The sequence below is a fragment of the Hoplias malabaricus genome, chromosome 6, assembly GCF_029633855.1.
Source record: "Hoplias malabaricus isolate fHopMal1 chromosome 6, fHopMal1.hap1, whole genome shotgun sequence".
Taxonomy (NCBI): Eukaryota; Metazoa; Chordata; class Actinopteri; order Characiformes; family Erythrinidae; genus Hoplias; species Hoplias malabaricus.
The window spans coordinates 152,339-296,517 of record NC_089805.1 but is presented as its reverse complement, the minus strand read 5'-3'; the positions used below and the strand labels follow the sequence as shown (position 1 = coordinate 296,517).

General features: G+C 40.3%; 2 protein-coding genes and 1 long non-coding RNA gene across 4 annotated transcripts; all 3 read right to left on the bottom strand.

Annotated features, from left to right (window-relative positions):
- Positions 1–25,249: 25,249 nt before the first annotated feature.
- On the bottom strand, positions 25,250–77,396 carry sdha (succinate dehydrogenase complex, subunit A, flavoprotein (Fp)). The gene is made up of 15 exons (XM_066674249.1): positions 77,275–77,396; positions 74,034–74,117; positions 65,488–65,649; positions 59,948–60,091; positions 58,137–58,301; positions 50,029–50,177; positions 49,668–49,792; positions 40,492–40,660; positions 40,013–40,208; positions 34,688–34,859; positions 34,413–34,531; positions 33,279–33,390; positions 27,598–27,728; positions 27,355–27,468; positions 25,250–27,189 (listed from the first exon to the last, which is right to left on the bottom strand). Exons 1-15 carry the CDS (start codon positions 77,332–77,334, stop codon positions 27,103–27,105), a joined length of 1,989 nt encoding a protein of 662 aa, XP_066530346.1. The 5' UTR covers positions 77,335–77,396; the 3' UTR covers positions 25,250–27,102.
- A 1,993-nt stretch (positions 77,397–79,389) lies between these two features.
- LOC136699072 (kinetochore protein NDC80 homolog) lies at positions 79,390–83,967 on the bottom strand. Of its 2 annotated transcripts, none has more exons than XM_066673514.1 (8): positions 83,830–83,967; positions 81,788–81,854; positions 81,053–81,205; positions 80,877–80,966; positions 80,612–80,704; positions 80,287–80,417; positions 79,816–79,918; positions 79,390–79,552 (listed from the first exon to the last, which is right to left on the bottom strand). In XM_066673514.1, exons 2-8 carry the CDS (start codon positions 81,806–81,808, stop codon positions 79,424–79,426), a joined length of 720 nt encoding a protein of 239 aa, XP_066529611.1. In that variant the 5' UTR covers positions 81,809–81,854; positions 83,830–83,967; the 3' UTR covers positions 79,390–79,423. The 2 variants fall into 2 exon arrangements, with proteins under 2 accessions (XP_066529611.1, XP_066529612.1); XM_066673515.1 differs by lacking the exon at positions 83,830–83,967 and adding an exon at positions 83,749–83,825.
- A 52,360-nt stretch (positions 83,968–136,327) lies between these two features.
- LOC136699036 (uncharacterized) lies at positions 136,328–137,021 on the bottom strand. The gene is made up of 3 exons (XR_010803586.1): positions 136,976–137,021; positions 136,798–136,887; positions 136,328–136,694 (listed from the first exon to the last, which is right to left on the bottom strand). It is a non-coding gene; the product is annotated as an uncharacterized lncRNA (long non-coding RNA).
- Between the last annotated feature and the right edge of the window lie 7,158 nt (positions 137,022–144,179).

Sequence of the window (144,179 nt, the reverse complement as noted above, 5' to 3'; positions counted from 1 at the left end):
GGTATCAGCAGGAGAAGCAACAGGTCAGTTGCAACAGGTTGAAAAATGCAAATAGTTACTTATGGAAACACCATATGGGGACAAACACAGCATGCTTCAGCAGAGTGGATTTAGTTTCAACAGACCCAGACACTGCGAAAGATTACACAAAAGGTTTTATTTGGCAGCCACAAGCCCAATAAACAATAAGCAAGACAATAAGCATGTTTTCAAAGCTTAGATAATTGCCGTTCTCCCATTGAGACCATTTAAATACAGGAGGGGTGCGAGGTGGTTGAAGTTCCCACCTCTGAACTAAATTGCACTTTTTTTTGCTGGAAAAAGATAAATAAGTAAAAGCATTTAAGCATTTTAAATAAAAGCATTTATGTTGACATTCATTTGTTTCATTGATTTAATCTTTGTTGTGGGATGGAAATTGGTATTGAGACATCTAGAGTTATAGTGGCACTGATACAGACTAATGAATTTCCAGTATCGTGACACTCCTAGTTTACACTACTTTGCTATGACTATGTGAGACTATGTGCTATGCTGCAAGAAGTAAGGCAGCATCCTCCCGCAAATCATTGGAATAACTTAATTTAATGCCACACATTTCCATCTAAACAAATTGATTTTTAAACAAATTGATTTAATTTGTTTACTGAATGCTGTATAAATTGTCAGTTGAATTTATTTGACCTTCACTAAACTAAACTTATTTGTTTTTGTTAGTGCAAAAGACAAAAGTAGTGAGTTCTCTCCTTTTAGTGTTAGTATTGCGGTTTATTACAACTTAACTAAATTGTGTTCCATTAACAAGTACAAATATATTTCTATCTACTTATTTAATAAGAAGCACCTTATTTGCATCCAAACGAATTAAGTACAGCTAACTTAAAGAAAATAAAATATCACAGCAAATGTTAAAAAAACCTTCAGCATTATTTATATTATATACATACAGGAAGTATTCAACAGCCCCCAGGATAACCATTTGGGAGAGTCAGAGTATTCATTTGGACAACAACAATATATAGCCAATATATAAATGTTTGAGAACCTACAAGTAACCAGCCATTAATGCATTTGGGCGGTTAAAAAGTGTTTTTAGTCCCTTTTGCAAAACTTCTCACTTGTTATTTAGGAATTGCACCTTTGGTGATAATCTTTGCATCAAGGTTCATGATGACCTTTTGGAGCACTTCGAAGGTGCTTCTTAGTTCTTGTGAGTAGTGAAGGTTGAGACAATATCAGCCCAAACAACATAGCACAGTCAAGTACAATGTTCACCAGTACATGGAAGGTTTCCACATCTTCAATGATGACACCAAACTCTCAAAGCTGTCTACTCTATGTGCATCTGTGTCCCGTTGAAAAATATTGCATACGAACAAGTTAATTTTTAGCAAACAACACTATTTCTAACACTGTAACATTATCTAAACTGTTTTCTTTATTCACTCATACCAGCAACAAATCATGCAACTAGCAAGGCACTGACACTACCATATTATGTGTACCTTAACATATATCCTTTCAGATGATTCTCATGGTCATCATTTAGGTAGGTGTACAAAGACTTGGCGATGCATGCTTTTCAGGTGTAGATGTCATTCTGAGGTTGACAAAACACTGTATTAAATCATACAACAGGAAAGGTAAAAGAGCAATGGAGTTTGATTTTGATTTTGAATGGGGATACATACATCCCCATTTCCAAAAGCTGGGACACCATGGAAACTGTAAATAAAAATCAATATATTTGTCATTTAAATCAGATATTTTTGTAAAGTGTTGCTGATATGAATAGTATTTATCCTACACCTTCTGTCAAACACCTCTGTGATTGATTTTAGACCCCTGATTTATGGGGTCTAAACTATTAGTTCTAGTGCTAGTGAAACCAACTTTGCTTTTGCGCCAAGGAAGAAACGAAATGGTAAAGCATTTGGTAGCAGTCCTTGTGAGTATTTTAGGGATGTTAAAATTAATCTATTTGATTCTCTGGCTTATGACGTTTGTGGGTTATTCAAAAGTGGATCACCGCCTTCCAGCAAAGTCTGTTAAAAGAAACGTAAGTCTGCACTGAAAGCACACAAAGTCAAGACACGACACACAAGCCTTCGCGCTTGAGGATTTTCTCCCAGCAGGCCATCCTGAAACCCAGTATCAGACAACAGTTTGCTGGATCAATATGGTAGTGATATTGGATGTGTGGACATGGCATACCCGCATGTTTTTCGCCAAGACCCATCGGATGGTTTGGAAGGGTTGATATCTAGACAGCTGACAGTCGTTGAAGCTCCTGAAGACAATACTATATCGGATCCAATTGATGAGGTGGACAGACAAGTAAGCGCCACGGTGCTAAAACTGATAAAGTCCACTTTTGTTGTAATCCTACAACACATCATAAACAACAAACTGTAGGAAACATGTCTTGGTTGTAAAGTGGATCACCCTAGTCAACTTCGACATTCGTGTCTGTTTGAAAAATACAATAAAGATATAACAGGGACATTGTTCACTCTGCCTTAAAACATGCCATAGCTGGGCTTCTAAAGTGTAGGTAAAAAATAAAAAACAATGGTTTTAGTGAATTGGTTAGGTTGGCCGTCAAAATTTAACAGCTGGCTTCCTGAAAATGATGTAGTGGACATATAAAGGCCTTAAAAGGTGTAGAAGTTTGTGAACTAGTTCATTTATATCAAAGAACAAATGGGGGCAACAATGTTTTTTGCATTACACTGCCAAGCAACTCATCTATGTCAATGGACCCTGATAATCAAATTGCTAATTATAGAACAAAACTAGCCAAACCGATCGATCTAAAAGGTGATTGGGAAGTGGGGTGACCTTTTGTGAGTTAGATGCTACATTTAGCATAATTGATAAAATAATAATAATAATAATATCAGGCAAAACCAATTAACTGGAGACAGCTTTGTACCCCTGATAAGATATATGTGTATATATATCAGGGAACAACCATGACATTGTCACATTTAGATACAGCAAGCCACACTACTTGTTGACAACAAATTCACAGAAAAACGATATTGCTATAGAAGTGAAAACTGATCAGAACCAGTACATACATTTTTCCTATGGGAAAGTGGTTGTAAAGCTACACTTTAGATCTGTAAAATGGCCATGGATCCTGAACGTTACGTTTCTTACTATTAAAATCAGGCCGGAGGTCACATGCCAGTCTATACAGGTAGCCTAACAATGTATAGTGCTGGATTTGGTGGGGTTTTTAGAACTTTATTCAGAATTGCTATACTGTTGTTTAAGAAGCGGTTTAGTATAGCCAAACCACAGAACTGGACTTGTTTACAGTATCTTTAATACAAACCTCTATTTAGAAAAACACATGCTCCATTCTAGGACCTTTACTATTCATATTATACATACTGCCACTGGGCAGAGTTATTTGCAGGCATGGCATTACCTTCCACAGTTACGCAGATGACACACAGTTATACATATTGGCCAAACCAGATGACAAACCAACACTAAAGAAAATGGAGGACTGTGTTAAAGAAGTGAAGTATTGGATGTCATACAATTTCCTTCTGCTAAACAGCGACAAAACCGAGGTTCTCCTTCTAGGTCCAAAACCTGCTATGAATAAGGTATCAGACTTAATACATAATTTTGACTTCCCTGTTCTCCCGAGCTCATCAGCTAAAAATCTGGGTGTCATAATTGACTCAGATCTATCATTTGATCAGCATATAGGTAACATTACAAAAACAGCTTTCATACATCTTTGGAACCTCGCTAAGTTAAGAAATTCCTTATCCCTCCCAGATGCGGAAAAATTAGTTCACGCTTTTATTACATTAAGATTAGATTATTGCAATGCACTTTTATCACGATGCTCCTGCAGAAACTTGAGTAAACTAACCCAGTTAATTCAAAATGCTGCAGCCAGGGTCCTCACTAAAACTAGAAAATTTTATCATATCAGCCCAGTCTTATCGGCCCTTCACTGGCTTTCAGTTAAATTCCGTATTGATTACAAAATTCTTTTACTCACGTATAAATCTCTACACATCTCTAAATCTCTATGCCCCTGAATACTTGCGAGACCTCATCACACACTATGAACCACCAAGATTACTGAGATCTCAGGGCGCCGGCCTCTTACTAGTACCCAGAATTCAAAAGACTTCAGCGGGGGGGAAAGCCTTCTCCTACAAAGCCCCTCAGCTCTGGAACAATCTTCCAGCTAGTGTTTAGGACGCAGACACTGTCACTATGTTTACGTCTAGGCTCAAAACACACGTTCAGTTTAGCCTTTGGCAACTAACCTCTGTCTAGTTTAAGGTTGTGGTTTCAGGAACTCATGGACATGGGGAATCAGCGTAAACCCGGATGATGTGCTCATAATTTCTCGTTTGGAGTGGAAGGATGTCTTTGCCTGAGCTCCTTCTGGTTTCCCTCCTCCCAGTCTGTTACAGTCAGATCCTTCACTACACTAAGGAAAATATTCACATGCTCTTATTCTCTGCTGCACTCAATTAAACTAACTGCTTCCCTTTACTGTTTTTTTGAGAAAATGGTGGCCCACTGATGGAAGATTGTTTGCTGGATTCTCCTGCGGCCCAGACCAGACCAGACCAGCTGCTCACCTTATTATTATTATGTAGCATAATGACACTTCATTGGTGATCATTTAAAATTCAATCTATAGTTTGATCAGAGGAGGATGGGTCCTTTTTGTGAGTCTTGGTTCCTCCCAAGGTTTCTTTCTCCAGCCTCGCCACTGTCGCCTTCGGCTTGCTTGCACTGGGCTTTGATTTAAATGTTCTGTTCTGAAACTGTGAAGCTGCTTTGTGACAATGTCAGTTGTAAAGGGCGCTATACACATACATTTGATTTGATTTGTTGTCGAAATTCCACCGCTGATCTGATCCAGTCCCACTGGAGTTTTTCATAGCGGGCCATGGTGAAGATTATATGGATCTATATAACACACTGTTGTACCTTCATCTTAAAATCACAAAACCTGACGGAAGCAACATTGATGATGGTGCCGCTGTGGCCGATAAACTACCCAAGAGCTACAATATTTTCACAGTAGTAAGGATGATTTCTGTCCAATGCGACGAGGCGATAGCATACAAGTAAATATTCTCTCTGCATCATTATTTGTCAAAAAAGTATCTGTGTCACCAGCTGTAAAAAGAGCAATGCAGATTGCAAAACACAGGTTGTTTGAGATGTTTGTTGGGCAGAAACGTTCCTGTCGATCACCTGATTGTGTGCTAGGTCATGCACCTTACGACAAACGCCACAATTTTTACCCACGACTATCGAGACAGTCAGTGCCAAACCCTCATCCGTTTTAATACTGTTGTTACGTCTGAAAATGCATATAATGTCACACCCTTATCCTCTCACATCTGTTTTCCCCGCCATGTGCTCACTAGCACATTTCTCTGTTTGTTTTGCCCATGTCCCGCCTTTGTTCCTCCTGTGTTGTGTATTTAAGTTCCTTAGTGTCACTTCCTGTTTGTTGGACATTCCACCTTTTTTTTGTGCTCTCTGGTCTGTCTCTCTTGTCTGTTTCTCATGCCCTCCAAGTCAGTCTTTGTATCTCTCTTGTCTCATGTCTGTGTCTTTACTCTGTTTATTTCTGTGTTCAAGTTTAGTCTGCTTTAGCTTTTTCTCTGTTTAGGTCACTGTTCAGTTCTCTCTATCTAGGTTTGTCTTTCTATCTCTATGTCTAGGTTTATTCTGTTTAAGCTCTCTCTGTTTAGATCTCTGTTTAGCTCTGTTTATCTAGGTTTGTCCAGTTCCCTGCCAGTCCTGTTCCCTCTCTAACAATCTAAGCCCCTCTGTCCAGGTCATCCTGTCCAAATCTCTCTGTCTCAGTCTTTCTTTGTTTAAGTATTTCTGTGTAGTTATCTTAGTCTGTCTTTGTATTGTTCTCTTGTGTTGTAAATAAAATTAGTCACTGTTTTAGCAAGTGTGTCCGCCTCCGTCAGTCCCTGGGATCCGGGCACATAACAACTAGTATTTTAAATATCTTTACCTCATTCTAATACATTTTCACTGTATACAACTTTACATGATTTTAAATGCATTAATGAAATCAGTATTTAATTTAACTTAAAACAACTAAACAAAAGAATGTGAAACTTAATATCAAAACACTAGTCACAGACCTGAAGACTAAGTTAGACAAGAAAAGAAACTCAAATAACGGAATAAAAAGACCAAAAGACAAAACAAGACACTCTGAAGAACAAGACAGAAACCTACAGACCTTGATGCTAAATAAGGAGAAATCAGATTTACAAGATAAAACCTAAACAAGACCTAGAAAAGTAAATGGTGAACAGGGACAGGGCTTATAAACTAGAGGGAAATACAAAACATCTGGGAAGGATAACAAAAGGGCAGGACCACAGAGGAGACACAGGTGGAGACATTGATATCCAGCCGGGACTAAGGCGGAAACCAGGTCAAAACAAATACAGAGCCATGTGTTCCTTTAGCACATGGCAGACAACAAAAACAAAGCAGGAAAACATGAAACAAGCCACAAAGCATGGCAGCATTAAACAATCACTGCTGCACCTTATTGTTACCTAAATGCAGATTAATACACAAATGACAAGTTTCACAAATTACAACATTTATTTTTTCTGCTATTTTACGCATGCAAAAATAGAATACAATCAGGCAATTTAAATAATTAATAATTTCAAACAATAAGACACAGCAGCATCAGCTAACACATTATTACAGTGATGCATAATAATTAGAAACTGTTTAAATTGTTAAGATTTTTTTTCATTGGGAAGACACCAAAACAGACAATTTAACAGATATTTAACCATACACAAATTGCCTTTCCTAATAGCAAAACACAAATTTATTTTCATGAATGTTTGGCTAATCAGACTTACTGTAAGCAAACTTTATACTTAAAGTCTATGTGAAAGGGGTCCCTCAAGTATGTTTTAAAGCAGTAAACGTAGGATCATGACTTATATCCTAACAAAAATTAATGTTTTGGAAAAAAAATATAATCAAACTACCGGAATCATTGGGCGCAAGGCGGGAATACACCCTGGAGGGGGAGCCAGTCCTTCACAGGGCAACACAGACACACCACGGACACTTTGGAGTCGCCAATCCACCTACCAATGTGTGTTTTTGGACTGTGGGAGGAAACTGGAGCACCCGGAGGAAACCCACGCTGACACGGGGAGAACACACCAACTCCTCACAGTCACCCGGAGTGGGAATCAAACCCACAACCTCCAGGTTCCTGGAGCTGTGTGACTGCAACACTACCTGCTGCGTCACCGTGCCGCCCAAAAATAGATCAATAGTATTTTATTCATATGAAATGTAAGAAATTTATAAAATTCTTATAAGAGAGGGGAATGTTTATAAGAGATTGGGAAGAAAGAAAATTAAATCATGACCCCAAAAAGAATACTCAGTTAAAACAATGTAAATCATTATAACATTTCAAATAGAAGGATATCCAGTGTAGCATTCACTGGTTTTTGGTTATTCATAGTTGGCTATTTAGGGAAACCCACACTGACATGAGGAGAACGCACCAAATGCTTTGCAAGCAGTGACCAGGACAGAGTGTATTACTGGATGAAATTGACATTCTGTGAGGAATTAAGATTTTGCATTGTCCAAAGAGATGGTGTGGGAGCTTTTGTCTTGTGCTGTTGTAATGAAACCTATAAACTACTAACTGGAGAAAAAAAGTGAGTTGCTCACTCATTTATTTATTCCAGCTAAAAAAACAGGAAATATGGCAATGATTACTATTACACATGTGAAATTAAATTTTGGACACTTTTCTCATTTGACTGAAAATAGGTTTGAAGGATTGGTGAAAATAGAAGTCAATGACACTGCTAGCATAGAGTTTAGAATTTATAAGTTAGAGTTTATAAAATTCAACTGAACCTTTATGGTTGAATTTTTAAAAAAATACTCCATGAAAATGCTCCCTCTGGCAGAACTGATCTGTCAACTGCTGTTTGAGAAAGATGGAACCAGTTTGATGTATAACTATTTAATTATTTATTTAATTGATTGATAATTCTGTACTTGTTTCCACTGTTTCATGTATGTTTCATAATGGCAGACATTTCAGCTACTAAAAGCAAATCAGTTTGTTGGTTTGTTAAAAAATAAAATTATAACAATAACAATTTGAAAAATAATAATAATTTAAAAATAAACAATGGCGACACGATGCCGCAGCAGGTAGTGTCGCTGTCACACAGGTCCAGGGTTCTGTGGTTGTGGATTTGAACCCCACTCCGGGTTATTGTCTGTGAAGAGTTTGGTGTGTTTGGGGTGTGTTTTTACTTTGGGTTATCTGGTTTCCTCTTGTCAGGGATCGTGGAGAGGACTGACGGAGGCGGACGTACTTGCTAAAACACAGTGATTTTTAATATATCAAAACAAAGAAACAAAACTAACACAAAGGACTTAAGGGCAAACACGAAGTAAGGAAACAACAAGAGTAGAAATTTAAACAAAACGACTTGACAAGGAGAAGGAAGGAAACAACACGACAAGACTAGGAAACGAAACGACATGACTAGACTAGGAAAGAGCAAAACAACAAATGACTGATAACAGGAAGAGAAGGGGACTTAAATACAAAACACAGACGCGCCTGAGACAGATAATGAGGGGGCAAGGTAACAAATGAGACAAACGAGGACGCGGAACAAAGGCGGGACTAGGGCGGGGACAAGGGCAATAACAGACAAAGCCATGTGCAGATAAAGCACATGGCGGGGAAAACAGACCTGACAGGACGAGGGCGTGACACCTCTACAATATGTAAAACATGTTGGTAGGTGGACTGGCTACTCAGGAGTGTCCATAAGTGTGAGTGTTTGTCACCCTGCCCTTGCTCATGGTATATGTGTTGAGGCATATCATCACTGGTGTAGTCCTTCAACATCTTTTTAACATTTTTAATTTACATCTTTCTGCCTTAGTGCCAGCCACTATGTATATTTTTGATAAAGCCTATGGACAATTTGGCAACCACATTCCAAATTTTTCTATTAAATGTAAAAACTACCTAGGACCAGTTGAGAGAGCTACAAAAATGTGTTATTCTTGTAAATATTAATTTTTGATATTGTCTATAATCTACATGTTGGTCCTTATTTCCTTATACATAATTTGGCAAACCGGATAGTGGAGGTTTATAGCAACCTAAGAGAAGGTTAATTCAAAAACAAAAAATAGGTGACATTATTTGTGACATACAATGTAGAACAGAATTAAAAACTGAAACAGAGTGACAAAATGGGATATGATGACATTACAATCATATGGAATTCTGATGGTATTCCAGTTTTTAAAGTAATAATTACCAGATTCCAGATTCATTGCCACATCATAGAACTTTCTCCAAAATACAAACAAGCAAATATATGCGTCCCATGCCTATGGTTTAATAACAGCAAGCCTAATATGGTCACATTTTTGACTGCTTTTGTGTCAGACCTAAAAGAACTTAAAAGAACCTAAAAGAATAAAGTGAAAAGACTCTGAAAACAGGGAGCATACAAGTAAAGGCAATTTAATAATCTGTTCTGTAGACTCAGTTGGACATTCTCAGTTAAGAAAAACAAAACAATTTATGGGCAAATATGGTTGTGACTTCTCTCTACACACTGGTGGTGGCCGATATGCTTAGCTGATACCAGAACCACCTCTAAGAACAGAGTGAAGTCAGTTAGCAATGTTAAGAATGCCTGCTGAATCTGTAATGGGTGTCAAAGGCCCATCCCTTTTGATGGAGCTGCAAATTTTCAACATTATCATTGTTTTGTTCCTGAATATCAACACAGGTCTGTCTAGGCATGACCAGAGAGACAGCTTGCATCTCTATGGCTAGACAGTAAGCAGCATGAGAAAAAATGGTACTTGGGCACAAAAACCAGCATTATAGACAAGCTGTAGAAGTCATAAAGTAATTCATTGACCAGAAATATTGGAAAGGAAGCAAATAGAGGTAATTTTTGCTGTTTTATTCATTGCCTGTCTTGTATGGCATTTTGAAGTAGTAGTACTGGAATCAGCTTTTTTATCCATTGTTGCAATTCACATTCTACTTCAGGATGCTATTAAACTAAGCCATGTGGATATGGCAGAACAAGAACTTCGCAAATGTGTGTATAACTTTGAAAAACTATACGCTGCTGCTAATGTTTAATTCAATGTGCACTTGCTGATACACAATGCAGAAAGTGTGCACAACTGGGGACCAATTTGGGGAACATCAACATTTCCATTTGAGTCCTTTAATGGAACTCTACTTAGATTTTTCAGTGAAACCATGCATGTGCCCATGCAAACGAGCTAATAGACACATGGCTACTGCAAATGTAAATGTAAAGCAACATTTTGACAACATACAGGGCATGTCCAGCATTACAAAGATGTCTACAGAGTACATAAAGTCATGTCATAGGCTTTGGATGCCCATAAGAGGACTGCACCTCTGTTTTGCAGAGGATGGCTATCAGAAATGTAATTGGACTGTCCACTTAGGTTTATATTGCTACCGCTTCATTTATAACGGTTATATATCATTTGTATAATAATACAACCCTTAAAAAGAGAAATAATTCAGTTATGCAGTTAACAGATGGAACCTTAGGTAAAAGGTTCAGTGCTCTGTTCAAGGGCACTTCAGCCATGGATGTTCCCTCCGGTCTTGGGGATTGAACAGGCAACATTCTGGTACAAAGCTGGGTCGTCTAACACTTAGGCCATGGCTGCCTAGGTTATGATGTTAATTCAGAAAAACAGGATTAGAGGACTTTATGTATCATACATATCTTTACTCAAATGATAGGTACATTTATAGTTATGTTTTTCAGTTAATACAAATTATCAATTTGTATTGCTTTTAAAGATTATTGTTCCTAGTGCAGCAAATTAAGCCACCAAAATATTTATATTGCCTGTATATTTTTTCATGTAAAAATTTAAAAAGTGAAATTGAAATATAATTATTTTGGAAAGAGAAATAAAATTATATTGCAGTAATTAATGTGAACTCTCTTTAGGAAAGACCTGTTTATAAATTTGGCATTACAATACCAGCAATTGTAATACAAAGTGTAAAACTGTAAAATGGTTTTAGACACAGTTATGTACTGCACTTTACAGAATCTAAAATTGAGTAGTATATTCTTCATAATATCATTAAAGACATTGGTAAATGCTAAATATGAATACTAAAATAAAATGGAAATATACATTTCAACATCTCAAGTTTCTTTTTTTTTTTTCCAAAAAAGTTGGGACACTAAACAAATTGTGAATAAAATCTGAATGCAATGATGTGGAGGTGCCAACATCTAATATTTTATTTAGAATAGAACACAAATCACAGATCAAAAGTTTAAACTCAGATAATGTATAATTTTAAGGGAAAAATATGTTGTTTCAAAATTTCATGATGTCAACAAATCCCCAAAAAGTTGGGACAAGGCCATTTTTTACCACTGTGTGGCATCACCCCTTCTTACAACACTCAACAGACGTCTGGGGACAGAGGAGACCAGTTTCTCAAGTTTAGAAATACGAACGCTCTCCCATTCATGTCTAATACAGGCCTCTAGCTGTTCAATCGTCTTGGGCCTTCTTTGTCGCACCTTCCTCTTTATGATGCACCAAATGTTTTCTATAGGTGAAAGAGCTGGACTGCAGGCTGGCTATTTCAGTACCTGGATCCTTCTTCTACGTAGCCATGATGTTGTGATTGCTGCAGAATGTGGTCTGGCATTATCTTGTTGAAAAATGCAGGGTCTTCCCTGAAAGAGATGACGTCTAGATGGGAGCATATGTTGTTCTAGAACCTGAACATAGTTCTCTGCATTAATGGTGCCTTTCCAGACATGCAAGCTGCCCATGCCACAAGCACACATGCAACCCCATACCATCAGTGATGCAGGCTTCTGAATGGAGCATTGATAACAACTCGGGTTATCCTTGTCCTCTCTGGTTCGGATGACACGGCCTCCCAGTGTGCCATAAAGAACTTTGAATCGTGACTCATCTGACCACAGAACAGTCTTCCATTTTGCCACACTCCGTTTTAAAAGACCCCTGGCCCAGTGCAAACATCTGAGCTTGTGGAGCTTGCTTAGAAATGGCTTCCTCTTTGCACTGCAGAGTTTCAGCTGGCAATGGTGGATGACACGGTGGGTTGTGTTCACTGACAATGCTTTCTGGAAGTATTCCTGAGCCCATTCTGTTATTTCCTTGACAGTGGCATTCCTGTTTGAGGTGCAGTGACGTTTAAGTGCCCGGAGATCACGAGCATCCAGTAGAGTTTTACGGCCTTGACCCTTACCCTTACCTTATCCAATTGTTCCAGATTCTCTGAATCTTTTGATGATGTTATGCAGGGTTGATGATGATAACTTACATTGATAACTTGCTATTTTACACTGGGTAACACCATTCTGGTATTGTTGCACTATCTTTCTGCACAACAATGGTGGAATTGGTTATCCTCTTACCATCTTGGCTTCAGAGAGACACTGACACTCTGAGAAGCTCTTTTTATACCCAATCATGTTGTCAATTGACCTAATTAGTGTTAATTGGTCTTCCAGCTGTTCGTTATATGTTCAATTTCCTTTTTCCAGCCACTTATTGCTACTTGTCCCAACTTTTTTGGGGTTTGTTGACACTGTGAAATTTTGAATCAACATATTTTTCCTTTAAAATGTTACATTTTCTCAGATTAAACTTTTGATCTGTCCTCTATGTTCTATTACGAATAAAATATTGACATTTGCCATCTCCACATCATTGCATTTAGTTTTTATTCACAATTTGTTTAGTGTCCCAACTTTTTTGGAATCCGGTTTGTACTTGTTAACCATATGAAAACATGCAGCAGGTAGTGTTGCAGTCACACATCTCCAGGGACCTGGAGGCTGTGGGTTCAAGTCCCGCTCCGTGTGACTGTGAGGAGTTTGGTGTGTTCCCCCTGCGCCCACTTGGGTTTCCTCTGGGGGCTCCGGTATCCTCCCACAATCCAAAAACACACGTTGTTAGGTGGATTGGCAACTCAAAAGCGTCCATAGGTGTGAGTGTGTGTCGCACTGTTCGTGCCTTGTGCCCACTGATTCCGGGTAGGCTCCGGACCCACCGCGATCCTGAACTGGAAAAGCAGTTTTAGCCAATTATATATATATATATATATATTAAGTGTGACTAAAATTACACAATTTCTCTGTGCTTCCTTCACGTTTTCTCTCCATGTCAGAACATCCTAACAGATAACGTTACGTTCATCCTACATATACAAAGCCAAAGGGTGGAGGTGTTTCATGACATGATTGGGCCAGTCCTGTGTCAGTAAAGAAAATAACCAATGGGCCGGAGACCAACGTGTTTCAAAGGCCTGCTGTTAGGAAACAAACACTTGCACTGACTTTTTTGCCCAATGCATTATGCAGACAGGACCTGTGGGTTGGTGTTTAACAATGTGATTGGGCCAGCCCAGTGTCAATCGGTCTGCTGATCTACTGGTTTTATGGGCCAGTTAGATATACATTTAAAACTGTTGGGACTGTTGGCCCAAACAGCATGTCAGCCCACCAGGAAAATGCCTGCCAGTAAGAATCTATCTATATATAAAATTGAACCGAATGATGCCATCCTTTAATTGCATTGACACTTCTTTGGACACATACTGGCAATATTCATGAATAGCTCCCAAGTGAAAATTGATCACTAGGGAAAAAAAGAAAAAAAATATCAAATAAATATTGTAATGGTGTGTGAAAATAAAATCATATATATATATATATATATGTGTGTGTGTGTGTGTGTGTGTGTGTGTGTGTGTGTATGTATGCGCACACACACACACACACACACACACACACACACACACAAACCCAGATTCTTAAGACAAGACGACCGGTCAATGTGGAATGCATACTAGATGGAGCATGGAAGGAGGGGGAATGTACCACTGGGGTGTTGAGTAAGGGGGTGGGGTGACCGGAAAAAAAGCAGAACAGAAGGGTCTTTTGTGCAAAAGAATGGCCAAAAGAAGCAGTAAGGTGTGGGTACAGCAGAACTCTAAAACGAGTAGCTGTGTGGAGACGGAACCATAAAATGAGAATGTTGAAGAAATGCATGTCAAAATGACTAGAAATCAGACAAAATGATTAAGAAATCTGCTCACTTGATTGTCAATGCTATATTGGAGTTATTTGAAGAAATTGGCACTGAAACGTATTCTGAAAATGAAATGGAGATTTAAACAGTTTTTCAGAACAAGTTTCAGTACAAATTTATAATATAAGATAATACTTTTTTAGTTCCACAGTGGGCAAATTCACAACAAATGGTCAAAAAAAGTACTTAAAGAAAGGAAAAAAGTACTCAAAAGTAAGACCAGCTCAAAAGTGAATTGGAGCTGCTGCAAAAGGCTGCCACGCGTGCTGTGCCATCATAAATAATATAATATAATATAAAATAAGAATATTATAATAGGGCTAAAATATGTCCCATTTATAGTGGCCTTTCTTGTGATACAGGAAATCCATATATAAACAAACTGATGAGGTATGCATAGAAATGGTAATAGCCGAAATCATTGTTTACATTTTAGGATGTTCCCACCCAGCTTGGCAAAAACTAGATAAGAAAATAAAGATGAAACATTAGGCTAATACTCACTTTTTATTTTGTGTTATGCAGTCGTTTTTTATGAGACATAGTAAGTTCATTCATTCATTCATTATCTGTAACCACTTATCCAATTCAGGGTCACGGTGGGTCCAGAGCCTACCTGGAATCATTGGGCGCAAGGCGGGAATACACCCTGGAGGGGGCGCCAGTCCCTCGACACAGTAAGTTATTAATTGTAAATAAGAAATTTAGCAAGATTCCAATATTAAGATTTGTGTTAAATCTGTGTGGCAAAGGGATTCTAAACACAGATTTGCTGCAAAAAAGAAATATTATTTCAAAGTTATTTTTACTGAAGTACAGAATTGCAATGTTGAATTAAAATACATTTAGACCTTGTTACATAAATTCTAGCACTTTTGGATCTTTCCAGACAAACAATATACCCTATAAAAATCTCAAGTATAAATATTCAAGCAGATTGATTACAACTGTCATTAATAATGTTAAATAAACTATTGCCTTTATTAATACATATACAATAGAAGATCATAGAGAACTTTGTTAATCTGAGATTTTGTGCTGTACTCTCATGTGTTCTCTCAGGTTTGAGAAACACTAGAGTCTGTGCTAACTTCTTGGCTCTCATTTTTAGTAAAACAATTCTAATTAGGGGGTGGCAGAGTGGCACCGCAGGTAGTGTCACTGTCATAAAATGGTGTTTTAATTAAGGAGCATAATTTACCTTATTCTGTTATAATTGTGTTTTTAAAAATATAGGTTGTATGAAATCAATGTATTTCATCTGTAGGAATTATATCATGTTCTTTTATTTCAGCCAGTCATGAATCATGACTCTGCTTTTTGGATTTTGTATTAATGAAATTTGTATATGGATCCTACACACTTGTCTGACTCAACATCATTACACTGGTTCAGTTTTACAGAAAAAAATTGGTAAACTCATTAAACGCATTAAAAAGTGTATCCAGTGAGGATTATAGGCAGAGTCAAGTTGATCATTTGTTTTGTAAAATGGCAGAAAGCTACAACTAGACCCTCATGGTTTGCCTGCTCTAACTGCCAGAAGTTATTTTTGAAAGAAATAAATGTGCAATATAATATGTACACTTAATTCTGTTTAGGAATTTGTTAGAAGCATTGCAAATATTTTAGTTTTTTTCTTTATTTCTTTTTTCTTTCTTTTTATTTCATTTTGCTTAGATGAGTGATAATGCAAGACTGTACCTCTGACGAAGCTGAATGTTCTTCTGCCTCTGGGGCTGATTCTGAAAAAGTACTTTCCTGCACATATGTATGTGTGTTATACGTACCGTGACCCTGAACTGCTTCCTCAAAAGCAGCTCAGGGTTATATTATCCTCTAACCAAATACTGAGATTTTTACAGAACATCCAACAAATGAGTCCTATAGTGTACAGTAACTAAATATAAAGACATATTGCCTATTATGGTCACACTTCATATTAAGTATCTCTAATAACTGTAGTTACAAATCAACAAAACATGCAAAAACAACTTAACTACAGATGAATTAGTACCTGTTACAAATGGATTACATTAGTAAAGCTTATGTACTTACATATGTGCATTAATACATGTACATCAGTTTTGCCTTTTGTATATACACAAGTGGATTTCATAGTTGTAACAGCATATTCTACATTACAATATTACATTCACGTGTAATAACATATGTGTAATTTCTTTAGTAAACAGACTGGAACAAGATTTTTTTGTTCCAGAAACCTTTTCTGGCAGGTATGTATTAACTTAGATTAAAACATTAAACTGGATTTGCCATAGTGTCTAACATTTAGCTAATATTTTTTAGTGTTGAGACACTAACCAGTTTCAGCTTTAAACCATCCTTTCATGTGATAGTTCAGTGGATGTCCATAATTTCACAATGTAACATTTTTTAAACTATTTAAAGCTTCATCATCATCATCTTTTCCGCTTTTCCATTTCAGGGGTCGCATCAGAAACCAAATCTTGATGCTGGCATATAGTCTCATTGTAGGCCTATTTTAAACTTACCATTTATATCTAAGATTTTAGGAAAAGCTGTGGCCAAACAAACAAATCATGATTCAACAAATCAAAATTCAACAAATCATATCTGCATAAAAATGATATGTATGAAAAATTCCAATCTGGATTCAGGCCACATCTCAACACTAAGACTGTTCTAGTTAAGATAAGTTTTTTTTTTCTCCCTTCTGATCAAGGCCACATATCCCTGTTGGTGCTAATTGACCTCAGCTCAGCTTTCGATATGATAGATACAATATTCTCCTAGAAAGGTCAGAAAACATGATTGGAATCAGAGAGACAGCCTTATTATGGTTCAAACCTTAATTAACGGAACGTTATCAATTTGTAAAAGATAATGATTTACCTTCAAATTATTCTAAAGTAAGATTTGAAATTCAGCAAGGCTCTATTTTAGGACCATTACACATGTTACCGTTAAGCGCAGTTATAAGAAACTATTACATTAACTTTCACTGCTAAGCAGATGATACGCAATTGTACATATCAACCAAGCCCGGCAACAAACACGGATTAAAAAAATAGAGGACTGTGTAAAAGACGTGGAAGGCTGGATGTTGCATTACTTCCTCCTTCTAAACAGTAATAAAACAGAGGTCCTGCTTTTGGGTCAAAAAGTGGCAGGAAACAAATTATCAGTTTTAATTTTAAATCTCTGTGACTTTCCAGTTATACATGCTACAACAGCAAAAAATCTTGACGTCATAATTTACCCGGATTTATCATTCGAGCTACACATAGGCAGTATCACTAGGACAGCTTTTTTACATCTTTCCAACATTGCCAAGATGAGAAATGCCTTACCCTGCATGACACAGAAACATTAGTACATAGCACACATGAGCATAACAGCAGTGTGATGTATAGGGTCCTTTTATTTTTGTCAATAGTTTGTAGATAGGTTGACCAGAAGAGTATAAGTCCTGCCTTGTGAGCCTTGGTTCCTGCCAAGGTTTTTTCCTCAGCTCTGAGGGAGTTTTCTTTGTCACTGTCACCCCTGGCTTGCTCTCCTGAAGATTTTGACATTTCATATTAAAACCTCTGTCTTTACTCAAATTCTGTGAAGTTGCTTTTTTACAACATCAGTTGTAAAAGGTGCTTTACAAAAAATTTCATTTGATTTGATTTGAAGAGTGTGGGCAGTACAGCATCAGTGGGGAGGAAATCAGCATGGACCGGCAGCTGCCACAGGGGTAGAGGGCGGGATGATAAAGTTAGGGGTGGGATGATACAATGAGAGCGAATCAGCAACATGGAAGCCAAACAGTGAGACTGCATTGAATGCCCAGTGTGTTGGGCAGGAGGCAGGCCCACAGCAGCACCTGTGGAGGGGTGCAAACTAGAAAATCTGAGGCATGGAGTGGCGACTGCCACAAGGGAAGTGGGTGGGATGATGAAGGAAGGGGGTAGAGATGATAAGTAGAGACAGATGGAGAGAGGAGAAAGGGAGGGGTTAGATGATTAAGGGAGTGGTGTGCTGATGAGTAGAGACTGAAGGATAGAGGAGGATGGAAGGACAGGAGAGGAGAGAACAGATGGATGCTGCATCTAAATGGGTGCAATGCTTTTACTCAAGGCAGTATTCTGAGGGAAGAAAGTGCCAATTCAGAACTAATGCTTCAACATGCTGCCTGTTTTCTGTTCCAGTATTTTCAAACTGGAATCATCTTGGTTAGCAATGTAGATGACCTAGTGCCCTGGTAATGTGCGGGAAAATTTTATAATGCAGCTTAGTTAGTTAAAAATATCAGTTTCAAAAGCAGCCCTCTAAGGCACCGACCTGTGAGACAGAAAGGACAATAAGACATTGAGGCTAATGCCTTCCAGCTCAGTCACAACCAGGAAGTGTAGTAGGAAGATAAGGAACACTCCAGCAAGGGACGTTGAGTTAGTAGGAAGGAGGCCCTGATGCCATCACATTGCTGCACAGGGGCTCCATACACTGGCAGCAGAGGTGAGAGATGAGGAGGTTTCCTCTCATTCCCTGAGTCGGAAAGGAGGAAGTGGGAAGCTTGAGGTCGCGTGCCATCAGCAGAGGTAGAAGCGGGGTTTCACGCATATCAATGTGGGGGGAGGGGAAGAACAGTTTGTGTGGGAGCAGGTGCGCTTAAAAGGATTTAGCAGTGGGAGCAGTAGGGAAGCAGCCATGACAATGACTGATCATGGCCCCTAAACACAAGGCAGTCCCATAACTGTTAAAATGTGCATGCGCTAGAAGAAACTGTTATTTCAGCCATAAATCACTGAGAACTTTAACATGACACTACTACAGTGTTTGGTGTTAGTTCAGCCATATTTCACATTCCATTTCATGAGCTAAATTTGGAACCGTTCAGTGCATACCACAGGTATAAACTGGTTCGCAAACCAGAAACATTTGTTCCTAGCTGGAACCAAAACCGATAGGTTCTTCAGCATGTACCATGGCTGAATAAAAAGAAATAAGACAGGAACACTGTTTGTGTGTGTTTCTGAGGCTGTGTTTGGTGCGACACCATGCATGTTGGCTGGAGCCTCGACTCACCATTTGTTAGTTCACAAGCTCAGCAGGATGGCTGGGAATTTGGCAACATTTAGACATGTATTACGCATGTATATACATGTATTACACATGTATTATTAGAGAGAGGAGGACTTCTGAATCTGTCTTATTTCATGTGAATGTGTGTATTTGTGTGTATGTGGTGGGAAGACATTTTGTGGTGTTAGTGTATTTATAAAAAACACCATATAGCTGCGCACTAGTGATGTGTCATTCACAAACGAGTCAGCTGTAAGAGCCAGTGCTTGGTACTGAATCAGAAGAGCTGACTCCCATTGAATGAGTGCCAGCTCCCCGGTTTCTCATTAACTCTGCTCATAAACCTGAGGACAGGGGTAGAACAGATGGGTACACCATGCAGCCGATCACACGGGGCCATGGGATTATACCATTATGTTAAAGCAGAGGGGGAGCTCTGCTTTAACATAATGGTATAATCCCATCTCACAGGTACGGACAGCAAGATGATGGGAGACAACAGTGCAAAAACATGTGAATATGAGTGATACCCATAAAAGAAGCAGCATTTGGCTTCAATTTATGAAAATTGGAAACAGCAAAGCAGAATGCCATTATTGTAAATTGAAAATTACAATGAGAGCAGACCTGTACCACAAACCTGTATCAATATATAAGAACTATCCATCCCTTGGTGCAGTTGGAGGAAAAAGGGCAAGCTAGGTCTCCATCTACTTACCCTGGTGAGTCTGGTCCTGAACCAACATCGTCGTGGCATCCACTGGCCTCCCCAAAACTGCAACAATAACCTGTCCTATTGCAACATAAAGCAAAATAAGCCAGTTTATACCAAAACAAATGAATCCAGCAAAACAGCACAGTGTTGATGAGGATTTGGTTCAAGGAGCTATTAAGGGTGGCAAAAGAATGGCAAGTGGAGGACAAAGTGGTGTGCTGTGTAAGTGATAATGCTACAAACATCATCAAAGCCATAAAAATTCTGAAGTGGACCCACCATTCATGTCATAATTGTTTTTTTTCTCTAATACTGTTCAGTCACATATTGTATATTGCACATTATAACAGAAAAGCCTAAATTGTTAAAAAAGCAATATTATAAATATTATAAGCTAATTTTATAAGTTGCTGTTTTCTCTCCTTCAGCTATGTCACAGCCTCCAAAATGCTCCTGCTTGTGACAGTTAACTACGAATGGAGAGTAACAATGGAGAAAGTAAAGGAACTGGCTGCAACTCTTTGTTCAGCCATGGGCTGAACATTTCTGCGCATGGTGTACAACACTATCCTCTCAGAAACTACTTTACTGTATCTTATATTTAAAAGGCTAGGATTCGGCGACAACAGAGCAGTTGATGAGACACTTCAAAGGATATGATCATCAGCAACAGCAAGATGCAACTCTAGCTGCCAGTCAGCTCCATGATCAGAGTGAACAGTGGAGGAGGAACCACAATCCTCTGATGGATGGAACTGGTGATGCTGCAAGGAGACATCCTACAGCAGATTCTGTGATGAAGGTGCAATCCTATCTTGAGGAGCCCCTCATTCACAGAGCAGAAGACCCCCTGAGATGGTGGGAAGCCAAGGCCTCAGTGTGTATTGTTGCAACATGAATCCCTTCTGAAAGCATATTGTCAAAAGCAGGGCAGGTAATAACAGATAGAAGGAATCGCATCAGCTCATCCAAACTGAGGCATCTGATTTTCTTGATTTTCTTGCCAATCTGCACTAAAAGCTGATACAGTGTTTCAATATTAAGAGTTTGGTCCTGCTGCTGGTATTGTAGATTTGTTTGGGGTGTTTGTCCTGTGTTCAATTAAACATTTATTTAAATGTTAAACAAAACTAAGAATGTTTTTTAACAAGACAAATGTACAACATAAAGTTATGAAGCTTATCATAAAAAGACTGAAGGCAAAAAGACTTCTCAGCACACAAACCATCTATTTTTGCTTATTTAGACTAAACTACAAGGCTATAAGTGATAACAAGTAAAGAGCCGTTTGGGAGCCGAAAGAGCCAGCTCTTCACCTTGGGATCCGAGCCTAAAGAACTGGCACTCCCATACTGCAAAAAGCCTCCATAAACACTATAAATAAGTAATTGTAATTCTTAAAATCAAGAAAATGTTCTTGGTCTACTTTGTTCTTTGGTGGTAGATCATCTAGTATTTATTTTTTAAATAAAATGAACAAGAACAACACTGATGCCGGTGTTATATATTATGAACAAAACTTTGTGCTCCTTTTTTTCATTCCTGCATTTATTAGTCCTGCCCTCCATATTTCCTGTAAAACACAAACAGATAATTAAAAAAACACATTGATATGAAGCACCAAAGTTTCTCCTGACCTTCCAATGACAAAGGTATGTATTTTGGGCTTTCCTGTTTTTGAAATATTAGAAACATGTCTGTGACAATGGTTATATTGCTAATGGAAGTCCGGCAAAATTAGGCTTGCCTATAGTTTCTCTTTGCTCTTGTTTTTTTTTTTCTTTTCAATAATTTCAAAATTAAATTTTGTTATTTGTTAGATCATTATTTTTACAATATTTAAATTGTTTTTATTATAATTTGTTTAAAAAACAAACAAACAATTAAACATAAACTAACATGCCGACTAAAAGCCCAAACACTATGGGCATGTTAAATAAATATATTGCTATGTTGTACCAAGTCCAAGATAAAGGAAAATGGGAAGACATAGTAACTGGTCGCAAGTTTTTTATTTTATTTTAATAATAATAGGATAATAAACTGCATTTGACTCATCTGTGGTAGTGAACACACAAACACACCATAGTGAGCAATTCTTTACACATACTGGGGGCAGTGAACACACACACAACCAGATAAGGGAGCTGCCAACCACCACTGTACCTCTTAAGTAGGAAATAACATACACTGAACTAAAAATTTCTGTGAGCCCTCTCTTTGACAATATAATCCTGAGGACTTCAAAGGAGCACTTATTTTTCTTCTAAAATTTTTAGGTAAGCTGACCTATAGACATTGAGGAATTTAGCATGTTTTCCAAATATTTGGCTGATGCTGAATAATAAATGTTAAAGATAGCTGATTACAGGGTGTGGTGCCTCTAACTTTCTTTGATTATGCATTTTGTATTAACACTGATACAATCATTTACACACTGAACTGTTGGAAGTAATAGGGCAGCTGTGGCCTGGTGGTTATGGAACGGGTTTGTAACCGAAAGTGGCCAGGTTGATTCCAGAGCCTAACCCCCAACTGCTCCCATGGGTGCCGTGGATAAGGCTGCCCAATGCTCCGGGCATGTGTTCTCACTGCCCCCTAGTGTTCACTGCACGGATTGGGTTAAAAGTGGGGAACAAATTCCTCTGTGTGCAAACACAGTTGTCAATAAAGTGATTCTAATGCTAATTCTAATTTAGATTGTAATTATCCAGGTGGAAGGTAAAATGTTGATGTGATTAATGATTAATAAATAGTTGATGGATACATAATTAATAAGTAGTTGTCCAGGAGTTATGCAATATTCACTAATTAAGGTTTACTTAATAATGACATACCTTCATCATTAATTTACAATTATTACTGAGTAATTAAATCAGTACTCCTTGGTAGAAATGGTCCCAGAGATCAGGTTTGATTATATTGTCATTATAATTTCCACATTGTCTTATGGTTACATCTAATTTAAATTTGATTAAGCTTTGTTTTTGAAACATCCATAATTGCCAAAGACCAGCTAAGAGAATTTTAACTTATTTTTTTTTTTTAAAAAGAGAATGTTTCTATTGCCTTCCTCTAGAAGAACACTCTACTAATATCTTGTGTCGCTAGGTAACCGATTCAAAAGCTTTGAATTAATATTAAGCTGAAGCAGTCATTTCTTCATTACATAAACACTGTATTCTTACCAACAGTAATACTTATGACAGCCTAACAAACACATAAAACTGACCTGTAACAGGCCTAGGAAATGTCCTCAAATACATAGACATGAACAGCATCACACAGACACAAATCCAGGGTAAGCAGACTTTTACACATTAAGGTATTTAGCATTTTTTCCTAATATTTGGCTGATGCTGAGTAATAAATGTTTCAGGCTGCCACTTACAGGGTTTAGTGCCTCTAGCTTCCTTCGAGTATGCATTTTGTATTAAAACTCATTATTTAGACATTGAACTGTTGGGAGTGGGTATCTACATTATAGTTCTCTGGGTGGCTGGTAAGATTCTGAGGTGACATTTTACTCTCATGGAGACATAATTAATTAGTAGATGATGATGATGATAAAGATTCACGCTCTTTTCAGTGACCGCAGCGCATGAGCAGCTCTCACCGGCCTCAGTGAAGAGCTTCATCCCGTAAGTATTTCAATTTAACCTTATATTTGTGGATACATAAGTATTTTGGTATCGCCCAAATGAAGTTAACATCATTAATGTTATGTACATTATTCTATCAACTGCTATATGTTACATACATAATATTGAACTTTTTTTTTTTTTTTTTTTTTCCAAATGACAAACTTTTGTTAACCTGTTTAACTCTAGCTAACTCTTTTTTTTTAAACAAGTTTTAAAACATTTAAAAGACATGACAATCGCTCATACACGAGTTATTTTAATTCGAGTAATTATGTGGATTGATGGCATATTTTACAAGACGACATTGGCAAGTTTTTTTGTCACACAGAACCGTATACCTCAGTATAAGAAATAAAACAAGAAATAAAACTGCTTAAACACATTTAAGAAGACATGAGGTACTAGCTAAGTAGGTTAAAATACATTATCAATCTCAGTGCTCGTTTTTGGTGTAATTTAATGTTTTAAACATATAATTCCACATACACTAATGACATATTTTTAAAGAAAAGTCTGAATGTAAATGGCATTTCTTTTGGTGTAAAACCAATTTTTTCTTTGAAAAACTGTATTTGAATGTTAATTGGATTTAGGAAATCATGACACTGCCAATTTCAAATTTCAATGTCAATTACAAACGTATTTTCTATTTATTGATTTTATGTACTGTTTGTACACATTGCAATTGCTGTATGTTTACATAGTTTCAAGGCTGTATTAAAAGCACACTTACTGATATTACATTGTCAGATATGTTGTCATCGTTGTGGTACCCTCAATTGTACATATTTGTACTTTTAATTAGGGAACATAATTATAATTGTAGATTTTAAAATGTGTTGATTTCATACACCCTGTTTCATCTCCAGGACATTTATTATGCTTTTTGTTATATGACATTTCTATAATGAAATATTACAAACATGTATCTCACCCTCTGGAGAAGAGAATGCAATGTACTTTTAAGGAACAAAACTGGACTTTTAAATATTTGTACCTTTAGTGACCAATACTGTACCTTTATTTTGAGAGGGTAAGTTAGTTAATAAAGCAGTAATTTCACCATGAACCTCATTCTGACCTTTTCTGAGGGAAGGGAGGGGGGTGGTGGGAGTGCACCTCAGCCACAACACTCGGCCGAGTCTGGGCAGAGAGTTTCCCAGACTTGGGCCAGAACTATCGGCCCATTCTATGGCCGTACATCACGGCCAACAATTTTGCTAGCTGGGTAGCTGCTCTCCTCCTGCCCTCAGAGCATTACCGCAATATAACAGCTACAATTCCCCCCGCGCTCAAAGCAGTAATTTAATATACAGTAGCTACATTCCTCCTGCCCTCAGAGCAGCACACTATATTGAAGCTACATTCCACCTGCTCTCAGAGCTGTACAATATAAAGTAGCTACATTTCTCCTATCCATAGAGCAGTACTACTCTATACAGTAGCTACATTTTTCCTGCTATCAGAGCTGTACCACATTACACTAGCTACATTACCCCTGGCCTCAGAGCAGTAGCTACATAACTGCTGCCTTCAGCGCAGTACAGCACTACACTAGCTACCTTCCCCTGCCCTCAGAGCAGTAGCTACATACCTCCTGCTCTCAGAGCAGTACTACACTATACAGTAGTTACATTATACCTGCTCTTGGAGTTGTACTACAACATAAAGTAGCTATATTATAAAGAGCAGTAGCACACTATACTGTACTTTCATTCTGCCCTTAGAACAGCAATAGACTAAATAAAACATTTCCCCGGATTTTTACACCATACATTTCTGATTTAAGCGCAGCATTAAGCAGTAAAATAGTCATTAAAACAATGTATAAGTAAGCAAATAACTCAACCCCAGATATATAAGGATACCTAGCATGGGGTTGCATGTAAACATGTAGCTAACATAGCTATCAGTCAACATTATGTGATATTTCACTGTAATTACAATTAGCTAATCTTGCTATAGGTATCTAAATGGAAAAAAAGTGAAGTAATCTGTACTAAATAATCACAACCTTCCGGAATGTTATCAGACAACACTGTCCAACATTCTGAGCAATTACATTTTAATGTTGTGACAACATAAAGAACACCAAGCAGACAATGTGTAACTTGGTAATAATTTCAGGCTCCTGCAGATGGCATTGCATGAATATAACTGGGCTATAAATACATGCAACAGGATTCACAGATTAAGAACAGATGGTACAATGCTGTGAATGCAGGTACGAGGTGTGGAAAATGAGTACAATAACAGATGTACATTAGCAAAAAGGAATTATTGTATTTGTATTGGGCCATGAATGTATATCAGTAGTTGAATTTGCAGGTGTATTAAAGCATATAATTTATATGAGTAAATGGGTCTATCAGCAACAGCAAAAATCTCAGTCTAGAAAATTTGTGTAAGTATTGTGGCTGAAAAATGAAACTGTTTTCAATTGCTTTGCCTCCAGGCAAAAAATTATTTCAGACGTCACTGCAGGTCCTTCACAACACTCTGCAGGGAACTGGATATCATCAAAATATGGTTTTGCCCATAAAGTTGCCCAGTTACAATTGGTGAAGAGAGAAAAAAAATTGACTGTTCATGACGGGAAACTTATCTGGTCAAATTAATCTCATTTCTGTCTACATGAATGATTCAGGCATCATGTTCACTGGTGTGGTTCAAGCTCGGGGAAGCTCTGTGAGGTTCTGGGGGTATTTAATATAATTTGTATCTGTTTTCCAAAATGAAAGTGATCATATTCACAAGGCTGCAAATGTGACAGATTGGCATGATTAATATTCAGAAGCATTCACCCATATGTAAGGCATCTACAAAATCTGTCTGAACTGCACAACTTTCATGCTTATTGATATATTACATACTAGGAATGTCACAGATGACTAAACTTTATTTTTGTAAGGTCAGCTTACCTCATATGTATTGTATATAAAAAAACATCTCATTTCTGTGAGTGTACTTTTGTAAACCAGCCCCACTTGTTGTCAAATCATCCATGTTTTTATTTGTGCAATGTGGACACTACTTTAATGCTACAATTTCCTTCAGGATCAATGAATCATTATCATAATTTTTGAATGCTCAATGCTTGTTTTTAATGTATTAATTTGAAATTATTCCAATAAATTTGAGGTTGTAATTTCAGTAAGTTCTCATCTCATTTTATTTGTTCAAAACTTCATTAAAACCCTTTAGGAAGAATAGACCAATAATATACTAGACCTGCATTAGGCTCAGAAAGAACAATATATTAATATATTTCTCTAGAATGTTAAGTTGTATGCAGAATCAAATGGACAATGTAAGTCAAGCTGTAAAATGTTTTATTAAGAATCCTTCTACTTGTGTAGAAGAAATTCTACACAAGTAATCTGATGGAGGCCATACGATTTTAATAAATGTATTTAAATTAAAAAATGCGAAGTGGTACTGAGATTCTTGCTGAGCATGTGGTGAACATTTTTAATAAGAACGAATGGCAGGAGGAATGGCAGCACAGTCTTCAGCATTCAGGGTATCATCAATCACAGGCCTATACGCCAGAGTAACCTAAGAGAAAAACAGTGGAAATGTTCACAAGTTAGGTTTCTTTTTAAGAAAAGCAGTTTCTCACAACATTGTGCCAGACAATATACCATCTTCAAAACTAACGTATAAAAAAAAAAACAAACAAAAAAAAAAAAAACAAACAAACAAAAAAAAACATCAATATACCTTTCCAGTCTTAGGCTCTACATAAGAGAGTGTGTGCTTTCTCCAGTGCTGACCAAAAGGCCTCTTTTCTTGGCCCTGCAGTGGCTTGGAGTAGTCATACTCATCCACACGGTCCTACACAAAAATATTTCATAGTTTTTAATATTTCTATCACCAGAAATGGTTTCTTAAGAACAAAATTCTATAGAAACTAGTTATATTAAAAATATTTAGTTTACTCGTGTAATGTTCATCATAACATGCCTTGAAATCTTCACGGGCATGAGCCCCCCTGCTTTCTTTGCGAGCTTCAGCGGAGTAGATTGTCTGCACAGCATTCAGCATCAGGTTTTGTAGCTCCAACGTTTCCACCAGGTCTGTGTTCCAAACAATACCTGAAACAAACAGAAACACAAATGTTGATCAACAAATCCATCTCATATATATAAGAAGCCTTTGGAGGAACCAAGGCTCACAAGGGAGGACCTATCCTCTGGTCAATCTACTGGTAATAATAGTTAGGAATCCATGAAATCTTCAGTGTAGAGAGATGAAGACTTGTGCGTCGCACATAAGTCGCTCAAAAAGAGACTCGACTTGCAAACAATGTAAATTGATGTAAAATCATTGATTACATCACTGACCATGGTAGCAACAAGTTCACTGTCTGGAGCTGAGCCTTCTGTTGTTAAAATTGGTATAAAATATACTGCTTTATTAATAATTATTTGTTAATTTTTTGGTCTCTTTATCTTGAAGGTATGCTAACAGTAACAGAAATGTAGGTGAAATGTTTTTTATTATATTTTACAATTTAAAGATCTGAAACTTTTTAAATGAACTGATCACATTTACTGTTGAAAAACTGGGACCTGGTTTTCATTTCCTTAAACGCTAATAATCTGGCCACACTTGCAATCATTTTGCAAGACAGCAAGTCACTCCAGAATGACTCACAGCATGTAATAGTAAGTTTTTCCAATGCAAAAGGATGAGAATTTCAGCCATCACAAACAGAGCTGGTCATTCCAGAATGTAATATGTACTATACTGAAGCTTTGTGATAATATTCATTGTCATAAGAAACATTATGTTCCTTATCAAACTGGGGAAAGACTGAACACTGTATGAAGAAGTCAGATAAATTTGGAGTAGGAAGCATCAGTGTTTGGGGTATATTGTAATCAGAAGGGCATACAGCTATATGACAAGGTGAAACCTTACAATTATCATACCCTCTGTTGAAAACATTTGATTACTTCCTAGCATGCACACATCTCCCAATCTGCTGGCTGTTAATGAACACATTACAAAACAGGTAAAGCATTTCCTTAAAGCTCTCATGTCTGAATGTTTCCTCACCTAGTTAGCTCTACAGTCTGTTTGAATGTCTGTAAATGGGAAATTAAACAAAACCAAACAAAACAAATGTCTTGGTTCACTATGCTGGCATTTTGTCTGCTCAAAGCATTTGTAAGTTTTTAAAACAACGAATATAACTCCAAACAGAGATGAGGATATAGCACTACTCCTGCTCCATAAGTGAATAATATCGATGTTCTTTATTTTGCTGTAGATGAAACTGACAGGAAAGCACCAACTCACATACTGCATGCAAGTAAAACCAAACACACACAGTATGTATGTATATATATATATATATATATATATATATATATATATATATATATAAACTCAAAAAATAAAGTATTAAACAACACTCCAAGTCAATCACACTTCTGTGAAATCAACCTGTCCTCAACCTGGATGGCACATCAAAGCGAGATGTGGCAAGAAGGTTTGCTGTGTCTGTCAGCACAGTGTCCAGAGCATGGAAGAGATACCAGGAGAAAGACCAGTACACCAGATGATGTGGAGGGGGCCGTAGGAGGGTAACAAACCAGCAGCAGGACTGCTACCTCTTCCTCCTTCCTTCGTTACAGAACCCTGCAAAATGACCTCCAGCAGGGTACTAATATCCATATTTCTGCGCAAACTGTCAAACAGATTCCATGAGGGTGGTATGAGAGCCCTACATCCACAAGTGGGGCTTGTGCTTACAGCCCAACACCATGCAGGGCGATTGGCATTTATCAGAGAACACCAAGACTGGCAGATTCGCCATTAGCACCCTGTGCTCTTCACGGATTAGAGCAGGTTCACACTGAGCACATGTGAGATGTGCCAGAGTCTGGAGACACTGTGGAGAATGTTCTGCTGTCTACAACATCTTCCAGCATGACTGGTTTGGCAGTGGGTCAGTAATGGTGAGGGGAGGCATTTCTTTGGAGGGCCACACAGCCTCCATGTGCTAGCCAGATGTACCCTGACTGCCATTAGGTACCAGAATGAGAGCCTTAAAAAAAACCTGCCTCCCCGCATTTCAGCCGTGACCAGTAGCAGATCTGAGAGCGAGCTGTCCGTGTAGCCAAACTACATGCTGTAGGTAAGATGTGTCATCTAGCAAGTGTTATGTGTGAGAAAAAAGTTCCCATTGTAAAGAATAGGCAGTCAATTGATAACTGAGAACAGTGGGGCTTGGGGAAGGTGCTCATAGCTTGGTGCTTTTAGTGTTTAAATGATTTGCACTTACAGTAATACCTTTACTTATGAGTTTAATTCATTCTGTGACCGAGCTCCTAACTAAATTTGCTTGTATATCAAATTAAATTTCACCATTAAAATGAACTGAAATCAGTTCCAAAGCCCGAAACGTTTTTTAACGTGTTTGTCATTTAAAAATTACATTTTAATGTATCAAAAAGAACAATAGATAATAAAAGAGAATGTAAAGAAATAAACTGGTTCAATTAAGTGTATTTACATTGAAGATCAGACAAAGATGCTGGCAGAGGTGGGGGTAGAGGGAGTTTTAATTTTTTAGTGCTCTATCACTTAACTGACTTGCTAGACACTTAATGCTACAAAAACAGCAATATGACAGAGATGCTTGCATGGCAAGATAAAGTGAACTGAACACTCGCTGGGCTATCTAGTGGCGTAACTCAGAACTTGGCTCACATTAAGCAAAAAACTTAAAGCAAAAAATTGACAAAGTGATATCTTTTATCTCAGAGAGCTGATTCACTCATAACTCAAGGGCTCACTGTAATTGTATTTCATTTTTTACTTACATTTTGATTTTATTTGGAAATGGGAGTTGTACAAAAATCAACTGATGGATTTCTAAGCTCTTTATTTATCTTGGCAGGCCCCTGGACACCATTGTTCAGGGTGAAGAACATACACCTCTTTGGTCGTTTTTCTGGTTCAGCAACCAATTTATATTGGTGGAAACACTCTGAACTGTTACAAGTTAAGTTCGTAAATAGGAATTGAACTGGTCTCATGTTCATGGAAAGGGCTGCATTTGTGTGGTATGCCTGCTGTGCATTCAGCTGACCGCTGGGCTGGGGGTTGCACAATGCAGTGTTCAGTGCTTCTCTGTGCCATGAAATGCTTGTTTAATGGGCCTAAAATGTAAACTACTTTTTACACCACACTGTTGAGTCTACTTTACACTCAATAGTGTCCTACGGAATCAATAATAATGACAGTGTTGCTCACTGCACTGTCTGAAAAGTGACTCTATTGCTCATGGTGGGTTAAGAAATGTTGAGATGAGTGAAATAAGTTTCACTCATTCATTAACATTGCTAACATTTGCATGCTAGAAACCATTCTAATGTATTAACAAAGCCCGAGGGTCAGTAAATGGCAAAAAAACACAAAGGGTCTCACTCGGGTATTCAATGCTTTCTCTCCGTCTCTCTGCTGAAGGCAGAGGAAAAGGTATCTGCTGTTTAATTTAGACAATGGAGAGCCCTACAAACGTTGAAAAGCATGAACTGATATGAGGATATTGCTCTATGCCAGCTCCATAGGTGGATAATATTGATTAAATTTTGCTGTTTTGATTTTCTAATGGTGGCAGTGACTTCAAATGTAAGTCAAGTTACAAATGAGTTTCTATGGTAATTCAAACAATGAATAAAAACTTAGACATAAACCAATCAGAGAGAACAGCATTATCCCAGAGTAGCCAATGTTGCCTTTAAAGTAGGTACTCAAATCTATCCACTTCAATGAAATTATATTATGTATTAGATACTGATTTTAATGTCTCATTTTCTGTTTAATATGCACAATAGCAAAAAAACAAACAAAAAAAAAACATATATAATCAAAAAAAAAAAACATACATAATCACATTTCTTGCAAAATCAACAAATTCACTGACATGGTGTTACATTCATTCATTTTTTCAAGTTTAGCGCTATGTTTTGCATGGTCGTATGTGAGCATGTGAAAACAGCCGCACTTGCTGTAGGTGTATTAAATTTGCACTTTGGGTTAATACCCAGAGTACTGTAAATAGAAGAGATACTCCACTTATATTTCTTACGCATTTCTGAGGCAATTTAGTAGCGGCAATTTTATGACTAACTTGTTGTATGCTATCACCGTATCATGCTGGAATTCACTGATAACTACACATTCTTTCACATATGTTTGTAGAAACAGCCTACATGTCTAGGCACCTGAGGCCATGGAAGTGATTGAAACCCTTGAATTCAATGATTTGGATGAGTGATTAATTGTGGCCATGTAGTGTATCTATAGTACATGGTGGCGCAGCAGGTAGTGTCGCAGTCACACAGCTCCAGAGACCTGGAGGTTGTGGGTTTGAGTCCCACTACAGGTGACTGTCTGTGAGGAGTTTGGTGTGTTCTCCCCATGGGTTTCCTCCGGGTGCTCCGGTTTCCTCCCATGGTCCAAAAACACACGTTGGTAGGTGGATTGGCTACTCAGAAGTGTCCATAGGAGTGAGAGAGTGTGTATCACCCTGCGAAGAACTGGCGCCCCATCAAGTGTGTGTTCCCGCTTTGCGCCCAGTGATTCCGGGTTGATCTCCGGACCCACCACAACCCTGAACTGGATAAGTGGTTTCAGACAATGAATGAATGAGTTTATATATAGAGCACATATTTTATTGTCCTTGATTGAGGGGTACACACACACACACACACGTATAATTAAAATATTTTATCATGTCAAGTGACCTACCTTAACAGAGAGATGTTTACCAAAACCACACAGTGCAGTTTTCCAAATTCAGTTGAATAGCCATAATTATTTCCTAAACTTTTTACCATCTTTCACTGCAAATGTTGACATGACCCTCTCTCAAAATTAAAAATAAATAAATAAATAAATAAAAACATAAAAAAAAAATAATAATAATAAAAATTAATGCTATGAATTTGGTCTAGATCTTTTTTGTTTTCATCATTTTGCCATATGTATACTGAATAATTACTGGATTAGGAACAAATACTTTGTATCTAATACATTCATTGTGTATTTTATCAGCTCCACTGACAAACAGGAGTATTTTGCAGCTGTACAAGTTCAGATAGTAGTCTACATGTTTCTCTCAGGGATGGTCAGGATCCCCACAGGACTATCACAAAGCAGGTATAATTTGTGTTGTAGATTATTCTTCATGATGTGACAGTTAATATTGTTGATGTGTTGTGCTTATATGAATGGATCAGACACAGGTGGGCTGCACCTAACCCTGAGTACACTGATGAAAGGCTAGATAACAACCAATGCAAACTTTGCAGCAACTGATTAGCTACTGTCTCTGACTTTACACACACTACAAGGTGGACCAATGAGGTAGGTGTGTTTAACAGAGCCAGCGCCACACATACTAACGCACCATCACTACATCAGCCTTACTGCTGTGCTATGAACCACCCACATCATACATGTTATGTGGTGGTCTTGTGGGTGTCTGATAAGTGAATAACAAGTTCAAGTATTTCTGTATGGTCAGTGGTGCTGAGAGAACTGACAGTGAATGTAGAAGTCGCTCATAAAGTTATGATTGACTGGTACACACACACACACACACACACAAAGGACATACACTTTACCTCTGTCAAACGTCTTAATGTCATCCATTATCTGGTAGACTGTATCCATCTTGGCACATCCTTCTTTTAAGATGTCACCAGTACGAAACACAGCAGCATGGGACTGCATGGTCTGAGGGGTGTGGGGGTGGAGACAAAAAAATGGGGTGGGGGGTTCAAAGTTTGGTTAAATATAGTGTGTGTGTGTGTGTGTGGAACTACATATAACTACAGCTATATCTTTCTCTCCATCTCTGATATAGATATGTACAAGAGTAATTGTATGGTGCAATAAGAACAGAAAAAATGCACCAAAGTAGGTCACAGAAATTAACCAATAACCCTAGATTAAAATTACTAAGAAAAATATAAACTTGTAATAAAAGTGTATAAAATTGTAATAAAAAGAACCACCTATAGCTATGTAGCTATATATCACTTTCTCGCTAAGAATTCATGTGTTCTTCTCTGCTTCGCCTCATTTACATAAAAAAGGGTAGCTAATAGTCTATTAATGGGCTGCACCAGGAGGGGGCCTTGTCTTCATTTTCTGAAAATTTCAGCCTTTGTAGTGTTAAATAACACAGTGTTTATTTTATTTGTGTGTTTGAATAATGAGTAGGTCCACAATATGGTGGCTTCTCTACACTGTGATACCAGATGCAACCCATTTATACTCCAGCCCTGAAATGAACTGCAAAGCTAATTTATATATTGATGCTAAATAAACTAAAAATATTCCAATCTTCCCAAAACAATAACTTTATGCTCATTTCAATTAATATTCTTACAACAATGAGAAGCAAGATCATATAGCTCATTTTCCTTGTCCCCTGTTTAAGTGAAAGGTTTGGGTTAAATCACAGCATTTTAAGATAGAACAGGGCATTCATCAAAATGGGTGTCATAATTAATGTTGATGGCACCAATGCTGTGAGGAGCATGTCCTTTTCAGAAAGGCACTGTGTGCTGGCAATACATTCTGGCATAATTTCACATGAAATTGTATCTGGTGCACTAGACAGGAACCAGGTTTCAGTTAGTGGGCCTTATGAATCCCTGTCAGAGGTGAGAAGGACATACTGACACAGAAGTACACACTACAGCAAGATATTGCTTAGAACATGCTTTAAAACAACCGCATGATCTAATTACCTTCTGCATATTAAGCCTAATCTCAGAGGTCCTGGCACTACCATTAGCAAAGCGAATTTTGTCCAGGTTAGCAACTGACTCTTCTCCTGCATTTGCCTTCAGGGGTACAAGCTTCTCTCCTATGCAACAAAACAAATACATCAGACAGACACCACTGTGTAATAAGTTCCATCAATATCTAACAAGACAAAAAAGATTTTCAACTCACATACATCTTTCAACTCACATACATGAAATATAAATGAGTTAGAACAACCACCAAAAAAATGGCTTACCTGGAATATTGCTCTGAGCAATGGTCAGGGCGCAGCCACGACCAAATACTACCAGATCCAGCAAGGAGTTTGCTCCCAGGCGATTGGCACCATGCACAGATGCACAGCTGGCCTCACCACATGCGTACAAACCTGGCACTACCTTATCCACACCATCTTTGTGAATGACGACCTATGTCAAAAACAATATTATAGAATGTGAGATATCAGTAAACCCAGACAGAATCTGGGTTTTTTGCAGTGATCCAAATGGAAAATCTGGTGTTGCTTATTTTTATTCTAAAATGTTAGAAGGCCATTCAGTGATATTCTCAGTGTGTTTTGAGCAAAAATTAAATGGGTTAAATGAACCATAGAACATTAAAGAACGTTACAGGGTCAATCTTTAATCCAAATTTTTTTTTTATTCAACCTATAACCAAACAAGAATACAGAAAATCAAATTTATCAGTGTAAACACAGACATACTGTCACTAAAATAGTAATAAATAAATAGTAGTTTTTTTTTTAAATGGCAGTTCCAATCCTATATTCTGTATTTGAAACAAAGTAATTTTTAGACTGGAAATTTCTTAAACATTTTTGATTATGGAAGAAACAATTAGTAATATGCAAAGTGCAGTACAACAAACAATTTAAGTGATTTTGTGTGTGAGAGTGTGTGTGTGTGTATTTTGAATTGTGTCATGGATGGATTTAGTCCTGCTGCTTAGAGTTTAATTTTGCGATGGGCATCATGTTAATGTTGTTTTCAGTCATGCTTTGTTTGTACTGTGTAAGCAGTACCTCAAAGAGCTCCTTACCCCACACAATACCTCAAGACATCTCCGTTCCACCAATGCCTATTGCCTTCAGCAGCCCCGGACCAAATTTCTACTATGGGAGACAGGGCTTTTCAAGCTGTCGCCCCATGTCTTTGGAATGCACTCCCAGATTCTCAGAGGGCACCACAGAGCATGGAGTCTTTTAAAAAACAACTAAAAACTCTTATTCAAAAAGGCTTACTAGGACTTTTTTTGGACATCTCTCCTGATCCCTACTGCATCTGATTATTCTGTGGCACTTTGAGATTTCTTTGAAATGTAAAGTGCATTACAAATAAAATGTATTACTAGTATTATTGTAATATGAGAAAAGCCAATCAATATCCACTGAGGTAGTGGGAAGATGGAGATATAAACGGGTAAGAGTGGGCATTCTGTCCTCCCTGGCAGCCCACTACTCCGCAGGACCAATTTTTGCAGCAACTTACTGACAGCTTCACAAATTCTTTCACCAGAATATACTGTTGAACTAGCGTAGTGTTGAAGCTAACATCACCAAACGTCTGAAAACACAGCTATGTGCATTTGTTTATATGACTAAAATTAGTGTTTTCACACATCGTGACCCTCCAATAAGAGCAGCTTGATTATCATGCTATTATCAAACGAATACGAATGGGTGGGCCATCAAGGGTCACGGTCTGAGTCTCCGAGTTAGACATGCCTCGTTATTTATCATTCTATATCAATCAGGTAACAATACATTTCTTTTCAACCTCCATATTTTTATATACTTGAATGGAAGACCCTTTAAAGTTTCTGGGTGTATGTTTATGATGTTTCTAAGACAAAAACCCGCAGACTCCAGAGGGTTAAAGTGCTTATTTTGAAAATGAGGTACACCTTGTACTCTAAGATGAGATTCTTGAAGAAACGCTATTGAAACATCTTTGCATTGTAGGAACACCAGGCATCTCGTTTGTTTTATAGGACTGTTCAGAAGATTCCAGCTCAAAAAATTAAGATCAACCATTTAAATGTAAAATACCCAGATAGTCTTGGCAAAAACCGTGTGACTATTTGAATAGTCATGGTGTAACTATTAGAACGTTATATATCCACATCCATATTTACGTTGCATGCATCATGCCATACCAAACCACGCGCAAAAATGTTTTCTTAGCGCGAGGAGTGCCTTATTTGAGATTATTATTGTGAACGATCGAGCACAACAGAACAATTAAGCAGATAGGCTCACCGATCCATCGTCACTGCAACCTGTTATGAAAGAAAGTCAGCGTGTGTCCACTGACGGGGTGGATGATGTTGTGAAGCCCTAACTGTAAAGCACTGCGGGAAACCCTGAAGCTTTAACACAAACAAAGCTCAATCAAGACCAAATTGATAGATGTACATAGGGCCATACTGTCAAGAAGCATGTCCAAAATAAGAAAAATCCTCCTACAGGGGAAGGTACAATGGGACAATAATTGTCGAATGAGTGTCGTTTGTGTGTTATAGCACCATCTAGAAATGCTTACGGCCCCATTTAGGAAAAATACCGTTTAATACATTTCTACCTTGAATGTTTATAAATTTTCACTAGTTAATAAAATGCATGGAAATGTAATAATTTCTTTCAATGTCAGATAGTGTTACAAGACTAATTACTGTTTTAGTGATCTATAGTATTGATCTTGATCTCATTAATCTGCACAGGTCAAAAGGACATAAATATTTATCTTAATTAAGACCAGCACTCAGTATTTAAAGCAAATAAAGACATTTTGATAAACTTGGACTTCCTTTCACTTTTGTTACTAACTGCAAATAAGACAAGTTTCAGTATTACTTGTGAAGCCTCACTGGCCCAAACTGTGCAAGGCAGTGTATTAGAATCTTTTATTTATTTTGTAAAATTTGCTATGATTTCCAACATTTTACATCACCAAATTTGCATTTTAATCATAGAAGCCTCTAGAGAATAACTAATGGCACTTTCCCACTGCATGGAACCTTACTCGATTCAACTCTGCTCTTTTGCAATAGACAAATCTGATACGTGGTCCCTGGAACTGGGTAATGTTTTAGGCCCTGCTCGTGTCTGGTATGAAGCAAGCCAAGTAGGTATATGTACCGTATAAAGGTCCTATATGTACCAAGCGCTGATTCGCCATTGACTTGTCTGGTTAACTTGTTTACACAGCAAAATGCAGACCTCCAGCACAAACTAGCTGCTTGTAAAAACCTCCAAGTTACAGCAACGCTCACAATAGTTTCTCACAACGGCAGCTCGTAACATTACTCCAGTTTCCTGTTACAGGCAGGGTGTAACATCATCAGTTACGTTTCATGGCCGAGCATTGCTAGTAGAAAAGAGACCAGGGAAATGCCGAGCCATGCTGAGCCAAGTCGAGAAAAGCACCATAAGGGTGTACATACACTGGTCACTGTTGAAACCCTAGCATGGTTGTCCCCCTCCCGTTTTAACATTCAAAACGCAAGCACACCTGCATAATCAGACTGACATTTTCTTTTTAATTAAGCTGATTTTACACAGCGCCAATGAGTATCGGACCACTGAGTCAATCGGACTAATACTGAAATGCCAACATATAATGTTGGTGATGTTCATACCAAATATCATGACTTTCTATGCTACTACATTGTGAAAAGGTTAATATTTCTTATGTAAACATATTGCCTGTCATTTTCATTGGAGCAATATACTATTCCTTCACAATGCATCATCAAGATTGTCTAAAGCAGAAATAATTAATTATAATTCATTAAGGTGCATTTGGAGAAAATTTTCCCAAGCCAACGTCCCTGTATAACTATATATAACAATGTAAAACTTGCATCAGTGCCATATTCTTTACATTAAAATAGCCTTATAATTATAACATAATTTTACATAGTTAACAAGTACATGTCAAATAAACTTACACATTCATTTAGATTTCAATATATTTCAATAAGATTTATTAATAAATATAAAGAATAAATTCCTTAAATAAAATACCATTTTCTTGTTTCAAGTAAATTGTACAAATAAAACAATGATTTTGAAAAAAAAAATGCATATTTTAAATAAAGTTCCTAATGACTATTTTATTTGAAGTTGACTTTACTGCTTTTCTATAACCAGCAATTTGATTGGCTCTTGTTACTCAAGGGCAGGACTTAATCCATTAACAGGAAGCTGATTGGCTCTTTATTTTGAAGACGGGACTTTATCCATAAACAGATTCAGCGTTATGAAAATTCCAACCAGTAATTGTTCCCTTATTTTTACTATTTTTGGTTTTACCTCACACAACAGTGTCGTCCCGAAAGTGTCCCAAAAGAGGTTTTATAACATCCCTTGGGCTATTTTTACTGGCCCCAGGACAGTAGTGTCTGGAGTCCAGCCCTGTGTGTGTGTGTGTCACGCATTCGAGTTACAGTGCTCATCATAATGCACAGATCTGACTAGTAGCCTCACGTGTGATATGCAAAAACGCATGCGTTTAGTCTGAGTTTCCTACAGCACTAAAACTGGACCGTAATGACAAGTAACACCACTTAAAACAAACAATCTGCTCAAAATTAAACAGCTCTTAATAGTTTATCGTTTAATAGTCCGCCTATTCTTGAACCCTGGTCTAGAGTGTACCCTGACCAAATTTTGAGATAATCTCAACAAAACTGTAGGAGGAGTCTGAATGAGTTGAAAAAATTTAATTCCAATATGGCTCCTGTTGAGTGGAGCTTATACCAGCCAAAAACAATGTGTGTGTCAGGTTGAAAGAAAACTGGAGAACATGTATTACAGCTAAAAATATATTTTTTTAGAAACGTTAATGGGCAATACATCTAGCCACACACAAGAAAATAATCTTCTACAATTCTGCAAAACCTTAATGAGTGTGCAAATTTGTGCTTTCCAGCATTTTGGAGTTTTCAAATAGTCATTTAATTCACAGGTTGCTTTATAGACTGAATAATTACTGAACAGCTGTTTTTGATCAAAATATGTCCTAACTCAAGAAGATCTGTAAAATTTCATAAGCCCCTCAAAGCACCATGAGTATTTTCGAAATTTGCACATTCCAGCCAATATGGCCAGCTACCTGTTGGGTGGAGTCACAAAAAACAAAGTGATCCCTGTCCAGTGTGATAAGACCTTACCAATTTTGGTGCATATTTGATCAGGTTCATTATGATTATTCTATGCACTGGGGTGCACTATGAGAGCTCCGAAACCAAGTCCATGCTTTATGTAACTTTTTTTTTAGTGAGCTTAATGCTTATGCCAAATTAAATGAGCTGTCAAGCATTAGAAAAACACATTAAAAAATACACAGAAAATAACAGGGCCTTGCACCTCCAATGCAGGATTCGCTTGCACATCTCTGGTGCCAAATCAACATATTGAAAACCAAAAAACAAAAACAGAAACCTAACCTTAATAATTGAGCTGTTTGGTCTGGGTGTGAGTGTGTTACAGACTGAGCTTAAGTATTTTATATTTAATATTAGTATTTTTACTATATTAATAAACGTAGGGTTTAAATACCTGTCCCTTGTAGTTGGTGGGGATGCCACCCATGTTGTAGTGGACTGTGGGTAAGACAGGGATGGGCTCTTTAGTGACATCGACTCCAGCAAATATCATAGCGGTTTCAGAGATTCCTGGAAGACGTGTAGCAAGCTGCTGAGGTGGGAGGTGGTGAAGCTGCAGGTAGACATGGTCCTTTTCTGGCCCTACACCTCTAAGCAAAAAAAAAAAATCATTGACAAACATATCACACACCATGCATTGCCCTTAGGCTCTCAAACAGCAGAAATAGTGCTGGGATGCCTATTACTTCAAAGCTGACATGGGTACTATCTAGGCATTGTTGAATAAGACAACATGGTCTTAATAGCAAGATTTGTAAATAATACCATTATAATAATAGCACTTGCTAGCACAATAATGCAAATTAACTTTTACAAAATGTACAAGCAATAATGGGACACATTTCATTTTGGGGAAAAAAATCTGTACTATACCTTCCTTCACGAATTTCAATGGTCATGGAGCGTGAAACCACATCTCTGGAGGCCAAGTCTTTAGCATTGGGTGCATAGCGTTCCATAAATCTCTCACCTTCACTGTTAATTAAAATTCCACCCTCCCCACGGCAGCCTTCTGTAATCAGACAACCAGCTCCATAGATACCTAAGAAGAGTAAAAAGCATTGAAAAATAGAAGGAATATCTAAACATCTGCTTATAAAACAGTATGGCACATATAACTGTTTATTAAAAGTACTGATAGTTTACTGACATATACCTTATTTTTATAACAAGGTCTATTTAACATATTTTGCATATTGCTAACATGAACATGAACCTGGCCTGAGAGTAAAGATGACAGCAAGCTATTCAAAAACTAAATAATTCCATCACTGCGATGTAAACAAAGTACTTCAGGATTGTTTGATGTAAAATATTTTACATTTTAAACAAATGATTTCTATTAATCTAATACATTTTTTGTTATTTCAGTCATGATAAAATACTGGTTAAAATGCTTTTATTTCTCAAATTTTGTGCTCAAATGAGGGCGGCACGGTGGCGCAGCAGGTAGTGTCGCAGTCACACAGCTCCAGGGGCCTGGAGGTTGTGGGTTCGATTCCCGCTCCGGATGACTGTCTGTGAGGAGTTGGTGTGTTCTCCCCGTGTCCGCGTGGGTTTCCTCCGGGTGCTCCGGTTTCCTCCCACAGTCCAAAAACACACGTTGCAGGTGGATTGGCGACTCGAAAGTGTCCGTAGGTGTGAATGTGTGTGTGTCTGTGTTGCCCTGTGAAGGACTGGCGTCCCCTCCAGGGTGTATTCCCGCCTTGCGCCCAATGATTTCAGGTAGGCTCTGGACCCCCCGCGACCCTGAATTGGATAAGCGGTTACAGATAATGGATGGATGGATGTTCTCAAATGAAGGGCTTCTGAAATTCATCAGAGACATTCAAAGTTAAAGTGTTGTAGTAAACTCAGGACATAAAGATCAAATTTAATCTCTCTCTAGTTAATCAGATGCCCCAAGTTAAAATCTCTTGTTTATTCAAGGCCACAGAACAGATCTATTGTCAGGCCACCTCTCTGTTCCTTCTAAAGATTAAGGTAGATTTGGGGACAATCCAATCACCCAACTTTGCAGTCGGCACTCTTTTGTAATTAAAATGTATTGACACAAAGGGTAACATGGCCCCCCTTCACACATTGCGGTAATCCTGTCATCTTGAGTGTGCCTAGGTCTCTGCAGGCTACCATACTCACTATTGTTAAATAGTGACTTATCAAGACAACCTCTGTCTACCTGATCAAAACAAACCATGGAATTTCAACATTAAAAATGTCTTCTACCATGTTCAATATGGAATGGATATTACAAGCAAACACTGAGACTTCATGTGACATCAAGGTTGTATCATCTTACAAATCCTCTTGCATTCTTGAGTCTCTGATGTGATCCACCTGAACCGTAAGATGAATGTGTTGTTTGTATGTATGGGCGACACTCGGTCATACAAATCCCTCACAGAAAATGAGTCAAATTACTAAACCAGTTTAACTGACAATTATCTTTTTCATAAGATTAATGACTCAGCCAGTAATCTTAAATGTATAACTTTCACTCTGAAGCCAATTAAGACATGCTCTCTGCATAGTTAAACTTATTGTACTAAACAAAGTACCCCCTCTTTATTTCATAAGGTATTCTGTATTTGGGTTAAAACTGTTTTATTTACATGCCATACACAACGAGCTGTGGAATAACCCACCAGGAAAGACATCAAGCTACTATATCCCAAAATCTTTATTTATAAGTGAATTTATCAGAATGCTATCTGACTGAATCTCTTTGATAGTAAACGCAGAAGTGCATCTCAGTCTCCACATCTCAGCTCTCACAGTGACAACACATTCTCTTCTCTCTGGGCAGCCAGGACTGTTTATACCTGCCCTACTCTATGGCCAGGCTGTGATCACTGAGCCGGTGCTTGGTCAGGATTTGTCTCTGCTTTGGGTCTCTGGAATTCTCTCCCTCTCTCTCATGCTCACTCATGTGCTCTCTCTACACAGAGTGATAAGATCATAACATTATGAACACCCCTTTCTTGCTACATTCACTGTCTATTAACTCAGCACCACTGGTCACAGGAGCACTTTGTAGCTCTATAGTTATAGACTGCAGTCCTGCTCTTGCTCTACATACCTTGATCGCTCTCTTTCGCCCTGTTCATCCATGATAAGAACATGTTTATTGGAAACCTGTGAATGTCACATTTGGGTATAAAGGGAGCATCCCAGAAGGGCTCAGTCATTCACAAGCAAGATTAGGGTGAGGTTCACCACTTTGTGAACTGCCTGAGCAAATGGTCAAACAGTTTAAGAACGTTTCTCAACATACAATTGCAAAAATTAAGGGATTTCATCATCTACAGTCCATAATATCATCAAAAGATTCAGAGAATCTGCAAGTAAGCAGCAAGGATGAAAACCAACATTGAGTGCCAGTGACCTTCGCTCCCTCAGACGGCACTGCATTAAAAACCCAACATCATTCTGTAACGGATATAACCTCTTGGGTTAAGGAACACTTCAGAAAACCACTGTCAGTGAACTCAGTTTGTCGCTCCATCTACAAGTGCAAGTTAAAACTCTACGATGCAAAGTGAAAGCAATATATCAGCACCCAGAAACACTGCTGGCTTCTCTGGGCCCGAGCTCATTTGAGATGGACTGATGCAAAGTGGAAAAGTGTCCTGTTGTCTGAGTCCACATTTCAAATTGTTTTTGAAAATTATGGATGTCGTGTCCCCTGACCAAAGAGGAAAAGGCTTGTCCGGATTGTTATCAGTTCAAAGTTCAAAAGCCAGCATTTCTCTGATGGTATGGGGATGTGTTAGTGCCCATAGCGTGGGTAACTCACACATCCGTGAAGACACCATACATGCTGCCATCCAAATGTCTATTTCAGGGACGTCCCTGCTTATTTCAGCAAGGCAATGCCAAGCCACATTCTGCACATGTTACAACAGTGTGGCTTTGTAGTAAAAGGGTATGGGTACTAGACTGGCCTGCCTGTAGTCCAGACTTGTCTCCCATTGAAAATGTGTGGCACATTATGGAGTGCAACATACGACAACAGAAACCCTGCAGTGCAGAGCAACTGAAGTTGTAAAGCAAGCAAGAATTGAAAATAATTCCACTCACAAAGCTTCAACAATTAGTGTCCTCAGTTCCCAAATGCTTACTGAGTGTTGTTAAAAGGAAAGGTAATGTAACACAGTGGATGAATATTTGCAAAAAATAACTTTTATCCATTTTAACATTAAATATCTTGTATTTGTTGTGTATTCCATTGAATACAGGTTGGAAAAGATTTGCAAGTCATCATATTCTGTTTTTATTTTGCACAATTGCACAAGTTTTGCACAACTTGTTTTACACCATGTCCCAACTTCATTGGAATTGGGGTTGTACTTGAACAGCTATAACTCCAGCATACTTTACTCAAATTGGCTGAAATTTCAGAAATTACTTTTGGACAAAATTCATCTAGGGGGTGCTGTAATTGCTAGAAATGTGTATGTCAGCTTCCATAATGCAGACCGGGTTGACATTTGGCAGGCTGGTTCTATGGGTAAGTCTGTAAGTGGAAAGTTAAGGACAACTTGTTATGAACAAAACTGTGACCATCACCAGCCAATCAGATTTCAGCAGCTGTTTGACAACCTTAACAAGTTCCAATCATCAAGAAATTTGAATTGTATGTCCCTGTCAGCACATAATGGTAGCTACTAGGGGGCACAATTTACATTTTCAAAATTAATATATGGAATATCTCAGCAAAAATTGAGAGTATCAACAACCAACTTGGTCTACACTGCAGTCTGCAGAGTGTCTCACAACTTTGCTATTGCATGTATTGTCAAAAAACGCATAGTATTTTCTCATTGGTGAGTTGTGTGAAAATATAAATTTTGATCCAGTCAGCCAACAATTGGTCTTGTTGCAATCTGCAGAGACTTTAAGTAGATAATTTTTAAAAAGGTTCAACATTTGGACATGTCCTGGCTGCAATATATCAATAAATTAACTTACTAACTGTGAAAATAAAACAAAAGGTTCATTTGGACTTGTGAAGCCTTACTGGCCCAAACTGTTTATGACCTCATTGTGTGGATCCTTGCTTACACACACACTGAATATGTGGGATGTATTTTCTAGGCATATGAAACCTATGCTTTAGGCCTTGTACTTGCAAATGTAGCTTCATCGATGCCTTGTTTGGCCTAAAAAGTCCATGCTCCCTAAGGCCTAATTGTGCTGATTCTTGTGTGTAGGCACAAGTATGCCTTGTCAAGGTTCATATCTCTCACCCTGTGTAACTTAAGAGACAAAATTCTTCTTTTTCCACCAATTTTTCAGGTCAGATTCTGCCCAAAAAAAAAAAAAAGTCTCAACTTAAGTTCCGCACACAAACACCGGAACATGTCTGTATTACCATGCATGTGTGAGGTTTAACACAGCGGCACCCCTCCTTCGCTTACTGCTACAAGTGCAGAGAGCCGCTGTGAACACCTGCCCAAGAGCCGCACTGTTTTCACCTGTAGCCTATTAAAGCACATAACTGATACTGAATTTACGTCTTCTCAATTTTTTATTTCTTTCAAAACTCTTATTGCCAATACATTTTATATGTTCTCATAAATGTATAATTGCATTTAAAACATTCAATTTAGGCCTAGTTTTTTATATTCTCTCAATAATTTTAAATAATTGTTTTAGATAATTTTGTATTAAGCATGTGAATTTCAATAAAAAAACAAAAACATGCAAACTTTCAAGCAAGATCTTGAACAGAGGAAGAACAAGGGGCACACAAGTTTCTGTGATAAAAATCATAAGTAGCACTTGAAGGTTTCAGTTTGATAATCCATTTGCTTGATATAGGTTTTTATTAACGTGGAGGTCAAAATAGATTGAAATTCTTTTTATATATTTTAGGGGTTAATTGAAGTTTTCGTTTATTTAATGTAGCTGTATAAATGAAAAGGCTGTTTTATTATATGGATGGTTTTAATGTGTTGTTTAAATCATATTGACAAAATTTTATCGTTTTAAGGTTTATCTGAAGTGTTCATATATTTGAGGTTGTAGTCTAAATAAAATGGGCAAATTAACATGGAATTTTTATTAAGGTGGCAGTCAAAATATATTGGTAGTCTTTTTTAAGCTGGCGGTATTTTAAAGGAAGTATTATATTCAAAGTTCTACAAATTTAACCTCATAGCTATTAAACAGTATATAAGCTAATGTTGCAACCATGCTAGCAATACGTGACAAGCCAAATTCAAAGTTTTTTCATGAACTTTACACCTCTAGATAATTTGGGGATAAAATGGGAACTTTTCCAATAGGAATACACTAGCCAAAATTTCAATCTAACTTGGTCAATTTTTAAGCTAGATTTGCGAGATTTCACATGGTGAGATCAAGGCACACAGTCACATCAAATTTCAGACCAATCCTACTCATCCATCTCATTTTATCCCTCCTTCAATATCCCTCTATTCATTTGAAAGGGGACGGCTAAGTGATACCATAATCCACTCTAACCCAGGTGTCTTTCTGAATTAATCTTATTTGGCTAAATGTTTTCTTCTAAAATCTTTAAATCGTACGGTTTTCATACAGCACTTGTTCAAACAGGAGACTGGAACACTGACATTTAAGTGCCACTCTCACACAGAGAACTCATAGACAATACACAAAGAGCCTAATTCATAGAAATAACAGAATAAGGAAGCCCTGGAAAAATGTGACCGAATTTCTAAGGTGAAACGTGAAATTCCAGCAGAAGTTTACTGAAAAGGTAGTCTAAATATAATGGGAGTCTTTTTAAGGTGGTGGGGTTTTTTAAAGTGTCAGTTTATTTGGCATAGTCACTTAAGGTGGAAGCCTAAATAAAATGACTGATTTATTTTAAGGTGGAGTTTTCTAATGTAGCTAGCAAAATATAATGGGAGACTTTTTAAGGTGGTATTTATTTTAATGCGACCATTCTATAAAGTTGTCATTTACTTAAGGTAAAAGCCTAAATAAAATGGCTAATTTTTAAAGGAGCACTGTAAGGTGGCCTGCAAAATATAAGAGACCTTTTAAGTTATTGTTGTTTATGTGACCATTTCAATGAAGTGGTCATTTATCTGAGGTGGAATTTTTGGGTAGATTTTTTTAAGGTGATGTTCGATATATCTTAGCAGTCTTTTTAATGTGGTAAGGGTTATTTTAAGTGGTCATTATTTAAGGTGGAAGTCTAAGTAAAATGGGCATTTTTTAATGTGGTATTTTTATTAATGTGGCAATCAAAGTATATTCTCACTCTTTTTAAGTTAGTGGTATTTAAAAGATAGTATTGTATAGATTGTTCTATAAATGTAACCTCATAGATATTAAGCAGCATATAAGCTAATGTTGCAAAGATGCTAGCAATATGTGACAAGACGAATTCAAAGTTTTTTCACAAATTTTCCCTCTAGTTATTATTTTGGCTTGTCAAATCCAAATTACTCTTTATATAAGTCATATTATTATTCTCTTTGCTATTATTTCAATGCTGCTATTCCTAGGGATTCGTGCTACGGCCACAAAACTTCACACGGTCACAGATCCTATGCCAACTCGGGTTGCTTGTCGTTTCTGGTGCGATGCAACTTACGGGTTTTGGAATATGATCTTCCAAAGTGGGAGTTTTTCCTCATAAGAATGCATTGGCCAAAATTTCAACCTGCTCTGTGTCAATTTTGAAGCTATGGCCATAAGATTTCACACAGTTGGACCTGTTTAAAATATTTGTTCTGTGATTAACTCATCATGACACAATTCTTGCTCAAACTGCAAAAGTTGTATGCCAAATCGATTCCCAGAGTGTCCTTGTCACAACAGTATATGCAGTTAAGTGATTTGGGAAATCTTTTCCGAGCTTTTAGCATTGGTTTAGAGGGTGTGTACACTCCTATAGGAATGCATTGAAATTAATATCTCTGACCCTATTCGCTATTCCATTTTCAGCCAAACAATTCCCCATAACTTCTTTATACTTTCAGCACCTGTAAATTTGAGATCATTTGAAAATACGGTTTACGAGTTATGAATTTGTGTACGGCACTTGAATCATGCTGTCCTTCAGCTGTGTGTGTGCATGTATGTGCAGTGCAGTTTGCCGAGAATAGGAGGGAAAGGGGAAGAGTGAGAGTGAGGGGGAGGTGTGTGAGGGACTCAAATATATAGGCAATCTCTAAGATTTTAAAGGTCATCTTTAAGGTGGAAATCCAAATAACTGTTGTTGTTTTTAATGTGGATGTCTTAATAAAATTGTGGGTTTCTTAAGGTGGTATTCAAAATGTATGTGTCTTTTTAGGGTTTTAAGGGTAATGTGAATTTTATGTGGAAAATAAAATGGGAATTTTTTTTAAGTTGAATGTTTTTAATGTGGAATTTTTTAAATGTTGTGTTTAAAACATAGGCAGTCTTACTTGGTTTTAAGGTTTATTTGAAGTGGTCATTTATTTTTTGTGTGTGTGCAATTATTATTTGTCTCTCTCTCTCACACACACACACAGACACACACACACACAGGGGGCTGTGAATACACACCCAGAGTGGTGGGCAGCCATCTCCAGCGCCCGTGGAGTGTTTGGGTGTTCATTGCCTTGCTCAGGGGCACTACAGCCATGGATGTTCCCACCGTTCTAACCATTAGGCCAAGGTTGCCCCATTTTTCAAACTTAATTTGAGGTGGAAGTCTAAATAAAATTGTCATATTTTAAGATGGAATTTTTAGTATATTGGCAGTCTTTTTAAGCTGGTGGTATTTTAAATAGTATTGGATAGATCTATAAATTTAATGTCATAGCTATTAAGCAGCATATAAACTAATGTTGCAACAATGCTAGTTATGATTATTATATTGTGCTCCAAATTTAAACAGTATCTCCTCTTACAGTTTTCATTGTAAAACAACAAAACTTCATGAGATCATAGGAATTATTCCAGAATAGTGTGCTTGTGCTTTTTGGAGCAATCAGAGTTACAGTTTTCCATAGGATTCCATTAATAATTGCACACAAACCTTTGGACATAATCTTTAACCTGTTCTAACTCTGTCAATTTTCAAGATACACATTAGACCTGGGCAGACTGGGACCTGTAAGTCAAGTTTCAGACTAATCACACTCAACCGTCTCATTTCATCCCTCCTTCAATAACCCTCTATTCATTTGAATGGGGATGGCTAGAGTGGTGATGTCATAATCCACTCTGATAATAACTCATGAAACTGAAAGAACTGAAATAACTCATGAAAGAATAAAGTTACGTTAAAACAATACCATTGTTTTTCTTGTGAAATTCACAATAGGTTTGATGTGTCATCTGACCCTCTTCCCATTGAAAAAACAAAAGTTGGATCCAAAATGTCCGACTTCAAAATTGCCACCATGGTCACCACCCATCTTGAAGTCTCCCCCCTCATATACTAATGTGCCATAAACAGGAAGTTAATATCACCAACCATTCCCATTTTATTAAGGTGTATCCATATAAATGGCCCACCCTGTATGTATGTATGTATGTATGTATATATATATATATATATATATATATATATATATATATATATATATATATATATATATATATATATATATATATATATATTCATGGGCATTATTGTACCAAAGTTTAAATGCACCTTTTGATAGCATTTTTTTCTTCAATTTTAAAATTGTAATTTATATGGCTTTAATCAAACAAGCATCCACTTAAAACTTTGGTCAATTAGACCAAAATAATAAACATATTCCTTTGAGTGAAATGTCTAGCTTTTGCAGGTGAGTGCAGGCACAAATGTGTTTGGAGCCTGTGTAGACCTCTGTCATCACCCATATAATACCTGCTCTTTAATATTCCTCAGGGATCCTGATGAGAGTACAGAAAGCAAAGAAAAAGAATATGGCAACAAACAGACGTCTTGCAACACAAGGTGAACTACAAATGTATTAACTGGATATAGTAAAATGGAGAATAAAAGGTAGATACAATTTGGTGTACAAAATATTGTCTCAAATTATAAAAAAAAAAAACATAAGGAGACTGTAATTATGCATGTTGCTGACCTGTTGGGTGGAACTGAACAAACTCCATGTCCTGACAAGGCAGGCCAGCACGTGTTACCATGGCAGTACCATCTCCTGTGCTGGTGTGGGCTGAGGTGCAGCTGAAATATGTGCGTCCATAACCACTGTAGAAACATTCATATTTGGTTTACATTGGAAAACATGAAACAAATCTTTAACTACATTTTTATGCAAAATGTATGCAAAAAAAGAAAATTGTGAAGGGTGGAAAGTTGCCTTTCTGCAACATGGATTAACTTGACTTAAACAATAAATAAATAAAAAATAAAATAAATTAATAAAAAAATAAAAACTCCCCCCAGACAGTTAAAGCACAAATGAACCACAAATAGTTGTTTACCCTGTAGCAATGACGGTGTTCTTGGCTCTGAAGCGGTGAATAGAGCCATCCTCCATGCATAGTGCAATGATTCCTCGGCACTCACCATCTTCCATCAGCAGGTCCAAAGCAAAATACTCCACAAAGTAGCTTGTGTCATATCTCAGAGACTGTTGAACAACAATTAAGGTCAGTGAGGTTTCTTTGAGCTTTAAGGTTAATATTTATGAACTGCAAGTAAAAGGAAATGTTTCCCAAACGACTTTGTGTTTGCATATTCTATGTATAACAAAGATTTGCATTAAAGAATAAAAATTATTTCAATGACTGCTAGCTACAAAGCATTTTCACTGCTGGTTTTCCATGCATATGACTGATAAGCTTTTGCCACATTTTGTGAGGAACTGTCACATATTACCTTAGAGAAAGACTTAAAAAAAAAAACAAAAAAAAACAAACAAACAAAAAAAAACCCTTACATTTAAAATGTTAAATGTACGACAGTAATAATAAAAACACTGTGGCCAAAAAAAAATGGACAAACATTTTGTCTTGCAGTTCATCAGAAGTGGAAATGTGTTAGACCAACTGCAAAGAAAAAACCCTCCATTAACCCAAAATCAGATGTAGGCAAAGTAGGCAGAAGCTATATCACCAGTCAGTGGCAGTCTGTAAAACTGACATCCTATTTAAAAACTTTAAATATAAATTTCCTTTTTTTTTTTTTTTATAATTATTTATTATTGAGAGACAATAACATCCTTCACTTGTAACCACCTTTGGGGTCCATTTTTTCTCTTAATACATTTTTTACATGTATAAAATGAACTATAAAACAACTACAATGAGGAGAGACAACTGTGTACATTCTGGCAGGGAACAATATACAATAAGTATTGGAATGGGAAAATACATAAATATATAAACAAAAGTCTGAAGTAAATACCTAGACATGAAATTGTATAACTTTTGATACAGAAATCAGTTTGATACATAAACATAATATCACACACAATGATTCTTATTCATTGGGTCTTTTCATGAAATGTGGTGGTAATAATAAGTAACCCATTTTGAGCAAGACTTAACAAATTTATTCATTTGTAAAAGGAGTGAGAAAGTGATTTTTTTTTTTCATAATATATACAGGAGGTCCTCGACTGACGACATTGATCTGTCCCTATGTTGCGTCGTAAACTGATTTTCGGTATAAGTCGGAACATACGTACATACTGTACGTAAATAACATACTGTAAGCACTGATCCTATCCTAACACCTATCCTCCTCGGCCCCAAGCCGCGTAACCGTGTATTCTTCCGCCGCACACACCAAACACGAAGTTCGCGTTACGATGTATACGACACAAAACCACTTAAATCGAAACAAGGCTTTATACAGTAAATAGGAGATGTGTCGTAACCATGAAACATCGTAACTCGGGACTGACGTAACCCAAGGACCTCCTGTATTTAATTCATTAGATCTATCGAGCTGCCTATTAATGGAGGCCCATTTATCTGGCCTTCCCATTTCCAATTCCCTAGGTACAAAACTGAGGGGATTTGAATAAATTGAAGGGGTATTCCTATGCAAAATATTTCCATCAATGCATTTTGAACCTCCAACCAAAAACTCTGTATTACTGAATACTCCAAGAATATATGCAAATGATTGGCTGTTTCATTCCCGCATAGCCTCCAACATTCTGCTACACTACCTTTTAAGTGTACCTTTTGTTGAAGATTAATAAACGAATCAGGCACTTCCATCCAATCTCATGCCATGCATATGAATTAGTGTATTTCCACTGAAGATCACAAACTTTGCACCACTCAATAACAAAATTGCCCTCTTTTTCCAATTTGTCTTTAATATATTGTGTAGAATGAGATTTTTCCGTTATGAAGTCTTTGTATAATCTAGAAATTATGCCTTTATTTGGTTTTGTTAGGTATGCTTCAGCAATTTCTTGTAGCATTGGTTCATTCATGTCTAAACTTTTCTGTTTAATTTTGTTTTCAAAGTAATAGTGTATCTGGATATACCAAAAAAAAAAAAAAAAAAAAATTATTAGGTTTTCCAGTCCATAATTTTCTCTCCCAGTCTGGAAATCTTGCAGTTGACCTTTTTCTGTTAGTGAATAAAATGTTGTTACACCTTTAGCTATCCATGTTTTAAATCCACCATCCACCTCATTAGGTTTAAAATCTTTATCATATGCACACCATCTAAATACTCTCAATTTTTCATTTAGTTTGTATTCCCCCTTAACTGTATTCCAAATCTTTAGCTCTCACTTCATCCAAGGATTTAGAATTTTGTCCCCATGTTGATGTTTTGTTCCATCTCTTTATATCTGCTTTTTTTTTTTTTTTTGTTAGAAAGGGGCCATAATTAATCTCTGTCGGTGTAGAAATGTCTCTTGGTAAATTTACTCCATGGTATTTTAGGAAGGGGGTGAGCTTGAGGCCGGAGGGTCAGCGGTTCAATTCCGGGGACCGGAAAGGAAAAATTAATTCATGGCTGAAGTGCCTTTGAGCAAGGCACCTAACCCCTAAACTGCTCCCTGGGCGCAAAGGTGGTTGGCAGTTTGTGTGTGTTTACTGTCCTTAGTGTTTGTGAAGAATTGCTTACTAGTGTGTGTTTGTATGTTCACTACCATGAATGGGTCAAATGTAGAGAAGTAATTTCCCTAAGGGAAAAAAAAGAATCTTCTTAATGAATTCTGGTTCCTTTTTAAATTGATTCAAATCTAATATTTCTTTTGGGGTGTATAATAATTAAAAGCCAATATTTGGGTCTTTTGTGCATTTAATTTGTATCCGGCATATTTCCCAAAGCAGTCCAAAAATTCCATCAGTTCAGGAAATAAGTTTGAGGGTTCTCCTAAATACATCAAAACATCATCTGCATAAATTGCAATCTTATGTTGCTCCCCATTCACAGAGACACCTTTAATCTTATCCGTTTGACATATCCATTGAGCAAGTGGTTCTATATAAAGGGAAAAAAGCAGGGGTGAAATTGAACACCCTTGTCTTTTACCATGTTTAAATATGATAGTGTCTGAGACATACCCGTTTGCCTTTATTGGTGCTTTTGGATTATAACATAAAGTGATGAATTTCTTTAATGAATTGGTCATGAAACCCAAACCTTTTAAGAACCCTATATATAAAAAAATCCAACTTACAGAGTCAAAAGCCTTTTCAGCATCCAAATACACTAAGCAATCTTCCAAATTACATTGTTGAATATGGTTTAATATATGGTATATATTTATTTACCTTTAACCTTGAAATGGCCTTATACAATTCTTCTGTTATTTCTGCTGTCAATTCTTTATTTTGCTCTTCTGACAGGGCAGGCAAATGAAGAGATTCCAACATATTTGTTGATCATCCTCTAGTTGTGACTGAGAGTACAAATATTTATAGTATTTTTTAAAAACTTCCTGTATTCCTTCCCTATCATAAAATAAAATCTACATCGCCGATTTTGTAAATCATATTTTCTGCTTGCTGTTTTTGTAATCTTCTTGCCAAAAGTTTAGCAGCTTTTGACCCTGACTCATAATATTTTATCACTATTAATTTGTTATTTAAATCCAACAGTCTTAATGGTCTTATTTTCTTTTGAAAAGTGCAATGGGCTATTATTTTCCTCCTCATAACTGCTTTTTAATTTCAGTTCCCGAACTCACTTCCCCATTATCATTCAGTTGAAAAAATGTTTTTATTTCTTCAGCCATTTATGCTTTAAATTGTGGGTTATATAAAATACTTAAATTAAGCCTCCACAATGTATTTCCAATAGTTCTATTTATTTGAATAACTAATGAAATATGTGCATGACCAGATAAATCAATCATTGCTGTATCATTACACCATATTCTATGTCTGTCCCTTGTAAATATAAAAAAAAATAAATAATCAATCCTTGAATAAGTATCATAGTGTGGGGAGTAATGTGTAGTCGCATCCTGTTGGATTAAAACCTCTCCAAAGATCTATTATGCCCAACTCCATCTTAAGTACACAATTTTTATGTAGTGAGTTCAAAGACGTTTCCTTACTAGAATTGGATTTGGATTAAGATGTGTATTCCAAACTCCCCCAGAAATTAACATTCCTTGCGCCTTCGCCATCCAATCAAACATTTTCCTACAGAACAATAAGTCACTACTAGGTGGAGCAAAAATATTCAATATTGTTATTAAAGTACTCTCAACCTTCCCTGAAACTAAAATGCATCTTCCCTCCTTATCTTTTGCTTCTGATATTTGTTCAAATAGTATTTTATTGGAGACTAATATTGCAACCCCTCTCCTACAGCCCGATTTATAAGCTGAAAAGTTAATTTTTGAAAAACCCATTCGTTTAAGTTCCTCATGTTCAGAAGATCTAAGATGTGTTTCCTGCAAGAGAACAATGTGTGCCTTTTCTTTTTTTTTTTTGATAGAATATTACATCCCTTTACTAGGTGTGATATCCCATTGACATTACATGAAATTACTTAGAGATCTTGGTTTTTAGTGGTTTATAAAATAATTACAGCACTTCTCAATTTCCCCACCTCTCTTATTTAAGCTCAAACTCCTACATGTCCCCCTGTCTGTTATGAAGGTCAGATAACACACACAATGTCAAAAACACACAAAACCAATGTATACAAAAACAAATAAACAATGTTACATTCTAATTGAACAGTAGCTTCCAAAACTGAGGCTCGTTTTCACTGAGTCCTTTGGGGGCTTGGGAAATCAGAGCACCCAGGCTTTCTAGAGTATCTCCTCCTTTACCCTGTGGCTTAAAAAATTTGCAGCTATAGACTGTGGTTTCCCCTGTGAGCCGGTTGGTTTTGGGACCAGTGTTTGTGTGCTCTCTCAATTCTGAGTTATTCATCATGTGGAAAGTCTTGCGTACTCTTCAATAAATTCTCCAGAAAGCCCATCATATCTTCTCCAGCTTCTTTGGGGACACCATAAATGTAGAGATTGTCTCTGCGTAAGGGCCTTTCTTGGTCATTTAGCTTAGCTTCCATGTCTGAGATTGTGCTGAGGCATCAGAGGTTGTGCTGAATTAGCGTTACCATTGCTTGGAGTCTTGTCTTAGCTTCGCTGATTCGTTCTTTTGCTTGTTCTAATCTGGTGTGCGTTTTTGCTCAATTCTTACTTTTTATCAGTGAGCTGTTGCTTATTATCACGTCTAAAGTTCTTGAGCTCATTCAGTGTCCTTAGCAGGCTAACTTCTGGTTCGGCTTCGTCATATTCTTGCTCAGGAGAACTGCCTCAACCTCGTTGCTTAGTTGACCCTTTGGCACTTTCGGTCATTGACATGATGGTTCTACACCTCATTACAACCCCTTTTGCATAATGTTAGAAATACTATAAATATAAAAAATTATATATTCATTGTAGTTTTAGGGGTTGTTTTACCAAAATATCGGGGGAAAGAATTGAAAGGAATTAAGGAATTATGCTAACATGTCAGACCACAACAGAAACAGCCAAATTTCCATGAATTTTATTATGTTCTCAGTGATATCCAAAATGTAGAAATCTGTAGAATATGCAGATCATCCTTCTCTTTTGCTAGAACACACAGGGAATGACAAAAGTTCACTGCAGCCAGTGAAGCCAGGGAAGGTCAACAGAAAGAGCAAGACTTGCTTTACTGTAGTGCAGGTTGCTGAGCCAAGTGCAGCAAAATTCCATAACAACATTGTCCATCCAATTGAAAAAATTCATTTGAATGCAAAGTGGTGACTGTTCCGCATCAAAGCAGCTTCACTTGGTACCACAGCTGTACCACCCATGACACGCCACTAAGCTGAAATAGTACAGTAATCTTGCAGAGTATAAAACCAATAAATATACCAACAATTATATTTTAAATTGTAGCAGCAAGAATTTTAGTTCAAGAATTTAGGTAAGGATTATTTAAGCAAAATGCAAATAATAAAGACTTTGCTATTAAATGATAGTAGTAAGCCCTGTCACAAGCCTATGGTTTTCCAGGGTTGACTTCATGTGCAATGTATTGGTCTTTATTTATTTGTACTCCAAGCACTCCAAGGGGGGGAAATCCATTCATTTTCTGAGAGTCAGGTGAAAGACTTGTGTCAGGAATCATGTGCTTCTACAAGCCGTTTGGATGTAATTATTATTATTGTAACATCACACTAGGGAAATTTGCATAGAACCACCCAGGCATTCATGAAGGTGTTTGTGCAGGCAGAGCCGGACTGCTCAAAATGCTCACTACACATGTTGTGTAGAACCCAGCAATTTAACAAAGGCCTCCTTGTCTCAGGATAGGATAGGAAGAGTACTTGCGTATAATCACAAGATGAAGAGAAACTATCTTTCAGGAAATGAAAAGAATAAAAAAAGACTCCACAAAACTGAGCTTTGCATGTGGCTCTGTAGGTGCACTGTAACTCACTAAAGGGAGCTACAGTGGATTGTTAAATCTACAGAGAAAATCAAATGCTCTCTTCCCCTCCTGGAGGACCTACACAGTTCTCACTGCCTCCAAAGAGCCCATAATATTAAGGACACATTCCACTCAAGTCACCATCTGTTCAAAGTGTTACTGTCAAGCAGACAGTACAGAGCAATCCAGAATCAAAAACACTCACAACTGTACAAGCACTAAATGCTTTTAACTAGCTGTGATTTGTGCAATTTTACGATTGAAGGTCAAATGTAGCCTTTCCTGTGCGTCTTGGTATTGTGCCTGCATTTCTTTCCCCTTAATTAATTACTTCTTATTTCTTTTTAATTTTATTATTTTTATTTAAACTATTGCACTTTGTAAGATTGTACCTTCATTTGGTTGTACAAGTTCCAATGATAATAAAGAATTCTTTTCTATAGTACTGTATTAGTATTCCCACAATATAATGAAAAAAATATTTGTTTAATTAGAATACACACAATTTATTTAAGCTTTTCAGTTTATATTTGGTATATCAGGTAGCTGAGAAAAAGTTCATATGGAACTGGTGGCACTGAGCATCAATTAATGGTGCCAGTGTGGGGCTAGGCACAGCCTTAGTCACAAGGGAGTCCTGTGTGGAATTTCTATTTGTGCATGCAGCTGATTTACATCTTATCCTGTGCATTGTTATTATTATAGTGTTCTAATCAAATATTTGATGTGAAACCTCATACAAATTATTTAAGAAAACTAGAAGTAAAAAATACTAGCAGAAAAAGAAGAATGCAATTTTCAACCCAGGAATTAGTCACAATTATGTTAGATTGACTGAAAATTAAGCAAAAATATGATGTATTTTGAGAAAAAAATGTTCACAATGGACGAATATAACATGCTTTATGAAAAAGCGCCCATGTTTTTAGGGCTTTTGTTCACACTGGATTACTCCCCAAGGCTTCATACCAGAAAGACAGCACAGCATATTTACACTGTCAATTACCTGAGCAGTCAAACAAAATGTTTCTGATTTGACACTGAAGAATCTGTTCTCATGACATCTCTAGTAGCTTTACACACATTAGAAGTAGCTGTCTTGCTTTTTAGTGTTTCCAGGCTAAATTGTTTCAAAGCAAATAGTTGAATCAAACCAACAGCTAAAATTATTTACTTACTCATTTAACGGCTGATGTTTCCACTGGTTTATTTGAAGGTGTGGAATATTGTGTTATGATAAGTTACTGTGTCAATCAATATTGGACCAGATACAGGATACAGAAATGGATAGGACCAAGTCAATTAGTAAGAGATTCGAAGAACTGTTCAGAGTTAGCATAATTACAAAGTGCCCACATTCCTTGAGATATTTCCAGCTTAAAAATGGTTTTAGTCAAGAGATATTACAGGAGTCCAACTGACGACTTCTGTAAGGAATTACATAATACTATATATATTTACTATATATACACTATATTTTTAAAAATGTAAAAACAAAGGTAACAAAAAATGCAAGAGGAGACTGGCGAGAGACTTCATTCACTCTTTTGTCAACCACATTTTGTGATTTACATAAAACTGTCCATTTTAACTGGCTTTATATCTCACAGTTCACTAATTATCAAATCATAAATAGTCTGTCATTTTTTAAGAAAAATTTATTGGAAAAATATGAAAGAAACTTGGCTCACCCGTCCATAAAGTGTGTGCAAAAGGGAGTGTCCAGTCCTGTCAGCCACACAACAGCACCTGTGAGCCTGGCCTCCTTTCCCATACTTTAGACTCTGACCACCAAATGCACGCTGATAGATCTTTCCATCCTCTGTACGACTAAAAGGCATGCCAAAGTTCTCCAGCTGAAATTGTACATTATAAGGGAAATTAAATTATGCAATATTATATATATATATATATATATATATATATATAAAATATAATATTGCATAATATAAATGTATTATTGCATTGCATAATATAAATGTAATATTAATATATTATTGCATAATATATATTAATAATTAATATATAACATAATAAATATTGCATATATATATAGCTCTAATTTTCTATTACCAAAAAATAAATAAATAAATACCTTAATGTATGTAGGACAATGAATTTTACCAATTTAAGCTAGAGTAAAATATATTTTTGTCATATAATAGGGCAGAGATATATTTTAATGTTTTGATGTTGATGTATGGTCCAGATTGATTTGATGATTCTGTTACCAGTTTAGTTCTAAATAAAAACTATTAATTTGTCCCCAGTGCAATTGTGTGTGTGTGTTCCATGACACGAATGGGTTAAATGTGGAGGACATGTTTTGTAGTACACTATACAATTAAAGCATGTTTATCACTTAAATGAGTGGTGACAAAGAAAGAGGGAAAAAAAAAAAGAGTGAGCATTCAGAACTTTTCCTAGGTACCTTCAAATGCAGACTGAAGACCCATCTCTTTCAAGAGAAAGGAACATCTACAATTGTGAGGAAACACTCTTCTAAGTTGCACATATTTTAAGGTGGAAGGGTGGGTTTGTGGGGAAAAACCGACTGCTGTTTGTACATGCTGGAAGTTTGTATGTACATTTTTATTCCCTGTTTGAATTACCACAAAACTCAATTGTAATTTGAGTTGCGAATTACAGATGAAAATGAGATACGTCCTGATTCAGCCAGGACTGTGTCTGGTTTAGAGCAAAAAATTTGTCATTTTATTTGCCATAGGCTAAATGTTTCTCACATCCTCATATCCTCTCCAGCTATTTGTTTCTCACTCAACATCTATGTGCTCTGTGAGCATCAATGGCTGAGAAAAAAACTAAACTGGTGTCTTGCACTGCATAAGCAGCTGATTCTGCGAGCAAACAATGCGACAAGGTATGGTTCAACTGATGTCCAAAAACTTAACAAAAATAGTCATCCCAAACAGCCATGGTGTCAAACACTTTAATGCAATAAATGTCCATAGACACAGTAAAGTTTTGAAGACAGACAAAACCACTAAAAACGGACAAAATATAAGTTTATAAACATGTTATAAAACCATTGTCAAAACATTTTTTTAAAAAAATTGCTGTATCTAAACTCTGTTCTATTCCTGCTCTGGGTGACTGTCTGTGAGGAGTGTGGTGTGTTCTCTCTGTGTCTGTGTGGGTTTCCTCCGGGTGTCTGTGAGGAGTTGATGTGTTCTCCCTGTGTCGTTGTGGGTTCCCTCCAGGTGCTCCGATTTCCTCCCACAGTCCAAAAACACACGTTGGTAGGTGGATTGGCGACTCAAAAGTGTCCGTAGGTGTGAGTGTGTGAGTGAATGTGTGAGTGTGTGTGTTGCCCAGTGAAGGACTGGCGCCCACTCCAGGGTGTGTTCCCGCCTTGCGTTCAATGATTCCAGGTAGGCTCTGGACCCACCGCGACCCTGAACTGGATAAGCGGTTACAGATAATGAATGAATGAATCGAAACTCTGCAACAGAAGTGTCTACGGATGATCTTACTCTCTCACCTCAACCACTGCAGCTGGGGCCTGTTCAGTCATGTAGTGGATGGCATCCTGATCTCCCAGCCAATCAGATCCTTTTACTGTGTCATAAAAATGCCACCGCCAATCATCATCTTCCATGTTACCAAGAGCAGCATTAATTCCACCCTATGATATGAAAACAGTATAATAATATTCAACACATTTGAAGTCAAGTAATAAAATTAATGTATTTTTGCAAGTTCTAAAATGATAAATAATTAAAATCTGTTTACAGAATAATTACAAGAACCTAGGAATACAGTGATGTGATCAAAAAGATGTGATCAAAATATATAAATGTACTGTCAATTACAGATGTATTGCAATCCTAACAACAAATTAGGATGACTGTATGGTAATATGGTAAGGTAGCAAATGTTGTATTCAATTTAAATATGTAAAAGGTTTCCAGTTTGAGCATATAAAATACCCCAAAAATGTTATATTTAAAATATATGGAACATACAGACTGCGGTCACTGCACATGAAGTAAAATGACCTTATTTAATCAATGAAGACAAAAGATATCAGTTCAGTGTTTTTCACACTGCATATATATAGATCATTAAGCAGGTTTTGAAGTAAACAGCGTGCATCATCTTTTCGGCTGAGCACTAGAAGCTCATAGCTGTCATTTAAACACAACGACACCAAAATAGAATAATTATTTGCATTGGATCGAATTCCAGAGCCCTATATTTCACACAATTGTCCTGTTTATAACAAAGGAGCCATAAATAATTTACATAATCCCTGTGAACGTTGGTTAGGCTTTGACTCTATTGTCAATCAATGCCTGTGGAATTGTATCTACTTTGCAAGAACTCCTTAAAATCTTGTATGGAGCAAATTATCAGAGGATCTGTAGGAAAGAATAGATTTTGATAGTTAACAGCAGCTAACCAGTGAGTAATCACTCTAATAAACCTGCACCGTATCCAAAGATGCTCAAGTCATCTCTGCAGATCTGTCCTTTAAATCCAGCAGCAGTGCAACCTCAGCCATTTACCTTGAAGCCCTACAACAATAACAAACTGTGGTGTAATCGTAATACACTCTCATGCTTTAACGTGAAATATTGGTACTGATATGCTGATCTCTGTCACGCCCTGGGCCTGTCCTATCTGTTGTTCCCACCATATGCTTACTTAGCACATGGTGCTTATTGTTCATGTCTACGCCCTAGTCCCACTTTAGCTCCACCCCCCTGTCAGTGTCTCCATCTGTGTCTCCTTTGTAATTCTGCCTCCTCATTATCTGTTCCAGGTGTCCCTTCTCTGTGTTGTATAAAGTTCTTTCTGTGACTTCCTGGTTGTTGGACATCCCTCATTCCCTTTCAAGTCAGTTAGTGTCTCTCTTTCGTCTGTTTCCCCTTGAAGCCGGTACCCTTTTAGTCTAGTCTGTTTGTAACTCTAGTCAGTCTTTGTACCTCTCGTCTGTTTTCTCTTTCACTAGTCTCTCTCTCTCATCTGTTTCTCTTTTTCTAGTCTGTTTATCTCGTCTGTTCCTCTTTCATGTTACTCCATGCTATTCCATTGTTTCTCTCGTCTGTCTCTCTCGTCTGTTTCCTTTTTCCCTTTGTATGCCTGTCTGGTCTGTCTGTTTCCTTACCTGTGCTTCTTAATCTGTCTGCACCGTGTATTCTGTTGTATCCGCCTCCATCAGTCGCCCGGTCCTGACAATCGCACACCAGTGCCAATGTCTCACGGTATAGCACACCCTTTCATGTATTATTGCATAAGTGTTTTCTACAATGAATTGATTAATCATGGATAACTGGACTTAGCAGAAAGCCATAGGAAAACACAGAAAGCCTTGATAAGGAACTGAACGAATTGCACAAAGCGAACTGTGGGGTGGGAGGTGTAAAGTGCTGCAGGAAACCCTGCTTTGGCTTTGCTTTTTTCTTAATGAACTACATAATAAGTCAAAGAGTAAAAATGATAATGACATTTATTTAGCGTTTGAAAATGAAATGTATTTAGCATTTGAAAATGAAATTTATTTAGCGTTTCTTTTTTTCAAATTTAGTTTTCAACAGATGGAACACAATTGCATTGAATAATTAAGTTCCCGTTTTAGAAAATGAAAAGTGCCATCTACGGCCGATTTCTTTTTTCCATTTTCATTTTCATTTCCAGGCTACACAGCTTGCAAATATATGTTGATAAACAGCAGAGGCGTAGCACAAATTTCTGGGCCCTACACACAAGCAGTGCCCATGGGCCCCTCTCAACCACCTCCTCAAATTTCATATAATCATTTGCATCATAAAAACTGTGGCATTTTATTTTCTTATGGATGTGACAAAAAAGTCAGCATTGGATGGAATTGCCTTTAGTCTCTTATTCTAATTATGTTATAGTCAAACATTGGCCACAGTAAAATACAGAGCAATACTTTTGCATTGCTAAACACATTACAGTATAAAAAGCTAAAATTATGCTTTCATTTTAAACTATAGGCTGATCTGGTCTCAAGTCCACAGTATCAGAGGATGAGGGGTTTTTGCTGCATCATCCCCTGTGACTGAAACCGAGTGAAATGCTTTTCACAAGTTAGCTTTGCTACTAATTTGACAGCCTATCCTTATGAACCTATGACACTGAGCCTACTAAGTTATTAGCCTAGGCTATTAGTCTAATTATGTTATGGCCCAATCATAAATATTAAATTAATTTTTGAATTAGTATACTATTGCAATGCTGTGTTAGGCTATGCAAACAAAAATTTATTTAGATTTTACCTCAGATTACAGATCATCATGTTATTTCTAATTTCATGTTATGCAGTTTTAGCACTGACAATCACGGCGGTATTGAACCGTTTTATAACCACAAGAGTTCCTTCAACATAGGCTATTTGCATTCACATTTGGGCTCACCTTTCTTCGGAATGAAGTTTGTTAGCAGTTGCTTTCCCTCTTTTTCTTTCTTTGCTGACTCTTTTCTTTTCTGAAAATCAGATTTAGCTTTCTTGGAAATCATCTTCCATAGCACGGAAACAGCGTGCACTGCTGCTTCAGCAGAATGAATGCCAAGTTAAATGCGCCTAATTAAAAAGCCCAGTAGGGCGGACTAAACCATTTGGTGAAGACACCTGTCCTCAGACACTATATGTAGGCAAGGACACACAATTCCATCCATTAATCAACCAATTTATTTACCCAAAACATTAAATTTACCATTAATTGTGATGTTTAGATGATATTAATTAAAGAAAAATAAAATTCCAAAATCCTCAAGGGCCTTTCCCCACCCGGGGCCCTGGTAACTCAGTACCACTTTTCACCCCAATACAACACCCCCGATTAGAAGTGGGCAGGGAGGGCTGGGCTATTCTTCAAGCTTCTCATATGATGTTTGTAGAGCTCTGGACAAGTCATCAGTGATAGCAGAACCCTCAGTGAGAGCAGCGACACACAGCAAGCCTTTTTCTTTCCATTAATTTAATTTTAAATGAATGGAAAGATTTTGTCATGGTATTTGTGCTCACCTTTGAAAAAATAAATGTCAAAAAGGTATTTTCATTTTCATTTTATTGTTTTCAGTTTTGGCAGGATTTACCTCTCATAGATGACCAGTTTATGTACAGCATTACACTAATTTCTTCAATCCTTGACATCCTTTGTGAATTTTACAATCTGAGCTGACTCAGGCCAATACTTAGGTGCCTATAAATCCTGATATTTATATTGCTATACTTACAGCTCTACACAAATAGCAACACGAACAATAACCACAGCAAGTTGTATGTCCGTACACACTGGTGTTTACAGTTTTCTGATATTTTATATATTGACTATTCATGAGATAGGTGTGAAACACAGGTTAGAAATCCCCTACCCACTGACAAAGATAATGGTCCATTAGCCCCCATCCCACCTCATCAGTGAGAACAACTGAACTGTTTGCCTGTAAACGGTGCTATTTTAGTTATTTAGCAACAAAACAGACACTTGAGCTTCAGATGAGTGCTTGAAAGCAGCAGAGAGCACCCAAATTTTACTACAAGCCATTTTTCTCTCTCTCTCTCAGCTGAACTCTGTGCCTCTGCGCATTTACAAAACATTTACCGTCAGATTCACGAAATCCGTCTCTGGAATATATACTGAACTAACCTAGCATTGACGATAATCAGCAGCAAACATGTTGCAGGAAAAGGAGTCAAATATATTTCATTTACTCATCACAAAATGAAGCCATGCCTCCTCAGGCAGCAGAAAGACAAGACTGCGCCATCTTGCAGCTCGGAGCTAAGTGCGAAAACACAGCCATGTGAATTTTCATACGTCGTAATCCTCCAATAACAGCAGCGGGATTAGCATGCTATTATCACATGAATATGAATGGGTGGGCCATTAAGGGTCATGGTCTGAGTCTCAGAGAGAGACATGCTTCTTGGTACTTATCGTTCTTTAACAAATAAGCAAAAATAAATTTATTTTCAACCTCCATATATTTGAAAAGTAGACCCTTTAACGTTTCTGGGGGTATGTTTACTTTGTTTCTAAAACAAAAACCCGCTGAAGGGAATTATCAAACAGTGGGAGCGCCAACTCCAAAGGGTTAATATGGAAATGAGTATTCAATAAGAAGCTGGAGAACAAAGTAAATAAAACTCGTAAACTGACCCATTTAAGGTGGAACTAAATGTATGAATATTAAAATTATGAATAGGAAGAAAGGATCTGCTTCCTAAAAATAACATATATGGTTGAAGGGAAAATAAAACCAGCCCTGTCTAGTCTTAAATTTTAATGTGGTTTAGAGAGTAAATTCTTGTAAATGCATGCAAAACAGCGGCAGCTCTTCACATTTTTGCCTTTTACAACACATACAATTGGTTTGTGTGTTTTAACGTATAAACTGGAATAACAGTTGCTTCAAAAAGTTTCAAAAGCTATAGCACTCTATTTGGCTCTTAAGGTGGAATAGAGAATTCAAAAAGCTGGCGAATAATGCCAATAAGACTCATAAACCGACATGTGTAAGATGGAACAAAATGTTTGACTGGGAAAGTTGTAAATAAAAAGCAAAAGTTCTGCATCCTAAAGAACATTTATGCTGGAAGGGAAAATAAATACAGTAACACCAGGTGTTGGAAAATGAAAAGGAACTGTGAATTTAGACAGTAAATGCTTGTAAATGCAGGGAAATGGCGGTCACTCATTCAACTTTTTGCCTTTCTCTTGCATAGGGAGATGTTGTAGTAAAATGAAGAACACTTTTCTGTGTAAATTTGTTGATTATAGCACATTCTTCTCAGCTATTATGGTCCAAAGTTCTTAAATTCCTCACTTGCTTGTTCATTCAGTTTTTCCTTAAGCTGGTAACCTTCACTGGGAAGGAGGGGGAGGGTTTTAAATGCTTGGTGTCAGTATTACAGATTGCTACTTTAATCTTAATTGTCAATACATGAACAATACATGCATTAACTGAAACAGTAATACATGTAATACATACTGAAACACAAAACATGAAATGAGTATTGTAAGCCAAGTCAAGATGTTTTGCTTGTACCTGTGCAGCCACTGTGTGAGACCGAGTGGGGAACAGCTTGGTGATGCATGCTGTGTTGAAGCCAGCCTCTGACAGCCCAAATGCAGCACGCAGTCCAGCGCCTCCTGCTCCCACAACTACAGCATCAAAGTCATGATCTACCACTGGATAATGTGTGGATATCTGCATCAAAGACCATTAAAAATAAATAAATAAAAAATGCAGCATAATGCAAGTGATTTCAAATAACCTCTTAATTTGTTTTCCTTGAATTTAGTGATATATATTGCACAGCTCTAATACTTCAAAACATTCAGTTTAAGCAAATAAATCACAGAAGCGATACCACAAATTAAATACAAATTTCTACAACCCCAAATGATATGAGGAACACACAAAAAAAATAGATTTGCTTAATAACCACTTTTTTTGCGATATACATCGATCCTGGTGATAAGTGCTTTTTTAATAACAACCATACATTTTATTTCATAGGCGCCTTTTTGACACTCAAGGACACCTTACAAAGAGTAAACAATAAATAATACCGGAAAATACAAAAGTATACAGCATTGAAAACAAAATAAACAATGCAATTGAGTCATTCAAATGAAAAATGCTATCTTGAATTGGTGGGTTTTGAGTGAAGACTTGAATTGTGAGAGTGAGTTTATGTTCTGTATGTCAAGGGGTTCCAATAGTGTTCCAAAGCTGGGGAACAGAGCGGCTGAAAGCTCTACTCCCCATTGTAGTGAGACGGGCAGGGGGAACAGTCAAGTGAATGGAGGAGAGAGGGAGTTTTTGAAAACATTTGAAAGAGATTTGAAAGATATGGTGGAGAAAGATTGTGGATGGCCTTGAAATGTTAGCAGCATTTGGTAATCAATGCGGAACTTGACCGGAAGTCAGTGGAGCTGTTGCAAAACAGGAGTGATATGGTGGATGGAGGGGTTTCTAGAGATGATACGTGCAGCTGAGTTCTGGACCAGTTGAAGCTTTTGGAGAGATTTGTGGGTAATACCAAAAAGGCGGGAGTTGCAACAATCAAGGTGGGCGGTTACAAGACTGTGGCCAAGGATGGCAGTGGTCTGGGGAGTAAGGGAGGGGCGGAGCTGGTGGATGTTACAGAGATAAAAGTAGGCAGACAGGCTAATGATATTGATATGAGATTGAAATGAAAGAGTACTGTCTAGGACGACACCCAGATTCTTTACTTGTGGGGACGGGTGAACAGAACAATTGTCAATGTTAAGAGAAAAGCTGTCAGTTTTGGATAATGTTGATTTAGTACCAATGAGCAGAACCTCAGTTTTATCGCTGTTTAGTTTAAGCAAATTTGAGGAAAGCCAATATTTTATTTGTGCTAAGCAGTCAATAAGGGAGGTTGGAAGGGGGTTTGCAGGCAAGGTAGAGCTGGGTGTCATCCGCGTAACGATGGAAATTAATTAATGTTGAATATGTGTTAATTGCTTGTGTGCTACAGGTGTTGTTTTTTTCAAGATCACACACTGTGCTTCCTTAAGAAACAGTCTGTGACCTCCTTTTTAATTTACCACCACTTCCTTGTTGTAATCCAGCTGTTTCTTCTAACTGTAAGATGGCGCGGGCATCTGCTGCCGTCGCGTCTGTTGCGCACATATACGCCCTGTTTGGGTGAGTAGACAGACGGAAAGTAATTTAGCTGCAATGCTGTACTTGTATAACTTATGTGACAAATAAATTTAATCTAATCTAAAAAGGCGGCTGGGAAGTGAAAGTTTTGTGCTGAATGTACTGAGGGCGGCTGGAGAGGTACGATTTGAACCAGTTTAGGGGAATCCGAGGGATACCAATTGAGGATGGTGGTGTGATAGATGGTGTCAAATGCTGCACTCAAGTCAAGGAGGATGAGGATGGAGAGTAAACCAGAATCAGCTGCCATTAAGAGGTCATTAGTGATTTTTATGAGAGCAGTTTCAGTGCTATGGAGAGGGTGGAAGTCAGACTGGAACTGTTCATACAGTTCCTTCTGAGATAGGCGAGTATGAATTTGATACGCTACTATTTTTTCAAGAATTTTGGAAATGAAGGGTAAATTTGAGATTGGACGTAAGTCATTGAAATTGGATCAGCACCAGGTTTTTTCAGAATTGGAATAATTAGAGCAGTTTTAAATGATGCAGGAACAGTTCCAGTGGAAAGAGAAGAGTGGATGATGGCAGAGATGAAAGAGACTAGAGAAGGAAGACAGGCTTTAACCAAAACTGGGGGAAGATGGTCCAGCTGACATGTTGATGGCTTAGACTTACTGATGATATCTGAGATTTCTGAAGTGGAAGGAAGCTGAAAGAAGCAGAAAGAATGACCAGGAGTGAATTACAGAAAGCAGTAGAACACAGATATGATGGTAGAGAGTCCGGAGCTTGGGTGATATTCTTATACAGAGAAAAAGAGTGATTTGGTGTTACCTTCGTTAGCTGAGATTATACCAGTGTAATATGTGGATTTGGTTTGAGCAATACAGTCCTTGTAGTGTAACATGACTATTGTAGATGTCTTTGTGAACAGTTAGACCAGTTTTCCGGTGGAGCTGCTCCAGTTGCCAACCTTTGGCTTTCATGAGTCGAAGTTAGGGCATAAACCAGGGGGCAGAACGAAAGAATGTAACAAACCTGGTTTTTAGCGGAGCAAGAGAGTTGAGTAAAGAATTAAGTCCAGTGTTATAGTGTGAAACAAGCTCATCAGGGGTGGTTAGAGTATGAATGTCAATTGAGGGAGTAGGTGCTGGAGGAGAGAGAATCCAAATCAATGTCCTTAATTTTGCAGAAAGAAATGAGGTGGGGAAGCTTATTGCTGGAGAGAGGGAGTCTGACATTAAATGAGAGGAGGAAATGGTCAGTTATAGGGAGTTCATCCGCTGTGTTGTCGAGAGAGGAGACACCAGAACAGCAGATGAGATCCAAGATGTTCTCACTCATTCGCACGATGTAAAATCTTTAGTAAGAGGGTTATTGATAATGTTCATGTGGATATTAAAATCTCCCAGCATTATATTGTTTAGTGAGAGGGTGGACAGGCGTGTGAGCAGGGCGGCAAATTCATTTAGAAAATCGGGATTAGGTTTTGGGGGACGGTAAACGGTGGTGATGATGGGAGTGGATCCAGACAGTTGACACATAGTGGATTCAAAAGAGGTTAAGGCAGGAACAGACACCTGAGAGACTTTCCACTTCTTGCGCTGAATTATTGCGAGACCTCCTTCCTGGCCATTGCCACGAGGTTGGCAGATGTAAACAAATCCTGGAGGAGTGGATTCATTAAATTGGGAGAGGTCATTGGGTTGTTGCCAAGTTTCAGTTAAACAAAGAAAATCAATTTTTTTGGCCAATGAGGAGATCCTGGATGAGATGTCCCTTGCTTGTAAGTGAGCAGATGTTGAGCAGACGGAAGTTAACGGTGACCGGGCTAGGCAGGCTAGCACACCATGGTCAGTGACCCGGCCGGTTTGACGATTTAAGGGTCGACGAGAAGTTGACCAGATGGATTTTATTGTTTTCGTTGGGTCTTGTTGGAAAGTTCAGCGAGATCCGCAATGGACATATCTCCAGTGTGGCAGGAATGTTATGTCCAAGTGGAGCAATAATGAAGCCAGCAGAGGTGCAGACAGGTGGTGAAAACGCAGCCGGAGAAGCTCGGTAACAGAGTACTGCCGCAGACCCATCTCGGTTTGATGAATATATGCCAACTGAGCCCAAAGAAGCACTGACCAGATGAGTCCTGCCTGTTAACATTTTCGGGCAGCTTGGACAGGTGAGAGGAGGCAGGAGGGTCTCGATGGCCAAAGCAGAACAGGTAAAAGAATTAATAGTCCGTATACCCCAGTCAAAGGTGTTGGCTAAATCGTTAATCTTGTTAAAATAGACAATGGTTGATACTGTCTGAACAATCGAAAAGTCCTTTAGTCCACTAGGCTAGACAACTAAAAGTTTAAAATTACAGACGAGCAGCAGCAGCAAAACGTGCCAGCATTCACTCTGTCCGGGTTTTCTATGGTTGAAATAGCTAGTGTGTGGAGTGTCGGTGGAACCCAAGCTTTGTCAGCTGAAGCCATATATATATTTCAACTCAAAGAGGGTTTGTAAGGGCTGATGGGGTAATGGCACATGGTCAGGCAATATGAGACTTACTAAATGCTATGCAATTTCCAACTAAGCAAGCTATTGTAAAATGTGCAGGACACAGAACAGATGGTTCCCTAATCATTAGAGGCAATAATTGTGTTGATCAACAAGCAAGGGAAGCAGCTTCTGCAGTCTTACAGTGCCTTGTAGGCCCAATAGTATATAGAGGTACAGAAGAAGAAGTTCATAGCAGATTTAACCAGCCTGAAAGAAATTTCTAGTCAATTTTAGAAAGGTTTATGGCGTAAAAGAAGAGCAGTTGGTGTTCATAATATGTGGTTTTAAAAAAAAAATGTCCTATATATGTAGACCCATTAAAACTTTAATACATTGTGTTGATCACTTTTTAAATAATTGTTAAGTTTGTATACAATTTATAACTGTAGAAAATCTATAACTACTCCATTAGGACACATTCCATAATAATAATTATGGATAGCATGGATACACGGATGTGTTAATTGTAACTTATGTATTCAGTAGATGGGTGGAAGCACATGCAATAGCTAAAGAAGATGCAGAATCTGCAGCCAGTGTCCTGCTAAGTTTCCCAGATTTGGCATACCAGATAAACATCTCTCTGACAATGGTCCACATTTTGTAAACCAAGTTATTAACATTATCACACAAGCCTTAACAATAAAACACAGGCTAGGCTGTCTGTATCATCCCAAGTCAGAAGCCATGGATGAAAGAAAAAAAATTGAACTTTAAAATCTAAAATTGCTAAAGTGTGCAAAGAGTGGGCAAATAGATAATTGGCTTAATGTTTTGCCTTTGGCATATGAGCATAAGGATTTCAACAAATCATGACATACATGTATCTCCACATGAAATGTTGACTGATAGACCAATGCCTTGCACATATCTCAGAGCCCCAAACAAAGGACCCAATTTGGCCATGCTGAAAAAAAAAATGCATCACTATGTTAAATGCTTAACTGAAATCCACAGGAAGTTCTGCCCGGTGATTATGTCTACACAAGTGTCTTCAGAAGGTGTTGGCAAGAGCCAAGGCAGGAAGGACCATTTAAAGTGTTCCTCGCCACACCCACAGCAGTCAGAGTTGAAGGCAAGAGTATGTGGATTCATCTAAACCCCTGCTCCAGAGGTCCACTCTTACTGGGACCACAGACATTACAACCACAAGATCAGCAAATACAGAGTCAAGCCCAACTAGACTCTGCAACAGAGATAAGATCAAGTGGCATTTCCAGGCCATAAACCAGAAGTGTCACAAGACAGACACCTAGTCAATATGACTCCAACAGCAATTCGGCTCCTGCTGAGGATGATGATCAGCAGTTCCATGAACACAACAAAAGCCAGCTGAGTGGACCAGGAAGGGGACCACAGACAAGTTCAACAGCCTGGTTCAGATTAAGTGTCAATGAGAATCAAAATTCTACGGCTGGTAAACAGTTAGCCTGTCTCCAACTATTAAACAATCTCAGTTTGAGATGTGGGTATAGCACCGTCTCAAACACAGCTATTCAAAAACATTGTGGAAGTTTCTCTGTGAGTAGTTGAAGGCATAAACTGTGAAGTAGTAGTACAGGTGCTGGTCATAAAATTTGAAAGAGTTGATTTATTTAAGTAATTCCATTCAAAAAGTGAAACTTGTATATTATACTCATTCATTACACACAGACTGATATATTTCAAGAGTTTATTTATTTTAATTTGATGATGATAACTGACAAGGTGCCAAGACCTGTTTGAAAATGAAATCTGCATCTCCATAAAGTTGGTCAACTGCAGGAAGCATGTTCTCTGCAAGTGCTCTGAAACTTCCTGGTCAACGCAGCCGTCTACCTTGAACCTCAGAAAACACAGTGGACCAACTTCAGCAGATGACAGGGCACCCCAAACCATCACTGACTGTGGAAACTTTACACTGGACCTCAAGCAATGTGGATTCTGTGCATCTCCTCTCTTCCTCCAGACTCTGGGACCTTGATTTCCAAAGGAAAAATTAAAATTTACTTTGGAATAAATAAAAAAATAAACTTTGGACCACTCAGCAGCAGTCCAGTCCTTTTTGTCTTTAGCCCAGGGGAGGCATTTCTGATGCTGTCTCTTGTTCAAGAGTGGTTTGACACAAGGAATGCGACACTGAACCCCATGTCTTACATACGTCTGTGTGGTGGTTCTTGAAGCACTGACTCCAGCTACAGTCCAGTCTTTGTGAATCTCCCCTACATTTTTGAATGGGTTTTGTTTCACAGTCCTCTCCAGGGTGCGGTTATCGCTTGTACACTTCTTTCTACCACATCTTTCCTTCCCTTCACTTCTCTATTAATGAGCTTGGAGACAGCTCTGTGAACAGCAGCCTCTTTAGCAATGACATTTTGTGTCTTGCTCTGCTTGTGTAAGATGTCAATGGTCACCTTTTGGACAACTGTCAAGTCAGCAGTCTTTCCTATGATTGTGGAGCCTACAGAACTAGACTGGGAGACCATTTAAAGGCCTTTGCATGTGTTTTGAGTTAATTAGCTGATTACAGTGTGGCGCCAGGTGTCTTCAATATTGAACATTTTCACAATTTTCTAATTTTTCTGAGATGCTGAATTTGGGGTTTTCATTAGTTGACAGTTATATTTCAAAAATGTATTTATTTTAATTTGATGATTATATCAGTCTGTGTGTAATGAATGAGTATAATATACAAATTTCACTTTCTGAATGGAATTACTGAAATAAATCAACTTTGCATGATATTACATGTGCATGAGGCTCTCTCTCTCAAGGTGTAGTTGATGCAGATAATAGCAGGGTTTCCATCCAACTTATACGCATTACTGAAAACTCAGCTTAATAATATGCACATCTGCATGCTTTTCTATCAACTGTGTAATGCAAATAAAAATGGACATTAGCCTGATAAAGTGATGTGTTCCAACCAATGACTGCATATATACATATCGACCATTATTATGCTCGGTAAACCTGTCTAACGTTAACTGACAAGAATGTCCGAAATCACTAAGGGTTTAGCACAGTTTTTTGTGATTACTAGATTATGGTAATTTGATTTGTAACTTATAAGCAATCTGTTAACTACAAAAACACCACAGTGAATGGTTTTGGTTCTTTTACACTTTTCTTTTCAAAAAGTATTAAAGTGTAATTGCATTAATGTGTACAAAATATAGAAATTATAGACTGAACTGAAGTTGAAGGCACTACTAAAATGCTAACCATGAATGTTTCTTCTGATTAATAATTGCTGTCTAATTGCGGAACAAAAATCAAATCCACCACTGGCAAGGAAATTCCTCTGTCCACCCCCCTCCTCTGTTCCCAGCAAGGGAGCATTTAGAGAGATTGGGAATATTCATTGGGTAGTGTGAGTAAAAACCAGGGACTGCATTTGAGCTTAAGTTAAATCACATTCCTTTTTATATAGTTCTGTAATATTTACATAATTTGCTTCACTCAAAAATGAGGGGTGTTATTTGCACTAAAATATATTTTTGATGCTGCTAAATCAAGTACACAAAAATAAATAAATAAATAAATAATAAATAATAAATAAATAAATTCCCCACAGTTGGTTACTTTGACTTTGTTTTATATATATATATATATATATATATATATATATATATATATATATATATAAAATAATTGTTTTAGCAGCACTATAATCTACTTAACATCATTTATTGAACCATCTTTATAAATAAAAATCAGTTAAGTTCAGAAATGTTGTACGTCTACTTATTATTAGTGACATTTTAGCATGCAAATAAAGCGAAAAACTTCTAGATATCGGCAAAAAAAAAAAAAAAAAAAAAAAAAAAAAAAAAAAAAATCAGCAGCACATATCGGCCATTGGCTGACTCTGACCTCTTAACATTGGCATTGGTTATAGAAAAACCCATATTGGTCAATCTCTAGTTTTTAGACCTTACAGCAATAGGTTTGGAATGTAAAATTATTGGACAAATTGCGGGATCACAGGCAGGACAGAGGGTGGGATCACAGGCAGGACCTCTGAGCTCCGCTCCGGACTGGGAACTTCTCAAAAAGAATATTTTGCTTCAGCAATGCTATGAGAGGCAGCATTGTTTTAGCTTTGACTGTTTCCTTAATCTTTGGTCACACACCCTAGACATTTTATGACCAAGTACAGTAAATTTATTACAGATTGCTTCTTTAAGTATATCTTAATGGTGTCTCAAATTAGTACAGTTAGAACACAGTTTTATTTTATTGTGTTTTAGTAGCATTAACGATATATATAATTTGCATACTAAGTGCATAGTTAGTACACCAAACATTAAACACTTTTAAGACATTAAATCATGAGTGCATAGAAGTATACCAAATATATTTAAATTAAACATATTTTACCCCTTGGATAACAATGATCAAAAATAATAAAATACAAATTTTACTTACAGCATCAGAGGTTTTAGCTTCTCCCCTTTTTCCATAAATAGAGAAATGAAGTTTGCGGCTGTTAGCTGAGTAAACTGCGGAATACTACAAAAAAACAAAAACAACACATTTATCATATTTAAAAGATACGCTGCAAATAGTATTTGACAAATGTTGCAAAAGTAAATCTCAAATGAGTTAATGGACAGAAACTATTTAAAATATATTAAAGAAATATCACAAAAAAAATTTCTTTAAGCATGAAACAAAAAAAGGTTTTGATAATAAATTGAACATGTTAATGTGTTTAATGAAAGGACTTATTAGAAGACCAAAAGAAGCTACAAAATCTTTTTCAGATCATAATTTTTAAATTCACTTGAACCTGCAGTTAAGTGCCAAAATAAATTTAAAAAATGCTTACAAACTTCTTACTTGTCAACCTGAATGCATGTTGTAAATATATACATACATACAACACACACCAAAAAAAGAAGGGCTGGGCAAAATGACAGTGAAAATTTCATAGAATAGACAAATTATGCTGTTTTCACACATTCCATTACAAAAAACGGAAATTAAAATGTTTATAGAAACAGCCAAAATATATTTCATTCTTTGCAAGCAAAGATGGCCCACTGCTTTTTTTCTAATCAGCTTTCTTAAGAGAATTTTCAAAGGTCAGTCTCGAGACCATAAATGAGCAGTCCTGTTTGTTCAGGCCATACATACGGGTCAGGTCTACTGTGTGCTCGGCAGATCTATTTTTGATTTAAAAAATTCCTTTCACACGGGTACAGTGACATTGACAGTGTTCAAAAGGTCAGTAGTGGTTCGTGTGCTCCTTTCAAAATGAGTCATCATCTTAGATAAGGGTGTCAGAAATGCTGTATTCATTGACCACTGAGCCTATGCTTCACTGGATTTGGAAAGCAAAACATACTGTTTTTACCAAGAGAGGAACATGACAGAACCACTGATAGAAAATGATTTTCCGTGTTTGTGGGTCAGCCACAATATCAATAGGCAGGGACCATTATTAGCAATGGGGGGCATAATTGACATGCAGTTGGAGGCCATGTACAAGGGGTGTGTTAAAGTTTTTAACCAGATACTCTCAGGCCAGAGGGACAGTCCCTGCAGGGCACATTTTAACCACACAGGTCAAACTTGCATGAAGAACTTATATGATCAAAGCAGCTGGAGATTTACAGTGGAGTATTTTACATGCATTTTTTTTTTTTTTCTAATTTTTTGGGCCAAGACTACTATTTATTTCAGTAGAAAGAGAAAACTGGACTATGGTCAGGACTGTGATGTATTTTTGGTTTTTAAGAGGTTGATGCAAGCGAGGAAGAAGTTGGATTTCATATTTTACAATGCAGTGAAAAATCTGTATGATTGAGAATGTGTGGGATTCTGACTGTATTTTCATGTGAATCAGTGTTAACTAGTGGAATATTAGTTGATGGGAATAGTAAAGTTCTGTATAAAACCCAATCCCATTCTCTATATGGAGTGACTTTATTGTTAACAGTATTTGAATTTTACAATTATTGCCCTGATCTAAATTTTTATTTTGTAAACTAAACATAAACTTAGCACAAAAATAAGGAAATTTGTGTTTGGTAGATTACTTACTTGTAATGCTTCTTGGCAATAAGTCTTATACAGTTGGAAAGCCTGTTAATTTACCTTTAATACCTTACACGAATACATGTAAACCTGTGTTAGTAAGCACTTCTACTTTGCCGAGATTCATCCACCTCACAGGTGTGGCATATGAATATGCTGATTAGACAGCATGATTATTGCAAAGGTGTGCCTTAGGCCACTATAAATTGTGCAGTTTACTTTTACTGTATTGGGGGGTGTCTAGACCAGTCTGAAAACCAGTCAGTATCTGGTCTGACCACCATTTACCTCACGCAGTGCAACACATCTCCTTCGCATAGAGTTGAATATTCATTGGCTCCTTATCAAGGGCTGTGCGACATATACACACATATATACATACATATACATATATATATATATACACATATATACACACACACAAATAATCAATAAAAACTAAAAATGAAAACATTCTATTTTTTAAAAATCCCCAAAATCCCAACAAAAATATAAGGATTTATAAATATTAAACATCACATTTATTTATAATTATTGCATAGTTCAAGAAAAAACACAGCATGATTTATTAATGCTAATAACCTACTTCATACAAGTGTCAGTGTACTCAGAACATTCACCAACATAATATAGACGATGGATTGAATGGTGTGAAAGATTTATTTTAAGTGAACAATTTTTTAGGAATGAAGATCATGATTTTTTTTCCATTTAATGGACATATTTTGTTTTACTAATAAATATTGAGGCTGTTTTGTTTGTTCTTTTGATGTACATAGATTGCATTGCGAGCATATATCAGTCCACTGTCATAAAAGGGCTGTCACCATTGGACCACTCAGATTACTGTCCTGTACAGGATATACTTCATTTAAAATCTCCTCAAACAGATTTTACATTCACAGAGACTTTTATTCTGGAAAACACACTAACACAAATATTACCAACAACTATAAAGAGATATAATAATGAGTATAAGCCTGATATAAAATGATTAAATGATGAAAATGTTGACACTGTGCTGATTAAAATTACTTACTAATCTTATTTATAAAGAATAAGGAAAAAGAACTTTATGAAGGAAAAAAATAATTTGACTGTGAATAGAGAAGTGCTGAAATGTGCCATTTTGTCTAAAAGTATGTTTAATCAGCAGCGGTCCGCCCAGAAAACGCTGTGTAAAACACTAGTGGACCTCCAACTTCTCCCTCAGTGGAACAACAGTGGTCCGCCGTCTCTTTGCTCTCAGGGAAAGCACCTGACAATTTCGAAACGATGCAACAGTGTCAATTATATAAAGTAGCAATATTATTAATTGGCGTATCACGCTGATAAAACCATCAATGCGTTAAAAAAATAACCACTCAAATTTCAACGATTTTCAATGATAATGATGAAACGACATACCGAAACAGTGTCTATATAAAACACTGAATCACGTGTTTTTTAAGACATAATACATCACTAATCATTTACAACAGTGCGAACCTGCAAGGTTACTTACCTTATCTGGGAAACAGGTTGGGTAACCGGTATTGACATATTAAAAAACACGTACAAAACGCTGACATACGCTGACAACCAAACTATATAAATGCAATTTAGGTGAAATATTTTTCTAACTTACACTAATCGATGGAAAGACCTTTTTTCCGAGGACACGGGAGACAGATATCACCGCCGCCATATTCTCCTTCCTGTTCCTTCACTTCTTCAGTGTTTATGGCGTAGGCAGCATGAGCAGAGCAGCATTAACGCCTCACAGTGTTCACTTAAGGTATACGTTTTAAAATAAAACGTGGTGTTCTGCCGAGTTGTGCTACGGTGCTACTTTGCAGCTCTGCGGATGTGGGGGCCTTAATTCCGCAAAACACTCAGAAGGGAAGCTGCCTACCTTAGGCAGTTAGTGATGCAGTTAGTGGTTTTGATTATTTGTTAATGGTAGCTGGTCGCTGAGCAGATTATAAATGGCCACAGCAATCTAAGTGGTTACATGTACACTGCCAGAAAAAATGTCACTGTGATGGTACCCTAAATTAGGAAATGCAATTGTACCATATTGTATTATATCATTTAATTTTATATTAAAATTGTGTCGATTACAAAATCCCAATTTAACCCCAGATACTAATATTTTGTGGTTTTATTTTACACTGTAATATATATATATATATATATATAGAGAGAGAGAGAGAACACACTCTGTGTATATATATATATATATATATATATATATAATATAAAACCCATATAAAAAATATATACACCCAGGAATATAAAGTGCAGTAGGAAAACTGCAGCAGAAAACACCCAGATGACTAAGTGTATGGTGTCTAACTGTTCAGGAGTGTGTTAGCATGTGGGAAGAAGCATTTCTGTAGCCTGGTTGTCCTGATCCTCATTTTGCTAAAGCACCGGCTTAAGGGGAGGTGCTACAACAGGTGGTGTCCAGGGTGTGAAAGATCGGAGATGATTTGCCTGTGAGGCATTAATGCTGCTCTGCTCATACTGCCTACACCATAAACACTGAAGAATCATTACCAATCATTAAGGACTATTTACAAATGATGGGGATTTTGAATGCCATTTATTGAAAAACTATGCAGTAATATCACTACTTTTTTCATAGGTACATACTATTGTAAAACCTGAACTGATATCTCTTTGTTGTATGGATATCTTTTTATAAATGACCATTATGTAAAGCTGCATACAAATATTAGGGGGGTTTTGGATGCCGGGATTTTGGATGTTCTCTACAAGCTATATAGTAGTATATTTATGTTTCATAGGTACATATCGGAGAACTGTTTTGCATTTAGTCAAACAATTTGATTATTAAAAGCTAACGTTTGGTGATTTTGTATTGCACTACATAGCGAAAAATCTAACAGATTAAGTCGCAGCCCAAGTTACTGCGAAAACTGTAATCAGTGAACCTTTTTAATTATGAAAGCAGCATAATTTTATAAAGCTCGTCATTCACGGATTTGATGTAATTCTCCTTAATTCTATTTACTTTATCCAATGTTTATTTTCACTGAAATATTCACTTTTAACTGGCTTTTAAATATGAACCAAAAAAAAAAAAAAGACGAATCAATGAACTCAGTTAAAATTCAAAACAAATGTATTGTGAATGTCTAAATATTTTAGCTATCTTATGAAAAAAACATACACCTTCATGGCTGAATTTAAGTAGTTCGGTCTGAGTTTGTCTTGTTTTGGCCAACATTTTAAAGGCATTCATCAAAGATTTATCCAAGGAGTGGGGGCTGAACTCGAATTGTCAGTAAAGAGCTCATAAACGGGATACTGTCAAATTATTAGCATGCAAGCTTACAAGAAACAGGAAAACTAACATTAAACTGACTTTCAGATAGGGTGATATAAACAGATTGTTCTGCACATGCAGCCTAAAGAACTGATCCATGTAACTGTAGGATTGCATTTGTAGCCTACACAGAGTATCTTTTATAAATTGCACAAATCATTGAACTGTAAAAGTGCATAATAAATAAATAAAATGATCACACGGGGAATTATTGGAGAATTCCTGTTATAACAAAAAATGTGTCCTTCAAGAGATTGTACCCACTGTATCGGGATTACAATTCCAATCCACCCATAAAACATTCATAACAGGTTTTGCATTAACTGAGAAATTTTATTAAAAAAGAGAATTTTTAAACAGTTTACAGATTTTACAATTTTAAAAGTGCAAATCAGTCAAGTAGCAAGTGCAACAGTATTCACAAATCATCTCCTAATTCCCCTCACTGAAAGCTTTGTGCTCTAGAAACAAAGTCATCTATCATTTCCTTCATTTTTTGCAGATCTGCCTTGTCTTCAGCGATAATTTCATCCAGCTTGTCCATCTTTTTAAGTTGGTCATTGCAGTGTTTCTGAAAATTAGAGAAGAAAATGTCACAGAAAACCACTGCATCAGTGTTTTTGGTTTCCAAATGTAGGTTACACAGCATAACTGCATATTTACTACTATTTTCACATTTGGATTATTAAGGATATCAGAGCCCACAATTTAAAACTTGCTAATATTTTCAGAAACTTTTAATGGATTGTGCCACTAATTGAGGATCAAATTCATTTTGCTATTTCATAACTAATATCTCGTAATTGAACATTTTAGTGACATAGTCTTTCTTACCTCCACTATGTCCAAGTGATTGGCTGCAACACTGAAGACTTGGGTCAAATTGTTTGCCATCAACCGGCTCTCCTCTGTGGTTTCTTGAAGAACTAAGTGGTACCTAATGGAAGAACACAGACCATTTGTTTTTCTTCCTAATTTGTTGACAGGAAAACTATCTAATATACATATACACATTTAATAAATATATAATTTGTATATTTTCATACATTCATTGTCCGAAGCCTAACCAGAATCACTGTGCACAAGGAACACACCCTGGAGGGGGCAGCAGTCTTTCACAGGGTGACACATTCACACCTATGGACACTTGAGTCGCCAATCCACCTACCAAAGTGTGTTTTCGGACCGTGGGAGAACACAAACTCCTCACAGTCACCTGAAGCAGGACTTAAACCCATAACCTCCAGGCCACTGGATCAGTGTGACTGTGACATGATAGAAGTAATATTATATATGAAATCTCACTGTAGTTGTGCAGATTTCAGTTGCTCTTCTGCCTCCTCATAGCCATCCATGACCTTCTTTTCTAGCAGCTTTTTGTTTCTTTCAGCAGAGTCCACCTCTGCTGCCCAATTTTCTTCTTCCTGAGCCCTCTCCTACTCAAACCAAAATTTGGCAAATATGTTCATCATGACAAGCTAATGAACTTTAATTCCATTTGCAGCAGCAGACATTTATCATACATCAACACTTTGAACAAAATAACCAGGAGGTAGTCTGTTATAAAACTATAATGAATATCACAAGGCTTCCCCTTAAATATTTCAAGTAACAGCTGTAACTGACATACCTGCATGTCATGCTCCATCTGCTGGTCCAATCTGCGGATCTGCTCTTTTATCAGCTTTAAATCATTCAATTTCTCAGATATGTCAGACTTTACCTAAAATAAGATGAGTTAATTAACTTATAATTTCTCTGAATGTCAAATTGCCAATGCATACATTACATTTTGTGAAAATGAACATCCATACAAAATTGCCAAAACAAAGATAAATCACCCATTGTGACTTTAATAAATGAAGCTAAAATTACATGTAGACGAATTTTCATACCTGCTCCACTGTCTCCTCTAGGCTGAGCTTCATATTTGTCAGACTGCTGAACTTATCTTCTACATCTGAGATCATGTTTTTAAGAGGATTCTACATGAATCATGAATTAGAGAATCAGAATGACAGTAGAGAATTTATTCAGATTTTGGCTTTGGTGTGGAAGTTGTTTTTTGTACCTGTATCTGGGTTCTGATCAGCGTAGCAGTGGTGGGCACATAGTCATCAAGAGTTTTGATCTCAAAATCATGGCCGCAGGCATTCTCTGCAGATTGGGGAATAAGCTTCAGGATGCGTGCCTGTTTGTGGTACTCTGCCAACTTCACCTCAGTCTACAAGGATAGATGAATAAGTATGTAAGCCAATAATGTAAGAAAACTATGCATGTATCAACCACAATAAAGTTAATATAGGATTCAGTTGTTATAGTACAGCTGTACTATATTTATATAATTAATAACCAATACTTCTGTTTCCATTTCATATCATTAGTAAAACAAGATCAAAAATTAAATTTTGAAAAAACCAAGCTCTTCCTGGAGCAGAGATCTTTACAAAGAGCTGTTAGATTCTTCATTCTTTCCAAAGTTCAAATATATTCCTATTTATTTAATTTACATAAAACTTTTGTTGTAGGTGTTACTTTTTATTTCATCAGTGGTATATTTTAAACATCCTTTAGATATTAGTGAGATTAATGAAGGGTGAAATTAGAGAGATTCCCTCAGTAACAGACTGACTTAACTCCAAAAATAATCAGTAAATATGATAAATGTGAGTAAATGCCATTTCAAATTTTAAAAGATATATAAATGTAATTTACTGTTTTATCCTCTACTTTGCTTATCCTTGCATAAAACTATAGACACATTGGAATATATGCTGGATTCACATCCTCCTCAATTCATACTTACAACTTTGGAGGTGCGAAACATGATGACATTGTGTTCATCTGGATATTGTTGGAAAGAATAAAATCTGCTGGAAATGAATGTACATAGTTATTTTAAAATTTTCTGTTGTCTGAGAGTGTTTACTTTCATTTATCACTCAGAAATAAAGTGTATTTGCTGAACATCTCAAATAAATGTGTAAAGATAAAACCAGTTCAGCTATCAGTCCCTGCCACTGTTCTTTATGAGACACGCACACAGCTTAAAAACTATGAAAGTGATCTCAGAGTTTCACAATAAGTATTACGAGTTGGGAGAGAGTTTATGTGCTATTTCCAAGTCAGGAAATTTATTTACAATAATTCATTATTCTTTCATTCTGTTTCATTTTTAAATAAACTTTTTTTTTGTCAGCAATTACTTAGTAACAGAAAGAAGAGGTAAAATTACACATTTGAAAATAACATTAGCAAATATATTAATATTATTTAAGAAGACATTTATAATAAAGCGTAAATGTTTTGACAGATGAGTTACTGTTAGAATAAAACCTCAAGGTAAAACACTGATCTTAATAGTATGATTAATACAACACTATCCTCTGAAATAACATAAAGTATGTATAATGCAGAAGCTTTAGGCCTCATCTGCATGTATCCAGAACTTTTTCTCACTTCATTTATGAAAATATCCCTGTACAGGAGGAGGTAAAAATGACAGCAAGGTCATACCAGCCCAGTAGGGGGCGTAGTACCTGATAAAGAGAGACATCAATACACCACAGAGCAGCAGACAAACACAGATTTAATCTCAAATCATTCCATACTCCCTACTTCCTCTGTAGTGTCGAGTGCATGTCATAAAAATGACTTCATCTAGATCTAAATACGGCAATATTTATATTTTTAAAACCCCACTGACCACAATTTGTCAGAATCTGAAATCTAGTTCTGTGTAGACTAGGGTAACCAGGCGTCCTCTTTTACCCGGACATGTCCTCTTTTTTAAACTTAAAAAAATGTCCGGCCGGAATTTCACAAACGTCCGGGATTTAGTTTTTCTAGAGCTTACATAGAATTAGGAGAAGTGTTTCATTCACAAACTAGTCCCGCCCTCCCCTACTCCATTTGGTTCGCTTGAGTGAAAAGGGGGAGTGGTGAAGTAGCCTAAAACCTTCTGATTGAATGGTCTGACTGTAGAGCTACCGTTATTGGTCGATAACCTTCTCTGTAAACATTTAATTGGTCAGCCTGCATGTCAGTGAGAAGGGTATCTCTGCAGGCCGGAGGCAGCTCCAAGTGGGAGGTACAGCTCCAAGTGGGTGGTACAGCTCCAAGTGGGCCGTACAGCTCCAAGTGGGAGGTACAGCTCCAATTGGGCCGTACAGCTCCAAGTGGGCCGTACAGCTCCAAGTGGGTGGTACAACTCCAAGTGGGCCGTACAGCTCCAAGTGAGCGCGGAAGAACATTTTAAGCACGACTCAAGCACGTCGCTGGCTTTGAGATATGTAGTTGTCGTAAAAAGGCTCTGGAGACGACCCAGAGGCTAAAGAACCTTTTTTATTTGTTTTTAAAAACAGGGCTGATATGGAGCTGTTTCTGAAATCTTGTGTTGATGAGCAGGGTCTCAGGGTCAATGCGATGTCTGTGGTTACGCCATGCCCCTCACCCCAGAATTTTCTTAAGGCAAGTAAACTGGACTGTAGGGCCCTCACCTCAATTCTTAAGGCACAGATACTAGACTGCAGGGCCCCTTATACACCACAGTTCAGATAGTGTGTATAGTCTTATATTTTTAGAAACCTAGGCTGTCTGGTTCACTGTGACGTCCTGCTTTGCATAAAATGCCCTGCACAAAATAGGTATCCTAGTTATTTTCTTTTTTCTAACAATTTTCCATAACTAATGCAGCTGAGATTGCTCTGTTTGAGCATTGTTTGGAAGTTTAACCCGAATCCCGCATTTTGCGGGGTAGAAACACACCTTATATAATCAGCTTTGTAAGTCTTGAATGTCTGAATGCTTCTGTGAGCTCTGTATACCGTTAGAAAGCGCAGATCCTACCGTTTCTAAAAATAGCGCTCTCATCGCGGTGCTGTGAAGCCTCTGGGAGTAATCCAGTGTGAAAAACCACCTAAAAATCAAGGCCCTCCTTCAAAATTTTGGTCCTATGTCCTTGTCATGAAAGACTAATGATAGGCGCTAAAATCAGAAAAAAAGCCGCTGAAAAAGGGACAAGAAAGACGCTGTTTACTTTCAGTTTCGTTTTGACTCACATAACGTCAACCCACGCTGTCTCTGGGCAGAAAAATATGAGTCATCAGCAAAAACATATTTCTATTATTGATTTATAGTTTTTCAAGGTTTTTTTTAGGTTTCACATCAAATAACACTGCATTAGATCAACAAATATAAACTAAAAAGCTTAAATAATTATTTATTGTGTGTTTTCTAAATAAACAAGTATTATTTCATCATTTTTTAAAAAGATTATAATAATAATAATAACTGTAAACATTATCAGCATCTGAGAAAACTGCCAAAGTACCAAAATGTTTTTATTTGTTGGGATATTGTCCATATTTGCCCTGAACTAAATTCCTGAAAGTCTGGGCCTGCTGTGACTGTCAGAACTTTATCAGTCATACATCCCAGAGCTTAGAATATCAAGAAAAATATGTCCGTCTGATGCTAAAAATTTATTTTGTCACAGTAATATGACATGTAATAAATTAGAATCAAAAATGCTTATGTTTTCAACTAAAATACACCTCACACTAACAATCTGTGTCAAGATATCCACTGTGGGAATATTATTTCAAGGCTGTACATTGAGAAATATGAAAAAAAAAAAAGCAGGCGCTAGGTAAAATTTTTGGTCAAAACATGACAAATTTATAGAAAAATTGATTTATCGGTCAGCATGAAAACCTCAAGTGATTATATATTTGAGTAGCTAAGGTTCTTTAGAAAATAAAACATCATAGCCATATTCAATATGTCACATAATTACTGTTTAAATGCAACTGAAAGAGGCACTGACAAATAAACGGAATAGCAAAATAGCTATATATATAGGGTCCATCGAGTTAAGAGAATGTCAGTGAGTTATTTGGGACATTGTGTTAGATTATTGTGTATTTTGTAGTACAGCTCTATGCCTGGTGACCATGTAATAACTGTTTTGTTTTCAGTGTTAATATTGTACCTTGTAAACACTGAGTACATTATATGGAGTACATTTTCAGCATTATGTGACTTACATACTTGTTTGGTTGGGCTTAATATGTGAAATTCTTGCAATAAAAAGAGAATAACCATTTAACTAAGACCACATGTACTGAGAATGATAATGTTTGCTTACATATAGGCTACTACTCACTTGCTGACAAGAGACATGACAGTAAATATGGGTTCATCAGCACAGCTCAGTGCTGGGGTGCTATATATTCCTCGCCTGGCATTAGGTTCATGTTTCTCTACTCCAAAGAATCCAGTTCTATTGTCAGTGTTTCTCTACGGGAATCAGAGAGGCAGTGTGTGCACATCTGTGTTAGTAACGGTTGCAACTTAATGTAGAATATATTCAATACAAATTTGTCCTCAAATATTTGTACATATGGTGTATTTCTGAAATAAATTAAACTGAATAAATGAACTATATTAAAATAAATTGGTAGCCCTTCGGGCGGCACGGTAGTGAGGCAGGTAGTGTTGCAGTCACACAGCTCCAGGTTGTGGGTTTGAGCCACACTCCATGTGATGGTCTGTGAGGAGTTGAATTAGATAAGCAGTTTCAGACAATGAATAAATGAATGATAGTCCTTCTACAAATTCACATTCACAATCCAGGTAATAATAAAGGGAGGCTTTCTGACAGTCTAAGCCAGTGTTATCTAATTCTGATCCTATTCTACCTGTTCAAACAAACTTGATTCAACTCATTTTCTGAGTAGGGTGTTCCAGGACCTGGTTCTGATGCCAAATCAAAGTATGTGTGATTATCTGAACACAAAGAGTAATACATAATACTCTACAACAAGGACATGCTTCTATAAAGAATCATTTAAAATCACGCAAAGGAACTAGATGAAGTACAGTGAACTTCTCTGAATGTCTGTTTATATTCTTAATTGAACCAAATTTCCTGAAAGGGTGCACCACTATCTTGGAATTCATTAAACCATAACTACATTACAGTGAATTTCCATCTTATTAAGTTCACCTCACTTGTAGCTACATGCACTGACTCTATTGTCATAAACACCCACCATGACTGATTATTTGCAAATTATTAGCACCATTTCTCCCATGTCCATTACTGGAAAGGAGCTGCTTTAAATATTTATTTCAATAGTGGGCCATAAGTGTTACTTAAGGGTTTACACATTTATACTGATTATAATCCAATACTGTGCTGAGTACAAAACAAATAATACAGTCCTATAATTCTGTAATCAAATCAAAATAATGATTGTAGACATGAGAAACCTAATGGATTTCATAAGTTTGCAGTTCACCCTATAATCAGGTTACCAAAAATATATCATTAAAATATCAGAAGTGCTATGTATTTCGTTTTCACTGAAACGTAATATTTTAAACTACAGCTAGTAGAGGGTACCTAGTTCTGTTGGAGATAAACTATGCCCTTTTTTCAAAACACAAAGGCTGCATTTCCTACATTCGCCTTCCCACAAAACATCTAAATCCCCCACTTTCTGGTTTCTACCCACTTGCTGCGTACGCCCCTCCCACTTGCTGGTTTCCACCCACTTGCTGGTTTCCGCCCACTTGCTGGTTTCCGCCCACTTGCTGGTTTCCGCCCACTTGCGGGCCTCCGGCCTGCAGAGATATGTACTTGATGTCAGTAGCCGTCCACCACCCCCCACCCCAGTGACGTGTCCTCTTTTTCACCATCTCAGATCTGGCCATGCTAGTATAGACACTGTAGTTTTATGACTTATGTATTTCACTATATAGGAAGTAAGGAGCTCTTTGTGTTTCAGCCAGAAACAGGCACATGATATTATTACAGCATTTTCCAAAACTTTTCCCGTAACCATGATCACACTCAAAATGGAGTTTCCAAAAATCTCCACATTGGATAGTGTTCATGAAAAACCCTTTTGTTTTCGTGCGGCAGGAGGCCAAACAGACAAAAATTGTTTAAAATATCTGGATGCACGTGGATGGGGCCTAAGATTCTTTGTAGTAAACATTATCAGAATACATCCTTTAAACTAGAAGTACTGTAGGTGACATGACACAAAAATAACATCACAGTAATATCATTTATTAGAACCAGAACTGCTTTATAATCAGCTTTATAATCTGTAATGTGTATAGTTACATAATTAAAAAAAGGAAGCAAAATAGACACATTTATGTTCTGAAGACTTTTGGATACACCTGTTCAAATACCTTTCACACATGCAGGTTAGCTATCTAGTTCATTAGCATGCTAGCAGAATTATTGGCTGTTACTACTTAATGATTAACATTGTATTATTTCTTTAGTTTCTCATTTAAAGTTAATTAAATCAATTAGATTTTATGTTTCTTTAAATTAACTGCAATTTCTTTTAAACATTCTAACACTGTTCACTCACCTGTGTGAGAGCCTGAGTTAGGTGAAATGTTTTGAACCTGTTTACATTGTTCACTCGCCTGTGGGAGAGTCTGAGTCAGGTGAGATGTTTTGAACATGTTTACATTGTTCACTTGTCTGTGGGAGAGCCTGAGGCAGGTGAGATGTTTTGCATAGTGAAATATTGATCCTGAAGGATCAGTTTCTTTATGTTCTCTTTAAGATCAGTGAAATAATCTTTCAGATCTTTTATCTGGTTCCAGTTATTAAACATGTGTTTGATGTAAGCATCCAATACATGTGCACATCCAATATCAATTCTGACAGATGAACTCAGCAGTTTAAGCTCAGAATCATAAGCTCGACACTTAAGTTTTCTTCCCATACACGGAGGTCCATAACAAAAGGATGTTTCCAAATTAAAGGAGATAGTGGAACGCTTAAAGTTCTCATACTTCTTTAGCAGATCCTGTAGGTCCCTAATATAAAGGTCAACCAAGTTGCTGATAGCAGTCACACAGGTGTCCAGGTTCCTCTTACAGCTCATGCTGCCTTCCGTCCTTTTGAGGCGTGCTGCATGAATGAACATCTGTGAATGGAAGGCAGCACCGTTGGTCCAGTGCTTCATGGCCTGGGAGCTCATGTGATTGGAATTGAGCATGGAGTTCCTCAGGCGTGTTAGTTGGTTACTCAGCTGTTTTTCCAGGCGTTCAGTCTCTACCAACACTTTTGATGGCTCCTGCACAAATATGTAGTAGCGCTTCATGAACTCATCCATAGTGTCCTTCACACCCTCAGCTTTTTCCTCAGCAAACACACGACGCAGCATGTCCTGAACATTGTCACTTCTTTCTGTGGTAAATGTCTTGGCTGTGATGTCCAGTATGAAAGAGATGATCAGTGCCCCCAATCCCACTGCATGTGGTATGGCTTTGAAACCAGAAAGAGAAGAGCCCAGGCTCGCTATGAAACCTGGAGCGTTGTTGCCAATGACACTGAACAGCTCAGAAGAGTAGCGCTCCAGCTCAGCTGTGGAATTCAGCCCAGAATATTTAATTAAAGAGCAATCAATGCCAATATCAGGAAGGACACCAGATATCAGAGATTCGTTAAACAGCAGGCCTGCCGACAGCTGTTCCCTCTCTTCATAACTGGAGGAACTTCCACCCATGATGAAGCAAGGACTAGCTTAGCTGTGCAAAAACAGATGAAGCAAGGAACTGAGCTTTTACAGCCCTACAGACCAAATTCCAGAAGTGTGTCGCAAGGAGCAACATGAGCTTACCATCCCCTTCCAGAAAAAATAACACCTCTCCCCATTGGTTCTTACAGCGTAGTGGGATGAACATTTACAGAAATCTGAGACTGTGTTTGAGGTCCTCACTTGGTTGAAATGTCTGTTAGTTCAATTTTGTAAGCACCAGTTTATTGGGCTCAGGAGACTTGCTTGAGATTCTTCTTCAAGTTCTGAGGAGAAACATGGAAAAATGAAAACATGAGATACAGGACAGACAACTTAAGTGTAATGTACCTAAACTCAAGAGGAGGCACAAGAGAGTGCTTTGCTCAGGAGAAATATCTGAACAGGCCCAAACAGCGAGCATATATCAGTCCACTGTAAAAACTCTGTCACACCACTGATTGTAGGCCACTGCTGGTCCACCATCGGAAAATTCAAATTACTGTCCTGTACAGGATATAACTAATTTATAATCTCCTCAAACAGATTTTACATTCACAGACATTTTATTCTGGAAAACAAACTAATACAAATATTACCAACAACTATAAGAGATATAAAAATGAGTATAATCTGATATAAAATGATTAAATGATAAAAATGTTGACACTGTGCTGATTAAAATTATTTACTAATCTTATTTATAAAGAATTACAAAAGAACCTAATGAAGGAAAAAATGTAAATTGGACTGTGAATGGAAAAGTGCTAAAATGTGGCATTTTGTCAAAAATTCTGTTTAACCAACAGTGGTCCGCCCAAAAAACGTTGTGTAAAACACTAGTGGACCTCCCACTTTGCCCTCAGTGGGTCAACAGTGGTCTGCCCAGAAAACGCTGTGTTAAACACATGTGGACCTCCAAATTTTCCCTCAGTGGGCCAATAGTGGTTTTGTGCGTGCTGCACGCTCCCTCTGAGTGTTTTGTGCGCTCTGTCTTTGAGTGTTTTGTGCGCACTGCGCACTTTTTCTGAGTGTATTGTGCGCGCTGCGCGCTCTCTCTGAGTGTTTAGTGCATGCTGCACGCTCTCTGTGAGTGTTTTGTGTGCGCTGCGTGTTCTCTGTGAGGGTTGTGTGTGTGCTGCGCGTTCTCTGTGAATGTTTTGTGCACACTGCGCGCTTTCTCTGAGTGTTTTGTGTGTGCTGCGCACTCCCTCTGGGTGTTTTGTGCGTGCTGCGCGCTCTCTGAGTGTTTTGTGCGTGCTACGCGCTCCCTCTGATTGTTTTGTTTTGTGCTGCGCGCTCCCACTGAGTGTTTTGTGTGCGTTGTCTTTGAGTGTTTTGTGTGCACTGCACGCTTTCTCTGAGTGTTTTGTGCGCGCTGCCGCTCTCTCTGAGTGTTTTGTGCGCGCTCTCTCTGAGTGTTTTGTGCGCACTGCGCGTTCTCTCTGATTGTTTTGTGCGCACTGCGCGTTCCGTCTGATTGTTTTGTGCGCGCTGCGTGCTTCCTCTGTATGTTTTGTGCGTGCTGTGCGTTCTCTGAGAGTGTTTTGTGCGCACTGAGTGCTTTCTCTGAGTGTTTTGTGCATGCTGCCCGCTCCCTCTGAGTGTTTCGTGAATGCTGCGCACTCCCTCTGAGTGTTTCGTGTGTGCTGCGCACTCCCTCTGATTGTTTTGTGCATGCTGCGCGCTGTCTCTGAGTGTTTTCTGCGCGCTGCGTGCTCTCTCTGAGCGTTTTGTGCGCACTGCGCGTTCTCTCTGAGTGTTTTGTGTGTGCTGCGTGTTCCGTCTGATTGTTTTGTGCACGCTGCGTGCTTCCTCTGTGTGTTTTGTTTGTGCTGCGCACTACCTCTGAGTGTTTTGTGCATGCTGCGCACTCCCTCTGAGTGTTTCGTGCATGCTGCGCGCTCCCTCTGATTGTTTTCTGCGCGCTGCGTGCTCTCTCTTAGTGTTTTGTGCACGCTGCGCGCTCCCTCTGAGTGTTTTGTGCGTGCTGTGCACTCCCTCTGATTGTTTTGTGCGTGCTGCGCACTCCCTCTGATTGTTTTGTGGGCGCTGCACGCTCCCTCTGAGCGTTTTGTGCATGCTGTGCGCTCCCTCTGATTGTTTTCTGCATGCTGCCTGCTCTCTCTGATTGTTTTGTGTGCGCTGCGCGCTCCCTCTGAGTGTTTTGTGCGTGTTGTGCACTCCCTCTGGGTGTTTTGTGCGTGCTGCGCGCAGTCGCTGATTGTTTTGTGTGCGCTGCTCGCTCCCTCTGAGTGTTTTGTGCAAGCTGCGCGCTCCCTCTGATTGTTTTATGTGCGCTGCACGCCCCCTTATGAGTGTTTTGTGCAAGCTGCGCGCTCCCTCTGTGTGTTTTGTGCGCACTCCGCACTCCCTCTGATTGTTTTGTGTGCGCTGCACGCTCCCTCTGAGTGTTTTGTGCAAGCTGCGCGCTCTCTCTGAGTGTTTTGTGCGTGCTGCGTGCAGTCTCTGATTGTTTTGTGCAAGCTGCACGCTCCCTCTGAGTGTTTTGTGCGCGCTGCGTGCTCTCTCTGAGTGTTTTGTGTGCGCTGCTCACTCCCTCTGATTGTTTTGTGTGCGCTGCACGCTCCCTCTGAGTGTTTTGTGCGCGCTGCGTGCTCTCTCTGAGTGTTTTGTGCATGCTGCGCGCAGTCTCTGATTGTTTTGTGTGCGCTGCTCGCTCCCTCTGATTGTTTTGTGCAAGCTGCGCGCTCCCTCTGATTGTTTTGTGTGCGCTGCACGCTCCCTCTGAGTGTTTTGTGCAAGCTGCGCGCAACCTCTGTGTGTTTTGTGTGTGCTGCGCACTCCCTCTGATTGTTTTGTGTGCGCTGCACGCTCCCTCTTACTGTTTTGTGCAAGCTGCACGCTCCCTCTGTGTGTTTTGTGCGTGCTGCGCACTCCCTCTGATTGTTTTGTGTGCGCTGCACGCTCCCTCTGTGTTTTGTGCAAGCTGCTCGCTCCCTCTGAGTGTTTTGTGTGCGCTGCACGCTCCCTCTGAGTGTTTTGTGCAAGCTGCGCGCTCCCTCTGTGTTTTGTGCATGCTGCGCACTCCCTCTGATTGTTTTGTGTGCGCTGCACGCTCCCTCTGAGTGTTTTGTGCAAGCTGCGCGCTCCCTCTGAGTGTTTTGTGCAAGCTGCACGCTCCCTCTGAGTGTTTTGTGCAAGCTGCGCGCTCCCTCTGAGTGTTTTGTGCGTGCTGCTCACTCCCTCTGATTGTTTTGTGTGCGCTGCACGCTCCCTCTGAGTGTTTTGTGCGCGCTGCGTGCTCTCTCTGAGTGTTTTGTGCGTGCTGCGCGCAGTCTCTGATAGTTTTGTGTGCGCTGCTCGCTCCCTCTGAGTGTTTTGTGCAAGCTGCGCGCTCCCTCTGATTGTTTTGTGTGCGCTGCACGCTCCCTCTGAGTGTTTTGTGCAAGCTGCGAGCTCCCTCTGTGTGTTTTGTGCATGCTGCGCACTCCCTCTGATTGTTTTGTGTGCGCTGCACGCTCCCTCTGAGTGTTTTGTGCAAGCTGCGCGCTCCCTCAGAGTGTTTTGTGCGTGCTGCGCACTCCCTCTGATTATTTTGTGTGCGCTGCACGCTCCCTCTGAGTGTTTTGTGCAAGCTGCGCGCTCCCTCTGTGTGCTTTGTGCGTGCTGCGCACTCCCTCTGATTGTTTTGTGTGCGCTGCACGCTCCCTCTGACTGTTTTGTGCAAGCTGCACGCTCCCTCTGAGTGTTTTGTGCGTGCTGCGCACTCCCTCTGATTGTTTTGTGTGCGCTGCACGCTCCCTCTGAGTGTTTTGTGCAAGCTGCGCGCAACCTCTGTGTGTTTTGTGTGTGCTGCGCACTCCCTCTGATTGTTTTGTGTGCGCTGCACGCTCCCTCTTACTGTTTTGTGCAAGCTGCACGCTCCCTCTGTGTGTTTTGTGCGTGCTGCGCACTCCCTCTGATTGTTTTGTGTGCGCTGCACGCTCCCTCTGTGTTTTGTGCAAGCTGCTCGCTCCCTCTGAGTGTTTTGTGTGCGCTGCACGCTCCCTCTGAGTGTTTTGTGCAAGCTGCGCGCTCCCTCTGTGTTTTGTGCGTGCTGCGCACTCCCTCTGATTGTTTTGTGTGCGCTGCACGCTCCCTCTGAGTGTTTTGTGCAAGCTGCGCGCTCCCTCAGAGTGTTTTGTGCGTGCTGCGCACTCCCTCTGATTATTTTGTGTGCGCTGCACGCTCCCTCTGAGTGTTTTGTGCAAGCTGCGCGCTCCCTCTGTGTGCTTTGTGCGTGCTGCGCACTCCCTCTGATTGTTTTGTGTGCGCTGCACGCTCCCTCTGACTGTTTTGTGCAAGCTGCACGCTCCCTCTGAGTGTTTTGTGCGTGCTGCGCACTCCCTCTGATTGTTTTGTGTGCGCTGCACGCTCCCTCTTACTGTTTTGTGCAAGCTGCACGCTCCCTCTGTGTGTTTTGTGCGTGCTGCGCACTCCCTCTGATTGTTTTGTGTGCGCTGCACGCTCCCTCTGTGTTTTGTGCAAGCTGCTCGCTCCCTCTGAGTGTTTTGTGTGCGCTGCACGCTCCCTCTGAGTGTTTTGTGCAAGCTGCGCGCTCCCTCTGTGTTTTGTGCGTGCTGCGCACTCCCTCTGATTGTTTTGTGTGCGCTGCACGCTCCCTCTGAGTGTTTTGTGCAAGCTGCGCGCTCCCTCTGAGTGTTTTGTGCGTGCTGCTCACTCCCTCTGATTGTTTTGTGTGCGCTGCACGCTCCCTCTGAGTGTTTTGTGCGCGCTGCGTGCTCTCTCTGAGTGTTTTGTGCGTGCTGCGCGCAGTCTCTGATAGTTTTGTGTGCGCTGCTCGCTCCCTCTGAGTGTTTTGTGCAAGCTGCGCGCTCCCTCTGATTGTTTTGTGTGCGCTGCACGCTCCCTCTGAGTGTTTTGTGCAAGCTGCGCGCTCCCTCTGTGTGTTTTGTGCATGCTGCGCACTCCCTCTGATTGTTTTGTGTGCGCTGCACGCTCCCTCTGAGTGTTTTGTGCAAGCTGCGCGCTCCCTCAGAGTGTTTTGTGCGTGCTGCGCACTCCCTCTGATTATTTTGTGTGCGCTGCACGCTCCCTCTGAGTGTTTTGTGCAAGCTGCGCGCTCCCTCTGTGTGCTTTGTGCGTGCTGCGCACTCCCTCTGATTGTTTTGTGTGCGCTGCACGCTCCCTCTGACTGTTTTGTGCAAGCTGCACGCTCCCTCTGAGTGTTTTGTGCGTGCTGCGCACTCCCTCTGATTGTTTTGTGTGCGCTGCACGCTCCCTCTGAGTGTTTTGTGCAAGCTGCTCGCTCCCTCTGAGTGTTTTGTGTGCGCTGCACGCTCCCTCTGAGTGTTTTGTGCAAGCTGCGCGCTCCCTCTGAGTGTTTTGTGCGTGCTGCTCACTCCCTCTGATTGTTTTGTGTGCGCTGCACGCTCCCTCTGAGTGTTTTGTGCGTGCTGCGCGCTCTCTGAGTGTTTTGTGCGTGCTACGCGCTCCCACTGAGTGTTTTGTGCGTGTTGTCTTTGAGTGTTTTGTGTGCACTGCGCGCTTTCTCTCAGTGTTTTGTGCGCACTCCGCGTTCCATCAGATTGTTTTGTGCGCGCTGCGTGCTTTCTCTGTATGTTTTGTGCGTGCTGTGCGTTCTCTGAGAGTGTTTTGTGCGCACTGAGCGCTTTCTCTGAGTGTTTTGTGCATGCTGCCCGCTCCCTCTGAGTGCTGCGCGTTCTCTGTGAATGTTTTGTGCACACTGCGCGCTTTCTTTGAGTGTTTTGTGCGTGCTGCGCACTCCCTCTGGGTGTTTTGTGCGTGCTGCGCGCTGTCTCTGATTGTTTTCTGCGCGCTGCGTGCTCTCTCTGAGTGTTTTGTGTGTGCTGCGTGTTCCGTCTGATTGTTTTGTGCACGCTGCGTGCTTCCTCTGTGTGTTTTGTTTGTGCTGCGCACTACCTCTGAGTGTTTTGTGTGTGTTGCGCGCTGTCTCTGATTGTTTTCTGCGCGCTGCGTGCTCTCTCTGAGTGTTTTGTGCATGCTGCGCGCTCCCTCTGAGTGTTTTGTGCGTGCTGCTCACTCCCTCTGATTGTTTTGTGTGCGCTGCACGCTCCCTCTGAGTGTTTTGTGCAAGCTGCGCGCTCCCTCTGAGTGTTTTGTGCGTGCTGCTCACTCCCTCTGATTGTTTTGTGTGCGCTGCACGCTCCCTCTGAGTGTTTTGTGCAAGCTGCGCGCTCCCTCTGATTGTTTTGTGCGTGCTGCGCACTCCCTCTGATTGTTTTGTGTGCGCTGCACGCTCCCTCTGAGTGTTTTGTGCAAGCTGCGCGCTCCCTCTGGGTGTTTTGTGCATGCTGCGTGCAGTCTTTGATTGTTTTCTTAGCGTGCGTGCTCTCTCTGAGTGTTTTGTGCGCACTGCACGTTCTCTCTGAGTGTTTTGTGCATGCTGCGCGCTCCCTCTGATTGTTTTCTGTGCGCTGCCTGCTCTCTCTGAGTGTTTTGTGCATGCTGCGCGCTCCCTCTGGATGTTTTGTGCGTGCTGCGCGCTGTCTCTGATTGTTTTGTGTGCGCTGCACGCTCCCTCTGAGTGTTTTGTGTGTGCTGCGCACTCCCTCTGGGTGTTTTGTGCGTGCTGCGTGCTGTCTCTGATTGTTTTCTTCGCGCTGCGCGCTCCCTCTGAGTGTTTTGTGCATGCTGCGCAATCCCTCTGAGTGTTTCGTGCGTGCTGTGCACTCCCTCTGATTGTTTTCTGCATGCTGCCTGCTCCCTCTGAGCATTTTGTGCATGCTGTGCGCTCCCTCTGATTGTTTTCTGCATGCTGCCTGCTCTCTCTGAGAGTTTTGTGTGCGCTGCGCGCTCCCTCTGGGTGTTTTGTGCGTGTTGTGCACTCCCTCTGGGTGTTTTGTGCGTGCTACGCGCTCCCACTGAGTGTTTTGTGCGCGTTGTCTTTGAGTGTTTTGTGTGCACTGCGCGCTTTCTCTCAGTGTTTTGTGCGCACTCCGCGTTCCGTCAGATTGTTTTGTGCGCGCTGCGTGCTTTCTCTGTATGTTTTGTGCGTGCTGTGCGTTCTCTGAGAGTGTTTTGTGCGCACTGAGCGCTTTCTCTGAGTGTTTTGTGCATGCTGCCCGCTCCCTCTGAGTGCTGCGCGTTCTCTGTGAATGTTTTGTGCACACTGCGCGCTTTCTTTGAGTGTTTTGTGCGTGCTGCGCACTCCCTCTGGGTGTTTTGTGCGTGCTGCGCGCTGTCTCTGATTGTTTTCTGCGCGCTGCGTGCTCTCTCTGAGTGTTTTGTGCGTGCTGCGCGCTCTCTGAGTGTTTTGTGCGTGCTACGCGCTCCCTCTGATTGTTTTGTTTTGTGCTGCACGCTCTCTCTGAGTGTTTTCTGCGCGCTGCGTGCTCTCTCTGAGTGTTTTGTGTGTGCTGCGTGTTCCGTCTGATTGTTTTGTGCACGCTGCGTGCTTCCTCTGTGTGTTTTGTTTGTGCTGCGCACTACCTCTGAGTGTTTTGTGTGTGTTGCGCGCTGTCTCTGATTGTTTTCTGCGCGCTGCGTGCTCTCTCTGAGTGTTTTGTGCGCACTGCACGTTCTCTCTGATTGTTTTCTGCGCGCTGCCTGCTCTCTCTGAGTGTTTTGTGCATGCTGCGCGCTCCCTCTGGATGTTTTGTGCGTGCTGCGCGCTGTCTCTGATTGTTTTGTGTGCGCTGCACGCTCCCTCTGAGTGTTTTGTGTGTGCTGCGCACTCCCTCTGGGTGTTTTGTGCGTGCTGCGTGCTGTCTCTGATTGTTTTCTTCGCGCTGCGCGCTCCCTCTGAGTGTTTCGTGCGTGCTGCGCACTCCCTCTGATTGTTTTCTGCATGCTGCCTGCTCCCTCTGAGCGTTTTGTGCATGCTGTGCGCTCCCTCTGATTGTTTTCTGCATGCTGCCTGCTCTCTCTGAGAGTTTTGTGTGCGCTGCGCGCTCCCTCTGGGTGTTTTGTGCGTGTTGTGCACTCCCTCTGATTGTTTTGTGTGCGCTGCTCGCTCCCTCTGAGTGTTTTGTGCAAGCTGCGCGCTCCCTCTGATTGTTTTGTGCATGCTGCGCACTCCCTCTGATTGTTTTTGTGTGCGCTGCACGCTTCCTCTGAGTGTTTTGTGCGTGCTGCGCACTCCCTCTGATTGTTTTGTGTGCGCTGCTCGCTCCCTCTGAGTGTTTTGTGCAAGCTGCGCGCTCCCTCTGATTGTTTTGTGCATGCTGCGCACTCCCTCTGATTGTTTTTGTGTGCGCTGCACGCTTCCTCTGAGTGTTTTGTGCGTGCTGCGCACTCCCTCTGATTGTTTTGTGTGCGCTGCTCGCTCCCTCTGAGTGTTTTGTGCAAGCTGCGCGCTCCCTCTGATTGTTTTGTGCAAGCTGCGCGCTCCCTCTGATTGTTTTGTGCATGCTGCGCACTCCCTCTGATTGTTTTTGTGTGCGCTGCACGCTTCCTCTGAGTGTTTTGTGCGTGTTGTGCACTCCCTCTGATTGTTTTGTGTGCGCTGCTCGCTCCCTCTGAGTGTTTTGTGCAAGCTGCGCGCTCCCTCTGATTGTTTTGTGCATGCTGCGCACTCCCTCTGATTGTTTTTGTGTGCGCTGCGCGCTCCCTCTGTGTGTTTTGTGCGTGCTGCGCACTCCCTCTGATTGTTTTTGTGTGCGCTGCACGCTCCCTCTGAGTGTTTTGTGCAAGCTGCGCACTCCCTCTGATTGTTTTTGTGTGCGCTGCACGCTCCCTCTGAGTGTTTTGTGCAAGCTGCGCGCTCCCTCTGAGTGTTTTGTGCGTGCTGCTCACTCCCTCTGATTGTTTTGTGTGCGCTGCACGCTCCCTCTGAGTGTTTTGTGCAAGCTGCGCGCTCCCTCTGATTGTTTTGTGCGTGCTGCGCACTCCCTCTGATTGTTTTGTGTGCGCTGCACGCTCCCTCTGAGTGTTTTGTGCAAGCTGCGCGCTCCCTCTGGGTGTTTTGTGCATGCTGCGTGCAGTCTCTGATTGTTTTCTTAGCGTGCGTGCTCTCTCTGAGTGTTTTGTGCGCACTGTGCGTTCTCTCTGAGTGTTCTGTGCGTGCTGCGCGTTCCGTCTGATTGTTTTGTGCGCGCTGCGTGCTTCCTCTGTGTGTTTTGTGCGTGCTGCGCGTTCTCTGTGAGTGTTTTATGTGCGCTGCGCGCTTTCTCTGAGTGTTTTGTGCATGCTGCGCGCACCCTCTGACTGTTTCGTGCGTGCTGCCCACTCCCTCTAGGTGTTTTGTGCATGCTGCGCATTTCGTCTGATTGTTTTGTGCGTGCTGTGTGCTCCCTCTGATTGTTTTGTGTGCGCTGCATGCTCCCTCTGAGTGTTTTGTGCATGCTGCGCGCTCCCTCTGAGTGTCTTTTGCGTGTTGCGCACTCCCTCTGAGTGTTTTGTGCATGCTTGCTCGCTCCCTCTGAGTGTTTTGTGCGTGCTGCGCATTTCGTCTGATTGTTTTGTGTGTGCTGTCTCTGATTGTTTTCTTCGCGCTGGGTGCTCTCTCTGACTGTTTCGTGCGTGCTGCGCACTCCCTCTGAGTGTTTCGTGCGTGCTGCGCACTCCCTCTGAGTGTTTTGTGCGTGCTTGCTCGCTCCCTCTGAGTGTTTTGTGCGTGCTGCGCACTCCCTCTAGGTGTTTTGTGCGTGCTGCGCTTTTCGTCTGATTGTTTTGTGTGTGCTGTGTGCTCCCTCTGATTGTTTTGTGTGCGCTGCATGCTCCCTCTGAGTGTTTTGTGCATGCTGCGCACTCCCTCTGGGTGTTTTGTGCGTGCTGCGTGTTCTGTCTGATTGTTTTGTGCGTGCTGCGTGCTTCCTCGGTGTGTTTTGTGCGTGCTGCGCACTCCCTCTGGGTGTTTTGTGTGCGCTGAGCGCTCCCTCTGAGTGTTTTGTGCGTGCTGCGCACTCCCTCTGGGTGTTTTGTGCGTGCTGCGCACTCCCTCTGGGTGTTTTGTGCAAGCTGCGCACTCTCTCTGGGTGTTTTGTGCGTGCTGCGTGCTGTCTCTGATTGTTTTCTTCGCGCTGTGTGCTCTCTCTGACTGTTTCGTGCGTGCTGTGCACTCCCTCTGAGTGTTTCGTGCGTGCTTGCTCGCTCCCTCTGAGTGTTTTGTGCGTGCTGCGCACTCCCTCTAGGTGTTTTGTGCGTGCTGCGCATTTCGTCTGATTGTTTTGTGTGTGCTGTGTGCTGTCTCTGATTGTTTTCTTCGCGCTGCGTGCTCTCTCTGACTGTTTCGTGCGTGCTGCGCACTCCCTCTGAGTGTTTCGTGCGTGCTGCGCACTCCCTCTGAGTGTTTTGTGCGTGCTTGCTCGCTCCCTCTGAGTGTTTTGTGCGTGCTGCGCACTCCCTCTAGGTGTTTTGTGCGTGCTGCGCATTTCGTCTGATTGTTTTGTGTGTGCTGTGTGCTCCCTCTGATTGTTTTGTGTGCGCTGCATGCTCCCTCTGAGTGTTTTGTGCATGCTGCGCACTCCCTCTGGGTGTTTTGTGCGTGCTGCGCGCAGTCTCTGATTGTTTTGTGCGTGCTGCGTGCTTCCTCGGTGTGTTTTGTGCGTGCTGCGCACTCCCTCTGATTGTTTTGTGTGTGCTGAGCGCTCCCTCTGAGTGTTTTGTGCGTGCTGCGCACTCCCTCTGGGTGTTTTGTGCGTGCTGTGCACTCCCTCTGGGTGTTTTGTGCATGCTGCGTGCAGTCTCTGATTGTTTTCTTAGCGCTGCGTGCTCTCTCTGAGTGTTTTGTGCGCACTGTGCGTTCTCTCTGAGTGTTTTGTGCGTGCTGCGCGTTCCGTCTGATTGTTTTGTGCGGGCTGCGTGCTTCCTCTGTGTGTTTTGTGCGTGCTGCGCGCACCTTCTGACTGTTTCGTGCGTTCTGCGCACTCCCTCTGAGTGTTTCGTGCGTGCTGCGCACTCCCTCTGAGTGTTTTGTGCGTGCTGCGCACTCCCTCTGAGTGTTTTGTGTGTGCTGCGCACTCCCTCTGAGTGTTTTGTGCGTGCTGCGCACTCCCTCTGGGTGTTTTGTGCATGCTGCGCGCTGTCTTTGATTGTTTTGTGTGCGCTGCCTGCTTTCTCTGAGCGTTTTGTACATGCTGCGCGCTCCCTCTGATTGTTTTCTGCACGCTGCCTGCTCTCTCTGAGTGTTTTGTGCGTGCTGTGCACTCCCTCTGGGTGTTTTGTGCATGCTGCGCGCTCCCTCTGAGTGTTTCGTGCGTGCTGCGCACTCCCTCTGAATGTTTTGTGCCTGCTGCGCACTCCCTCTGAGTGTTTTGTGCGTGCTGCGCGCTGCGTGCTCTCTCTGAGTGTTTTGTGCGCACTGCGCGTTCTCTCTGAGTGTTTTGTGCGTGCTGTGCGCTCCCTCTGAGTGTTTCGTGCATGCTGCGCGCTCCCTCTGAGTGTTTTTTGCGTGCTGCGCACTCCCTCTAGGTGTTTTGTGCGTGCTGCGCGTTTCGTCTGATTGTTTTGTGCACGCTGCGCGCTCCCTCTGAATGTTTCGTGCATTTTGCGCGTTCTGTCTGATTGTTTTGTGCGTGCTCTCTCTGTGTGTTTTGTACGTGCTGCATGTTCCGTCTGAGTGTTTTGTGCGTGCTGTGCGCTGTCTCTGATTGCATTGTGCGTGCTGTGCGCTCCTTCTGAGTGTTTCGTGCGTGCTGCGCACTCCTTCTAGGTGTTTTGTGCGTGCTACGCGTTTCGTCTTATTGTTTTGTGCACGCTGCGCGCTCCCTCTGAATGTTTCGTGCACGCTGCGCATTCCGTCTGATTGTTTTGTGTGCGCTGCAAGCTCCCTCTGAGAGTTTTGTGCGTGCTGCGCGCTCCCTCTGCGTGTTTTGTGCATGCTGCGCGCTGTCTCTGATTGTTTTGTGCGTGCTGCGCGCTCCCTCTGAGTGTTTTGTGCGTGCTGCGCGCTCCCTGTGAGTGTTTTGTGCGTGCTGTGCGTTCCGTTTGATTGTTTTGTGCGTGCTGCGCGCTCCCTCTGAGTTTTTCGTTCGTGCTCCGCACTTTCTCTGGGTGTTTTGTGGCTGCTGCGTGTTTCGTCTGATTGTTTTGCGCACGCTGCGCGCTCCCTCTGAGTTTTTTTTTTTGCGTGCCCCCAGCTCGCTCTGAGTGTTTTGTGCGTGCTGCCCGCTCCTTCTGTGTGTTTTGTGTGCATTCTCTTTGAGTGTTTTGTGCACACTGCGCACTCTCTCTAAATGTTTTGTGCATGCTGCGCGCTCCCTCTGAGTGTTCTGTGCGTGCTGCACGCTCCTTCTGAGTGTTTCGTGTTTGCTGCGCACTCTGTCTGATTGTTTTGTGCGCGCTCCCTCTGAGTGTTTCAGTAAATGTAATATTTTAGTGGCTAAATATTTGAGGAATTTAACATGCTGGAGTAAAGTTAAAAGGACACCTTTTGTTTGCTTTTTCCAATATGATAAATATGGCAAATAAAATATTATATTGTGTGCACCCATTTTCACGAAGAAAAAAAATGTAATTAAGACAGAGGTGCCCAAACCTTCCAGGTTGACTAGAAAATGTGTCTGTGCATCTGTGTTAAATAAATGTTACAAATTAATCTTGACATGTATATTCTAGGTGTCATTCTCTTTGGAGTATGAAATAGAACAAAATGAAGCTCGGGTCAAAACTGATGTGAGTGTTTTTAAGGGGATTAAGTTTTGTTTATTCAGCTGGATCATAGTGTTTTATTTTCTGAAAGTGATATGTGGCTGTTTGTGTGTATGTTCAGATTGCTCTGGGTGTATTGGGTGGAGTGGCGATTGTGTATTCTCTACTAAAACAGCAAGCTGGAAAAGAAGAATTGCATCTACTCTCATTGATTTTCTGGCAAGTGAACATTTTAGCTACAAAAAACAGTGACACTAACGGGTTTAAAAACTTCAGTATCACTGATGTGCCTGATCCACTCACACCAAGGAAATGAACACTAACACGCCACCACCACCTGACCAATGAAGAACAAGATTAAAGGGGTAAACAAAGTATGCAGAGTGACAGGTGGACTACAGCGTGTAACCTGCTCAGTGGAGTTTATAAAAATGGACCACGAGTAGAGAAACAAGGAGGTCGTCTTAATGATGTGGCTGATCCGTGTGTGTGAGAGACACATTGACTGTTGCAGTAAATACATTATACAGGTATTTGGTTTGAACATGCAGCTATTCTTGCTCTCAAAACAAGATGTTGACCATAAAACTGTATTTCATTTTTAAAAATTGTAAATTAAACTTAAATAAGTGTTATTTCTATGTTTTAGTAATTCTACTACCAATATTTAGCAAGAAATATCAATAAATGTACTTATTTATTATTGTTTCCATGAATTGCATATCTCATGCTTTGTAGTTCCTGAAAGAATCAGTGTTTGTGCTCCATAGAGCAGGTCCCTAAATGTTGGTGACCATGTTTTGAATCTTTCTTTCGGCAACACATGCATTTTTAAATACCACAGCATATAGTCTTAGTATATCAAGTAATCTGTCACGATATTTAGTTTTATATATATCTCCTTATTATGACTGTTCAGACTTTTCTTTTTTCCCTTCCACACTATTCTGAAATTCCTACTAATTTATGCTGGAGACTTAAGGTTGTTGTTTCTTCAGGTGAGGTTGGAGGGTTCTTGCAGTGAAGATGATGTACCCGCGTCCCTTGTCCTGCCACTTTCACGGCCGTGTGGGTCACTAGGAGCACCTGGTGTGGTCCAGTCCACTTGGGTTGGTTCCACCTTCATCTGCGGAGGTCTCGTATCAGTACCCAGTCACCTGGCTTGTGGTCGTGGAAGGACTGGTTGGCTGGTTGCGGCAGCACTGCTTTCACCTGCTTAGATATCGGCAGAAACGTCTCGAGACGCAATACGTTGTGAGAGAGTGGGTCAAACAACTGATTATCAAGTGGAGGTGGATCTAATCCCGTGCTGGGAGGCCTGCCAAACATTATCTCAAAGGCACTAAGACCAGTTCTTTTCTGTGGTCTGGTTCTGCTTTGCCAGAGGACCAGAGGGATGCACTTAACCCAATTAAGGCCTGTTTGTTGTGTCATTTTGCAAGATCATTTTTTAATGGTTCCATTGACCCTTTCTACTGCCCCAGCATCAGCGGTACCCATTTCTAGGTACTTAGTTAGACTAATTAGGCCTGTATGTACAAACAGAGTGCCATTATCACTCGAGACGCATTGTGGCAGGTCCCATCTGGGGATTATTTCTCTGAGGAATGTTTTGGCTACTGCCTCACCATCTTGAATACCTGTGGAGAAAGCTTCAACCCATTTACTGAACATGCATACACAGACCAGGAGAACCCGCTTCCCTTCTGCTGGTGTTAGTTCCACAAAATCAATCTGCCAATGGAATGGCTCTGTCACTGGGGGGTGACCTACAGGTTGTTGCGACAGGGGTTGTTTGTGCCTATGTGTGTTTTGTGCACACGTGAGGCATGTTGAACAAAACTTTTAGGTGAGTGTAGGGAGTCTGGGTGCATATCAATGCCTGGCTATCATATTTTATCATTCCCTTCTTTTGCTCATGTGATAACTCCCATGAGCAATAGCAATTAACCCTTTTATGTATGTTTCTGGGAGACATGGTCTGTTCGTTGTAGTGTGTACCCATACTTAATGCACCCTGATTTGGACCACTGAGCTTGCTCTGCTCCAGTGGCAGTGGATTGAATAGCCTGCAGAATGGGTTTCTCTTGATCTGTTACAGGAAGTTGTGTGGTGGCGACCAGAGCTGTGAAAGCTGTGTATGAGTTTATAATTATCCTATGCCATGTCAGGTTTCATGGGGTTTCGCATGCATATCTAATTAATGAGATATGAATTTATTGATATATTAAGCAAATTAGTTGGCTCGAATCAATAATGACTCAATTCATATCAATAACCGGTAACCATTAATCACACTGGGGATAAAATAAATCTCATTGTTAATAATCATTTTAAAATCTCAAATATTTAGAATAAAAGTCAATCAAACCATCACCAAACTCAACAAATTCGATGATAATTAATGAATCAATTTCAACAAGTTGAAATTTGAAACAAAGTATCATAAACTTAAATGAAACAAATGTAAGGTTCAAGTGAATCGAATTGTCACCTCAATGAATCAACTCCGTGATTCAATCTGAATCAAACCAATGACTCAACTGAATCACCTTATCAAATGAATCCCGCTTTTTTTTGTCGTGCAGTGGCCTCTACGTGACAAAATAGGGGATTTTTTTTATTTTTTATTTTTTTATTATTTTTATTTATATAGACATGTTTGCATACAGTCTATATAAATAAATCTATACGTCATGCTAAATGCATATATATATATATATATATATATATATATATATATATATATATATATATATATATATATATATATATATATATACACCAGAGCTCTGGGGGATTCCATTCAGTCTTAGGTAATCCCTTGAAATCACATATTTCAGATCAGCCAATCTACACATAGAATAGAAGCATTTTTATATATTTTTTCCTAATAAATACTTGGCATGGTCTATCAATAAAATCCCCTTTATTTATTATCTTTTTATCATTAGTTTCTATAATATTATCTGATCTGCAGATTTATAGTAATTATGTAATCAGGCAGTTAACTTAAGTTTTGAGAAGAAGAGAGTACTTCCCTTTTCACTGTGTCAGTGGGTCCCATCTCAGCACGTCCTGCCTCTCCGCCACCCATCACTTCTCACAGTGTGCTGTTTCTGGCTTTTCTTCCTCCTGAGCATATTGCTCCGGGTAGTCTCTGCGCACCGATTCACCCATGTATCTCTCTGAAACACGTTTGGCTGGAAAGCTGGCCCATTGCCTGCAAATCCTCTTCCGCTGCTTTGCCCTCGACCCCTCCATTGTCCTCTTCCTCTGTCTCCTTCACGTGAAACGTTGGGGGAGGGGTGGGGGGTAACAAGTTGCTTGTATCATCGTCAACTTGCCGTTTTCCGTCGTCAACTTGCCGTTTTCCGTCGTCAACTTGCTTTTACCATCATCAACTTGTTTTTACCATCATCAACTTGCTTGAACCAAAGTGTCTGCCCGCTTTCTTTTTTGCCTTATCTCATTCTCAGTCGGGCGACATGACTTGCAAAAATCCTCAGAAAATTCTTCTCTGAACTTCCGTCCTCCTACTTGTAGGGGGTCGGACAGATCAGAGGTTACTCTATCATGTCCTTTTCAGTCAAGTATCCGATTCCCTCCTGCTCTCTGTCCAACACTTCGATTTCCTGCTGCAGATTGACATAGGGACCGGGTGCTGGATGCGGGTCCACTGTGGCCTGGTGTTCCGGTGGGTTGTATGGTGGAGGTGGTTGCATTGCCACTTGCTCAGGTGCTGCTGTGGCTTGGTTGTTCTCTGGTGTGGTTCTTTTCGGCGGGGCGGCATCGAGGTCAGGATCGGCTGGAAAAAGGACACACTGAGACACTGGTTTAGTTTTGCCCCCTTCCCTTTTTTTTTTTCAACTATTTAATCACAGCTTGTGGGCACCCCACAGGTACTTTTTTCTTTTCTTTTGCACAGTGTTTAATCACCACTCGTGGGTACTTCACAGGTGGTTGTTTTACCCTGTCCTTGATCTTATTTAATATTTCACACTGAGGTTCCCAGTAGTCGGGAATCTGAAATATCTTATCCGCAATGGGACATATGTTACACTATCAGTGCCACAATCCTGGCTCATCTGACTAAAAAGAGCTGCAGTATGAATCTTATAATAATAATTATATATATATATATATATATATATATATATATATATATATATATATATATATATATATATATATATAATTATATAGTGTAATTAAAAACAAAAAATTATTAACTGGGATCCCATCTTGCTCTCTTACTTGATTTAGTGACTTTTAGCCCCAACAACAACGTCTCTGTCATGCCCTCGTCATGTCTGTTTTCCCCGGTCATGTGCTCTTTCTCAGCACGTGGCTATGTTTGTTTACATTCTAGTCCCGCCTTTGTCCCGCCTCCTCATCTGTCATTTGTTAACCTGTCCCCTCGTTATCTGTCCAGGTGTGTCTCGTTTGTGTCAAGCATTTAAGCCCTCTTGTCTCACGTCCTGTTTGTCGAACATTACTCATTTCTCTGTTGTCTTCAGTCCTGTCGGTCATGTTATCTGTCTGTCTCCGTAGTTTTCCCCGTCGTTGTTTCATTTCCTATTGTCATCGTTTCGCTTTGTTGTCCGTCTGTCCCGTTTACCCTGTTTATTTCGTAGTGTCTAGTTTAACCTGTTTTCCTTATGTTAAAAGTCTCTGTTTTGTTATTGTTCCGTGAATAAACGTTTACTGTGTTTTAGCGAATGCGTCCACCCTCAGTCAGTCCGCTCCGTGATCCTGACAGTCTCACCTCCCTTTATCTATTTATTCACTTAAGTAACCTGTACCTAACACTAGCACTCCTTCTCATGGTCCGGACCTGTTACTCTAAAAGTACGTCTAACAATTAGAGGGCTCGCTATGAGCAGGCTACTCTTTCACTACTGCACCATCGAGCAGTGCAAACACTAGTTACACTGTCATGCAGCTACACTTATTTCAGGATGGAGTGCTTAAAGGGAGTTGGAGGGGAATAGTTTAAACTATAATTAATCTCGAATAATTAGACTGTCACTCACCACCAATGTTTGTAGATGAGGCTTGGATTGTTAGTGGAGGGATGAACAGTCACACATACCCCCGTGGTACTATTTTTTTCTTCCCTGCCTTTGGGTTCAGTCTCTGCCGGAGAGCGTCCTCGGTCCGTGTTCACTGCTCCTCTCTCCGCCACAATCCGTTGCTCATCCTGCCGACTATGCCAAATTGTGCTGGAAAATTTATGACAGAAAATAAGACAGCTCTTTGAGTCTCTGAGTCGGCATCAAGTAAGACAACCTTTATTAATTAACATGAGAGAGGGACGTGCGCGCAACGCTGTTTTTCACCTCTCTGCTGACCATTTTTGATCAACGTCTTTTTATACATAGAAAAAACTTTGAAGTTCACCATCTGTTCACTCTTTTACATTTCAGTCATCTTTTGCTGTATCCTGTTCCCAAGACTCAGAGTTTCCCACCTTTTGTTTTCTGCTATCTCCTGTATTTCTAACACCTTTCCAGACGTGGCCTGTGCCTCCCCTCTACCTCCTTGGTCTGGAGACAAAAGGAGTTGATTGAAGGGAAGGTGTCGATATGTTATTTGAAACACACACACACACACACACACACACATAAATCTGCGGTCTCACACAGAGAATTAGGAATAAAACAATTTTTGTTTACACAAGAATGCGTGGCCATTGCTGATTAAATATCTCTATTGATTATGAATCATTTATATAAACAAATTTCCATCACAACCGCTATTAACCGGTTTGAGGTGCTCAGCTCCTGGCCCTCACCTGCACCGGAACTGGCACCGGGAGCTAAACAGGGTGGTTTTCTTATCATCGGCGACTCTATAGTCAGACATTTAAGAGTCTCAGGCACAAAAAGTAACCTGTCTTCCAGGTGCTCGTGTCCTGGATGTTGCCAGGCGACTTCCCTCGGCGCTGTGGCAGAGTGAGGACCTCGGCTCCAGGTTTGGTGTGGCACTGTCGGCGTGGACTACATCGACCTCTAGGAGTGTATTCGGAAACGTACTGCCCTCTACTGCCAGGATGGGCTTCACCCTGGTCGTCTAGGTTCTGCAGTTCTCTCTGGGAACAACGAGGATGTTCTACGCCAGGCTTGACTAACCCCATCCACCAGCACAAAACAGGCAGGTAGATTACACAGCTAACAGGTAAGTGATTTTAAGGATACACTTACAGATAATGGCCATTTGTTTGCCCATTGTAAGGGTATATCTACAAAGCTTGCTCTAAGAAATATAAACATTTGTTACAGTATCAAGACTGTGTCTGTCCCCCGAATCAAACTTAAACCAAGAAAATATCAAACAGCGTGCCCCAATAACCTAATCACTATTAAACCATCAGAAACAGAGCGTAGTATCATCCCCTCAGACCTAAAGTTTGGCCTACTCAATATAAGAGCAATTAACTCTAAAGCAGTCATTATACATGAAATAATAATGGATCAGAAATTTGAAGTTTTATGCCTTAGTGAAACTTGGGTCAAAAATGATGAATATTTAGCACTAAATCAAGCCACTCCTACAGGCTATAAATATGTATACAGCCCCAGACTGACGGGCAAAGGGGGTGGATTATGTATAATTTATGAAAATAACTTAATTATTAACCAAAAACATGGTTAAAACTTTACTTCCTTTGAAATTATGTACATTAACATAATTAACCCCGCCACAAATAAGAACACAATCTCCTTATTAAACATTTATAGACCACCAGGGCCCTATTCAGAATTTATAAAAGAATTTGGTGAACTAGCTGCTAATTTAGCAGTGTCCTGTGATAAGTTAATAATTGTAGAAGACTTTAACATTCATTTTGAAAAAAGTGATGATCCCCTAAAAAAGGTGTTCACATCAATCATGGATTCTGTTGGTTTTACAAAAGAATATTCTGTTTCCTCTGTTTGCCGTATGTACAATAAACCAAATGTGTGTCTCTTAATTACCTTAAAAACCATTTTAATTTGTCTGCTAGGGGTAAAAATGTGTAGGTAGAAAAGGAAAATGATATTGATAGTTGTTTAAATTATATTGCCACTGGTTAAATGTTTAATATTGGTTTATTACTTAGTTATGCATTTATTACGTTTATAAATGTTTTTCTACAACACATCATTAGAAACCAAACCCTAACCCTATTGCATTTATAGCACACTTTAAGAAAACTTCTAGGCAACTTGAGGCTAATAAGTCTGCATTTAATTTATAATACTGCATTTGTAACTATAAAGGGTTTGTCTGTTTCACTGATTTTGTGCTAAATCCCAGACATCCAGCAACACCCTAGGGCATATACTTGAACAGACAGCTGTTGTACCTACTTTGGGCATGTTTCTGTTGAACTTAGGCATGTCTCACAGTTTTGGATTTTGGTTTCAGTTATCACATTAAAATGAGCCATCATATGAATAATGCTCTTTTACACTTCACAAACACATTGCTATCTACACAACTAAAAGAGTGTGTATATATCTATAACAAACCGATATTTTCTCCAAAATCCAAATTTATATTACTGGGAGTTTCTAAATATTAATGCTGTTAATAGTAAAATTATATACCATGTAAAGAATAAATACATAAAATATTTAAAATGAAAAAGTAAGCAATTTAATAATAATAATAATAATAATAATAATTTAGGTATTTAATTTTCGGTTTCAAAACTGGGACAAGTGTTTCATAAAGGAAATAGAAGTATAAATGTAGGGCTTAATAAAATGATTGAAATAACATCACGCTATTAAAATAATGTTGGTTTTACCAACAAAAAAAAGACAACATGATTTAATATAGATTTTAACTAAGTCAGGGTTTAAAATTATGACTCAACTGCATTTAGTTTGGAATCTTTTCCAAGAATTTTTTTTTATGTAAAAAATCCAAAACCCATATCTTAAAATAATACAGAAATTCTAGCAAAGCAATTAAATCTAAATGTATGATTTATTACATCATCTCCTTATTGTTATCAAACCTTTTATAAGATAAAATGTTTACATACATTATTCATATGAATAGTTAATTAAAGATAATTAATGCATGATTAAATTAAAGCCCTGTCTTCTTCATCTACAGAGAGTGGACAGAGGAAGTGAATTCCAGTGGTCGTCCCTTTAAATGATGTAAAGGGAAGCATGTGAATTTATCAGAGATGAGAGAGGACCCCACACTAAACAATACCTACCTGAAGAAGAGAGACGTTCCTTTTTATCCAGAAAATGTGCTTTTCCACGCATCCTATGTGCGCCATGTGACTGGGGAGAGCGGCCTTAGGAGTATCTTCGAAGACTGTGGATTCAAGAATCCCTCCGAGCACAGTGACCGCTTTCTGTGGTGGAGTCTGTCAGTGACAGGTATTGAAATTGATGATGCTGAAAATAATTTTCTATCGGCCAGTTCTTTAGATGAGTTGGCCCACGTGGAGCAGCCTTTCTTGCAGTAATTCACTACTTCTCTGGCATTTCAGAACAAGTCTTGCTATGGCAACTTTTGCTTCACCTTTCTTCTGAGAGTGCTCCTGTTTTGGTATGCCAGGAAGTTCTGTAGGAAGTCTGCTCCTGTGTTCCGTGTCCTGGACACCAGACTCTACAAAAAAGAAATCTCATACTCCATGGTGGTGCATCCACTGCACGTTAGAGGCTATGGGCAGTACCCACGTCTGCCTCGTAGACTTGATGCTCTGTGTGGCTACTCCCAAGGCCAAGTGTCATGGTGCTGTCAGGCTCCTTCAGACTGTCACCACCATAAGCTGAAGCTGGACAGACTGGGGGTGTAAACACTTGAGTTTGAGTATTATTATGTATGGGATAATGTGGCTATAACTTTCCACATGGAACCACACTGGACTCTGGGTGTGAGTCATCAAAAACTTTACAACAGCTTGAGACCGGACACTGCACTAAATCAGAAAAGGCTGATGGAATACTGGGGGAACTGGCTTCAAAGTATGGTTTATAAATCTGAATTATAATATCCCTCAGGGACTATCCAGCAGTTCTGTCTGTTCTGTTTCCCTGAGGGCCTCTGTTTTTCAGCACAGGAATTTTTATCAGTTTTGTATTAAAATGATGAAACGCTTTTTATGAATGCTTTAACAGGTTGTTTATGTTACATTCTCCACCTAAAGAATGGAAAGCTGTAATTTTAGCACTTTGAGATTTCCATGAAATGTAAAGTGTCACGCCCTTGTCCTGTCATGTCTGTTTTCCCCGCCATGTGCTCTCTCAGCACATGGCTCTGTCTGTTATTGTCCATGTCTCCGCCCTTTCCCACCTTTGTTCCGCCTCCTTGTCTGTACTCCTCGTTATCTGTTTCTGGTGTGTCTTGTCTGTATCACATATTTAAGTTCCCTTGTGTCATTTCCTTGTATTGGTCATTCATTTGTTTCCTATTTCAAGTCATGTCGTTTCTTTCCTCCAAGTCTTGTTGTTTCTCTTCCAGTGTTTGCGTGTCTTGTTCCTTAGTCTGCATGTCTGTCTCTGTCATCTCCTCGTTCCAAGTCCTTGTATTGTTACGCTCTCCATGTCTAGGTTTGTCTGTTTAGCTTTCCCTGTCTAGGTTTGTTTGTTTCTCCCCATCTAGTATTGTAGTGTTTTTCTTCCTTTATCGTGCTGTCATGTTGTTTAGTCTGGTCTGTCTGTCTCTGTCGTTTCCTCGTTTCATTTCCTATATCTTGTTGTTTCCATAGTTGCCTGTCTTTGGTTTGTTATATCTTTTGTTTAAATAAAAGTACTGTGTTTTAGCGTGTGCATCCGTCTCCGTCAGTCCGCCCCCTGTGATTCCTGACAGAATGACCAATCTTTATAAGGATGCAGCTAACACAGAAAATCCATTTGCTAGGTGTGCTATTCGCCGGACGCCGTTCCTTACAGGCCCCAGAGATCCTGTGGGGTATATGTTAGAGGCAGCTGTGGAATGGAGTAGTAGGCTTCAGCACATACACGCCACTGTTGCTCAGCGCCTTCAGGAGGAGTCGACTCAGGAATTAAATGACTTCTCCAGCCTGAGACGTAGGATCAAAAGATACCCACGAAAGCAGCATGCTGGAGTCTCCCCCTCGCTGGAGGATTACCCCCTCAGGTCTGGGGAAATTTTTGGGGGTGGGTTGAGGGTAGGGGCTGTTAGCCTCCAACTTTAGGACAAGGGAGGTGAGGCTAACAGCCTATTATTTTATTAATAATTAATTATTTAATTCATTTTGCTAAGCTCCATGTTTGGGAGCCATTAACTAATATGTAGTGTCCTTACCTGTCTTAATTTTAGCTTAGACAAGTAGGTCATCTTCACATATTATACAGCAGAATTAGCTAGAATTAACTATTATTAATGAATTATGCTCATTGACCCGCCGTGGGTTCTTGACTCTGAAATGGAATCTGAACTAGAAGTTATAATTCCATACAAGAAAGGTGCACACACAAACAAATAACCAAGGATTGATTTTATCACACAACTGGTTTATGAATAATAATATCAAATAATAATGCATATTGATTAGACATTCATATAATGAAATTGATTACAGCGATAGATGAGGGAACAGGGAGATTAATATATGAGGGAATTTCTCTATGATAATTATTATCCTAAGTTCTAAGAAAGGCTATTGTTTATCCCAGCAAACTTTCAGTACCAACCCATGAGCCATGAGAGACATGAGACCATGTGACCTTACGTATCCGGAGATCAACAGGGAGCATGCCGCTGATGGTGCCTTCCGGCACGACTTCCTGGAGAATTGCAGACACGGGCCTTGTAGGTTGCAACCACGGGCGTTCATTTTCTCCCGAGGCTTTCAGACACAGCCGTCGGAGCTGGTGATGTTCTGAAGGTCTCTGTGGGGATTCTTCAACGTTGCACATCTGCCGCCTTGTGAGAGAGAGACATGTCCATGCAGGTCTCTCCTGGGCAGGTTTCCACATCTCAGAAGATCATTCTGAGGGTGTGTGCAGCAGTCCTCTTCGTGGCATTGTCGTCGTTTGGAGGGTCAGAGGTCTAAGGTTTCCTTCATGCTCTGGGTGTGGCGTTGAAATTTTGCGAGGGTTAAACTATAGCTTTTTTAAATCTGTACTTTCTATCTGGACCATGCTTTAAAGGTCCAAGACTGTTTAAGAAAGCCATGTGTTAGGGGCGAGGGGTGTGGACAGACGGAGGTGGATGCACACGCTAATAACACAGACTTTATTTAACCAGAAATAACAAAACAAACATAAACGAACTTGAGGGCAAACACTAAGAGAGGGAACCAGAAACAACATGACTAGGGACGAGAATCGGAAACAAACAGTACAGAGAACAACATGGGAACAATACAGGCCAAAACATTACAAAGAACAACCTGGAGAGAAACAGAACAAAGAACAACATGGCTTGAACAACGCAAACGAAACAAGGAACAATGAACGACAACAGGAAGTGAGGGAAGGGGACTTAAATAACACAACAAACAAGAAACACCTGAAACGGATAATGAGGGTAAAGACGAGGAGGCGGAACAAAGGCGGGGCATGAACATAAACAAAACAAAGCCATGTGCGGAGATGGAGACTGACAGACAGAACCACATGGCGGGGGAAAACAAACAGGATTGGGCCAGGATGTGACAGACGCCCCCTCCAAGACGCGCAACTCCTGGAGCGCAAAAAACTAGACTCCCAGGAACTGGCGCAGGAGGGGTCAGGAGAAACAAAACAAGAATGAAAGCACAAACTCAGGACAAAACAGGAAATGGAGCTGGGGACAAGAGACTCGACTTAAACGGACACTGGACAGAACTAGAAAGAAGAGACGGGAAACGAGAGAAGACAGAGGACAGATTCGGAGACAGGACAGGGGCAGGCACACGTGACTGGACATTTGACTGGACACTGAACGGGAACTGAGACAGAGCAGGAGCAGAGACAGAGGACTGAAACATAGACCGGACAGGTGATGAGACTTGAGACAAGACAGGTAGCTGGACTGGGGCTGGGTGCTGGAACCGGAAAGGAGCAAAGACTGGTGATGAAACAGGGGACATAACTGGGGACAGGACAGAACCAGAAACGTTAAACTGGACAGAGGCTGGGTGCTGGGACTGGACAAAAGACCGGACAGAGGGTTGAAAAGGGGCCTGGACAGGACTAACAGGGGACTGGACAGGACTAGGCAGGGGAACAAGTACCAAGACGTTTACAGGAATGGACACGAACACCGTGACAGGGACAGGAATCGAAACCAAAGCAGACAAGGGTACTGGGACAAGGAGAGAGACAGGAACTAGGACAGGGACAGACAGGGGAACCAAAACAACATGAGGGTGCCCAGGACTGGCAAATGTCTGAGGGAAAGTCTGAGGAACCAGCGCCGCTTTCACGAGGACAGGAGTGGCTGGAGGCGCCGCTTTCACGAGGACAGGAGCGGCTGGAGGCGCCGCTTTCACGAGGACAGGAGCGGCGGGAGGCGCCGCTTTTACAAGGACAGGAGCGGCTGGAGGCGCCGCTTTCACGAGGACAGGGGTGATTGGTGATGTGATGAAACAGGGGACATAACTGGGGACAGGACAGAACCAGAAACGTTAAACTGGACAGAGGCTGGGTGCTGGGACTGGACAAAAGACAAGGACGCTTTTACAAGGACAGGAGCGGCTGGAGGCGCCGCTTTCACGAGGACAGGAGTGATTGGCGGCTCTGCGCATAGTGGAGCAGCAGCGGCAAGCCGCCCTGCGATGACATCCTCGGAAGCAGGGGAACCTGCGACGGCATCCACGGAGGCAGGGGCTTGTGTTGCATGTGGAGCTGTAGAGGGTTTAGGGGGCTTGACGGGCGCACTCATGAGATCCCCTAGAGGTGCGCCCCTGTTAGCCTCACCTCCATCGTCCTGAGGCTGAAGGCTAACAGCCCCTACCCATAACCCCCCCAAAAAAATTTCCCCGGACCTGAGGGGGTAGTCCCCGGGAGCAGAGGGTCCTGCGGAGATGTCCTCGGGAGTCGATCGGGAGAATCTGGCTCTCAATATTTCGCTAAATGTCTCCACTGTGATATGCAGGGCTCTCTCTCCCAGCACTCGATCAGCCCACTCCAATGCTCTCCCATTGAGTCGGGATCTCATAAACATCACTTGGATAAATTCATGTGGTGCCGGAACAGTCAGGTACTAAAGGTACAGTTGGCATTGAAGCAGGAAACCCTCCACGTTTGAAGTCCCCTCAAACTCGGGGGGAACTCCCATATAGGATTGCAGGGCAGCAGGTTGATCACCCACCTTTGCCTCCTGTACTTTCCTGAACGCCTCTTTGAAAAAATAGTCCGTGCTAGCTGCGTCCCTTTTTGGGTCATTCATTCTGTTAGGGGTGAGGGGTGCAGACAGACAGAGGTGGACGCACATGCTAATAACACAGACTTCATTTAGCCAGAAATTAACAAAACAAACATAAACGAACTTTAGGGCAAACAACGGGAACCAGAAACAACATGACTAGGGACGAGAATCGGAAAAAAACAGTACGGAGAACAACATGGGAACAGCACGGGCTGAAACATTACAAAGAACAACCTGGAGAGAAACAGAACAAAGAACAACACGGCTTGAACAACGCAAACGAAACAAGGAACAATGAACGACAACAGGAAGTGAGGGAAGGGGACTTAAATAACACAACAAACAAGGAACACCTGAAACGGATAACGAGGGTAAAGACGAGGAGGCGGAAACAAAGGCGGGGCATGAACATAAACAAAACAAAGCCATGTGCGGAGATGGAGACTGACAGACAGAACCACATGGCGGGGGAAAACAAACAGGATTGGGCCAGGATGTGACACCATGAGTCTGACGCCTGCAGAGTCATTTCCAAAACTCAGGTCATTTTACTCTTTTAGGCTTGAAAAAGCTAAAAGAGACAACGCCCCAAGTATCTGGAGCCTTGAAGTGAAGAGTCGAACATCGGAGAAAAAAGGGCAGAAGCCCAAAAAGCTCAAAAAGCTTGAAAAGCTTCCAAAAGCTGGAAAAAGCTTGTGTCATTTGGCGCCACAGGTTTTTAACCAGAGTTTGAAAACCCGCCTGAATACCTGATTCGTCCTCAATGAGAGGGAATTGGAACCTTTCTTGCTCCTGATTGGCTGTTTCCTGTACCTTGGGAGTGGCATCACATAGAATTTATGACACTTGACAAGACAAAGACTTGACCATCCCTGAGTGAATACTTTGCAATATAAAAGATTATGTGTTAACACAAAGTAATACCATTAAGAAAAAGACAACCATGTTCTATATAATTATTAACCAACTAAACACATAGTATGTGGCTACCTTGGTTCTACATAAATTCATATAAAACAAAAATGATTTTAAACACATGTAAATTAATTCCACCTATTTTGATTGTCAAAACGGGATTAATTTCAAACAATTGTGCCCATATACAACTTGTTTTCCATGTAAGAACTTTGGGATGTTTGAGTCTTTTTAGAGTTAACAGTCTTTAAAGGTGGAAGGGGGCATTATGAGTTTCAATCAAGATTGAGTCTCTGTGTCTCTCTGCATTCTTTTCTTGACCCTGGGGGTCCTTAAGTCATAAAAAGGGTCTTTGGGGGAGGTTTTACGGGCCTGCTCTGGAGGTTTATCTCACTTTACATCTGCTAGTGAGGAGATGTCTCTGAAGCGAGCTAAAGTTTGGGTATATCAAATCACATCTTCAGAAAGTCACAATTTCTTATTAGAAATGAATACACATTCATCATATCCACTACAACAGCGTTCGTCGTTCCTGCTCCAGAGAAGACCCTAACCCTAACCCTAGCGTCCACCACTTCTGTTCCTGAATTTAACGTCCCCCGCCATGTCTGTTCCTGCAAAAGCGGTGTCCCCCGCCGCATCTGTTCCTGCGAAGGCGGCATCCCCCGCCGCGTCTGTGGGGGCTGTGACTGTGACTGTGGCTTCGGCCGCTTCTGCACCCGTGACTGTGGCTCCAGCCACTTCTGCACCGGTGACTGTGGCTCCGGCCACTTCTGCACCCATGATTGTGGCTCCGGCTGCATCAGGTCTGTCCATAGGTTGGCCCCTAGGACTTTGGGGCTGATTCCTACAATTGTGCCCAGGGTGGCTTCTCGGACAGCTCCACAGACTTTTGCCAGTCCTGGGCACCCTCTGGTTGTTTTGGTTCCCTTATCTGTTCCTGTCCTGATTCCTGTCTCTATCCAAGTCCCTGTACCTGTGTCTGCCTTTGTCTCTGCTCCTGTCCCTGTCACTGTGTTCATTTCTGTCCCCATAATTGTCCTGGTCCCTGTTCCCCTGCCAAGTCCTGTCCAGTCCCCTGTAAATCCAGTCCAGTCCCCATTTCAACCCTCTGTCCAGTCCCATGTCCAATCCCAGTACACATTCCTGTCACCTGTGCTGTCTCCATTCAAGTCCCCAGTTTGTAATCAAGTCCAGTCCCCTGTCCATTCCCAGTTCTCCATTCCGTCACCTGTTCTGTCCCAGCACCCAGCCTCAGTCCAGTCACCTGTCCTGTCTCGAATTCAGTCACCCGTACTGTCCCAAGCCTCAGTCCTGTCTCCATTCCCCTGTCCTGTCACCTGCCCCTGTCCAGTCTTCTATTTCTAAACCTGTTCAGTCCCCAGTATTGTCTCAATTCCTGTCCAGTGTGCCACCTCAATCTCATGTCAAGTCTTGTGTTTCCACTCCTGTCCTGTCTAGTCCGTTCCCGTCCCTAGTCCCGTCTCCTGTTTCATTTTGTAAGTTACCTGTCCAGTCTCTTGTTTAGTCTCCTGTCGCTACCCTTTGTCAGTCTCCTGTCCTGTCTCGAGTCCAGTCTCCTATATCCGGTCCTGTCGTATTCCCAGTTCCTGTGTCTGTTCCTGTCTCCGGATGGTTCCTTGTCTTGTCTTAGTCAGTCTTGTTTTCTGTGCTCTCTCCTGCGCCAGCTCCTGGGGGGCCTAGGTGTACGCGCCCCGGGAGTTGCGCGTTCAGGAGGGGGCCCTCGTCCTGTCATGTCTGTTTTCCCTGAGACATGGACAATAACAGACAAAGCCTGGCTCTGTCTGTTATTGTCCATGTCTTCTCACTGGTCCCGCCTTTGTTCAGCAATCTTGTCCATACTCCTCGTTATCTGTTTCAGGTGTGTCTTGTCTGTATCATGTATTTAAGTTCCCTTGTGTCATTTCCTTGTATCGGTCATTTGTTTTGTTTCCTATTTCAAGTCATGTTGTTTCTTTCCTCCAAGTTTTGTTGTTTCTCTTCCAGTGTTTCCGTGTCTTGATCCTTAGTCCGGTATGTCTGTCTCTGTCATCTCCTTGTTCCAAGTCCTAGTATTGTTATGTCTAGGTTTGTTTGTTTAGCTTTCCCTGTCTAGGTTTGTTTGTTTCTCCCCATCTAGTATTGTAGTGTTTTGCTTTCTTTATCATGCTGTCATGTTGCTTAGTCCAGTCTGTCTGTCTCAGTCGTTTCCTCGTTTCATTTCCTATATCTTGTTGTTTCCATAGTTGCCTGACTTTGCTATGTTATATCTTTTGTTTAAATAAATGTACTGTGTTTTAGTGTGTGCATCCGTCTCCGTCAGTCTGCCCCCCGTGACTCCTGACATAAAGTGCATTACAAATAAAATGTATTATTATTATTAATAATCTGATTGGTGTGATTACTGGTATGAGTATTGGCAGAGAGAAAACATCTGCAGCGCTGCACAACCCAGTGAACAGCATAGAAAGGACCAATCAGCAGTGTTTAATTTTTATGTAATACTTCCGGAATGTTTAAAATACTTTCAGTTAAATTCTAGGCCCAGGGTATTGCACTTTGTGTGGATTGTGATGATTATAAGTAGCGATGGGCTGAGCGAGACTTTTCAAAATGCAACACATTTGAAGCCAAAATGGTTTGATGCTTTAACACACCTTTACTACACCAACTGTTGTTCCAATAAAAATACTGCACTAAGGTTTCCTGATTCACTGTAGCTTGTCTGAACTGACACCAAAGCACCAGGTGGTCTCTTTTACTTGGAAGCTTGCATTTCATCTGAGAATGATTATTTTTACTTGCATAAAAATAATGTTAAAAAATATTTAATGTTAAATTAAAAAAAAAGGCCATCATTGAATATGGCACAAGGCAGGAATACACCACAATCCACCTACCAACGTGTGTTTTTGGTCTGTGGGAGGAAACCCTCGCGGACATGGGGAGAACACACCAACTCCTCACAAACAGTCACCCAGAGCGGGAATCGAACCCACAACCCACAGGTCCCTGGAGCTGTGTGACCTGCTGCACCACCATGCCGCTAAAATAAAACATTATCCACTGCTCAAGGAGGTGTAAACTTTCTAATTTGAAGCCACATGTGTAACTGACAATATTTTGGGGTGTATCTAGAATTGAGCTCAGAAGATACATTCAATACAGTCTAACCAATGTTAATGTTCAAATCTAATACACTACATACAACCCTGTCACTGTTTCCTTGATTTAGAACAGACAGATCAAATCAAAACTGTCTTTAAAGAGCCCAAATGCAGATAGGTGATTAACAGTACAAGGAATCCAGAGGACAGTGTAAGAACTAAAACACATGGATGCTGAGAAGTAATTTGCATATCCACATCCAGTTGGACCACAGTGCTCACATTAATATATTAATCTCCCTCAGTGCACCAGACCTCAAAAACTACAAACACTAGACTAAGGAGCAATTAACAGCATCAAAGCTCCATTCAAGACAGGGAGATGACATAATGTATGGAACCTGAGGGTAATTTTAATGAGTGTAATTTATGTTTTTATATCCAAACCTGACACTGAGCCACTTGTCCCAAACTCCTTGGGTCTAGGTTTGCTCCCAGCTGCTCAGTTTGGAACAGAGCACACAATCATACAGAAAAAAGCCTCAGATAATCCACAGACCAATAAAATAATAATAAAGAAATGTACTTTGTGGTGTATCTCAAATTTGTCTGGCATTCTTCTGTACTTTTGGTTTGGAACAGATGACCTGACTTAAACCAGCTTAGAACTGGCCAAATGCAGGAAAGTGCTTATCAGTAACAAAAATATAGAGCATGGTGTAGGAAGTAAAATGCAGAAATTTTGGGAAGTCATTTGCATATCCACATATGATTGGGCCACAATATAATATATTCATCTAAAGCCAGCTTGAAACTGGCCAAATGCAGGAAAGTGTTCATCAGTACAAAGAGTGTAGAGCGTTGGTGTATGAACTAAAACACAGGGATCCTGGGAAATAATTTCCCTTTGAGGGGTTTTAAAGTGTTTCTGGTAGCACAGTGGTAAAGTTCTATGCTGTTGTATTAAAGGTTGCTGGTTCAAACCCAGCTCAATGCAACTTGCTCATGACCATGCTGTTATTTTTCCTTTGGAAAAAGGATAATAAAACAAACTAATTAAATAAAATGAACTAAAACATTACAAAATAAACATAACAGCTCTGAGCTTTTTCCTCACTACTATCTATAAATATATAAATAATAGTGTGCCAGTTGTATTGGGTTTGAACCAGTGACCTTTAGTATGATGGAGTAACTCTTTACCACTGCACTATCAGAGACTCTTAATAATCCCACCATGTCTCCTAGGTCTTCCTAATTTTACTAAAGACTCTGTGTCTCCTATTATACCTCTACACCTACAATATTTTCACCATGTCAGCTAGGTGTTCCTCAATGTTTATATCTATGTCAAGGGCAGTTTTGTGTTTTCTTTCCCTTGTCATTTGAAGGAGTGCAACTTGTGTTTTCAAGTCCAAATCTGACACTGAGCTATTTGGTCTTGACTTCTAGGCTCTGGTTTTGCTCACACCTCTGCCAGTTGATCTAAAGCACAGGGATGCTGGGAAGTAATTTGCTAAACAGTGTCTAATTTGACCACAGTGCTCATAATACCATCTAAATCAGTGCACCAGAATGCATTTTTTACAGCATATAAACCATTGCCCTAAAACTGAAACTAAAATCCCCAAAACATTCTTAGATCTGTACATTGAATCTGATATACACTGTATGGACTGAGTCACAAGGATGCTGGGAAATAATTTGCATATCCACAGCTGGCCTAAATCACAACAGAGTATTCACCCTCAACCAGATTGTAAGGATGTTAGAGGAGGGTTGTTCAAATGTACAACTTGTGTTTTCAAGTCCAAAACTAACACTAACAGTGGTAAAGCATAACTCTATTGTACTAAAGGTTGCTGGTTCAAACCCAGCTCAATACAACTTGCTCATGAACACACTGGTATTTTTGATGTTTCTTTTAAAAAATTATAATAAAACAAACTAATTAAATAAAATGAACTAAAAACATTACAGCATCTCTGAGCTTTATTCTCACTGCTGTCTATTTATAAGTATATATACACACCAGTGTGCTCATGAACAAGCTGTGTTTGAACCAGCAACCTTTAGCATGATGGAGTAATTCTTTACCACTGCACTATCAGAGCCACTTCACAACCTCTCAAAGTTTCTTTTTTGTCTTTGAGGCCAGATGTGGACAAATTATTTCCCAAATGCAGGAATGCTGGGAAGTCATTTGCATATCCACATATGATTGGGCTACAGGATAATATAGTCGTCTTTCCTTTCTTCACCCTCATTGAGATTAGTAGTGAGATAGATATGAGGTCTATGAAGCCGTGCCTAGGATCAGGAGGGGGAGGGCTGGTGGTAGAAGCATGTTAATTTTGTTGAGCAGTCTGATTTCAGGTGTTTAGCTGTTATCTGCCGTCAATTCATAACCCATTGGAGTTCCAATGTAGTAGAAGCCTGGTATCTTCCTGAAAGTATTCCATGATGCAGGAGATGTTCTGCAATCTGTAAGGAAGCTATCAACTGCATTGGACCTCCAGCCAAAACTGTATGGGAGGTGACGTATTGCACGGGACCTACCTTCCCGGGTTTTGGTTCAGTCACCTGGCAACGGGTGGCTGGGGCAGGGTTTCCAGTTCTCTCTGGGCTCTAGGATGTAATGCTTTGATTACTCCTGAGATCTTAGAGTCTGTTTTTTTGGCTATGGTCCCTACCAGAGCAGGCCCCTCATGCTAAGTTACCTGGGACACACAATGGTGTTAACAGGGGCTTGGGCAAGGTGACCAGAGAATTTCAGGAGACTGAGAGGCAGCGATCTGTTCAAGGCTGGCCCTGTTTTTTGGAGCTCTGGACACCAGTCCTTGTTCTACACCTTTCAGTGGGAGGAGCAAACTCGGATAGGCCCCAAGATGAGGCCATTTCTCAGGCCTTGTCTGAATGACTTGGGCAACCTAGCGGTGTTAACAGAGTCATTTGGTCAGGGGGTAAGTATCCAGCCCCCCTGGGTCCACTAGGACAGCACGCAGGGACGGTGGTCTGGGGCAAACAGACCTTAAATGGGTGCCCAGTCTTCTATCGGTGAATAGCACCAAGATGCACAACAGCACATCCTGCATTACAAATTCCAATGAACGCTACATGTTTATTGTGCAAGTTTTATTGGGGTTTACCTTAGCTCTTTTGAAGGCTTATGTCTTCAACTGTGTTGGACCCTTAGGCATTCAATTTATGTAGGCCTTCGCTTGACCTCTAACCCTATCCCAAGCCTTTATCCTTCCCTCAGCTGACACATCTCCTTGGGCCTACACAATACTTTTTAGGCCTTCAGGTAACTAACCCTTCACATTCCCCTCGGGCCTACACCCTTCCCCGTCAGCTAAACGCTTTCCCTTGGGCCTACACCCTTCGCCCTCAGCTAAACACTGTCCCTTGAGCCTACACCCTTCCCCCTCAGCTAAACACTTTCTCTCAAGTCTTCAGCTCCTAGCACTTCCCCTTGAGCCTACACTCTCCTCTCAGCAAAACACTTTCCCTTGGGACTACACCCTTCCCCCTCAGCTAAACACTGTCCCTTGGGCCTACACCCTTCCCCTCAGCTAAACACTTTCCCTTGGGCCTACACCTTTACCCCTCAGCTAAATACTTTCCCTTGGGCCTACAACTTTACCCCTCAGCTAAACACTTTCCCTTGGGCCTACAACTTTACCCCTCAGCTAAACACTTTCCCTTGGGCCTACACCTTTACCCCTCAGCTAAACACTTTCCCTTGGGACTACACCCTCCCCCTCAGCTAAACGCTTTCCCTTGGGCCTACACCCGTTTCCCTCAGCTAAATGCTTTCCCTTGGGCCTAAACCCATCCCTCTCAGCTAAATGCTTTCCCTTGGGCCTACACCTTCCCCCTCAGCTAAACGCTTTCCCTTGGGCCTACACCCTTCCCCGTCAGCTAAACGCTTTCCCTTGGGCCTACACCCTTCCCCGTCAGCTAAACGCTGTCCCTTGGGCCTACACCCTTCCCCGTCAGCTAAACGCTTTCCCTTGGGCCTACACCCTTCCCCGTCAGCTAAACGCTTTCCCTTGGGCCTACACCCTTCCCCGTCAGCTAAACGCTTTCCCTTGGGCCTACACCCTTCCCCGTCAGCTAAACGCTGTCCCTTGGGCCTACACCCTTCCCCGTCAGCTAAACGCTGTCCCTTGGGCCTACACCCTTCCCCGTCAGCTAAACGCTGTCCCTTGGGCCTACACCCTTCCCCGTCAGCTAAACGCTGTCCCTTGGGCCTACACCCTTCCCCCTCAGCTAAACACTGTCCCTTGGGCCTACACCCTTCCCCCTCAGCTAAACACTTTCCCTTGGGCCTATACCTTTACCCCTCAGCTAAACACTTTCCCTTGGGCCTACACTTTTACCCCTCAGCTAAACACTTTCCCTTGGGCCTACACCTTTACCCCTCAGCTAAACACTTTCCCTTGGGACTACACCCTCCCCCTCAGCTAAACGCTTTCCCTTGGACCTACACCCGTTGCCCTCAGCTAAATGCTTTCCCTTGGGCCTAAACCCATCCCTCTCAGCTAAATGCTTTCCCTTGGGCCTACACCTTCCCCCTCAGCTAAATGCTTTCCCTTGGGCCTACACCTTCCCCCTCAGCTAAACACTTTCTCTTGGGACTATGCCCTTCCCCCCCTTCAGCTAAACACTGTCTCTTGGGACTACGCCCCCCCCCCCTCAGCTAAACACTTTGTCTTGGGACTACGCCCTTCGCTCTGAGCTAAATGCTTTCCCTTGGGCCTACACCCTTCCCCTCAGCTACACACTTTCCCTCGTCTTCAGCTCACTAGTACTTTGCATTTTCCCTTGGGCCTACACTCCAACCCCCCTCAGCTAAACACTTTCTTTTGAGCCTACACCCTTCCCCCCTCAGCTAAACATTTTCCATTGAGCCTACGCCCTTCCCCCCTCAGCTAAACACTTTCCCTTGAGCCTACACCCTTCCCCCTCAGCTAAACACTTTCCTTTGAGCCTACACCCTTCCCCCTTGAGGCTAAACACTTTCCCTTGAGCCTACACCCTTCCCCCTTAAGGCAAAACACTTTCCCTTGAGCCTACACCCTTCCCCCTCAGCTAAACACTTTCCCTTGGACCTACACCCTTCTCCCTCAGCTAAACACTTTCCCTTGGGACTACGCCCTCCCCCTTGAGGCTAAACACTTTCCCTTGGGACTACGCCCTCCCCCTTGAGACTAAAAACTTTCCCTTGGGACTACACCCTTCCCCCACCCTCAGCAAAACACTTTCCCTTGGGACTACACACTCCCCCCCTCAGCTAAAAGTTGTCCCTTGGGCCTACACTCTCCCCTCAGCTAAACACTTTCCCTCATGTCTTCAGCTCGCTAGCACTTTGCCCTTCCTCTTTGGCCAACACCCTTCACCCTCAGCTCAACGCTGTCCCTTGGGCCTACACTTTTCCCCCTCAGCTAAAGGCTGTCCCTCATGTCTTTAAGCTCACTAGCACTTTGCCCTTCCTCTTGGGCCTATACCCTCCCATCAGCTAAACACATTCCCTTGAGCCTACACCCTCCTCTCAGCTAAACATTGTCCCTTGGGCCTATACCCTCCCCTCAGCTAAACGCTGTCCCTCATGTCTTCAAGCTCACTAGCACTTCGCCCTTCCTCTTGGGCCTACACCCTCCCCTCAGCTAAACTGTCCCTTGGGCCTACACCCTTAACCTCAGCTCAATGCTTTCCCTTGAGACTACACCCTTCCCCTCAGCTAAACACATTCCCTTGGACATACACCCTTCCCCCTCAGCTAAACACACTTTCCCTCATGTCTTTAGCTCACTTGCACTGTCCCTTGGGCCTACAACCTTCCCCGTCAGCTAAACACTTTCCCCCTCAGCTAAACACACTTTCCCTCGTGTCTTTAGCTCACTGGCACTGTCCCTTGGGCCTACACCCTTCCCCTCTGCTAAACGCTGTCCCTCGGGCCTATGCCCTTCCCCTTCAGCTAAACACTTTCCCTAAGGTTTCAGCTCTCTAGCACTCCGCCCTTCCCCTTGGGCCTACACCCTCCCGCTTAGACCTTCAGGTAACTAACCCTTCACCCTTCCCTTAAGCTAACACTTCCACTTAGACCTTCAGCTTAGTAGCCCTTCACCCTTCTGCTTAGGCTTTTATTTCACTAAAACTTCACCCTCCCCCTTGAGCATTCAGGTCACTAGCACTTCACCCTTCCCTTTAGGCCTACACCTTCCCCTCAGCTAACCCTTCCCTCCCCTCAGATAAACACTTCACCTTAGGCCTTCAGCTTACTAGCCTTCTACCTCCCTTCAAACTTTAGCTCAGTAGCTTTTAACCATTCCTATAAAGTCTTTGCCCAGTTATTAGGGTTAAGTGTAAGCCCAGGGGCTTAGGGTTAGGGTTTGCGGTTAAAACGAGTAGTGGCATGCTAATTTTTGGAGGCTTATTGGCATGCGTAAATGCTGCATCCCTATGGCTGTTTATTTGCATTGACCGATTCCTATTGGGTGTCTATTTTCTTGAATAACTCTTGATCAAAATGTCCGATCTGCTTAAATTTGGTATCCCTGAACTCGTCACTGCATGCTCTAAACAACAATAGTATTGTCATGGTCTTGTCATGTTTGTTTAAATTTTTGTAATTTTTTTAAAGAATGCAGTGCTGCTTTCCAAGTATGGATTGGTAATATAATGGGTTTCTATGGTGCGTTTAAGGTAGAACTATGCAATTCCACCTTAAGAGGTTAGTGTGTTAGGGGCAATATGATTGGGTCCTGAGGACTGATGGGTAATACAATGGGTTTATTGTTGTTGTCATATAGCATTCTGAAGTTGAATTAAAAAAAAAAAAGTTTAACTTCGTACTTGTTTTATTAGAAATGGACATGAGTAAAGGGATGTTTTCATAAGCAATAAAGATTTTTTTTTTTTTTTTTTTAATCGGATCAAAGTTTTTCAGGGTTACAGACAGATTATCTCTTCGTAAAATGCTCTAAGTCAGCTGAGATCATTCTGAAAATTTTGATATAAAACATGTGGGTGATGTAATACAAGTACTTTAAAGGCAAATTTCAGAAAATTGCTAACATTTCCTTAGACTACAAAGGGTTAACTTTGATCGGTTCATTATTTTACGAGTGGTCAGAATGGAGTCAGGTATACTCATTTGAAATCTGGTGTCTGTAGCATTAAAATGAAGAAGAGTACTTAGATACTTAAAAAAAAAAACAGGCCTTTACCTGACCCTTTTGTATTAAGCTTTGCTCCCTTAACCCTTTTTCCCTAACCCTTTTGTATTGAGCTTTGCTCCCTTAACCCTCTTTCCCTAACCCCTTTGCATTGAGCTTCGCTCCCTTGACCCATTGGCCCTAGCCCTTTTGAATTGAGTTTTGCTCCCTTGGCCCTTTAGGCCTAACCCTTTTGTATTGAGTTTTGCTCCCTTGACCCTTTGGCCCTAGCCCTTTTTGTATTGAGTTTTGCTCCCTTGACCCTTTGGCCCTAGCCCTTTTTGTATTGCCCCCTAGTGTTTGCCTTTGTTTTTTCGCTCTCGTTCTTTTGCCCTCTAGTGTTCGCCTTTGTTTTTTCGCTCTCGTTCTATTGCCCTCCAGTGTTCGTTCTTGTTCTTTTGCCCTCTAGTGTTCGCCTTTGTTTTTTCACTCTCGTTCTTTTGCCCTCTAGTGTTCGCTCTCATTCTTTCGACCTCTAGTGTTCGCCTTTGTTTTATCACTCTCGTTCTTTTGCCCTCTAGTGTTCGCTCTCGTTCTTTTGCCCTCTAGTGTTCGCTCTCGTTCTTTTGCCCTCTAGTTTTTGCCTTTGTTTATTCACTCTCTTTCTTTTGCCCTCTATTGTTCGCTCTCATTCTTTTGCCCTCTAGTGTTTGCCTTTGTTTTTTCACTCACGTTCTTTTGCCCTCTAGTGTTCACTCTAGTTCTTTCGCCCTCTAGTGTTTGCCTTTGTTTTTTCACTCTCGTTCTTTTGCCCTCTAGTGTTCGCTCTCATTCTTTTGCCCTCTAGTGTTTGCCTTTGTTTTTTCGCTCTCGTTCTTTTGCCCTCTAGTGTTCGCTCTCGTTCTTTCGCCCTCTAGTGTTTGCCTTTGTTTTTTCACTCTCGTTCTTTTGCCCTCTAGTGTTCGCTCTCGTTCTTTTGCCCTCTAGTGTTCGCTCTCGTTGTTTCGCCCTCTAGGGTTCGCTCTCGTTGTTTCGCCCTCTAGTGTTCGCCTTTGTTTTTTCGCTCTCGTTCTTTTACCCTCTAGTGTTTGCCTTTGTTTTTTCGCTCTCGTTCTTTTGCTCTCTAGTGTTCGCTCTCATTCTTTTGCCCCCTAGTGTTCGCTCTCGTTGTTTCGCCCTCTAGTGTTTGCCTTTGTTTTTTCACTCTCTTTCTTTTGCCCACTAGTGTTCGCTCTCGTTCTTTTGCCCCCTAGTGTTCGCTCTCGTTCTTTCGCCCTCTAGTGTTCGCTCTCGTTCTTTCGCCCTCTAGTGTTTGCCTTTGTTTTTTCACTCTCGTTCTTTTGCCCTCTAGTGTTCGCTCTCGTTCTTTTGCCCTCTAGTGTTCGCTCTCGTTGTTTCGCCCTCTAGGGTTCGCTCTCGTTGTTTCGCCCTCTAGTGTTCGCCTTTGTTTTTTCGCTCTCGTTCTTTTACCCTCTAGTGTTTGCCTTTGTTTTTTCGCTCTCGTTCTTTTGCTCTCTAGTGTTCGCTCTCATTCTTTTGCCCCCTAGTGTTCGCTCTCGTTGTTTCGCCCTCTAGTGTTTGCCTTTGTTTTTTCGCTCTCGTTCTTTTGCCCTCTAGTGTTCGCCTTTGTTTTTTCGCTCTCGTTCTTTTGCCCTCTAGTGTTCGCTCTCGTTGTTTCGCCCTCTAGTGTTCGCCTTTGTTTTTTCGCCCTCTAGTGTTTGCCTTTGTTTTTTCGCTCTCGTTCTTTTGCCCTCTAGTGTTCGCTCTTGTTCTTTTGCCCTCTAGTGTTCGCCTTTGTTTTATCACTCTCGTTCTTTTGCCCTCTAGTGTTCGCTCTCGTTCTTTTGCCCTCTAGTGTTCGCTCTCGTTCTTTTGCCCTCTAGTTTTTGCCTTTGTTTATTCACTCTCTTTCTTTTGCCCTCTAGTGTTCGCTCTCATTCTTTTGCCCTCTAGTGTTTGCCTTTGTTTTTTCACTCTCGTTCTTTTGCCCTCTAGTGTTCGCTCTAGTTCTTTCGCCCTCTAGTGTTTGCCTTTGTTTTTTCACTCTCGTTCTTTTGCCCTCTAGTGTTCGCCCTCATTCTTTTGCCCTCTAGTGTTTGCCTTTGTTTTTTCGCTCTCGTTCTTTTGCCCTCTAGTGTTCGCTCTCGTTCTTTTGCCCTCTAGTGTTTGCCTTTGTTTTTTCACTCTCTTTCTTTTGCCCACTAGTGTTCGCTCTCGTTCTTTCTCCCTCTAGTGTTTGCCTTTGTTTTTTCACTCTCGTTCTTTTGCCCTCTAGTGTTCGCTCTCATTCTTTTGCCCTCTAGTGTTTGCCCTCTAGTGTTCGCTCTCGTTCTTTTGCCCTCTAGTGTTCGCTCTCGTTGTTTCGCCCTCTAGGGTTCGCTCTCGTTGTTTCGCCCTCTAGTGTTCGCCTTTGTTTTTTCGCTCTCGTTCTTTTACCCTCTAGTGTTTGCCTTTGTTTTTTCGCTCTCGTTCTTTTGCTCTCTAGTGTTCGCTCTCATTCTTTTGCCCCCTAGTGTTCGCTCTCGTTGTTTCGCCCTCTAGTGTTTGCCTTTGTTTTTTCGCTCTCGTTCTTTTGCCCTCTAGTGTTCGCCTTTGTTTTTTCGCTCTCGTTCTTTTGCCCTCTAGTGTTCGCTCTCGTTGTTTCGCCCTCTAGTGTTCGCCTTTGTTTTTTCGCCCTCTAGTGTTTGCCTTTGTTTTTTCGCTCTCGTTCTTTTGCCCTCTAGTGTTCGCTCTTGTTCTTTTGCCCTCTAGTGTTTGCCTTTGTTTTTTCACTCTCTTTCCTTTGCCCTCTAGTGTTCGCTCTTGTTCTTTCGCCCTCTAGTGTTTGCCTTTGTTTTTTCATTCTCGTTCTTTTGCCCTCTAGTGTTCGCTCTCATTCTTTTGCCCTCTAGTGTTCGCCTTTGTTTTTTTCGTTCTCATTCTTTTTCCCTCTAGTGTTCGCTCTCGTTGTTTCGCCCTCTAGTGTTCGCCTTTGTTTTTTCGCTCTCGTTCTTTTACCCTCTAGTGTTTGCCTTTGTTTTTTCGCTTTCGTTCTTTTGCCCTCTAGTGTTCGCTCTCGTTGTTTCGCCCTCTAGTGTTTGCCTTTGTTTTTTCACTCTCGTTCTTTTGCCCTCTAGTGTTCGCTCTCGTTGTTTCGCCCTCTAGTGTTCGCCTTTGTTTTTTCGCTCTCGTTCTTTTACCCTCTAGTGTTTGCCTTTGTTTTTTCGCTTTCGTTCTTTTGCCCTCTAGTGTTCGCTCTCATTCTTTTGCCCTCTAGTGTTTGCCTTTGTTTTTTCACTCTCGTTCTTTTGCCCTCTAGTGTTCGCTCTCGTTGTTTCGCCCTCTAGTGTTCGCCTTTGTTTTTTCGCCCTCTAGTGTTTGCCTTTGTTTTTTCGCTCTCGTTCTTTTGCCCTCTAGTGTTCGCTCTTGTTCTTTTGCCCTCTAGTGTTTGCCTTTGTTTTTTCACTCTCTTTCCTTTGCCCTCTAGTGTTCGCTCTTGTTCTTTCGCCCTCTAGTGTTTGCCTTTGTTTTTTCACTCTCGTTCTTTTGCCCTCTAGTGTTCGCTCTCATTCTTTTGCCCTCTAGTGTTCGCCTTTGTTTTTTTCGCTCTCATTCTTTTTCCCTCTAGTGTTCGCTCTCGTTGTTTCGCCCTCTAGTGTTCGCCTTTGTTTTTTCGCTCTCGTTCTTTTACCCTCTAGTGTTTGCCTTTGTTTTTTCGCTTTCGTTCTTTTGCCCTCTAGTGTTCGCTCTCGTTGTTTCGCCCTCTAGGGTTTGCTCTCGTTGTTTCGCCCTCTAGTGTTCGCCTTTGTTTTTTCGCTCTCGTTCTTTTGCCCCCTAGTGTTCGCTCTCGTTGTTTCACCCTCTAGTGTTCGCCTTTGTTTTTTCGCTCTCGTTCTTTTACCTTCTAGTGTTTGCCTTTGTTTTTTCGCTCTCATTCTTTTGCCCTCTAGTGTTCGCTCTCGTTGTTTTGCCCTCTAGTGTTCGCCTTTGTTTTTTCGCTCTCGTTCTTTTGCCCCTAGTGTTTGCCTTTGTTTATTCGCTCTCGTTCTTTCGCCTTCTAGTGTTCGCTCTCGTTCTTTCACCCTCTAGTGTTCGCCTTTGTTTTTTCACTCTCGTTTTTTTTGTCCTCTAGTGTTTGCTCTCATTCTTTCGCCCTCTAGTGTTCGCCTTTGTTTTTTCGCTCTCATTCTTTTGCCCTCTAGTGTTCGCCTTTGTTTTTTTGCTCTTGTTTTTTTGCCCTCTAGTGTTTGCCTTTGTTTTTTGCCCTCTAGTGTTTGCCTTTGTTTTTTCACTCTCGTTCTTTTGCTCTCTAGTGTTTGCTCTCGTTGTTTTGCCCCCTAGTGTTTGCTCTCGTTGTTTTGCCCCCTAGTGTTCGCTCTCGTTCTTTTGCCCTCTAGTGTTCACTCTCGTTCTTTTGCCCTCTAGTGTTCGATTTTGTTCTTTTGCCCTCTAGTGTTCACCTTTGTTTTTTCACTCCGCTCTTTTGCTCTCTAGTGTTCGCTCTCGTTCTTTTGCCATCTAAGGTTCGCCTTTGTTTTTTTCGTTCTTGTTGTTTTACCCTCTAGTGTTCGCTTTGTTCTTTTGCCCTCTAGTGTTCACCTTTGTTTTTTAGCTCTTGTTCTTTTGCCCTCTAGTGTTTGCTTTTGTTCTTTTGCCCTCTAGTGTTCACCATTGATTTTTCATTCACGTTCTTTTGCCCTCTAGTGTTCGCTCTCGTTCCTTTGCCCTCTAGTGTTCGACTTTGTTTTTTTCTGTCTCGTTCCTTTGCCCTCTAGTGTTTGCTGAATAAAGTGTATAACTGTAAATTTCAAGATGGGATTCCTACTTCCAGTGAAGCTAGGTAAACACATGTGTAGAAGGGTAAGATCAGAAAAGCCTAGTCAGTCCAATATATCCTACACTGCATCTGTATTTTGCTTTATTGGACGTATAACAAACTCATAAATTGAATTCCAATATATTCAACAACAATAAACCTATTGAGAGAAAATCCCAGTTTCATTAGTCCTCATATCTCAGCTATGGGATGATATAGGCTGAAAATAATCACACCCCTGTGTAAGTCTGGACCTGCTTAATCAACATCGTGAGTTTGGAAGAAATCTGAGACGGTCAAAAATTTAGTCTAAAAAAACACGTACCCCTTAGTGTGTTTTTGGGTGAAATATGTGACCTCCTCAGAGTTTTTTCAAACCCACACCATGTGTCAGGGAGGTCCTGACGAAAACAGTGGTGTGGTAATTGTTACCCTACCACATCCCAAAGCTGAGATATAGGGACATGTTGTGCTGCATAAAGTGTATAACTGTAAATTTCATGATGGGATTCCTACTTCCAGTGAAGCTAGGTAAACACATGAGTAGAAGGGTGCGATCAGAAAAGCCTAGTCAGTCCAATATATCCTACATTGCATCTGTATTTTGCTTTATTGGATGTAAAACAAGCTCATAAATTTAATTCCAATACATTAAACATCAATAAACCTATAGAAAGAAAACCCCAGTTACGTTAATCCTCATATCTCAGCTTTAGGATGAGATAGCCTGAAAATAATCACACCCCTGTGTAAATCAGGACCTGCTCAATCAACATCGTGAGTTTGGAAGAAATCTGAGACGGTCAAAAATTTAGTCTAAAAAAAACACGTACCCCTTAGTGTGTTTTTGGGTGAAATATGTGACCTCCTCTGATCTTCTTTAAACCCACACCGTGTGTCAAGGAGGTCCTGACGAAGACAGTGGTGTGGTAATTGTTGCCATACCACATCCCAAAGCTGAGATAGAGGGACATGTTGTGCTGCATAAAATGTATAACTGTAAATTTCATGATGGGATTCCTACTTCCAGTGAAGCTAGGTAAACACATGAGTAGAAGGGTGCGATCAGAAAAGCCTAGTCAGTCCAATATATCCTACATTGCATATGTATTTTGCTTTATTGGACGTATAACAAGCTCATAAATTTAATTCCAATATAATCAACACCAATAAACCTATTGAGCGAAAAATCCCAGTTAGGTTAATCCTCATATCTCAGCTTTGGGATGAGATAGGCTGAAAATAATCTCACCCTTGTGTAAGTCAGGACCTGCTCAATCAACATCGTGAGTTTGGAAGAAATCTGAGACGGTCAAAAATTTAGTCTAAAAAAACACGTACCCCTTAGTGTGTTTTTGGGTGAAATATGTGACCTCCTCTGATCTTCTTTAAACCCACACCGTATGTCAGGGAGGTCCTTACGAAGACAGTGTTGTGGTAATTTTTGCCCTACCACATCCCAAAGCTGAGATATAGGGACATGTTGTGCTGCATAAAATGTATAACTGTAAATTTCATGATGGGATTCCTACTTCCAGTGAGGCTAGGTAAACACATGAGTAGAAGGGTGCGATCAGAAAAGCCTAGTCAGTCCAATATATCCAACATTGCATCTGTATTTTGCTTTATTGGACGTATAACAAACTCATAAATTTAATTCCAATACATTAAACATAAAAAAACCTATAGAAAGAAAACCCCAGTTGCATTAATCCTCATATCTCAGCTTTAGGATGAGATAGGCTGAAAATAATCACACCCCTGTGTAAATCAGGACCTGCTCAATCAACGTCGTGAGTTTGGAAGAAATCTGAGACGGTCAAAAATTTAGTCTAAAAAAACACAAAGGGGTAACCCTTAGTGTTTTTTTGGGTGAAATATGTGACCTCCTCATATCTTCTTTAAACCCACACCATGTGTCAGGGAGGTCCTGACGAAGACAGTGGTGTGGTAATTGTTGCCCTACCACATCCCAAAGCTGAGATATAGGGACATGTTGTGCTGCATAAAATGTATAACTGTAAATTTCATGATGGGATTCCTACTTCCAGTGAAGCTAGGTAAACACATGAGTAGAAGGGTGCGATCAGAAAAGCCTAGTTAGTCCCATATATCCTACATTGCATCTGTATTTTGCTTTATTGGACGTATAACAAACTCATAAATTTAATTCCAATATAGTCAACACCAATAAACCTATAGAAAGAAAACCCCAGTTACGTTAATCCTCATATCTCAGCTTTGGGATGAGATAGGCTGAAAATAATCACACCCCTGTGTAAGTCAGGACCTGCTCAATCAACATCGTGAGTTTGGAAGAAATCTGAGACGGTCAAAAATTTAGTCTGAAAAAACACAAAGGGGTACCCCTTAGTGTTTATTTGGGTTGTTACGCTGCGCTGTGTATGTGTGTGTTTTCTCTCTCTCTCACTATCTCTATAAATGTATAGGTTCTGCAATCTGTTCCAGTCCATGTTTGTTCACCCGTCTAGAGTTCATTCCATGTTCCAGTTCGTGTATTTGTTCCTCGTCCTGAGTCCGGTCCACCATCCAGTCCATGTGTTGTCTGTCACCATTTCCGTCTACGTCATCCCGGCGGGAATCATAAATACGTCTCTGTGTACACTGTTAGAAAGCTTTGTTTTGTGCCGTGATTTGTATTGTGTATATTGAATTCTGTTTGCCTGGTTTTGACTTTGATCCATTCCTATTTCAACTACGAGTTTGTTTTTGCCCTTTTGAATACTGATGCTAGATCTATCTTTTGTAAATTTTGTGTATATATTTCACCAGAGTAGGGTTGGCTGCCGTTTGTTTTGGGAGTGGGTTTTGTGTGTGTTTTTGTGGATAGACAGGGAGGAAGGTAAGGTGTTGTCTTTTGTTTCCTTTTGTTTTCACTTAGGTAAGTTAGAGCTGTTTGTGGGTCAGTTAGGAGGGGTGTTTGTTTGTTGTTTTTGTCGGCTAAAGGCCATCCTGAAGTTCACTGGTGTTTGGTTTCATTGTACATATCACATTTACAATATATATTCTATACATTATTCATTCTGTGTTTCCGTTTGTGTCCTTTTTGTTTCACCATTTACATCTGTTACATTTATTCCCTTCATATATATTAACTTCAACCCATTCCTCACTCTGTTACGGCTCAACCCTAGACTGGGTCGTAACAGAATTTGGGGGCTCGTCCTATTTTCATTTTCTGGTTGTTTTTTGTTGTTTTTTCTGGCTGGTGGTTTTCTTTTTTGTGGGGGGGTGAAGATGGCTAGTTTTGATTTGTCCGCGTTTGCTCTTTGCCCCACTTTGGAGGTGTTTGATACATGTCGTGTTGTCGATCTGCTTTTGATAGCGGATTTGTTTTCTGTTAGAGTCCCTCGCTCTGCTCCAAAACCGGAGATTAAGGAGGCCTTGGAGGCCCAGTTGGTTAGCAGGGGAATTTTGCCTGAGAGGAAGGGTTCTCCGGGTGTTGCTTTGAGTCCAGCTCGGAGTACGGACGCGGCGGAGGCCGTGGACGACTCTGAGTTTCTGCCGCGCATAGATCCCGGTGTTTCCCTCTCTCCTGTGTTAGATCCGCGCTTGGCCATTCAACTTAAAGAGCTAGAGCTGGAAATAAAGATTCAGAAGCGTGAGGCAGAGTTACTCCGGTTTAAGGCAGTGCAAGTTGAAGCTGAGAAGGAGCTTGCATTAAAACAAATGAGTCTGGGGGATTATAAGCCTGTCCCTCTCCCTCGCAGTGCGGCCTCTCCCACGGCGCACTCTCCTGCTCCTGACAGCGTTCAGGCACCGGCCACGCCACCGGTTCCCAAGCCCCGCTCTCCAGCTCGCTCATCGGCCGTAAGTACAGCGCGGGATTTTGATGTGAGTCGGCAGATCGGTCTGGTTCCTGCTTTTAGGGAAAACGAGGTGGACGCTTATTTTCCGATTTTTGAGCGGATCGCTACCACTCTTAGTTGGCCTAAAGGCTTGTGGTCTCTGCTGCTTCAGTGTAAGTTAGTGGGCAAGGCTCAGGAGGTTTGTTCGTCTCTGTCGCTGGAGCAGAGCTTGGATTATGACGTCGTGAAAAGTACAATTCTTCGGGCATATGAGTTAGTTCCAGAAGCCTATCGGCAGAATTTTAGACGTCTTACAAAAACCCCCAGCCAGACGTATGTGGAATTTGCCAGAGAAAAGTCTCTGTTGTTTGATCGATGGTATGCGGCTAGTAATGTCACGACATTCGAGCAGCTTAAGGAGTTGGTTCTCCTGGAAGATTTTAAAAACAATCTTCCTGATAAAATAGTGGTATACATCAATGAACAAAAAGTCACTAATTTGTCTGTTGCAGCTACTTTGTCTGATGAATTCGTTCTGACACATAAAACAAACTTTGTCCCGAGTTCTCAGCGTGACATGTCTCGCCGCACCCCCACTTCACAACCTGCCGTTAGTTCTGTTCAGTCTAATGTCTCTGAAAATAGAGAATGTTTCTATTGCCATGCTGTTGGTCATTTAATTGCTGCTTGTCCCGTTTAAAAACGTAAAGAAGCCCGCACTTTAGCCCCAAAGAAAGTTAACGCTGTTAGTTCGTTACATAAGACCCCTGATACTGACTGCTCGTCTGATCAGCCCTCGGTAGAAGCACTGTTTAAACCGTTTACATTTTCTGGATTTGTTTCTTTTGGTGATACGGGAGATAAAAAGTCTATTCAGATTTTAAGAGACACTGGTGCTGCACAGTCTCTTATTTTAGACAGCGTTTTACCTTTTTCTGGCTCCAGTTATTGTGGTAGTGACGTTTTAATTCAAGGGATTGAGTTAGGAGTTGTCCGTGTGCCGCTCCATAAAGTTTATTTGGTAACGCCTGAGTTTTCAGGTGTCGTTAAAGTTGCAGTTCGTTCACAACTTCCAGTAAATGGAGTATCGTTTATTTTAGGTAATGACCTGGCTGGTGATAAATTGTTTACACTACCTGAGGTGGTTTCTGAACCCCTCTCTGTTGTAGAGAACTCATCTATTTTTCCATCCTGTGTTCTCACTCGGGCTCAAAAGAGAAAGTTTGCGGATGTAGTAGGGTTATCAGACTCATTTTTAAGTAAAGATGACCCATTCTGTGATGCTTCTGTTCCAACTAGTGGTGATAAAGGGACAGATATTTGTAACATTAATTACACCGATACGCGAATTACTCGTACGGAGCTTGCTGCTGCTCAGAAGTCAGATCCCACAATAAAACGCTGTTTTGATTCTGCACTTGATATTTGTCCTGATAAACCCTTTAGTCCCTATTATGTTGACAATGATGTCTTAATGAAAAAATGGTCTCCCCGTTCTTCCTCGGATGGTTGTGCTGATGTGTGTCAAATAGTTGTTCCCCAGCCCTTTAGATCTCAAGTTTTGTCCCTAGCTCATGACCATCCCTGTTCTGGACATCTCGGCATTCGTAAAACGTATCAGCGTGTTCTTAGGTATTTCTTTTGGCCCACAGTAAAATCAGATGTTACCCGATTCTGTCGCACCTGCCATACATGTCAGCTCGTGGGGAAACCTAACCAGATTATTCAGCCTGCTCCACTTCACCCCATACAGATAACATGTGAACCATTCGAACGTCTGCTGATTGACTGTGTGGGCCCTTTGCCAAAATCTCGCTCAGGGAACAGTTATTTACTTACATTAATGTGTGCTGCTACTAAATTTCCAGAGGCTGTTCCCATTCGATCTTTACATTCAAAAGTTATTGTTAAGGCTTTGATTAAGTTTTGTACTACATTTGGTTTACCTAAGGTAATACAGTCTGACCAGGGTTCCAATTTTATGTCTCGACTATTTTCTCAGGTAATGAAAGAGCTTAACATTAAACATCAGGTGTCTAGTGCATATCACCCAGAGTCACAGGGCGCACTTGAACGTTTCCACCAAACACTTAAAACAATTTACGGACTTTCTGTCTTGAGGTTGGTAAGGATTGGGATGAGGGGGTTCCACTCCTTTTATATGCAATTAGAGACGCTGTGCAGGAGTCAACTGGGTTTAGTCCTGCTGAGCTAGTGTTTGGCCATGTGATAAGAGGTCCATTAAAGGCCTTGCAAGAGCAGTGGTTGTCTCCCAGTTCGCATACACATGCCAAGCCTGTCCTAGAGTATGTTCGTTCCCTTAGAAAGCGCATGGGGTTAGCTCATGATGTTGCCAGACGTGCTTTAGAGTCCTCCCAAAATAAAATGAAAGAGCGCTATGACAGAGATGCAGTGCACCGTTCTTTTCAGGTGGGTGACCAGGTTTTAGTTTTGCTGCCTGTGGTAGGCTCCTCCCTACACACTCGTTTTGCTGGTCCCTATGAAGTGAAAGAAAAATTAAGTGACACAAATTATGTAATTATGACTCCGGATAGAAAAAGGAAAACTCGTGTTTGCCACATTAACCTTTTAAAGCCTTACCTCTCTCGTGCCCCTCATCTGTCTTCTTCCTCCGTAGTTGCCTCTGTGGCAAATGTGTCTCCCACTGAGTATTCTCCTGAATCTGATGAACTACACATAGGCCGCTATAGTCTCCCATGTGCCCGTTTGCCCAATTCAGAAGCACTTCTACACTTAGATAATAAAATAGCTCACTTACCTTCTGATATCCAGGCAGATCTTAAGACCATTATTTACAAATATCCTTCTTTGTTTTCCGATGTTCCCTCATGTACCTCTGTAATTGAACATGACATTGATGTTGGCGGTCATGGTCCCATTAAACAACACCCCTATCGTGTGAATCCAGCTAAGCGTGCTATCTTAAAACAAGAAACACAGTATCTGTTTAAAAATGGTCTTGCCATACCCAGCTCTAGCCCTTGGTCCTCCCCTTGTTTGTTGGTACCTAAGCCAGATGGTACTTACCGTTTCTGTACTGACTTCAGAAAGGTTAATGCAGTCACTAAGCCTGATTCTTTTCCTCTGCCCCGCATGGAGGATTGTGTTGATCAGGTTGGTTCTGCAAAGTTTGTAACAAAACTTGATTTACTAAAAGGTTATTGGCAAGTGCCACTTACCTCTCGTGCTTCAGAGATTTCTGCCTTCGTCACTCCAGATACTTTTATGCAATACACAGTCATGGCCTTTGGACTCCGAAATGCACCTGCCACTTTTCAGAGATTAATGAATTGTGTATTGGCTGATGTACCTAACTGTGCAGCTTACCTAGATGATGTTGTGGTATATACTGACACATGGGACCAGCACCTGGAAATTTTAGAATCAGTTTTCACTCGTCTACATAATGCTTCTCTTGTTCTGAATTTAGAAAAATGTGAATTTGGTAGAGGAGTTGTTTCTTACCTTGGGAAAATAGTAGGTCAGGGTCAAGTGAAGCCATTAGATGCCAAGGTGCAAGCCATTAATGCTTTCCCAGTTCCTAAGACAAGGCGTGAACTAAGACGTTTCTTAGGTATGGCTGGATATTATAGATGTTTTTGCAAAAATTTCTCTGTTTTAGTGTTACCGCTTACCAATCTTCTGAAACAGAATGTCTCTCTTGTTTGGTCCTCTGAGTGTCAGACAGCTTTTGACGCTGTGAAGCTGCTGCTTAGTAATGCCCCTGTGCTTGCAGCACCTGATTTTAATAAGCCTTTTAAATTTGAGGTAGATGCAAGTGATACTGGAGCGGGTGCTGTCCTCTTACAAGAAGGTGAAGATCACATTGACCATCCGGTTTCCTTCTTTTCTAAGAAGTTTTTAAAACATCAGTTAATGTACAGCACCATAGAGAAAGAGACACTCGCCTTATTATTAGCACTTCAACACTTTGAAGTATATATTGGTAATAGTTCTGTTCCAGTCACCATTTACACTGACCACAATCCACTAACTTTCCTTAGCCGTATGTGTAACTCGAACCAGCGATTAATGCGATGGTCTCTCATACTTCAGGGTTTCTCTTTGTCTATCTGTCACAAGCGGGGTGTAGATAATGTTGTTGCAGATGCTCTGTCTAGGTGTTAATGTTTTGTTCCTACTATGGATTTGTATTTGTGGGAGGGGGTGTTACGCTGCGCTGTGTATGTGTGTGTTTTCTCTCTCTCTCACTATCTCTGTAAATGTATAGGTTCTGCAATCTGTTCCAGTCCATGTTTGTTCACCCGTCTAGAGTTTGTTCCAGTTCGTGTATTTGTTCCTCGTCCTGAGTCCGGTCCACCATCCAGTCCATGTGTTGTCTGTCACCATTTCCGTCTACGTCATCCCGGCGGGAATCATAAATACGTCTCTGTGTACACTGTTAGAAAGCTTTGTTTTGTGCCGTGATTTGTATTGTGTATATTGAATTCTGTTTGCCTGGTTTTGACTTTGATCCATTCCTATTTCGACTACGAGTTTGTTTTTGCCCTTTTGAATACTGATGCTAGATCTATCTTTTGTAAATTTTGTGTATATATTTCACCAGAGTAGGGTTGGCTGCCGTTTGTTTTGGGAGTGGGTTTTGTGTGTGTTTTTGTGGATAGACAGGGAGGAAGGTAAGGTGTTGTCTTTTGTTTCCTTTTGTTTTCACTTAGGTAAGTTAGAGCTGTTTGTGGGTCAGTTAGGAGGGGTGTTTGTTTGTTGTTTTTGTCGGCTAAAGGCCATCCTGAAGTTCACTGGTGTTTGGTTTCATTGTACATATCACATTTAAAATATATATTCTATTCATTATTCATTCTGTGTTTCCGTTTGTGTCCTTTTTGTTTCACCATTTACATCTGTTACATTTATTCCCTTCATATATATTAATTTCAACCCATTCCTCACTCTATTACGGCTCAACCCTAGACTGGGTCGTAACAGGGTGAAATATGTGACCTCCTCATATCTTCTTTAAACCCACACTGTGTGTCAGGGAGGTCCTGACGAAGAAAGTGGTGTGGTAATTGTTGCCCTACCACATCCCAAAGCTGAGATATAGGGACATGTTGTGCTGCATAAAATGTATAACTGTAAATTTCATGATGGGATTCCTACTTCCAGTGAAGCTAGGTAAACACATGAGTAGAAGGGTGCGATCAGAAAAGCCTAGTTAGTCCCATATATCCTACATTGCATCTGTATTTTGCTTTATTGGACATATAACAAGCTCATAAATTTAATTCCAATATATTCAACACCAATAAACCTATAGAAAGAAAACCCCAGTTACGTTAATCCTCATATCTCAGCTTTAGGATGAGATAGGCTGAAAATAATCACACCCCTGTGTAAGTCAGGACCTGCTCAATCAACATCGTGAGTTTGGAAGAAATCTGAGACGGTCAAAAATTTAGTCTAAAAAAACACAAAGGGGTACCCCTTAGTGTTTTTTTGGGTGAAATATGTGACCTCCTTATATCTTCTTAAAACCCACACCATGTGTCAGGGAGGTCCTGACGAAGACAGTGGTGTGGTAATTGTTGCCCTACCACATCCCAAAGCTGAGATATAGGGACATGTTGTGCTGCATAAAATGTATAACTGTAAATTTCATGATGGGATTCCTACTTCCAGTGAAGCTAGGTAAACACATGAGTAGAAGGGTGCGATCAGAAAAGCCTAGTTAGTCCCATATATCCTACATTGCATCTGTATTTTGCTTTATTGGACATATAACAAGCTCATAAATTTAATTCCAATATATTCAACACCAATAAACCTATAGAAAGAAAACCCCAGTTACGTTAATCCTCATATCTCAGCTTTGGGATGAGATAGGCTGAAAATAATCACACCTATGTGTAAGTCATGACTTGCTCAATCAACATCGTGAGTTTGGAAGAAATCCGAGACGGTCAAAAATTTAGTCTAAAAAACACAAAGGGGTACCCCTTAGTGTTTTTTGGGTAAAATATGTGACCTCCTCTGATCTTCTTCAAACCCACACCGTGTGTCAGGGAGGTCCTTGCGAAGACAGTGTTGTGGTAATTGTTGCCCTACAACATCCCAAAGCTGAGATTTAGGGACATGTTGTGCTGCATAAAATGTATAACTGTAAACTTCATGATGAGGTTCCTACTTCCAGTGAAGCTAGGTAAACACATGAGTATAAGGGTGCGATCAGAAAAGCCTAATCAGTCCAATATATCCAACATTGCATCTGTATTTTGCTTTAATAGACGTAGAGCAAACTCATGAATTTAATTCCAATATAATCAACACCAATAAACCTATAGAAAGAAAACCCCAGTTACGTTAATCCTCATATCTCATCTTTGGGATGAGATAGGCTGAAAATATTCACACCTCTGTGTAAGTCAGGACTTGCACAATCAACATCGTGAGTTTGGAAGAAATTCGAGACGGTCAGAAATTTAGTCTAAAAAAACACAAAGGGGTACCCCTTAGTGTTTTTTTGGGTAAAATATGTGACCTCCTCTGATCTTCTTCAAACTCACACCGTGTGTCAGGGAGGTCCTGACGAAGACAGTGTTGTGGTACTTTTTGCCCTACTACAACCCCAAAGCTGAGATATAGGGACATGTTGTGCTGCATAAAATGTATAACTGTAAATTTCATGATGAGATTCCTACTTCCAGTGAAGCTAGGTAAACACATGTGTAGAAGGGTGCGATCAGAAAAGCCTAATCAGTCCAATATATCCAACATTGCATCTGTATTTTACTTTATTAGACGTAGAGCAAACTCATGAATTTAATTCCAATATAATCAACACCAATAAACCTATTGAGCGAAAAACCCCAGTTACGTTAATCCTCATATCTCAGCTTTGGGATGAGATAGGCTGAAAATAATCACACCCCTGTGTAAGTCAGGACTTGCTCAATCAACATCGTGAGTTTGGAAGAAATCCGAGACGGTCAAAAATTTAGTCTAAAAAAATACAAAGGGGTACCCCTTAGTGTTTTTTTTGGGTAAAATATGTGACCTTCTCTGATCTTCTTCAAACCCACACTGTGTGTCAGGGAGGTCCTGACGAAGACAGTGGCATGGTAATTGTTGCCCTACCACATCCCAAAGCTGAGATATAGGGAAATGTTGTGCTGCATAAAATGTATAACTGTAAATTTCATGATGAGATTCCTACTTCCAGTGAAGCTAGGTAAACACATGAGTAGAAGGGTGCGATCAGAAAAGCCTAATCAGTCCAATATATCCAACATTGCATCTGTATTTTGCTATATTAGACGTAGAGCAAACTCATGAATTTAATTCCAATATAATCAACACCAATAAACCTATTGAGCGAAAAATCCCACTTACGTTAATCCTCATATCTCAGCTTTGGGATGAGATAGGCTGAAAATAATCACACCCCTGTGTAAGTCAGGACCTGCTCAATCAACATCGTGAGTTTGGAAGAAATCTGAGATGGTAAAAAATTTAGTCTAAAAAAACACAAAGGGGTACCCCTTAGTGTTTTTTTGGGTGAAATATGTAACCTCCTCATATCTTCTTTAAACCCACACCATGTGTCAGGGAGGTCCTGACGAAGACAGTGGTGTGGTAATTGTTGCCCTACCACATCCCAAAGCTGAGATATAGGGAAATGTTGTGCTGCATAAAATGTATAACTGTAAATTTCATGATGGGATTCCTACTTCCAGTGAAGCTAGGTAAACACATGAGTAGAAGGGTGCGATCAGAAAAGCCTAGTCAGTCCAATATATCCTACATTGCACCTGTACTTTGCTTTATTGGACATATAACAAACTCATACATTTAATTCCAATATAATCAACACCAATAAACCTATTGAGCGAAAAATCCCAGTTACGTTAATCCTAATATCTCAGCTTTGGGATGAGATAGGCTGAAAATAATCACACCCCTGTGTAAGTCAGGACTTGCTCAATCAACATTGTGAGTTTGGAAGAAATCTGAGACGGTCAGAAATTTAGTCTAAAAAAACACAAAGGGGTACCCCTTAGTGTTTTTTTGGGTGAAATATGTGACCTACTCTGATCTTCTCCAAACCCACACCGTGTGTCAGGGAGGTCCTTACAAAGACAGTGTTCTGGTAATTTTTGCCCTACCACATCCCAAAGCTGGGATATAGGGACATGTTGTGCTGCATAAAATGTATAACTGTAAATTTCATGATGAGATTCCTACTTCCAGTGAAGCTAGGTAAACACACGAGTAGAAGGGTGCGATCAGAAAAGCCGAATCAGTCCAATATATCCAACATTGCATCTGTATTTTGCTTTATTAGACGTATAACAAGCTCATAAATTTAATTCCAATATATTCAACACCAATAAACCTATAAAATGAAAATCCCAGTTACATTAATCACCATATCTCAGCTTTGGGATGAGATAGGCTGAAAATAATCACACCCCTGTGTAAGTCAGGACCTGCTCAATCAACATCGTGAGTTTGGAAGAAATCCGAGACGGTCAGAAATTTAGTCTAAAAAAACACAAAGGGGTACCCCTTAGTGTTTTTTAGTGGTGAAATATGTGACCTCCTCATATCTTCTTTAAACCCACACCATGTGTCATGGAGGTCCTGACAAAGACATTGGTGTGGTAGATGTTGCCCTACCACATCCCAAAGCTGAGATATAGGGACATGGTTTTCTGCATAAAATGTATAACTGTAAATTTCATGAAGGGATTCCTACTTCCAGTGAAGCTAGGTAAACACATGAGTAGAAGGGTGCGATCAGAAAAGCCTAGTCAGTCCAATATATCCTACATTGTATCTGTATTTTGCTTTATTGGACATATAACAAGCTCATAAATTTAATTCCAATATATTCAACACCAATAAACCTATAGAAAGAAAACCCCAGTTACGTTAATCCTCATATCTCATCTTTGGGATGAGATAGGCTGAAAATATTCACACCTCTGTGTAAGTCAGGCCTTGCTCAATCAACATCGAGAGTTTGGAAGAAATCCGAGACGGTCAGAAATTTAGTCTAAAAAAACACAAAGGGGTACCCCTTAGTGTTTTTTGGGTAAAATATGTGACCTCCTCTGATCTTCTTCAAACCCACACCGTGTGTCAGGGAGGTCCTGACGAAGACAGTGTTGTGGTACTTTTTGCCCTACCACAACCCAAAGCTGAGATATAGGGACATGGTGTTCTGCATAAAATGTATAACTGTAAATTTCATGATGGGATTCTTACTTCCAGTGAAGCTAGGTAAACACATGAGTAGAAGGGTGTGATCAGAAAAGCCTAGTCAGTCCAATATATCCTACATTGCATCTGTATTTTGCTTTATTGGACATATAACAAGCTCATAAATTTAATTCCAATATATTCAACACCAATAAACCTATAGAAAGAAAACCCCAGTTACGTTAATCCTCATATCTCAGCTTTGGGACAAGATAGGCTGAAAATAATCACACCCCTGTGTAAGTCAGGACCAGCTCATAAATTTAATTCCAATATATTCAACACCAATAAACCTATAGAAAGAAAACTCCAGTTACGTTAATCCTCATATCTCAGCTTTGGGATGAGATAGGCTGAAAATAATCACACCCCTGTGTAAGTCAGGACCTGCTCAATCAACATGGTGAGTTTGGAAGAAATCTGAGATGGTCAAAAATTTAGTCTAAAAAACACAAAGGGGTACTCCTTAGTGTTTTTTTGGGTAAAATATGTGACCTCCTCTGATCTTCTTTAAACCCACACCGTGTGTCAGGGAGGTCCTTACGAAGACAGTGTTGTGGTAATTTTTGCCCTACCACATCCCAAAGCTGAGATATAGGGACATGTTGTGCTGCATAAAATGTATAACTGTAAATTTCATGATGAGATTCCTACTTCCAGTGAAGCTAGGTAAACACATGAGTAGAAGGGTGCGATCAGAAAAGCCTAATCAGTCCAATATATCCAACATTGCATCTGTATTT

What these genes read in the sequence shown, in the direction of transcription:
- sdha (XM_066674249.1), bottom strand. Translation starts at nt 77,334, where the DNA reads ATGGCGGCGGTGATATCTGTCTCCCGTGTCCTCGGAAAAAAGGTCTTT. An exon ending in TGCACACACTTTATGGACGG is followed by an intron (nt 50,178 to 58,136) that starts GTGAGCCAAGTT and finishes GTTGTTCAACAG; the next exon opens with TCTCTGAGATATGACACAAG. An exon ending in AACACCGTCATTGCTACAGG is followed by an intron (nt 49,793 to 50,028) that starts GTAAACAACTAT and finishes ATGTTTCTACAG; the next exon opens with TGGTTATGGACGCACATATT.
- LOC136699072 (XM_066673514.1), bottom strand. Translation starts at nt 81,808, where the DNA reads ATGTTTCGCACCTCCAAAGTT. An exon ending in TAGAGGAGACAGTGGAGCAG is followed by an intron (nt 80,705 to 80,876) that starts GTATGAAAATTC and finishes ATCTTATTTTAG; the next exon opens with GTAAAGTCTGACATATCTGA. An exon ending in CTGAAATCTGCACAACTACA is followed by an intron (nt 79,919 to 80,286) that starts GTGAGATTTCAT and finishes TTCTTCCATTAG; the next exon opens with GTACCACTTAGTTCTTCAAG.